General features: G+C 41.7%; 5 protein-coding genes and 1 long non-coding RNA gene across 7 annotated transcripts; 5 read left to right on the top strand and 1 right to left on the bottom strand.

The window, feature by feature from the left end:
- Positions 1 to 276: 276 nt before the first annotated feature.
- Positions 277 to 2,400, top strand: LOC124111386. The gene is made up of 3 exons (XR_006857432.2): positions 277 to 381; positions 1,341 to 1,519; positions 2,319 to 2,400. It is a non-coding gene; the product is annotated as an uncharacterized LOC124111386 (long non-coding RNA).
- Positions 2,401 to 9,855: 7,455 nt separating this feature from the next.
- Positions 9,856 to 16,082, top strand: LOC124111357 (carbohydrate sulfotransferase 9-like). Its single transcript, XM_046471021.2, has 3 exons — positions 9,856 to 10,006; positions 12,757 to 12,914; positions 14,728 to 16,082. The coding sequence occupies exons 1-3, from the start codon at positions 9,883 to 9,885 to the stop codon at positions 15,853 to 15,855; spliced, it is 1,410 nt and encodes a 469-aa protein (XP_046326977.2). The 5' UTR covers positions 9,856 to 9,882; the 3' UTR covers positions 15,856 to 16,082.
- Positions 16,083 to 22,417: 6,335 nt separating this feature from the next.
- On the bottom strand, positions 22,418 to 30,750 carry LOC124111361. Of its 2 annotated transcripts, none has more exons than XM_046471027.2 (3): positions 30,540 to 30,750; positions 29,221 to 29,378; positions 22,418 to 23,786 (listed from the first exon to the last, which is right to left on the bottom strand). In XM_046471027.2, the coding sequence occupies exons 1-3, from the start codon at positions 30,715 to 30,717 to the stop codon at positions 22,632 to 22,634; spliced, it is 1,491 nt and encodes a 496-aa protein (XP_046326983.1). In that variant the 5' UTR covers positions 30,718 to 30,750; the 3' UTR covers positions 22,418 to 22,631. The 2 variants fall into 2 exon arrangements, with proteins under 2 accessions (XP_046326983.1, XP_046326982.1); XM_046471026.2 differs by lacking the exon at positions 22,418 to 23,786 and adding an exon at positions 25,524 to 26,750 and having other exon boundaries at positions 30,540 to 30,731.
- Positions 30,751 to 35,602: 4,852 nt separating this feature from the next.
- LOC124111387 lies at positions 35,603 to 41,460 on the top strand. Its single transcript, XM_048382650.1, has 6 exons — positions 35,603 to 35,818; positions 37,343 to 37,379; positions 38,089 to 38,226; positions 40,049 to 40,179; positions 40,528 to 40,654; positions 41,270 to 41,460. Exons 1-6 carry the CDS (start codon positions 35,687 to 35,689, stop codon positions 41,275 to 41,277), a joined length of 573 nt encoding a protein of 190 aa, XP_048238607.1. The 5' UTR covers positions 35,603 to 35,686; the 3' UTR covers positions 41,278 to 41,460.
- Positions 41,461 to 42,042: 582 nt separating this feature from the next.
- On the top strand, positions 42,043 to 53,531 carry LOC124111356. The gene is made up of 7 exons (XM_046471020.2): positions 42,043 to 42,320; positions 43,296 to 43,376; positions 46,591 to 46,711; positions 47,294 to 47,359; positions 47,800 to 47,865; positions 49,889 to 49,993; positions 51,542 to 53,531. Exons 1-7 carry the CDS (start codon positions 42,252 to 42,254, stop codon positions 52,555 to 52,557), a joined length of 1,524 nt encoding a protein of 507 aa, XP_046326976.2. The 5' UTR covers positions 42,043 to 42,251; the 3' UTR covers positions 52,558 to 53,531.
- Positions 53,532 to 59,385: 5,854 nt separating this feature from the next.
- LOC124111360 lies at positions 59,386 to 69,839 on the top strand. Its single transcript, XM_046471024.2, has 5 exons — positions 59,386 to 59,506; positions 60,372 to 60,467; positions 64,526 to 64,693; positions 65,870 to 66,025; positions 69,547 to 69,839. Exons 2-5 carry the CDS (start codon positions 60,383 to 60,385, stop codon positions 69,699 to 69,701), a joined length of 564 nt encoding a protein of 187 aa, XP_046326980.1. The 5' UTR covers positions 59,386 to 59,506; positions 60,372 to 60,382; the 3' UTR covers positions 69,702 to 69,839.
- Positions 69,840 to 121,896: the final 52,057 nt, after the last annotated feature.

Below are 121,896 nucleotides of genomic sequence, written 5' to 3'. Positions count from 1 at the left end.
ACAGCTGCAAAGAGTAGATGCTGCCATTTACTATCAAAACTGTGCACCTAATCACTAGAAGGATTAAGATTAAGAAGACGCCTATACTTGTTCTACTCTCTTAAAATTAAAATGTTACGAAAATCCGATGATAAAATAACTCGACTTATTTGAGCCGTGTTCCTTGAAACTTGGAGCCAGCATAGGGTTCTCCCGGTTGTACAGCGCGAATCAGATTGATCAGAAAAAAACATCGGGTATCTATCTGTGCGAGGCGACAGGCGTTAGTCATAGCGCTGTTTGTTACTCGGCCAGTCATGTTCATTCGAAAACAGCAGCGAAAACGGTTTCTTGTCATTGTATGTTTTGCCCTGCTAACAATGTGGATTCTGCATGTAATGTGTAAGTATGACATAGCGTTATTCGTTTGGACGAATGGTAACATCATCCACTACCTGCCCCATGTTGATGTTTGTTAATGACCTACGCCGTGGTCAATATTGTTACCAACTACCAGATGTCCAACAGGAAAACAGATGTTATAAAGACCCTGTTCCTTTTTCATTCTATAACATTGTGGTCTTTATTTAACTGACCATTTATAAGCATGACAAATTCTTTCAATAACCATAAGAAATGTAATTATACTATTCCGACAATGAAATGTTTTGACAGGACTGAACTTGTTTCTTTTCTGAGATTGCATAAATCTAAGCCAATCATCTGCGTTTTTGAAAATCCACTTTCCACTTGTCTCAAATACTCTCTGTGAATATATAGCAGGGCATTCCTTGTTTGTTTATAGGATTATTGTTGATCTTTGAGGCAGGGCTTTCGAGGTAGATTGGCCTGTGCAAGATCCAACACTATTATAAAGACCCTGTTCCTTTTTCATTCTATAACATTGTGGTCTTTATTTAACTGACCATTTATAAGCTGGAAAAAATCTTTCAATAACCATAAGAAATGTAATTAATATATACTATTCCGACAATGAAATGTTTTGACAGGACTGAACTTGTTTCTTTTCTGAGATTGCATAAATCTAAGCCAATCATCTGCGTTTTTGAAAATCCACTTTCCACTTGTCTCAAATACTCTCTGTGAATATATTGCAGGGCATTCCTTGTTTGTTTATAGGATTATTGGTAATCTTTGAGGCAGGGCTTTCGAGGTACATTGGCCTGTGCAAGATCCAACACTATCTCTCTTTGTACTGAATTTTGATGGACCAGATCGCACATTTTCACTTGTGTGGTTAACGCTGCTAGGAAAACTGTATCATGTGTGAGCTTTACGTGAGGAGGGTACTCTGCACAGTTACTAGAAATGTTACAAGTGATTCACATGTGTTGTTTAAGATACCCCTGACAGTGACCACCTTCTGCCTGTACCGGTACACCAGCAGCTGCAGTTGAGCCTGAACCTACCTAGAGATGTCAAAATGAGAGACGTTATAGTGAACCATTATATTCATAATCTTCAAAGCCAACTGAAGGACAGAGTACAACAGACTAAGGTGATAAGTTGGAATATGGTGGTAAGTTAACATATCCTTAATCAGTGCACATGTAGAATGTTTAAATATAATCACGTTTTTATTAGCCATGGCTGTCAGCCCTCGGATCACCTGCTGGACGAAGGTTTCAGGTCAGACTGGAAACTGAAAACTCAGAAGTTTTTAATTAATTGTTCTGATGGGGTTAAGTTATGGGACAGTTATAAAGCAGAACGGTTAATTTTTTTTATCCTTTTGTATTTGGTATCTAGTGTTGCATACATTGCCAAAATAAATTTTGGGTCAAGTATAGGATGCGGGTCTGGGAAATACATGAATTCCATGTCCTTTATTTTTTTCATCAATATAATACAAGTATAAAGCCACTGACACAGTTGTCAATGTAGTCTCAGATCTCAGAATGGTGTTTTGAAAAAGAAATGATCAATAAATCAAATGTTGACAATTGGACCATTCTCTGAACTGATATGCAGTCGAATACTGTTCATCATATGTGAAAATAGTATTATAATATATACGTATGACGATTTCGTCAAACCTGTAATAATAAAGATTAAAAAAGGATCAAAGATTCTGTCCCGTTATATAGGGAAGCTACATTTATGGTGTGCGTATCATTTTTCAATCATGTCATTCTCAAACGTTTTCTCACAGGTCGAGAATGAAAATAGTATTATAATATATACGTATGACGATTTCGTCAAACCTGTAATAATAAAGATTAAAAAAATCAAAGAATCTGTCCCGTTATATAGGGAAGCTACATTTATGGTGTGCGTATCATTTTTCAATCATGTCATTCTCAAACGTTTTCTCACAGGTCGAGAATGAAAATATATATCGCCAAAGGAAACAATATATGGAAAAGTACTGTCAGAGACAAGAAGAAATAAAGCGGATGCCTCCAGGGGAAATACGTGATCTTCACTGGTTCCTGGATAAACCTCACATAATGTATTGTCCCATTGCAAAATCTGGCTCAACCTTCTGGCGAAGAGCTTTTGAAGTGATGAGGCGCAAAGATCCTAAAATTGTTTCGCCTTTCCAGCTGTCGTATTTTGATTTCAAAGAATCCGATGCCAAGATTCCACTCAATATGACCGAGACGGCCCATGCGGAAGACATGTCTAAACTCCTCCAAACAACTCTTAAATTCCTTTTTGCTCGGGATCCATACAGCAGGGTATTTTCAACATTTATAGATAAACTTCTGTCACCAAACCATTATATGTGGAATCTCGGTGTAGATGCTATTAAGATGTTCAGATCATCCCACACAGATGGAACCAAGACTTGTGGTTCCGATGTTTCGTTTGATGAATATGTCAAACATATAAACTCCCGCAACTTAAAAACAATTGACATTCACCTTCGACCTGTAGCGTATAGGTGCGACGCATGCGTGGTTGACTATGACGTTATGGCAAGATGGAAACGTTCCAAGATGACACACTGTATATTTTGAAAAAGGTAGGTTCTTATGACAATGAAATAATATTTAAAGATATGAATACTGAGTATAAGGTAGATTACATCGTTAATGCAGTTACGAGATCGTATGGCTTGAGGAAGGGATGGAACAGTTGCATAAGTCTTCACGCAGGAAACCAGAGACTATGGCGCCAGTTACAAATAGGAGGGATGATAGAAAAAACGGACCCGTACCCACTCACTCCCGAGCAGAGTAGCAACATCACCGTCACCGAATATCTCAACATGGCATTGGAAGCATTCAAGAGATCTGGGCCGTCGGCTAAAGGCAACAAGAAAGAGGCCTTTTTGCAAGCATATTCGATGGTGACACTCAAAGAAATGGAAAGACTCCGCGAGAAATACATTGCTGATTTTGAAATGTTTGTCTACAACCAGCGTCCTGAACAATTATTTCAGGTAAACAGAACTTTCAGAGGAGATTTTGACTACTTTGATGTCATGAGGTTGAAATAATGATAAATGCCTGCATCTTGATATAAAAGCGTTGAATGATTTTGCATACCCTGATCTGAGACTCATGCGACGCCCATTATTGTTTGAAGAAAGGCAGATTCTTGAATATCCCACTGTGGTGACATGTAAGGGACATCAATTGATCAAGGTTTTCCCAGATAATGTATTTTATATGCTTTTATGCATTTGACACGTTATTTGTAAGAATAATTGAAAATAAATAGTTACTCTTACTCTCCCTCTCTGCCATGATAATTGTATGTCATTCATTAATTTTACTCAGTATGTATGTTACAGACTGAAATTTGTACTATAAATATGTAATATTTTACAATTATTTTTTCATTTATTAAATTATGATAACGAATTCCAAACATTTCTATGCTCCATTTCATCACGCATGTGACGGAAATTGACAGGATTAAAAGAAAACGAAAGTCAAAGTATATTAGTTTATTCTTTTTTGGCTTCTTATCCTCGCATAATTTGTCTATTGTGCTGTATTAAAGTGAGTGTGTGAATATTGGTTTACGCCGCTTTTAGCAATATTCCAGCAATGTCACGGCGGGGGACACCAGAAATGGACTTCACAGATGTGTGAAATCCCTTTGGAACTTCTAAATTTCATTTAGACAATCTGAAGGAAAAATAATTGCTAATTGTGTACAAATTTCAGTCTGTAAATTTCGTTTTACACAATGACTGACTTTACACACACACACACACACACACACACACACACACACACACACACACACACACACACACACACACACACACACACACACACACACTGAAGCAGAATTTCGGGGACAATTAAGGTTTTTCAATACAATACCAGCCCACATCCAGCATGGCTAAATTGTCGAAGTTATTGCACTCTGAAATGCCATATTTTATGAGGTGTCAGATGAGTGAGTGAGGATGGATTTACGCCGCTCATAGCAACACATGTCTTCCAGCAATATCGCGGCGGGGGAAACTACAAATGCGCTTCACGAATTGTACACATGTGAGGAATCGCTCGCGATCCCGGGTCATCGGCGTGACGAGCGAACGCTTTAACCACAAAGCTACCCCACAGCCCAAGGCGCTTTGAACTGTATTCCAGCTATATCCCTGCGTATCGGCTAAATTTTGAAGGAAAGCCCCAAGTCTTTTTCTTTGTGTGTGTGTGTGTGTGTGTGTGTGTGTGTGTGTGTGTGTGCGCGCGTGCGCGTGTGTGTGCGTGCGTGTGCGTGTGCGTGTGTGTGTGCTTGTACAAGTCCTGACTAATTCCGATTTTATAGTGATTGCGCACCATACCGAAGTGTATCGTGAGCCCCAGGCAGGTTAACAAAAAGTATCACTGTTTAACGTCTTTTGGTATGACGCGGCCGGGGATCGAAACACGGACCTTACGCTCTCCGGGCATCAGGAACACGATATTTTCGGAAGAGTTATGACATTTTATTAAAACTGCAAACATTTTATTGCATTATGACATTATCTCATCACAAATAGCTTCGCACTTTAACGAATAATAGTGAGTGAGTTTGATTTTACGCCGCTTTGAGCAATATTCCAACAACATCACGGCGGGGGACACCAGAAATGGGATTCCCACATTGTACCCATGTCGGAAATAGAACCCGGTTCGCGCCAATTATGTTTCTTGGTTTGTCAGCACCATACCCGTGCTCGTGGGTTTCACCGAAGTGATAAACGTCTTAGACCTGCATCACATGGGGCTTTCCTCCCAAATTAAGCTGAAACGCCGTGATATAACTGGAATAATGTTAAAAGCGGCGTTAAACCCAACTCACTCACTCACTCATTGTGATATAGTCGGAATCGTACAGTCGACAATGCATTGGCAGAGATTTCTATGGAAAGGGTTTTGTCGCTTTTATTTACCCGCCTGAATTGCCAAGCGGTTTCCTGGGGCCTGCCTGAATCTAAACCTTTCGTCATTTGTAGCCAATCGGTAATTTGAGATGCGCGGTAATATCCCACTATCATTTGTTTACAAATGCATGTAAGTGTTTCAATCACTACTTTCTGGGGTGGGTGAGTGAGTGAGTGAGTGTGGTTTTACGTCGCTTTTAGCAATATTCCAGCAATATCACGGCGGGGGACACCAGAATATGGGCTTCACAAAATATACCTATGTCGGGAATCGAACCCGGGTCTTCGGCGTGATGAGCGAACGCTTTAACCACTAGGCTACCCGACCACCTCCTTTCTGGGGTGAAAAAATAGACGTAACGGGAAGGACAGAATCGAATACATTCTCCCCGTTTCATGTATCGGATAATAATGAATATCAGTGTTCGAGCGAATACTTAATAAACGCGTTTAAATTGTGTGTAACAATAAATTGTTTCATGACCTCTACCAAGTCTGACATGTAACTGTGTGCCGAAGAAAGAAATTGATCGATTTTGAAAGATAAGATGTCTGAGGTACCCACAAGAAGCTGTACGCTCATCTTCTGTCAGTAACATTTCAAATGGATATTTCTTAGGGTATGAGTGAATAAGTATGGTAAGCAATACTGGAGCTATGGGGAATAACACCCTTGTCTTCCGCTTGAAGAGGGGGCACGGGTGGCCCAGTCGTCTAAGGCGCCGCGATTCGCTGTGCAGAGTTGCGTCCCTTGGGCACGCCAGAAACCTATGATTGTGGGTTCGAATCCCGGTTCGCCCCGATTATGTTTCTAGGTTTGTCAGCACCATACCCGTGCCCGTGGGTTTCACCGAAGTGGTAAACGTCTGAGACCTGCATCACTTCGGGCTTTCCTCCCACATTAAGCTGACCCGCCGTGATATAATTGGAATACTGTTAAAAGCGGCGTTAAACCCAACTCACTCACTTCCGCTTGAAGAGCCAACGCTTTTAGCACAATGTTATCTCAACGCCCTTCTAATGTAATGACAGTTGTTAATTAATAAAGACGTGTTCTCTTTTGATTCCTATATAAACATTTGAAAAAATATCTGATATCTGGTTGGTAGGTGGCGCGGGTGGCCAGTTGTCTGAGGCGCCACAATTCGCTGAGTTGCTTTCAATAGGCGCGCAGGGATCTATGAAATTGGGTCCGAATCCAATATTGTTTGAAAGTCACTTGACAAATTGAAGTGCTACAACAAATGAATGTCTCAAGAACCAAAGAATATTAATTTACAGATACCCCCATCGACAGTGGGTTGAGATTATGCTGTAGCAAACGGTAGAAGCCGGAGGCTGACACAATTAGACCATGAGTAACCGCTTGTCGACCCTCGGGAGGTATGACACCTCATAAAAAACGTCAATAAAAAAATGTTTATGATCTCGTCCGGTGTGAAATTGTTTTCAAGTACATCTTGTAGATGTGTGAAAGACTGTAAAAGTTAACCATGCATGACATAACATGTGTGTGAAACTGAAAATATAACGTCAACGCCAGAGAAACACATTACAGTGAGTGAGTGAGTATGGTTTTACGCCGCTTTTAGCAATATTCCAGCAATATCACGGCGGGGAAAACCAGAATATGGGCTTCACAAAATATACCTATGTCGGGAATCGAATTTTGCCCAAGTTCCTTACACCAGTAACCAAAACATTCTGCAAATTTACTAATTTCAGAATAGGGGTTCGGGGTTCACGGCTCCTGTTCTCATGGGTCCCATAGCAACAGCTTTTAGCCAACCGGGGGCTATGGGGTCACATGACAAGGGCCAGTGCCACCGTGGAACCCCTAAACTTTTTAACAGCCTCTTTCTGCCTGCACTGCCTGGACACCAACATCGCCAGCTAGATATGTTCATTTTGTTTTAGGTAAGAGCACCAGTTTCTCTATATGGCAACTATAGGTCTATTGTATGCAATTGTGGTATGGTCCAGTGCATAGTTATAACATTTACAGGACTAAGAATCATGTGCTGCATTTAATTTCATTAAGTCAAGCAAAATTCAAAACAAGTGTTTGGCCACTGGTCCAAGTCATTCTTGCTGTGGCAAACGTCACTCATCTGTGACTGTCCAAAAATGCACTCAATGGCAATAATGACTGACATTTATTTGTTGCATTATTTTCATGTTTTAAAATAGCTTTAGTAAGATACCTTTTGTGTTTGGAAGTAATTTTGCTAATTAGGTCGGCCAGTCAAAATTGCCACTAACTCATTGCTAAATTCAAAGTTCCAATTATTCCAAATTCCTTCGTCTGATAAATGCACTTGTTGCTGACAACAACTGAACTCTGTTGCAAGTTTATTTTCAATTAACAAGTGGCTATCACTGGTCATTGTTTCCCAAGCCATGCGCTCAGTTAAAACACCCTGGTGCCATCTGGAAATAATTAGTGGCTGACACCTCACTGACAACTCTTGACCTGTGCGCTGGGCAGCACACATTATCTTCGGCTATCCTCGGCCCTCTCCGGCTCTCTTCCGGTTGCATTACAAAATGGCCGCACCGGATGTAAACAAGGCATGGCTCCGTCGTCTGCTTCATGTTTGGCCTACTATACATCAATGTCACCCTATCCTTTATGTCTGTAAAATAATAGTAACACATACTAGCCAATATATATGACATAATTTATCAGGCAATTCGATATTAGTGTGCATTCCACACGTTGGCTATTTCCTGCAAATGGTAACTTTTTTGTTCTCTTTGCGTCTGGCGTTACGCAATCCTACATGATGACAACAGGCTTAGCAATGACCGATATCTTAATATGTAAATATTTTATTAAATCTCAATCCAGCCCTTTTAAATATGTTGTATTTCTACATTGTCGGATCGGTGGTATAAAGTATATTTCACTGCGTTTTCCCACTCGATGTGATAGTGAAGTCACCATGTATTCAATAATAATATAATGTATTATATTATATGGCCAATAATTTGCCTGCAATTTGAGTAATATATATTATGTAATATCCATTTATTACAATCCTTTTAAATATATTGGTTTAAATTGGGCATTCATTCTGGGTAGCCTCAAGTGGCTTACCTACTGGGTGTATTGACATACTGTTGGAGCTAGCCCTATATGGACTGGTACGATCATCCAACAGGCAGTCATACCCCACTCCTCTTAGCCACAATTCTAGTACAGGCCAGGTGTCCTGTCGTGGTTATCAGTATTGCGTGTTTAAACCGGTTCTATATACATACATATCATACCCCAAGTGCGCTGGGATAAATATTCCCTCATTTTGGGTTTAAATGTATGTTTCCCAAATCCCCATTGGCCGCTGTTAAAGTGACTTTCACCTCACGTCAGGTGGGATCTTATATGTTTCCTATATGGTAGAAAGGATGTGATGATTATATTGGGGGATTATTAGTTAATATAATTTCTGTAAACAATTATTGGAGTTGTGTGTTTATTTATGCACATATGCTTTTGGTATCAACAATGCGTTTGCATAGTCTTTAACAATATCGTTTTATCATCACATCCCGAATATCACTTGGATTATTGTTTATTTTTTTAAATATGTTTTATAAGCTCTTTCTGCCTGCACTGCCTGGACACCAACATCGCAAGCTAGATCTGTTCATTTTGTTTTAGGTGTCTTCCAGACTGTGCAGCCTGGATTTGCACCCTGTAACTTTTTGATACTTCAATACACTGTCTTTTTGTGTTGTGTTATCTTTGACTGGAGTACTTCGTGCAGTTAACACACTTGCCCATCCCTTTCCGTGAGGCGAAATTGTTACGTAATCGTGGTGATTTCACAGGTCTTACACTTGAACTTAGCTCATGTTCATCCTGATACTTTGTGAATACAGTAAACTACGTTTATAACGAATACACTTATAACGAACTGACCGATATAACGAACTTATTTTTAAGTCCCGACAATTTGTTGTATATAGGTTGTATATATGCTTATAACGAACTACGGTTATTACGAACTAAAATTAATGGTTCCTTTGAGTTCGTTATAACCGTAGTTTACTGTACATTAAGTAGACAAGAATACGTGTCCTACTCCTCAAAAGTAAAATGTTATTAATATCCAATGATTAGGTAACACCCGTTAATTTACATGGGGGCTTCCTTGAAACATCGGGGGCACGGGTGGCCCAGTCGTCTAAGGCGCCGCGATTCGCTGTGCAGAGTTGCGTCCCTTAGGCACGCCAGAAACCTATGATTGTGGGTTCGAATCCCGGTTCGCCCCGATTATGTTTCTAGGCTTGTCAGCACCATACCCGTGCTCTTTGGTTTCACCGAAGTGGTAGAACGTCTAAGACCTACATCACTTGAGGCTTTCCTCCCACATTAAGCTGACACGCCGTGATATAACTGGAATACTGTTAAAAGCGGCGTTAAACCCAACTCACTCACTCCTTGAAACATCCACCCAGCAAGCTGTGCTTACATATTATCATATTGATCTGATATCAATGCGACCGAACGCATAGCTTCTGGGCGAGGAGGCGTCCTGCGCCATATGGCTTACATGTATTCTCATATGGGTACTCAGTCAGTCATGTTCATTACAAATAGGCTGCGGAGACGATTTGTTCTCATAGTGTGTGTTGCCTTGCCAACAATATGGATTCTTCACGTTTTTTGTAAGTATACCTTCCTTTCCCTCTCACCCTCATGCTGATGTTTATCAGGGGGTCTACGCAAGGGCAATATCATGTAAGAATCCTATTGTTATTTCATTCTATGAAATTGTGGGTCTTGTGTATCATTTGTAAAAATGATGAATGGTAAGGAATACAATACACATGACGGTTATGGAGGCAAATGCATAAATTGTACTGAAAACCTTTGTCTATAGTTGGGCACTAACTACATACAGCTGTCTGTCAGTCGGCGCTCGTTAATGACTATTACCCCGTTCACATGCGCCGCTGTACATATGTGTGCATATTTGCATACGTGTAGAAATACATACGTGAGTATACTTGTCATGTGAACGCGTTTACTCATGTGTGTATAATTACACCTGGAGCAAAATTACATCATGTCTGGAGAGGGGCAAATGTAAAATTTAATGTAATTGTTGCGATGTTGCAATGTGAACGTCAGAGGGTGATCGAATTAATAAACTCACGGCCAAAAGAAACGTGAACCATAGAAACATATAGAGAAGTATGTACGTTAAGAAGAGATGTTTCTAATGTGTACCACTTAATGACAAATCTAACAATCAGTCAGTCAAGTGTTACCACAACTTAGCTTTATTTTTATCACGATATGATGCACGTGTTTCCAAACTTTACACCCTAATCCTGCACAGGACAGATGGTGCATCGCAAGTAATGGATCTATCGCGGTGAAGCGTTCATGACCGTCAGTTCACACAGCATACCAGTATGTTCGTTTGTGCGTCGAACACGTCTAATAATTTTTGAATATGAGTAACTCTTCATACATTAACCAACATGCCTAGTACACGTGTTTCTGTTGTCGGTGAGTATATATTTGTTGATTTGCCAACACCAAACACATTGTCAGCAGTTCTGTATTCTGAAGTTGCCAACTTTTATGAGCTGGGCGGACGGTGTTTTCATTTGGTTTCAAGTAGTCCAAACTGTGTGTACAAATTAAATCAAACACATGTTGCTTCATGTGAAGAATTTCGGTAAAGTAACTCTCGTCTCATTCAACTTTGATTGGATATTAACAACCTGTCATATGTTTTAAGTCATGAACAAACTGATGAATATGTGTACCTGACACCATTTACAGACTTTATTTACACACCTAGGATGCTTTTCATGTGAACGCATAGTAAATTTACATATACACACGTATGTATAGTTACATATGTGTAAAATTACTTACGTGCGTAAATGTTGCGCATGTAAACGGGATATAAGACTAACTTTCAGCATCCTCAAATAATCTAAGATTTTATTTCATTATCTGTAAGGTGTATTACCACAAAACAATAACACCCTGATGTTTCAATATAATTGATAGACTCGAAGGTTTATGAGCCCCCCTGTCTTTTCTTTCGTACTTAGTATTTGACTTGATGTGTGATGTGAGGTGAAATTGGGTTTAACGTCGCGTCAAGGATTATTGCACTTATATAGCGTCGTGCATGCATGCACGTGTGTGTGTGTGTGTGTGTGTGTGTGTGTGTGTGTGTGTGTGTGTGTGTGTGTGTGTGTGACCGCTTGTATTAGTCCGGACTGATGCCGATTTATAGTGCTAGCTCACTGAGATACCATGCCGCAGGTAAACATGAATACCCCACTGAGACACAATATACTGACTCCGGTCCTTGTTTTAGCGGAACGCCAGACAGGGTAACAACAAGTACCATCTTTTAACGTCTTTTGGTATGACGCGGCCGGGTGATCGAACCCCGGACCTTCCGCTCTCCGGGCGGACGCTATACCACTAGACCACGGAGGCGGTCTTGATATGTGAACTGAGCTAGGCATTGTGAACTGAGCTAGGCATACATGTTTAGAAAGATTGCCAGATAGTTCTGTAGCATTTTTGGAAGTTATAAATAAGAGTATAGCTGCATGTCCTGTTTTTGAAAATCCAAGGAAACTAAATAATAAAGGAGTAACCTTTGGTGTATGGTATCACATACTAGAAATAAAAGAGACCAGTGAAACTGTCCCATCCGTTTCGTATTAAGACCAACGAATAAAGATTTAGTGACAAGAATACCCACAAGACTGTGTGAGGGATGACTTCAACTTTCAGCCAATGCTTACTTCTATTATAATGGATCTATCTAACCAATTGTGCGTAAGCAGGGTGGCAGTTTAACCTAGATTCAATTATAAATCATAGTTATTTACACAATATACTAATATATGCATGATACATGATCATAAATTATTTTAAACCAACGTATTAAAGGTCCTATGCGCAATTGAAAGTAACTGCTAAATGATTTAAACGTAACTAATTGGCTAAAACGTTCACAGCCATGCCCAAAAAAACGAATTCGATACGTAGGTTAAAGCCACTAATTGATAACCAGAGTATTCTTTTGGGGGTACTATAAGTGGGTAAATGGATTTTAAGACTGTTTTGAACACCCAATGATATCATGTGATGGGAATACACAAAGTAATGCACATCTAGACGTTTACCCACAAGCACGACTCCACACAATGTGTTGACGGAAATGTTACTTCTGATTCATGGGGGCGGTCGGGTAGCCTAGTGGTTAAAGCGTTCGCTCGTCACGCCGAAGACCCGGGTTCGATTCCCGACATGGGTACAATGTGTGAAGCCCATTTCTGGTGTCCCCCGCCGTGATATTGCTGGAATATTGCTAAAAGCGGCGTAAAACCATACTCACTCACTCACTCACTCACTCTGATTCATGTGTGTTAAGATACCCAGGGCAGTGACCACCTTCTACCTGTACCGGTGCACCAACGCCTGCAGCTGAGCCTAAACCTACCCAGAGATGTCAAAACGAGAGACGTTATAGTGAAACATTATATTCATAACCTGCAGACCCAATTGGAAAACAGAGCACAACAGACTCAGGTGAGAAGAATAACTTTTATAGTCGTTACGTAACATAACCATAATAGGTGTACGAAGTTTAATCATAATGAAATACATAACAGTCAAGATTGTGCAGCATGTCTATAACCCTTCATCTGCTTGGCGGGTTTTGAGTAGGACACACGGGAAACTCGCAAAATGAATTACGTAGTCAAAGGTTGTTAATCTAAACTTCTGATGGATATAAAATTAGGTACAGGCCACTAGAATGACAATCTATTTATTTGCCGCCCTTTAATTTTTGGATCCGGTCAAAACAATACTTTCATTTACACATCTACCCCATTTTTTTCAATATAATACCAGATCTAGAGTAATTACAAACGTTATCAATGCTACCTCAGATCTCAGAATTACCCTTTATAGAACATTGTCAATAAATCACAGTCAGACATCCGAAACATTCTTTGAACATACATCAAATGCTGTGAAAACAGAATAATAATTATATATCCTGCCAATTTAGTCTCAACTGTAATAAATATAGAATACTAAACGAGCTCCCGTGTAATACCAATTTTATGAAACGAGTGAATAGCTGTGGTATCTCACGAGCGAAAGCGAGTCAGATACTACAACTATTCACGAGTTTCATAAAATTGGTTTTACACGGGAGCGAGTTTAGTAATTTATTTATTTCTTGCCATGTATAACGTTTTTAGAATTATACTGTTGAATATGAATAGGCTGACACCTACACGATCCACGGCATAGTCCAATTGAGTTTAACAGAATAATCCTTCAAACACGTCAAAAGTTGAAACGTATGAATTTAATACCATACAACGGTCCACCTTTAGAATTGAGACGTCCGTTCCACAAAATTATCGTAGGGCTAAGACTATCGCAACTCACATACTTTAACTTAGACTAACGAGAGTCCTTGCGCTACAATACGATCGCCTTGGGTGCGTTGCAAAGCGCCAATCGCTTGCAAGCGATGTACAGCGATTCGCCTTACAACAGTGCGCTAACTTTCAGCCGCTTGCAAGCGAAACAATCGCTGGCTGAGGTCGCTTCGTTCTCAAACCAAAATGGCGGCTTACTTTGACAGCGGAACAAGAACTTTTTGACAGGATCAACGAGGAAATGAGCAAAGGTAGCCAACACCCCATCATCCTCAGCCTGCTCTACATCTTCAAAGTAATTATAAATTCCATAAGCTCGTCATCGAGACTCTTCTATTACGTTCTTCATTACGTCAAGGCAACCAAGCGCTAGTTGCGCCGCCATTTTGGAAGAGTGCGCAAGCGCTTCGAACTGTTGCAGACACCGGGATGAGCGATTAATTTGCTTTCTCTTAGCGTGTCGTGGCTTGCAACGCGCCCCTTGTGGAACGGGCCTTGCACCTCACAGTTTACAATCACGTCACAATACCCGATGACGAAAATTGTGGAATTTTGTTGCAAGATCCATCGGCGAAACAATGCCATGTGACGTCAGCCTATCAACAAGGTTGCTGGGGTCATCGAGTGTGCATAAGCTCCTCTCAGTGATCCATCAACTCCACACGCAATGTCGTTGAATAAGCCAAGGGATGTTGAGAGCTTTCAATATTTGTTCGTGAAACGTGTTCCGAGAGTACATAAGCACGCGTTTTGTTATTACACAATGTGTAATACAGCTGTATGTTTATTAAACGGGTGATCTCTTCAAGGGCAAGTAATAATAAAGAATAGTACGATTTCAAGAGTGTGTTCTGTTCTTATCGGACGTTATTGGTATAAATGGTATGATTTATCAAAATGTAGTGACAGGTCTGTTTTTCAATGTCTCAACTTTTTTCTCACAGGTTGAAAATGACAGTATATATACCCAAAGGAAACAATACATGAATATGTATTGTCAGAGACAAGAGGACACAAAGCGAATGCCTCCAGGGGAAATACGTGATCTTCACTGGTTCCTGGATAAACCTCGCATAATGTATTGTCCTGTTGCAAAATCTGGTTCAACCTTCTGGCGAAGAGCTTTCGAAGTGATCAGGCGCAAAGACCCAAAGATTGTTTCGCCTTTCCAGCTCTCTTATATGGATTTCAAACTATCAAAGGCCAAGATTCCACTCAATATGACCGAGACGGCCCATGCGGAAGACATGTCTAAACTCCTCCAAACAACTCTTAAATTCCTTTTTGCTCGGGATCCATACAGCAGGGTATTTTCAACATTTATAGATAAAATTCTCTCACCAAACACTTATATGTGGGGACTTGGAAAAAACGCGATTGAGATGTTCAGATCATCCAATACAGATAGAACGAATGCATGTGGATCCGATGTTTCGTTTGATGAATATGTCAAATATATAAACACTCGCAAGTTTAAAACAATTGATTTTCACCTTCGACCGGTCGCGTATAGATGCGACGCATGCGTAGCGGACTATGATGTCATTGGCAAGTTAGAAACGTTCGAAGATGACATACGGTATATTTTGAAAAAGGTAGGTTCCTATGACAGTGAAATAATATTCAAAAATATGAATATTGAGTACAAGGTAGATTACATACTTGATGCAGTGGTGAGAGCGTTTGACTTTAGGAAGGGATGGACGCAGTGCATAAGTCTTCACGCAGGATACCAGAGACTATGGCGCCAGTTACAAATAGGAGGGATGATAGAAAAAACAGACCCGTACCCACTCACAACCGATCAGAGTAGCAACATCACTGTCACCGAATATCTGAACATGGCATTGGAAGCATTCAAGAGATCTGGGCCGTCGGCTAAAGGCAACAAGAAAGAGGCCTTTTTGCAAGCATATTCGATGGTGTCATTGAAAGAAAAGGAAAATCTCCGCAAAAATTATCTGGTTGATTTTGAAATGTTTGACTATAACCAGCGTCCTCGAAAGTTATTCAACATAAATAGAGAACCTTGGACTGATTTTGACTACTTTGATGTCATGAGGCTGAGGTAGTGATAAATGCATGCATCTTGATAATAAGAGCCCATCTGATGTTTGTATCTTCATCTGAGAATCATGCGACGCCCCTCAGTGTTTGAAGGTGAAAAGTAGACCATTGAATATCCCACTATGATCAGGATAGTGCATGTATTTCATGAGCTTTATTATGTAAATGGCATATCAATATGCATTTTAACAGTTGACAATAAATAGTTACTCTTACTTATTGGTATTCTCTTCGCCTGAAACATATAATACATTCATTTCACACAGTGTGTCATATCAGGTACTGAAGACTAATTACAATATGTTTATGAGGACTCCCGTTCAGAAAGCTCTCCAGTACTTCATGCTTTTTTAAGAGCAGACTTCAGTGGCGCTGGAATGGGCCGGCGCTGTGACTTGCATGATTGTCTCGCCCTATTCCGACCCTTCACCCATGATCACTATTTCAATATCAACTGCAGTGTATTAAATCTGATTTGTGTTCCGACATTCCTACGCATTTCGATAGTGTTCGTATGATGTTCTTTTTGTTCCATTTCCATTTTTCACCTAATTGGGGGCGGTCGGGTAGCCTAGTGGTTAAAGCGTTCGCTCGTCACGCTAAAGACGCGGGTTCGATTCCTGACATGGGTACAATGAGTAAAGCCCATTTCTGGTGTCCCCTCCGTGATATTGCTGGAATATTGCTAAAAGCGGCGTAAAACCAAACTCACTTACTCACTCAACTGTAATTACTGAGGCACGGTTTTCGCTATTTCAATACGTCTCTTTTTTTGCGAACATAAGATAATAGCACTTTAAGCATACACAGCAGCATACTTATTATCGGTGTTCCCTTACTTCATCTAAACATCACACTTTATTATGAAATATTGAATCACTGCCACTTCACTCTATATCTTCTCTATACACAAGGAGGCGTTGGGGTTGCCTAGTGGTGAACGTTTTACTAATGGCAACAATAGAGTTGAAAGAAATGGGAAGTTTTTCATCAAGTATATATATATATATTATCCATATACAGAAGATAAGTTTTTGACGAGTGCCACCGATGGAGCAGACTACCGTCGACATGTTACGGTAGCATCACAATTTGGTAGTGATTAATAAACATATGCTTATGATATAGTCGGGATCATACAATGGACTAAATTAAATAAAGTAAATACTAAATTATTAAGCCTTTGTAGTCAAACGGAAATGTTACGGTTTGGTTTCACCAGGATGGAAAAAGTCAATAGTTGGTTTTAACGGCGCTTTGAACAGTATTCAAGTTATATCATAGCGTATCAACTTTTGCCCGGAGAGAGGAAGACCGGGGGTTCGAATCCCGGCCGCGTCACACCAAAAGACGTTAAAAGATGGAACTTGTTGTTACCCTGCCTGGCGCTCGTTGTGTGTTAGTGTTACTCTGATCCAACCAGTCCTTGTTACGGCCCCTTAATACCGAGCACCAGGCAGGGTAACAAAAAGTACCATATTTTAATGTCTTTTGGTATGACGCGACCGGGGATCGAACCAATGACCTTCCGTTCCCCGGACAGACGCTCTATCCACACCACCACGGAGTGGGGTAACGTCTCCTGAGTTTTGTTTAAAGTGATGTCCTCGGTACCACCGAAGCAAACGCTGTCACAATCACGGAATATACACACAAAATCAATGTTTGAGCAGTCAAAGCAAACATTCTCCCACTACGCTTACTTTGTATTCATATATATCGGGTTGAATGGGGCCTTTGTGGACGGCCAATCCTTAGATAAATAATCGAGAAAGCAATCCTTTCAATACATCACATCCGTTCGACACCACACGTGCACCAGCAAATGCAAACGTTTATAACAAGTGCATACTTATTGATTGTGCATCACACATATACTCAAATGACCATGTAATAGAATGGTGTCTAGCCCCGCAAATAAGCAATATTAGACGTATATAACAGCGGCATGTCAATAATCGAGTCTAGGGCAGACAAATTATCGAGTGAATGCATAGGCAACGATCCATGCCATCGGGCACATAACACACAATTAGACAAATAATCCACAGTGACTACCCGACGTTCTTCAGTCGGCTCATGGTATGCATTGGATACTAGGGGGGGTCACTTTCGACTTTAAAATTGCTCTTTTTGAAATGCGTTTCTGGTGTCTTTGAATTGCGTTGCAGATGTCTCGGTGCACCCTACATACATTCTTTCCAAATTTGAATTGTACAGACTATTTCAGACAAGTCAAGTGTCGCAATCTCGCGTCCTCGCATTTTAGAAAATAGTTACATATAACTGTGTAGGCAATTGGCACAAAAGCGCGAGATCGCGACATTGGTCAAGTGTCGCAATCTATCGTTTTTGAAAATAGTGGCATATAACTGAGTGTATACTATTAGGTAATGGACACAAAAGCACGAGAACGCGAGATCGCATTCTCGCGTTTATTACGGTTTGAGTCGAAACATACAGGCTTGCCAATCAGAATTCGCGTAGGAATTGAAGTATTTTAATAAACATTTTCCCGCAATAAATCAGTTTAATACCCATTTTGATACTATACTTAGAGTTTAAAGTGAAATTAATCACCACTTGAAACAATATATTAGGTACCTATAATAAACTGAACCGCAAAAGAAACGTCACCATGGATAGGTATATGAGAAACCTTATTTGTCCAAACACTGTAAACATACTTTGAGACATGTTAAAAAGATGAAACTTGGCATCAAAGACTGATCATCAAAGTTGAAATGTTCTTAAAGTGCCACACAACACTAGTCTCTGAGAAAATGGCATCACAAGTCAGTATCTCATGTGTCCGCCATGTGCATTGATGACTGTCGTGCAACGTCGATACAAGGAATGGTTGAGACGGTTGATGAAGGCCATAGGCACGTGAGCCCACACTCTTAGGAACGCCTGACGCAGTTCAGCTGCAGTTGTCGGCCTTGGTCGGACGTCATTCAGCCGTCTTTGAATCTCGTCCCACAGGTGCTCAATGGGATTTAAATCGGGACTGAGGGCAGGCCACTGCAGGGATCTGATGCCATTCTGCTGGAGGAAGTCTCTTGTTGCTCTCGCAGTGTGGCGACGTGCGTTATCATGCTGAAACTCGTGGTTGCAGCGACGTGCCAAATGAGGTATGGCGTGTGGTCTCAAGACTTGATCAATGTACCGAGCTGCTGTGACATCATTGCCTCTCCCTGGACCGATGTTCTGGAAGACCACAGGGATGACCCTCTGTGCAAGACCAATTCCACCCCACACCATGATGCTCGGACCATCCCACGAATCTCTCTCAACATCACAAGCATCCGAATAACGTTTCCCACGGCATCGCTAGACTCTCTCTCTCTCTGCCATCTGCTGTTGAGATACAGTAATGGCTCTCGTCTTAGAAGAGGACTCTTCTCCACTGCTAGTGGCGCCAATGCTGGTACTGTGTTGCCCACTGAAGATGGTCACGACAATGGCGTGGTGTCAGAATGGGTCATCGGTGTAGCCTGTGACAGTTGAGGTGTCTGCTCGTCAATCGTCGACCCACGGTGTCCGCACTAATGTGTCGCTGGTGTGTCTCCATGGTCTGTCGAGCAGTTTCCGCAGCAGTAACAAAGCGATCTTGAAGATGCTGTCGCACAATCTGACGATCCTGACGTCGGGTGGTGACCCTTGGTCTTCCACTCCGTGGTCGGTCATCTGTAGTGTTGGTGGTCTGGTACCGTTGTTCGAGCCTGTATATACCGTCCTTACGTGGACTTGGAATGCATTGGCTACTTGCCGGGCAGTTTGTCAAGCCTGCAATCGTCCAAGGGCTTGGTGTCGCTGATGTCTTGTCAATCTTGGCATGTGGTAGCAATTCAATATCGAATGAATGTTATCCGATCTGGGTGGATTTTTATAGAGCAAGAAATGGGGGAACGCATGTGCATTAAATTTGCATGGAACCCATGTGCATCGGGTTACCATGACATAGCTTATAGATGTTTATCCCTGGGTGGTAATGTTACCATCCATACGTCGGGTTACCATGGCCGTTGCCGTGATGTGTTTGGGCGATCGGTTTTATTGTCATCTGCTTTGTTTTTTTCTCTCATCAAATTTCATTTTTCCGGACAAAGTAATGTTAAATTTAAGAAACTTTTACAAACATTACCCAAATAACAACTTTTCATGCAATGTTACTTGGGGTGACGATTCTTTTGCGGTTCAGTATATAACACATTTTAAGTAAGCGATGCTTAACATTTTTCAATATATACTCAACAGCCAAAGTTCCTATGACACCAATATTTTAGTGTATTTTTCAAACAAGTAAAGTTTGGTTTTTAATATTGTAGTACATGTATGGAATCAAGTCCTAAAAACGCATCTGCTACAGAAAAGCATGCATTCCATGCAAAAGTTGACTGCTTGAAGCAGGATCGAGTCAAGGTGATGTTGCAAGACAATTTAACGTCCACAGAAACACCATTTGGTGATTATGGCAACGTTGGCAACAGACGAATACAGTCAGAGACCATCCTCGGAGTGGCAAGCCACGCGTAACCAATAATCGACAAGACGACTGGATTCGAACAACACACCTACGAAATAGATTCCAGCCAGCAACAGTGACTGCAAGAAGCATCCCTAGCCTTCGACGAATATCTTCACAAACCGTACGTCGCCGCCTCAGATGTGCAGGGATTGTCGCCAGAAGACACGCCAGACGTCCCATTTTGACAGGAAACCACCGCCAAGCACGTCTACAGTGGTGCAGACAGCGTCTACGTTCTATTCACTGACGAGTCTCGTTTTCAACTCAGCCACAGCGATGGACAGATTCGAGTGTACCGACGTCGGGGTGAACGTTACGTCCATCATTGTGTCATGGAAGAAGATCGGTTCGGGGGCGGCAGCGTTATGGTGTAGGGTGGGATTACAGCAAGACAGAGAACCCGTTTGATAGTGGTAGAGGGAAATCTAAATGGACAGCGCTACCGCGACGAGATCATCGGCCCTGCTGTTCTACCGTTGTTGCGTCGTCATGGCCCAGGCATTACCTTTCAACATGACAACGCCCGGCCTCATATTGCTCGACTTGTTCAGGATTCTCTTCAACAAAACAACGTGAATGTCATCCCCTGGCCGTCTCGCTCCCCGGATCTCTCACCAATCGAGCACATGTGGGATGAGATGGATCGGCGCCTTCGACGTCAACCACGTGTTCCACAGACACTCCAGGAACTTCGAAACATGCTCCAGCAGATATGGACAGATATCCCACAGGACTTTGTGCGACGCCTGGTCCATTCCACGAGACGAATATGTGTTGCTTGCATCGCAACCAGAGGTGGACACACACGTTATTGATTTGTTAATTGACATTTTGGCGCAAATCACGCATTTTCTGAAGTCAGTATGGCAAATTAAACCATTTGAGCACGTATAGGAGTCTTATATCTGTTGCAAACCGAAATTGTTTCAGATTTGGTAAAAAACATTACTTTGCATTAAATCTTATTCAATGTTGTTCAGTATATGTAAGTTTACATCGTGTTTGAGTGTTTTTTTCGTTTTTTTCATAATGTATGAGGGGCAGTGGGGCAACCTTGTGGTTAAAGCTCATCGCTCATCACGCCGAAGGCCCAGGTTCGATTCCCCACATGGGTACAATGTGTGCAGCACATTCATTGTGTACACCCGCAGTGATATTGCTACAATATTGCTAAAAGCGGCGTAAAACCATACTCACTCACTCATAATATATGATCGATTTCAAACGTAAGTTCTTCCAGAACACATCAAGCTAACGTCTTTAGCGTCAAACGTCTTTGGTAGGATTACATTGGAAACGGGATTTTGTTAAATGGTTGGTTGGTTGTTTTACGCCGCACTCAGCAATATTCCAGCTATATGACAGCGGTCTGTAAGTAATCGAGTCTGGACCAGACAATCCAGTGATTAATATCATGAGCATCGATCCACGCAATTGGGATAGATGACATGCATCAAACAAGTCAGCGAGTCTGACCACCCGATCCCGTTAGTCGCCTCTTACGACAGGCATAGTCGCCTTTTACGGCAAGCCTGGGTTGCTGAAGACCTATTCTACCCCGGATATTCACGGGTCTGTTAAATAGGTCATCAATACTTCAAAATAACTAATAAAAGCAAACTTTCACGCTTACTAGGTTTAGAATGGATTTTGTTTTCAAACTCAAATAGATAAAACGTGTAAACATGTTATAGCTAAACCACAGAAAACCAACCTTGATGTCCATTTTATGTCATGTTTACGTGTTGGTATTTTTCGAATGAACTCGGAAATGAATAAATCACAATTTAAATTTCATTTTGTACATTAGCCAATTTTAGCATCATTGTGGAACTTTGCAGACAAAACCCACCCCATGTGTACAGCACAGCTCCGGCCCCCTGAACGACTGGGCCCCACGTGACTCCGCGTGTCGAACGAGTCCATCAATATGTATCGAGTGGTTCACAACGTGTGATCGTAGCCTGGTACGAGTGTGTATGTGACCATCTAAATTTGGTGTTTGTTAGTAATACAATTTGTGAAATCTGCATGAATCCCGTACATACTTTTATTGACACACCGAGAACCATATTTACATCACACACATCTTTGATGCGGGTTCTTATAATAATTAATTATTCCAGGAAATAATCAAACGCACATATGGCTTTGTATGATATCAACATAATTGATCAATATCTGCCTAAGTTAATGTTAACTTTGTCGTTTGACAAATAAGGTGTGTAAATGAGTCCAATCATACCAGTTTTATTGTTCTGTCAACAAGTCAAAGTAGTCAAACACATTATCTTGTTGAGAATTATTTGCTCTGTCAAAAAGTTCCGTTGGCCGATCAGGATACCCGAATGTATAGAAATCATCAAGGTACTTCTCCCTGATAGCTTCCAAGTCTCTCGGCGATAACTGTGCGTAGGCCTGCAGGTACGCTTCCTTCTTGTTCAACATGGATAAGCCACTGGAATGTCTGTGGGCTTCAAGTGCCATGTTTATATATTCCGTCACAGTGATTGCTTCACTTCCGGCGGAAGTGAGTGGATAGTCACGTGTCTTTTCTATCAGTCCAGCAATTTGTATCTGTCGCCATATTCGTTGGTATCCGGCATGGGTGCTGACACAGTTGATCCAAGCACTCCTTCTTACATGCTTGAGACGGAAACCCCTGACGACGGCGTCTATGATATAATCAATTTTATGCTCAGTTCGCATGTCGTAGAAAACAATTTGTTTCCCGAGCAAACCGGTTTTATTCAAAATATACATGGCGTCGCTGGAAAAGGTTTCCATTTTGCCTATGACGTCATAATCGACACCACAAACATCACAATTCCCTGTTGCTGGCATAAGGTGCTCGTTGTAGTTATTGGGATGAAGCGTGTTCAAGTATTTAACTAATTCCACAAATGTAATATCCGCTCCACATCCTGTGTAATACCGTCCATTAGACCGCACCTTCTTAATAGCCCGTTTGGCAGTGTACTCCCAAAATACACTATTGGGGGCGTACATTTTGTCAATGTAGGTAGAAAACAGTCTATGATACGGGTCACGTGTAAAGATGAATTTGAAAGAAGATTTGACAATCTTCTGTAAATCTTTCGCTCGGTTAGATTTTGTCAGTTTAATATCTAAAGCGTATTTTTTGGTTATAAAATCAGAGTAGGAAAACAGGAACGGGGATGATATTCCAGACTTCCTTCTTTTGACTGCCACGAACACACGCCTCCAAAAAGTACTACCCGCTTTGGGCACAGCACAATAAAACAATTTGGGCTTTTTGAGGATGCTAATTTGACGCTGAAGCTTATCTGCCTTCATTTTCCCAGCTCTGCGGACTCGACATATATCCCTAGCGCGCCTCCGTCTGGATCTGTAAATTTTCTCTAACAGTTCAAACGGTACTGGCTGAAAGGAAAAGTAAGACAAATCAAAATTCCAGATTCAAATTAAACGAATTCTGAGGATAAAGGAATAGGTTTATATATAATAACAAATATTATAAGTCTATATGTGGATGATAAAAAATCATTTGATTGGCTTAATTACGTGACAATGGATTTGTTTTTATGCAAATTTTGTGAGTCGCGGGCGCTTCCGGTAGAGACGGACATGCCTACCCTTTTAGCGTGTGTTTCGTTTGTTCTTAAATATAGCTGCAACTGAACACGTATATCCGAACACCTGGCGTCATCACTAAGTTCCAATCGTAAATTGTTCATCACATTTTGCCTTTTACACTCAATGGATTATGTTAAGACAGATAATAGAGATTGTTTATGTTCTGGCAATGATATTTTGGTTTCATTTTTATGCACTTAATGGGGAACTATTTTCGGGATTTTGGCAGTCCTAGATCGAGTCATACTGTTACCGGGGCGAGGGATGGCCCTGCCGTCCAAGGCGCCGTGATTCGCTGTGCAGAGTTGCCTCCCTTTGGTACGCAAGAAACCAATGATTGTGGGTTCGAATCCCGGATCGCCCCGATCATGTTTCTAGGTTTGTCAGCACCATACCCGTGCTCGTGGGTTTCACCGAAGTGGTAAACGTCTGATACCTGCATCACTTCGGGCTTTCCTCCCACATTTTGCTGACACCTGGATATAACTGGAATACTGTGAAAAGCGGCGTTAAACCCAACTCACTCACGCATACTGTTACAACCAAATTTGTTGTTAGTTAATGGTTAACCCTGATTATTGTCAAAATAATTATTCTATTAGTAATTTCCTTTAATTATATGAACCCAGGTGAGGAATATTCCGTATTTGTTAAACATAAGGATATAGCAAATGTGATTTTTCTACATAGATGACTGGTAGAAACCAAAGCAGCTGACAGCTTTACGAAGTGGGGATTCGGTTGAACCAGTGTCCACTTAATGTGCATGTGTCAGTGGTGCTCAATGTTATGCAAGTCAGAGGCTTTTCGGAAATTTTCAAGCACGGGTTTTAAGCTTTCAGAGCTGGAATCATTATCGGGACAAATCTGACAATTGACAACCGACGGCAACAAAGGCAAGCATCAGTGACAAATATGATGTCCAATGCTATTCCCTATTTGACTTGTACCACATGTTCCTGTGTTTTTAAGGTGAACACTTACTTGACTTGCTATTGTATGTGTTTGTGATGGAGCCACCGGTCGGGCTGGATATGCCGACTCTTTCACGAACACCTGGTGTCATCACAATTTATCCATGATTCATTACCACAGTCCTTCTTATGCTGTTGTCGGAATGGTACAATCGATTCTGCCTTAAGCAGAGCTTTCTTATGATTGTGCAAAGAAGCTTGTGGCTTGTAGTTTGATGTTTCGGCTATCTGAACCAGGATTTACCCTCACACATCCTTACCCGTGAAGATTCCGGGATAGAATAGGTCTTCAGCAACCCATGTTTGCCGTAAGAGGTGACTATGCTTGTCGTAAAAGGCGACTAACGGGATCGGGTGGTCAGGCTCGTTGACTTCGTTGATGCATATCATCGATCCCAATTGCGTGTATCGAGGATCATGATATTAATCACTGGATTGTCCTGTCAAGCCTGATTATTTACAGTCCGCCGTCATATAGCTGGAATATTGCTGAGTGCGGCGTTAAACAACAACAAACAAACAAACAAATCAGAGCCACAACGACTGCAAATAAAGTAACAAATAGTTTATTTACAAACCTTACAACCAAGATCATGGAACCTGCTTAATAAGCAACTGGCCACTATTTAACTTTCAAAAGATCATAGTAATTGAAATCCCATATCTTCTCCTTACCGACCTGCTCAAATAAATCTTTAGGTCGATCATCATAGTCATACAGATAAAAATCGTTCAAGTATTTCTCTCTCAGGATTTCTAAATCCTCACGTGTGAGTTCACTATATGCTTGCAAATATGCCTCGGTCTTCTGAGCTTTAGCTTGCTTCGACGACCGCTTAAAAGCCTGGAGGGCCATGTTGATATAGTCCGTCATTGCTATGACGTCACTTTCCTGAGGGGTCAAGGGGTAAGGGTCGGTCTTGTCTATGTGCCCAGCTATTTGTAATTGACGCCATATCCTTTGATTGGCAGCATGGGTGCTGATACACTTCGTCCAGCTTTTCCAACGTTTATTGTCATTCTTTTTAAACAAGAACGCTCTTGTCACGGCATCGACAATGTAGTCTACCTTATACTCGGTAGTCACGTCATGAAACTTCAAGTAACCACCCGCAGAATCAGATGTATTTAATATGTAACTCATATCCTTGATAAATGTCTCCATTTTGCCAATAACGTCATACTCTACGCTGCACACGTCACATTTAAGAGAAGCCGGCAAGAAATGTTCGTCATACTTCCGAGGCGATAATGTGTTTAAGTACCGAACCATCTCTCCAAATGATAGGTCTTGACCACACGTAGCATTAGGATCGCGGTTGTCCTTCCGAACTAACAACGCAGCTTTTTTCGCAATAACTTCCCAGAACTGATTATTTGGAGCGTAGATTTTGTCCACATAGGATGAAAACAACCTATGATATGGATTCCGCGTGAACACGAATTTCAAAGAATTATTTAACAAGTTTTGCAGCGCGGGGAAGTTCTTTGGCTTAAGAAGGGTTCTGTTGAAGGCAGCTTTGTTAACATTAAAGTCTGAGTAGGAAAGCAGGAACGGGCTTCTTATAGTTGGATCCTTCCGGGTGAGAGCTACAACAACCCTCCGCCAAAAAGTAGTCCCGCATTTTGGTATTGCACAGTAAAGAAGGTTGGGGGAATGAACAACGCTGGTCTGCAGGCGGAGCTCCTTGGCTGTTATGTTACGAGAGCGGTTAAGCTTCTTGCAGGCGTTTTTCACGTGGTTCCGCCTCTTCCGGTAGACCTCCTCGTCGCCAGCCTGGAAATATGATATTGTGATCTATTAGCTTTCATTCAAGAATGAAGGCTTTTTTAACAAAACTGTTGCAGTGACAAATATGAAAAGCGTGGTCTTTCGTGATGAGCCATTGAATGAATGATGTACACTCAGGTATGTCACTGCGCAAGTTAACAAATGTCTTTGGGCCAAACACCCTTTGCTTGATAGTATGGATGAGTGAGTATGGGTTTACGCCGCTTTTACCAATATTCCCGCAATATCACGGCGGGGGACACCAGAAATAGGCTTTACACATTGTACCCATGTCGGGAATCGAACCCATGTCTTCAGCGTGACGAGCGAACGCTTTAACCACAAGGCTACCCGACCGCCCCTCTTGACAGTCTGAGCCGTTTGGGACCCGATGACACACAATCGACCAAAGTGTGTTGAATTAGATATTAGATGAATACATGGCGTATGAATGATAAGACCGATTTGTACGTATGAATATCATATAGTGTCCATATATCCAGCATGTGACTATCATGTAATAATCAAATTGTGAAATGTTCAACAAATACCTACCCTTGATGTGATTATGGAAATGTTTTGAAGACTTCGTAAAATCCAAACTTCATCACGTTAATAAACACAGATCCGCCCAGGGGTCTCTGTCCTTAGTCAGGGTTTACAGTTAGATGCACATGAGCGCGAGTGAGTGAAATTGTGAGATTTTGCGTCGTCTAGACCGAGCGTTTTTACCACTGTTCTACCCACAGCGAGTGAGCAATTGTAAGGAACTAACGACTAGAGACGAGTGAGGGTGGCATTATGTCATCGAACAGAGCCGCACTCAGCAATACTCCACCTTCCAGCAGTCTGTAAATAATCGAGTCTGGACCAGACCATCCAATAATTTACATCAGTGGCATCGATCTACACAATTGGAATACGATGACATAAATCAACCAAGTCAGCTCATCTGGCCACCCGATCGCGTTAGTCGCCTCTTACGGCAGGTATAATCGCCTCTCACGGCAAGTATAATCGCCTCTTACGGCAAGTATAATCGCCTCTTACGGCAAGCATGGGTTGTTGACGACCGGTTCTCTACCCGGATCTTCACGACTCCCATGTAAAACTGCGACGTGGTATGTAAATGGGCTAGCCCTATTACACCACACCGGAGTCTGCATGTTCGATGTACCAATTACTAGATTGTCTTGTTCAGACTCGATTATTGACAGACCACTGTCAACTAGCAGGGATTTTGCGGCGTTTAAACACAAACACACACATAGACGACTATATTATGATATTCACATGTTAGCTTTATGCAGTCGCTGTTTCCGATGTTTATGGTCGGTTTATCATGCTGTACAGTATTACTTATGCTCCAATGATATACTCAACATTTGTAAAAGAGAAAGGCATATAGTCCTCGACCCGTTCCACAAAGCGATCTTAGCATACGACTGTCGTAAGTCAGTGTTAAAGAACTGGGTCCACTTGCACAAAGCGATCTTAGCGCTAAGATGATCTTAACTCCCATACTTTAACATAGGCTTACAATAGTCTTAGCGCTAAGATCGTTTTGTGCAAGTGGGCCCTGGAGTTACGACCGCTAAGATCACTTTGTGGAACTTGGCCCAGGAATACGATGCTCCAACTTAATTGCTCGCTCGCTGGATATACAAACTGCAAATTGCCCTTAAATGTTTTTTTGCTTCACTGGTTGACATATTGATTAGATTGACACGTACTCCAAGTTAACATTTCTGTAAACTAAGTCCAAATGACAACCTTTGGATGACTCATTGTCCCTTCATGTCAGGATTAAGTGAGACCTTTAAATCGAGTTTGAAAAAAATTAAAATGTGGGCCAATATATTGCTGAGAATGTAGACCGATTCTATTTCTCGCAAACAGTTTGTCAAGCTGATCAAACTAGTTTGCTAACTGTTTTTCGCAACTTTCACACGCACGGACTTATGTTTGCAAACATAAATGGGCAAACACTAGTTTGTCGTGTGAGCCTTAAAGGACTCAATGCAAGGCTTTCAGCGAGCGCGATTTGAGGAGACTTCATCTAACGAACCCTACCCGATCATGACGGTGGTTGGTTTGTTGTTTAACGCCGCACTCGGCAATATTCCAGCTATTCCGGCGGTCTGTAAATAATCGAGTCTGGACCAGACAATCCATTCATTGACATCATGACCATCGATACACGCAATTGGGATCGATGACATGCATCAACCAAGTCAGCAAGTCTGACCTCCCGATCCGTTAGTCGCCTTTTATGACAAGCATAGTCGCCTTTTATGACAAGCATAGTCACCTTTTACGGCAAGCATGGGTTGCTGAAGACCTATTCTACCCCGGAATCCTCACGGGTCTCCGATCATCACGAATGACTTGACATATAGATACTGTTCGTGAATCGCTGTGGGTGCCCTTTCCGATTTTTCAGAGAGAAACAAAACAGAAAACAGTACTAAGCTACCTGATACTGTTGGTGAACCCTCCGAGCAAGTTGTGACTGTAGATGTTTTATGTAGCTCTGAACGATGACTCTCCTGGACGTCGTGTTTCGGGGCAGCTCCAGCGTCAGGTGGAGGGACTTCACTAGAGAGTACGGGGCCACGTTGTACGGGGAATGGTCTGAGGAGGTCATTGACATAGTTTATCTTCCACACAATAAAGGTCTCTAGCATGGCAGAATAAACAGCAACGTTTGTTATATTGTCTCTGTACCGCGGCCACATTCAATCGCAAGTCTGAAGTTATTACACCGAAACATGGTTATTAGTTTCCGTTTTAAAAGAAAAGTTTTAAAAATGTTTCCATACTTTGGAAGATTTTAAACTGAGAATAGTTATTGCATTTAGATGAAGCGTCGAGGGAACGATGACAATATTGAAAGAAGCCGTCATAAAATATTTGAAGATGGTTCAAATAAAATAAATTTGATATGAGTTAACCATGTATTTTTACCGTTATGGAGAGTTTTAATCATTTAACATGTTCGTGGGGAGATTTATGCTTTGGTTTGTTTGCAATAAGTGGTTCCAAATATCTCAGATCCATAGTACAGAATATTGATGTTTGCTGTTTAACGCAGCACACGGCAATATTCCGGTTACATGAAGGCGGTCTGTAAATATTCGAGTCTGGACCAGCCAATCCATTGATTGACATAATGGGCATCAATCCACGCAAATGGGATGTGATGACATGCATGAATCAAGTCAGCGAGCCTGACCACCCGATCCAGTCAGTCGCCTCTTACGAGAAGCGTGGGTGGTTGCTGAAGACCGATTTTACCCCGGATCTTCAAGGGTTTAGAACAGGATAGGTGAAGGTGTGATCTCTGAAAATATGAATACACGTTAGCTTGTATCCAATTACTTTCCATGTGATATAAATATATCTACATATACTATCATTGATGTGAATACTGTTGAGAGCGGCGTAAAAAAACAGATTCAACGGCTGTACAAATACCTGCACACGACTCTCAAGGTTTTCAAGAAGAGTATTTTATGCACCACAAAAAGCCACGAGGACGGGTATGGTACCGACACGACTCGAAGCTTTATCGGAGTAGCGATCTGTTCCAGGAATGTTTATGCACCCATTTTCCAGTGTAATGAAAAGATAAATCGTCTATATAAAGAGACACAGAAAAAGACCAGTTATAGGCGAATGCACTTGAACATTCTGATATCACGAGAGTCTCCTCTCGTCACAACGTCATGTCGAGATATTTAACATACGTCACATCTGCTTCCATTGTCAAAAGACAAGATGCGTTATACTTACGGAAGACGTGGTTGCTGTTATAGAAAATGGACACTGCAGAGATGAAGAACAAAATGTACAACACTTGTCTTTTCCGACTGATCATTTTGAGATCAATCACAAAGCTCCCAGCATGTGAACAGCGCCACACAATACTGACACCTGTGCACGTGCAGTTCATGCATTTGGAAGAGTTCATTGTACAGAGAGGGGTGAAGGGAAGGTACGCGGCTTTTGTCATGAAAGCGAGGTTTTGGGCGTCCAGCGTTTGTGTGTTTGTTTCATGTTGTTTAACGCCTCAATATTCCAGCTGTTGCCTTGCGCGGTTAAATCTACAGGTAACCCAGATATACACTGAAATCATCGCATGCTTGTCTTCTATCTCTCGGTCATTTATTACGAAGATTACCCCAACAAAAAATGTGTTTATTTGTTGTTGGACACCACACTCAGCAATATCCCAGCTTTATGACGGCGGTCTGTAAGTAATCGAGTCTTCACAGATAATCCAGTGATTGACATCATGAGCATCGATCAACGCAATTGGGATACGATGACGTGCATGAACCAACTCAGCGAGCCTGACCACCCGATCCCGTTAGTCGCCTCTTACAACAAACATTGTCGCCTTTTACGGCAAGCATGGGTTGATGAAGACCTATTCTACCCGGATCTTCACGGGTCCGTTCAGCGTTTGGTAAAAGTTAGCTGGACAGAAATAACTCCCTTACACACCTGTGGGTGAGAAACCCATTTGAGATAACTGGTATAAAACATATGCGTTAGATCAAATTCCAGGCCAGTGATTGGCTACGCCATGGTGATGACCTGAGGTCAGATTATGACAGACTACTTTCCAGATCATAAGTCATTGATAAGTTGCTCGTGCTTCAGTCGAATGTCCACCTACATCTGTGTTGAACGTAATGGTTTTAGAGTGTTAATAGATATATCCCCGTGTTATAAGTTTTCGGACGCTAATCACAAGAACCGTAAAACATCTCATTCACTTATCAAAGACAGCTTTATCTAAATATCAAGCCATCATCTGAGTATTTACATTGTCTGTTGACACCACAACCCTCGTTATGTACTGGAGAAAACACGCTCACGAGGTTTTGGTAGACAGAGCATGCCCTGGGGAGAGGGCAAAAAACCAAGGGGGCTTCCAATGATACATCAATGATACAGCCATGCTTGTTAAAATTTAAAGAATCTAAAAAAGGATTTCTGATAGATCTAACATGATTAGCTAGCCTAACAACCAAAATAAAAATTAAATATTTTTAATATATAATTTTTTATAATTTTCTTCATGTTCTTTCCTTTTTGCCATTTTGTGAGAAAACAAGGGCTGGGATAGGTAACTCAGGTTCACGGGTCGGGTGAGTGCTGAGTAGAGCCCCATGGTTAGTCATGTGATATATCGTTTCATGACAAAACAATGAAAGGGTAAGACTCCTGCCCCCTTAAAAAAAATATAATTAAAATGCATGGATGTGAGTCGGTGTTCCCCCTAAAAGAGGAAAGTCTAGGGAGGTCTGGGGTCATGTTATTGTATTTTATACATTTTAAGCAATTTCGTGCAGTTTGGACAACATTCACACCAAGAAATGTCAAATAAAGATGGCAGATTCAGTAGAATTTTGAAGTTAAATCAATACTTTTAAAAAATAGGGTACAGCTTCCGCGCACCCGGCTACCCGCCGGGTCTGGGAGCAAAACTGCCATAAACTTTACCCCCCATCCCACAAACACAAGGACAACTGTCGCAAGCGTGCAATGTCTGACCTTTTCCCAATGTTGAAGCATATTGACTTACCTTGTACTTACCTTTTGTTGAAAAGAAATAAACAAGGTTGCAATACAAAATACACAAGCCATTAATACAATATTAATACAACATATACGCCCTATCCCCGTGGCATAATAAAGGCATATATGATGCTGAAAGCTCTGATCGAAAACAGGACAATCCGCGACGGTTGTCCGGAAACACGATAATATTTTTTGGAGTATTGTTTTTAAATCTTTGAATATATTTTTTACGGGGAAGATGATTTTTCCGAGGATTTTCCGCGGAGATTTCACATCCCTGCAAATGATTGAGCGGAAACGCATACATATCAGCTGCATATAGGCCCCTATAACTTTGGAGGGGGGATACGGGCTAAGGCTTTCCATTTTAAAAAAGCAAATGTCATTCGTTTTTACCTATTACATCTATTATGAAAATCATCTTGGCAAGCAGCAAAAACTATTTCTTAAAATTACACAGAAACGACAGAATAATCATACACACCTAGCAATGTTGAGTGCTCTACATAGTCCTCCGTCCGAAAATGCTTCCGACAAACGATGTCATACTTTCCCGGCTCCCACACTTTCTTTGACACTTCGTCGATGCGTTTAATCGCGATCCTCCATTTCATCCTGTCATCTGGGTCTCGGGGGAAAATGTGTCCTCAAGTTCTTGAATTGCAGCCAGGTACACAACAATACTGAGGCATGTTTAATTGGAACAATGGGGTCACCGCCTTCAGACTCGGCTGAGTGACCATAAACCGGAAGTGCCGACTGTAGGACCGTCGGAGCACGCGCACCCCCTATGGGGAAGATAATTGAGCAACACGCCCCATTGAACCCATGTCGGTATAATTGATGGGTCTGCAGTGCTGGATATTTCATATTCTCTCGCCATTCTTTATATGCATTAGTATTTACACCACAATTGAATTCATGTCCAACAACAGCTTCATGTCAGATTATCAAGTATGATTTTGAAGGTCAAGCAGATATTCAAATAGTGTAACCCCTTTCTCGGCATTTTACAAGCTAAGGGAGATAATTCATGTCGATTGTCTCTGACTTGCAGTGCTGAATATTGCATTTCCTCACATAACCTCACATTTCTCCCTACATTAGTATTTGCAGCACAATTGTTTGTTTGTTTGTTGTTTTACGCCTCACCCAGCAATATTCCAGCTATATGACGTCGGTCTGTAAATAATCTAGTATGGACCAGACAATCCAGTAATTGACATAATGAGCATCGATCTACGCAATTGGGATACGATGACATGCATTAACCAAGTCAGCGAGCCTGACCACCCGGTCCCGTTAGGCGCCTGTTACGGCAAGCATGGGTTGGTGAAGACCTATTCTACCCCGGATCTTCACGGGTCCTCTGTAATCGTGACAAGACGGTACTGGCCCGTTTCTGAGTATTCAAATGTGGTTCACCACTTGGAAACTCAAACTGGTGATATCTTTCTGCTCCTAATTGTTTTTGACCTTTTGATAGTTAGAAGGTTAGATATCCCTCTTTCATTACAGTGTCTTTTGTCTACGGTGACCACAACACGTCTCATCTTACATTTTCAGCGTAACGTAAACACGATACATTTGCGAATGACGTTTGACTCACGTTTTTCACTGCTGCGAATGATCACCTATATATCACATGATAAATGTACAGAATTGGAGAGTTTTCAATGGTTGTAACCTGTACAATGTAGGGTATGAGTTCTATTACATTTCAAAAAGCTATTACATCAAATGGGGCACGGGTTTCCACGTCGTCTCAGGCGTCGCAATTCGCCGTGCAGGGCTCCTTCTCTTGAGCACAACATAAACCTATGACTGTGGTTCGAATCCCGGTTCACCCCGATTGTGTTTCTAGGTTTGTCCACACCATACCCGTGCTCGTTGGTTTCACCAAAGTGACATGCATCACTTGGGACCTTGCTCCCACATTAAGCTGACACACCGTGATTTTACTGGAATAGTGTTAAAAGCGGCGTTAAACCACACTCACCCACTCACCATTATATCAAATTCCTCTATACAAAGCCAATATACTAAAGTACCAAACATGTTACAATGTCAACACTTATTTCAATGAAAAATATGTATTGCGTCTTCAAGACATTATGGAATTTCTGTGCATCTCATATTCCGAGGTTCCCGCCCTGGGCGTTGTTATCAAGCGTTGTCCTGTTCCGTGAACGTACATTTCCTTATGATGAATGACATTTCATTGTAAGTTTCAAGCCAAACGAAACCCACGTTAAATATGTTTCACCAAGGCAGTGGGGACCTAGGATTAAACGTCTGTACCTTCAGAGTAACTGCACGGGTGTGCCTGTGGCGTACTGGTATCTCCGGATTCACATGTGTTCAACAGGACATGACTGAAGGGCTTTCCCAATCAAGACCCGAACACTTGGCGTTCTCAATGTGTTGATTTGTCGTCAGAATCTCCCAGTTCAGTGTTACTACACCATAGGTCAGACATTGTCTGTCGACCATTCATGAGTCTTGTTTTGACTGTTGCGTACAGAATGTTTTTGTCACTTTCTCAGGCCATGTCCAACGAACCATGCATATTCTAATTTAAGGTCTAAATCGGAATGTTTTTTTTCAAATAATATGCTTTCCACCAAAAATATGATAACACTAATATTGAAAAAGTCTGAGCACAGATGGCGACCAGGATCCGCTAATCAAGATTTCAACTGATTATGTTCCTTGGTCACCGCCGGGTTTCATCAAAGTGTTAAACGTTTATGGCACCTCACCGAGTTTGGCTGTCCTACATCAAACTAGCATGCCATGATATAGCTGAAATGCTGTTTGCGTCATCCCGTGAAGATCCGGGGTAGAATAGGTTTTCAGCAACCCATGCCTCCCCTAAAAGGCGACTATGCTTGTCGTAAGAGGCGACTAACGGGATCGGGTGGTCAGGCTCGCTGTCTTGGTTGATACATATCATCATATCCCATTTACATGGATCGATGCTCATGATATCAATCACTGAATTGTCTGGTCCAGACTCGGTTATTTACAGACCGCCGTCATATAGCTAGAATATTGCTGAGTGCGGTGTTAAATAAAAAACCATCCAAATCATATGTACATTGTATGATGTATAAACTACCGTTGATGGTTTTGAGAAACAAAGATCGATCGCAAACAAACAAACAAACACAAAGCTGTTTGCGTCATTTAATCCTCACACACTATTGTTACAAAAGCGTCGCCTATCAACCCCTGCCAGCCCCGGATACTTGAACCGGATTTCTTTCGATGATAAAACACCCTTCTACGTAGGCCACTCCGTGGCTTACCGAGAACCGAGTGTCTGTTCTAGTTGACCATCCTTTGAAATGGATACTGTGTGTTTTGTACTTTTGGCATTACTCCGGGTCTCAGTGTGTTTGGAACACATACCAATCACAGGAAATTGTTCTGATGACGCAAGTACAACTGGAGAGAGATTGGAAGTCTTCGGCATAACAGTGAGCATTTACAACATCCTTATTTACATCTTATAGTTTACGGGATGTAATCACATATACATTAAACCAACTATTTATATCCATACAATGAGGCTATATTGTCAGCGGGCAGTACATAACTGCATCTGTCTCTTCATAGACTGTTGTGTTTATTTGTTTGTCGATTAACGCCGCAGTCATCAGTATTTCAGATATGTGACGGTGGTCTTTAATTAATCGAGTCCGGGCATAAAATCAAGTGATTGGCATCATAAGCAGCGATTTACGCAATTGGGATACGATCACATGCCACCCGATCCCGTCAGTTGCTTCTTACGACAAGCATGGATTGCTGAAGACCAATTCTAAACCGAATCTTCTCGGGATTGATATACTGTCAACATAAAGATAATTCTACTTTCATGAAATCCATGACAATAAGGTGGTTTGATCAAAATCAATGCAATGCACGTTTCATATATTTGCATTCATAAGGCATAGTGAAGAAAATGCATTCAAAGAAAAAATATATTCACTGTGCATACAAGTACCATCGAATGTGGTCAGACGTGGTCCCCGGTACATAATACTTGTCGTAAGAGCAGACTACTTTGGGGATTGGATGGTCACGATGTATGATCTGGCTGATCCAAACCGAAAAATAGAGACAAAAAAATTGTTGTGGACCGAATGTCCCAAACAAATTTTACTGCATTATCAAAGTAACTCAAAGGATATTGATTCAATAAAGTCATTCATTTTCCTTACAGTGTTATATATGTTATGAGTTACAGTAAACTACGGTTATAACGAACACGCTTATAACGAACTGACGGATATAACGAACTTACTTTTTGGTCCCGACTATTTGCTGTAGTTATGCTGTATATATGCTTATAACGAACTACGGTTATAACGAACTAAAATTAGTGGTCCCTTTTGAGTTCGTTATAACCGTAGTATACTGTATATTTATGGGCGTGTTGATCTAATTTCGTCGGTCATATTCCTGGCTAGGGGCGTGCAGGCTGGTTTCGCCTCAAACGTATCTTTATCAGAGGAAACAACACAATGTTTCTCCTTAGAACCGATGAAAACGATAACACATTTCCGTGACATAGAGACAAGGCATGTTGTGATTGTTGTGTTAGGTATGTAGCTATGTACTCCTAATGTGATGCTGGTGGCATTCAGAGGAGTTGTCTTTTTTATAAATAAAAGTGATATAAACCATTTCCATGAAAAAATTTCGAAAGAAGTCTCAATGTATAAGATTCCATTGTACGATTCCGACTATATCATAAGCATGTGTTTATGAATCACCATTAAATGGTGATTTAACCAGGTGTTCGCGAAAAGATGAGCGCATCCTGCTCCACCGGTGGCATCCGTCAAAAACACATGCAAAGGCAAGTCAAAACCGCACTCACAAATAGAAAGTACGGTGATTATGTACACTAGATTAATTATTAAAGTAAGACTGATGAGAGCATGTCGTAAATGTTCTTGCGTAAAGGATTAAATGTGATTTTTTTTTCTTTCCAGAAAACCAAGATTACCTGTAACGTTCTCAAATCAGAGGGTAAGTCCCGACTTAATTTGTCCACATATATTTGGGATAACACTCATAGATAGTTCTAGGGATAACGCTCAAGAATATCACTAACGGGTTAACTCTTGGATGTGACGCATGTTTGCAACCTTGAGAATGAAACACGGGTTCAGCGTTCGGGAAATGATGTAAAGGGTATCCGAGTTGTGGGGTAGCCAAGTGGTTAACGCCAGACTTCGATTCCCAACATGGGTACAATGCGTGAATCCCATTTTTGGTGCCCGCTGCCGCGATGTTACTGGAATATTGCTAAAAGCGGCCTTAAACCAAACTCATTCACTCACGAACACACGTGCGCACGTACGGTCTCACTCACTCACTCACTCACTCACTCACTCACTCACTCTTGGATAACATTCCGATAACACTAACTTTAACATTAATATCACCTAATTGTAAGGTAATCTCCAAACACCATTTTAACACAACTCTCTGAATTTAAATGTATTCCCCGTGAGTCGCGTAACAGGACCCCCCCCCCCCCCCCCCCCCCCCCAAACCATATGCCCCTTGGGGGGGGGGGGGGGGGGGGGACTGTCAAGCTGAGTATGTTGATTACAATAAAAGTAAACACCATTCTTGGTACTGATGCAATTTTTCTGTTAATGTAAAAGTGTTGATCCTCGTACCTGCATAGCAATAAGGTTTGTTCTTAAAGTATATTACACACTTGTTATAGACTGCGGACCACTTCCTGGTGTGTTTGGTGGGAATTCGATAGGGAGGCCAAGGGACTTCCGTGTCGAGCCCATAGCGGTGAACAAAACTGAAGGATATGTTCCAGTGGCAGTTTTCAAATGGAAACCATCTTCTTCAGGTAGGAAATGTATCCGTTCTAAGAGTGATTTCAGATATACATTGCCAGAACTATCTCTTGAATAAATACACTGTCTGACGTTTTCATATGGTTGTAAACTGTTTAGATATAACGAATAAAATATATTAAAGATGTTGCAAGCTTCAACAACTGGTTAATGAAACTTTTTTATTATTTATACATCGAATGTCAGTGGATAGGAGTATGAGGTGAGGTGAAATGGGGTTTAACGTCGCGTCGAAGATTATTGCCCTTATATAGCGACGTGCATGCACGTGTGTGTGTGTGGCTGCTTGTACTAGTCCGGACTGATGCCGATTTATAGTGCTAGCACACTGAGATACCATGCCGCAGTTTAACACGGATACCCCACTCAGACACAGTATACTGACTCCGAGCCGACAAGTCCTTGTTTTAGCCCCTTAATGCCGAGCGCCAGACAGGGTAACAACAAGTACCATCTTTTAACGTCTTTTGGTATGACGCGACTATGGATCGAACCCCGGACCTTCCGCTCTCCGGGCGGACGCTCTACCATTAGACCACGGAGGCGGTCTGGATAGGAGTGTGGTTGCATCACTTCCCAGCACCCATGTACTACACTATGACTAGATATAAACTGGGGGCACGGGTGGCCCAGTCGTCTAAGGCGCCGCGATTCGCTGTGCAGAGTTGCGTCCCTTGGGCACACCAGAAACCTATGATTGTGGGTTCGAATCCCGGTTCGCCCCAATTATGTTTCTAGGTTTGTCAGCACCATACCCGTGCCCGTGGGTTTCACCGAAGTGGTAAACGTCTGAGACCTGCATCACTTCCGGCTTTCCTCCCACATTAAGCTGACACGCCGTGATATAACTGGAATACTGTTAAAAGCGGCGTTAAAACCAACTCACTCATTCACTAGATATAAACTGAGGGGCAAAAGAAGCTATACCCTTCAGTTGATGTTATTTGAATTTCAATTAAATATATTGGTGTTAGTGATAATATATACAAACATGAATTGTAAAGGCGCTCAGTAAGTACTCAATGAATACTCTACATGGTTTCATTGTTTTAATATAATTTGATGTAAACTGTTAGAAATAAAACATAGCCTTTATTCGCATGACACACACTACTGATGGGTTGATGGAATGAGAGATGATTAAATAGATATAATATAATTTAACCACCGTTCTTTCAATTTTCACTTTCATATAAACTCGGTATACTTTCTTTTGCCCCTCAGTATTACTCTGTAATACTCCCCTGGGGAATAGCTCATAAATATGTCGGGGTGTGCCCTGTGTATCTGACGCAACCAGAACAATTCTTTTGGTCCATCTTCGAATTCGGTACATGTCATTTCCCTTTGAGCTATCGATAATATCGAGTTGTAAATCAGATAGCTTGCCCCTTTTTTTAAATATCCTTTTCTAATTACCAAATGTATTTTGCGAATAGTGTACATAAAGCTTTTGATCATATGACTGGAACTATTCTGCACTGGAACCCCACGTAGAATGTCTTCAGTCGAGTGCCCTTGTGCACCAAGTCGAAGATTAAACCTACTATTAGTGAATGAGTTTGGTTTTACGCCGCTTTTAGCAATATTCCAGCAATATCACGGCGGGAGACACCAGAAATGGGCTTCACACATTGTACCCATGTCGGGAATCGAACCAGGGTCTTCGGCGTGACGAGCGAACGCTTTAACCAATAGGCCACCCGACCGCCCAAAGCTACTATTAATTGCAAAATAATATCACATTGATAGTAATAGTAACGGTAAGTATTGTGATAATGTTAACATCAATGATACTGATGATGATCATTGCAGGAGTAGACGCAGTGCATCTGAAAGGGTTCCAACTGAAGATAAGGAAAATACTTGGATCAGCTGAATATTCAGAGACTATGTGCCGGATATTTGATCTCTCAAGAACAAAATTTCAGGGTAATGATAACAATGTAAGTTCAAGGTGAACTATTTGTAAACGAATGATTAAACTAATGAAGTGATTGTTGTTTTACACCGCAGGTAATAGTACCCCGGCTATATCACGACGTCTTGTAAATTATCGAGTCTTTGACAGGTGTGTACATAACAAATTGCATGTAATCGTGGATAGTCGCCATCGCCACACAATGAACCAGGTCACACATTTTAAGAGAGAGAGAGAGAGAGAGAGAGAGAGAGAGAGAGAGAGAGAGAGAGAGAGAGAGAGAGAAATATGCACGTATCAATCGAAACTAAATGTACAGCAACGACTATCATTGATTGAGCATTACTTTAAAGAAGATACCATTTTGTTTCAGCTGGAATTCTCTGAAACATTTCCCAGATTGGGGGCAGGGCCAGACATTCAGTATCAGGCAACGATATGTTCGCTGCCCCGTGAGGCCCATTGTCAGAGCCTCCATTTCGCCCTACCGGAAGTGCAAGGTAATGTGTTCGTTGTTAAACCCCGCAATTGGGATACGATGACATGCATCAACCAAGTCAGCGAGTTTGACAACCCGATCCCGTGAGTCGTCCTCTTACGACATGCATGTGTTAAGACCAATTCTAACCCGTATCTTCACAGGTTAGGTAATGTGTCGCAGGATATGTAGCTGATTCCGCGGTACTATCGCTGTAGAATCGCGGAAATGCCGCGGAACGATCGCGATACTTCAGCAAAAATGTATATCGATAATTCCGTATTGGAGAGAGAAAATAGCTAAACCCTGTTTAGGAATTAGTAAACATTTAACCTTCTTGTTAAAAAAAAGATTGATGAAAACTGACTGTCTTGGAATTTAACTCCTGGAATGAGGGGACACTGTGTACGTGAGTCTTGAAATATTGCTGATCCGACGTTGAATGAACAGGAGATCAGTGAATGCCACAGGTTTAAGAACGATTCTTTGTGAAAATTAACATTGCATATGCATCAGTTTACCATGGAGTGTGTGAATTGTATCATAGTCATGTCTATTGTGGCTGCATGGTATTTGATGGCGGCGGTACAAGTCTCTTTGCATTAACAGTTGACGTTCCTGTTTCACTTTGTTTCAGAAAGGTGAGAATGATGACAAAGCGGAGATGGTAAACCCGTCCTTGTACTGCATACCTTGCACTATTTTATTGGCTTTGGCATGCGAACGATCATGTTAAAACATTATGACTCAAATCCGATTTTGAGCATTACTGTCGAGTTACTGTGCTATTTTGGACCTCTTTTCTGTAATTTCTGCATGTATGGTTGCAAGACGTGATATTCAGTGTATGGTTTGATGAATACAATGTATTACATTTGCTTTTTTTAGATTTAAAATATTTTATCACCTTTTTTTTTGCCCCTCTTAATGCATGTAAACACATTGAGAATGCTTGTTGCGTTATCTTAATGTGTCTGTAATACTGATGATGCATGTTTACCTTTTATCCAATCACCTTACGCATCTCTCTTGCTCGTTTTAGAACAGCAAATCATAGATTACCCATTGAAACAGGAAGATGGTATAATATTGTGAGAGAGGAAAGAAAATGTACACTGTGTAAAAATTTTATATGTGATGAAATGCACTTTTTATTAGAATGTCCAAAACTCTCAGAAATTAGAAACAAGTTTTTGACTCAATACTACTGTATGTATCCTTCTGCCGTAAAATTCTCTCATTTGATGTCCATTACTTATAAGCCAATTCTATTAAAACTGGCAAGTTATATAAGATCATGTATGGAAATGTTCCACTGACATGTTTTCTTCATTGTATCTAATTCCTGTATCCAATTACATCTCTGTATCACTGTCGTGATTTACGAGAATAAACATCATTCATATGGTTCTGACCAAGTACAGAGCTTTGTTGGTTCTGTGGTTCATTGTTCTTATGTCTTTCAATCTGTTCACAGACACGGTGCAGCCGCCGATTGGAGTCCCCTGATAACCTACCGTTTGTCCAGAAACTCTCATCATCACTATAACCTCACGGTGACTTTTAGTCTCGCCCCGACCGAATTCAAGTTTGACGAATACCTAGTGTCACTGTATAAAATGGCGGGGCTTCAACATCCATTCAAAGAGTGTAAATTACACACTAAAACACCGTCATCATGCAATACGGTAGGCATTGCTATCATGGCTTTGAGTGAGCGAGTGTGTAAGTGAGTGAGTGAGTGAGAGAGTAGTGTGGGTGTGGTGGTGACTAGGGGAATGAGTAAGCCGGTGACTGGTTTGGTGAGTGGGTGAATGAGTTAATGGTGGGTTAGTGAGTGAGTGAGTGAGGAATGGGGTTTTAGAACTGACTAATATTACAGTTATATCGGTAAATATGTCAGTAATTGTTGGAGGAAAGAGATAGTAGCGTGAAACTCACTGGTAAGACAAATCAAGGATCATTATTGGAGCGGAACTAGGATTCGAACGATCAGCGGATCCTGCCACAGCTGAGGGCCGGAAATCAGCACAGCGAAGTTCGGCGCCGTAGACCACTGAACATCATTAAATTGTTAACCCTTTTATCTGTAAGCGTCTCGAAATACACAAAATGAATGGTTGAGTTTGATTTTACGCTGCTTTGATCAGTATCGTATGATTGAGTGAGTGAGTGAGCAATATTCCATCAATATCACGACAGGGCAACACAAATGGGCTTCACATTGTACCCATGTCGGGCATCGAACCAGGGTCCGGCGTGACGAGCGAACGCTTTAACCACAAGGCTACCCCACCGCTCCTGGTATCATATCAAGTCAGTTTAATGTTAAAGGAAAGTCCGAAGTGATGCAGGAGGAAAACCTCCACATTTGTCTTAGTTTTCCCGACATTGCTCTCTCGGTTGTCCCGTCTGACGTTAATCAGAATACCCATTATTGATGACGTCACTGTACGCCTAAGTGACGTCATTTTCTTATGACGTAGATTATCATGTCCACATGCCTATACTGTTGCTCATAACAAAATAGTATTATATGTTGAACTGGTGGAATTGCTACGTATTGTGACTGACATCAAGTTTCTGTTGTCATGCTAACTGACATTGTCTCGATACGAAAAACGTCTCTCAAAAGGATGTATATTCGCCAGTTTTTTTTTCAGATTTCCCACCTGGCTAAAAACAACGCTAAATCCGGGACTGTGATCTTTGTCGATATCCCAGAAAATAGGTATATGTTGGAGGTAAGGTTCCTATTCAAATTAACATTTCAGTTGCTTTTCACTTAAGGTTCGTTTGCTTAGTTCATTGGCTTGATTGTCACAGACCTTTATTCGGCCAACGGTCCATGTTATGGTTGGTCTGTCAAGGCCTGTGTTTGCCGTACGGTTGGCTAGTCCGTCAAGGCATGTATTTGGAGAATGGTTAGTCTGCCAAGGCCCGTATTAGCCGGGCGGCTAGCTAGTCCGTCAACGCATGCATTTGGACAATGGTTGGTCTGTCAAGGCCTGTATTACCCGGGCGGTTAGCTAGTGCGTCAAGGCATGTGTTTGGACAATGGTTGGTCTGTCAAGGCCCGTATTAGCCGGGCGGCTAGCTAGTCCGTCAGGGTCTGTGTTTGGAAAATGGTTGGTCAAAACAAAACAAACAAACGATAGTACCAAGACCGTAGTGATATAGTTTTTGGTGATAGCAGTTCGGTTGAATAATATCATTTGCTATCTTCACACACTGCAGCTGCTTGACATGTCACCTCCATGTAATCAAAAGCAGGGAATTCCAAATGGTGCACATTCAAAAGTGAGATCACCGACAAACATTTATAGGTTCCATGTGATGTCGTCCGAGTTAGCGAAATGAGAAAACTGCAGTCGATGCACTGCACATTTTCAGTACGTGGTTGAGCATTGTGTTAGGGAAGTGATCGCAATCGAGGGAGTGTCTCGGCAATGTGTTATGTAATAGCCGATTCCGGACTGTCTGATTCGAAAACGGATGACAAAATCGTATAGGGCGTCGCATTTCCGTGCAACAACCCTATGATTGTCGGTTCGAATCCCCAATTAGTTTATCAGTGGTTCAGCACCGTTTGACAAAGTTTTTTTTCAGTTATGGTCTAAGCGCTTGGAGAGTACAGCACTGGATTATTTTTATTATTATTATTATTATTATTATTATTATTATTACGACGACGACGACGACGATGATGATGATGACGATGATGACAGGTGAATGTGAGATGTCAGCCTAACGTGATTGACTCAAATGACCAAATGTCCTCACACTCCTTATCCCATATTTACACTCTTCAAAAAAGGAAACGCACAGGTTGTATGTAGTTCATTGAACCTGACTGCACAAAAATCCGGTATATAAATTGGATATATGTTTATGGAAAATGTTGGTGGCCTGATATTCGACAAACGGTGCGTCAAAACGCAGCCATTGTCGATTTGCAATGTCTTAAACGGCATTGTTTTCACACTTGTTTAAAAAAAATGTCATGGAGGAAAACAGTAAAGCAAAATGCACGTGCAAGTTATGGCATTCGTAACTCGTGGTAGTGGCAAGTACGAAAATGCCGAGACTCAGCGCTGCCGATCCACTGCAGACCGTCCGAGAACCGGCCGACCAAGAGATACCACCCCTACACAGGATCGCTTCATTCGACTGTTCCACCTACGTCATCGCAATGCCACAGCTACGTAGACTGCAGGACGCATCCCTGGTTTGAGGAAGATATCGGACCAGACTGTCAGGAACCATCTCCGCGAGGCTGGAATCCGACCCAGAAGACAAGTTATCGTCCCTGTTTTGCAACAGATCGATCGACAGCGGCGTTTGCGTTGGTGTCATACCTTACAGTCTTGCAATTTGAGAAAATGGAGACTGGAGAGTGTGGTTTAGCGATGAATCACAATTTCTTCTTCACCGGCGAGATGAATTCGACAAATTCGGTGGCAGTAGTGTCATGGCGTGGGAGGACATATCCTACACCACGACATCTGACTTGGTTGTGTTTCAGGGAAATTTGAGAGCTAATCGCTACGTCTTCAACCTCACCTTCTTCCAATCATTGTCAGCCAGAGGGAGCTGTTTCAACAGGACAACGCTCCATCGCATTCAGCTCGTGTCACGGTAGACTACCATCATAATGCCAAAATCAACGATTTGCACTGGCCGTCGACATCTCCAGATCTCGACCCAATCGAACACCTCTTGTATGAACTCGATCAACGTGTACGTCAACGTCAGAACACGTTGTAGACACTCCCACAACTGGCCAACGCGATTCAAGCAGAATGGCGCAGAATTCCGCAGGACGGAATTCGTATACTTATCCAGTCAGTGCCGAGGAGATGCAGAGCCGTGATTGCTGCCCGGGGCGGTCACACGAGATACTGAATTCAGCGCTACCTTGTGGCCTTATGTGACATGACAATGAACAGTTTTCAATGCCTGTGTACACGACAACATGTGACTATCAAGCTCCAAAATGTCATATTTGTATCTATCATATTGGATTTAATATAGAGACGTTATTGGGTACAATGCATTTACTAAAAATATACCAGTCGTTTCTTATTTTGAAGAGTGTATATTAAACTCTGCTGTTTTGTGTAGAGTGTTGACGGAGATTGTGGATATTTTTACATCAATTACATAAATAACAGATTTCAAAGGGTGTTTCGGTGCTACTTGCTGTTGGCGATGTAGCGCTGACACTAACAGTGAAGATTGATGTCTGCCACTCAAACTATTAGGATGGTGGGGTAGCCTAGTGGTTAAAGCGTTTAATCGTCACGCCGAAATCAAGGTTCAATTCCCCACGTGGGTGCAATGTATGAAGCCCATTTCTGGTGTCTCCCGACGTCATATTGCTGGAATATTGCTAAAAGCGGCGTAAAACTGCTCACCCATAACTATAAAAAGAATATGTTGTCCCCTCTTCAGAGATTAGATCAATCGCCAATATTTCGATAGAGGACAAATTGCATACTGGTATCTGAGGGACATGATTTATATCCATGACACGTTTTATATGTCTGTAATGTATGTCTTATGTTTTAAGCCTTATTGATTTTTCGTTCGTTTACGTCTTCTCCTTAATGTATTGTGACCGTCCGGGTACATTGGTGGAATTTTAAGTGCGAGTATTGTTATTGGTCGAGACTTTTTTCATTTGGTTTTCGAATCCCTGCAACCATAAAAATGAACAGAATGCAATATCAAATCTGATAAGTAAGAAAACATACAACTTTATGGATAACAACTTTATTGTATTTAGCGACGTTTCGATGTAGAATATTACACGGTTATCAAGCTGGATTGGACTCTACTGATAGAGTGGAGATGACATTTTAACGCACAAAACATTTGATCTTTTTTGCCACTTGTCGACCAGATTCCGTACACCAAGACGTTAATTAAGTAGATATATTTTGTGTTGTATTAAAGGTCCAGGCAAGGGATCCCTTTTGGCGTGAACACAACTATGCCCTGTGCTTCTCTGTTCAAGAATCTGGCAAACACAGGCGCAAGGAGTGCTTGCGAACACGGATGAAGAACATTGTTATTGGTAATGAGCGAGTGGAAAAGTGTGGTTTTACGCCGCTTTGAGAAATATTACTGCAATATCAGTGAGTGAGTGAGTGAGTGAGGATGGTTTTGCCCCGCTTTTAGCAATATTCCAGCAATATCACGGCGGGGGAGACCAGAAATGGGCTTCACACATTGTACCCATGTCGGAATTCGAACCCGGGTCTTCGGCGTGGCGAGCGAATGCTTTAAACACCCGACCTCCCCTACTGCAATATCAAGGCGGGGAACGCCATAAATGGACTTCGTAAATGAACACTTGGGGACATGGCTAGGCCATTCGTCTCAGGCGCTGCCAATCGCTGTGCAAGCTGATGATCGCGTGTTCGGGGGTGGGGAGCTATTACAGTAATTTAGGATATTGGTGAATTTAATTCGGTTTGAAATCTACATTCCATACTGATATAAATATATCTGAATATATTGGATTGTGAGTTTTCTCTATAATGTTCCTTGGCCATCTTTACAGATTTTATGAATAGGTTGGGTTGGATATGCTGTGGTCCACAGTAATCAAGGATGACTCACAACGTTAACGTTAAATGTTGGGTTCTACTTACAGGGGAGGGACCTGATGAATCACAATCAGCAACAGAGTCAAATATTCTACTAAGCACTAGTGAGGACGGTGAGTATTTACAGTTCGTAGAGTGGGTTAACACATATTATGATTGATACATATGGTTATGTTCTGATTGAGTGAGTGAGTGAGTGAGTATGGTTTTACGCCGCTTTATCAATATTCCAGCAATATCACGGCGGGGGACACCAGAAATGGGCTTCACACATTGTACCCATGTCGGGAATCGAACCCGGGTCTTCGGCGTGACGAGCCAACGCTTTAACCACTAGGCTACCCGACCGCCCATGTTCTGATTGAAATCTAGCTTCGTACATATGATCATATAAGGGGAGTGTGGGTTCAGTCTATAGTTTAGGATGCATGTTTGAGATCATACATTCCTCAGAGGCTATGGACACGTGGAGTAGGCGTTATTCTGCAGTAAGGGTGACATACTGGGTTGGGTGTGTGATCGCCCGGGTATGAAAAGTGATTTCTGATTACAGGTGAGAGACCAGGTGAGACACGAACAGCAACAAAGCGAAATATTCCGCCAGGCACTAGTGACAGCAGTAAGTATCATCAGCAGGTACATTGCTTAAGTTGGTAGAGTGTACATTAAAGATATATTGCTTCGTGCCCGATACTCAAGTAACTGTATGCTTTTCATTGCTTTTTGCATTTGTTTTCGTTTGCATGTGTGGATGGTTGTGGTTTTAGACCGCTTTTAGCTTTTTTTCAGTACCAATGAAGGAATCGAACACGGTCCTTCGGTGTGACGAGGGAATCATTCAACCGCTAGGCTACCCAGTCACCCCGTTTGAATTTAGAAATGTTTACCTACATGGAAATATAATGTCAAAATAAATTTAACCCAACAAAATAGTTCCTCTGAAACTCATGTCCCGGTCAATCGTCATAAGTAGCCTGTTTTTATTGTTTGATGTGTTGTGTATTTGTCAAGGATAACAGTCACAAATTGTATTTAAAGGTATTTCAGATATATCACGGCGGGACAACTAGTTGGGGGAATAAACCCAAAAGATACGCAGGTCGTAGTCGTTTACCACTTCGATGAAAGCATGGGCACTGTCATGTTGTCGATTAACCAAGAAACTTATATCCTGGCAAATATTTATATAAATATATTTTATACCGCTTTAAATAATAAGGAATAAAGGTACTGAAAAAACGTCACATTTTCAACTTCCAATATTTCCCTCCTCTACAACCCTCACTTTGAAGTCAAATAAAATTCAAAATACATCACCCACACAAATACACTTCACAGTTTTGAGTAATGTTGGAAATTCCCTGTTCTGTGATATCATCCACTGGCATTTTAAACCAAGCAAAAGTACTGAAAATGACCTCTGACAATTAGGTACATCGTAAATGTCGCCATTTTTTACACATTACTAAATCACCACTCACAGCGTTATTTACAGCATGTTTGGAAATCTTAATTTCGGACTTTTACTCCATGAAATGAATTTCATAAATAGCATATTAGTGATCACGGGAATTTGCGGTTATATTTGCGTCTGGAATCGATCATGTTATCTCGACATTGACTCTTACTCGTTATGCATTGCACGTGCCTGAGCTAAACCCCTAGTTGCCTTCAGGCGTGAATTTTGGGTAGCTCTTTCTTCGCATTCAGTCTTGCACTGTTCATTGTTTTAATAGTCGTTCTCAATTTTACAGTTTCAAAACAGCATCTAATCAGAGTGACATAAACAACATGTTCTTGAACTGTTCTTATTGCCAACATACTCAGACCTATTGACGCTTGTTGGCATATATAGAGGATTCATCACGAGTGTTTTTTAATATGGGAAATATCAACCGAGTCTTAGTTAATCGGTATTTGCCGAGCCTTTGGCGAGGCAAATACCGATTAACGGGACGAGGTTGATATTTCCCATATTAAAAAACACGAGTGATGAATTCTATTTATCATTTTCACATTTTTGCTTCCAAATTAAGGAATAATTGCATTAAACATTAACATCAGCAACTTGTCGAAATCTTACGTGCGTATTCTCACTCGTGCGTAGTGATACATGTTTTCCATAGCCATGTAAACCAAAATAAACAATTCGCTGAGAAAAAAAGTTCCTCGGATTATTTTAAACAAAATACTTGAACAGACTTTGGCAGAATAATTGAAACTTTAATAACGGTAACAACAACGATTCTGTGTAATCTGATTATATCTCTGGTGTAACTTCACTTATAATATATAGTTTCAAATCAAACCGCTCTCTCTTCCGGTTAGCTAATTTGCATATATTATTTGCATACTTATGTCATTGGGGTATGACATACATGTTTTTATGTCATAAGCTTATGTCATGGATAAATGCTTTAGTTAAATGATAAGTTCATATATGACACCCTACATACATTGGTGACCCTTGAATAATGACGCTGAGTACATATCAAGAATGGAAATGCTATTCGGAACAAGTTTTACAAGTTTCTTCCCATCTTATATCTGACAGTTCCAGTTGGCCAAAAGAGGTCATTATCATACCGTGTCGTTTGTTTCAGAAAGTGAGCGAGTTGTGTTAATTGTTGCTTTAATTTCAGAAACAAAGACACTGCTAATCGCCGCAGGAGTGTGTCTTTGTCTGGTGTGTATGTCTACCGTCATTTTGATCATCATATTCACACGAAAACATGTACAAGTGAAAGGTACGTGATACCATCAAGTGGCGAGATAATATTTAAATGGTTCCCGGATTCCACCGATCCTGAAAAAGCGCCCACAAATACTTGCATAAGTCTGTTCTATACTGATTTCTGAAAAAAGCGCATTTGTTTACAAACAAGAGAATAGTCCGGTCACATGATATGCAAATTAGCCTGTGGCAGTGGTGTTATGCTGAGTCACCACTGCGCCGGAGTGTGACATTAAACCATGTAGGGTACTATTTTGTAATGACCTGAATGTACACATGTTCACAACCAAACCAATGTACAAACTCAACGGCAGGAAAATAGGTTAAGCCACGAAACAAGCTTAAATGACACTACATACATGGAAACATACTAAAATACGTGTTAATGACCAAAACAAATTCAGTGATATGTCTTTTGTTGAAAATTCCTTTCCTCTATCCGTCAGAATTTGTCACCACAAAAACCAATAAAGTAAGAAATTAAAACGTATATGTCAATTTAGGTCATCTTCCCGAGGCAAGCGTATCCGCTAGCCTATATCAAAATCTGGTTTCTACGCTTGCCGTATCAAGGCCACTTTTCTTGGCTCCACCCTGGCGCCCCCTCGCGTAGATCACGAGTTGTGCCCCTTGTAATGAAGACGCGATATCCAATCAGATCGCTGTTCTTATCTCGTATAGCTTCACAAAGATGGCGACTACCATAGGCGACGACCTAGTTGATAACGAAAACATTCGCGATTTCATCCATGACAAAAAACGTAGGCAATCTTTTGGGGGTTTAAAATATGAAAATGACGTTTCAACAAAGACAGGCAGCGGTAAATCACTTTCATACGAAGGTGTACCAGTCGTGGATGTTGATTTTGTGAAACGTTCTGTGATTGGACTATCTTTATGTTTGATAGTCAAATCATATTTAGCACAGGAATGTGGGCTTGGTGTGGCAAGGGTGGCAACAATGCTTTGATGAAAAGGCTAATGGAGGCTCTTGCCTCGGGAAAATGATTTTAATGCAACCCGTGAAGACCCGGGTCAGCAACCCATTCTCGTCGACTAACGGGATCGGGTGCTTAGGCTGCTGAATTGGATTTATTATGCTTGTCATCGTATCCCAGTTGCGTGTATCGATTCTCATGATGTCAATCACTGGATTGTCTGGTCAGGCCAGACTCGATTATTTACAGACCGCCGTCATATAGCTGGAATATTGCTGAGTGCGGCGTAAGACAACCAAACAACCAACGACAACTACATGAATAAATGTGTTAAAGATCCGGAGTAGAATAGGTCTTCAGCAACCAATGCTTGCCGTAAAAGGCGACTATGCTTGTCGTAATAGGCGACTAACGGGATCGGGTGGTCAGACTCGCTGACTTGGTTGATGCATGTCATCGATTACAATTGCGTGGATCGATGTTCATGATGTGAATCACTGGATTGTCTGGTCCAGCTCTGATTATGTACAGGCCGCTGTCATATAGCTGAAATATTGCTGAGTGCGTCGTTAAACAATGCTACTCATACCTTTAAAACTACCCACTAATCAATCCACTTTCAGATGAGTGGGTTCGCATGAGAAGAGTCTACCTCCTTGCTTACGACGACCACGCAGCACATACCGATGCAGTTATGGCACTTGCCACACTTCTCAAAAAGCATTGCAACTGCGATGTGATATACCCCAAGTGGTTTATCCCAGATATTCGTAAAACAGGATTGTATGAATGGATTTCCACCCAGATAGACAAGTCCGATTTTGTTGTTCTCGTGAACTCCAAAGTAGCCTACTCGAGGTACACTGCCAGAAACTGGGATACACATTTTAGGGTAGAAGACTCCGGACCCGAAGCTGACGCTTTCTCATTCTCAACGTCACACCTGCGCTCGAAGGAAGGAAAACCCGACTTCCTGTATACCACCATCATGGCGTATTTCAACTACACCAACACAAATGACTTAATTCCTTTCAACCCAGGTCTGCATTACAAGTTACCTGAGAATTTACTTGACCTTGTGAATCACATACATGATTGTAACAAGAGCAGTCTCGGTGAGAGTGATATCTTAGGAACTACTGAAGGAAAGGCCCTCGTGAAAGCTGTCGATGAAGCTAAGGCTTACCAACAAAGAGTTCCTGAGTGGTTTTCGACACGGGTGTTCATGCACGAGAGTGATCAGGGTTTGGTTTTGAATTCAGCCTCAAAATGTACACAAGTTGTTGTTGATCCGGAAGATTTAATTCCTACACTTAAAGACGTGTCTGCTATGGCTTGCACTGATAGGTCATCTGAAACACAAGATGTGTCTATTGACAGTGCTGAAGCTGTGACACTTGTCCTAGAGGCAGTAAGGAGTTCAACTGTGGAAACAGAGTTTCCGACTAATGATGAGTTTGCGACTAATGTCTGCCCGGCATCTGGCCTTGGCAAGTCTCAAGAATCAAAACAGTTCTCACCAGAACACTTTTACCCCCCAGGGAGCTATTCTGAGAGCTTGTGTACAGACGAACTTGAGGACAGATTGTTTGCCATAACCAGTGACTCGTATATTAATAACGTGAGGGTGTCTTTCTAGCAGATATCGTCTCAAAGTCATCAGTATTGGAGATAACTACAGGCAATTCAGATATCTGGATATAAAGTTATACGTACGTCTAGATCTGTGTGTACGACACTGCGGTGGTCGGATACGTGGTGTCAGCTTGTATGGACAAATGCAATATTTCGGCTATTTGGCGATGGCCTATACGTATTCCTGTCTGAACCAGACAAATCAGTGATTGATGATATGAGCAACACCCCATGTTGTCGGGGTACGATAGGACGCTATAATCCAAGTAACAAAGTCTGATCTCCCGACTCTTATGGCACGGCAATGATAGGTCGCTGGGGACCTATTATAACCAAAATCTGAACGTTGTGTTATATATAATGATGATATAACGCATACCCCTTGCCAATACGTCATTCTCCTCAATTCCAGTCAGTTGTACCCCCGCTTGGTCACCGGGTCAAAACAGGTTCCAGTGCCCGCTTTATTGAAGTCAATTGTGTGGGTCATTGCTCCTACTATCAACCACTATTACCTGGTACCACCATGAGATGTAATACCCTAAAGAAGTTAAAGAACACCCGGTTCTTTCATGTGTGCATAGTTAATCTGTCAAGACATTTGAAAATATCCTGTGTTCTTGAACTGTTTTGGGGTTGAATAACTGGATTATTGTTATCTGCAATGTAAAAAATCGTCACTGACTCACTCTGTCAGTCAAGAGAAATAGCTAACATTTAACAAATATCTGTGTTTGTGAAAGGTTGAATTATTTCCCATTACAGGTTGGATGTCTGTGATGTGAGCAAGTTAATGGTCTATACGACAAGCATAAGTTCCTATGGACTCAGAAACCCCTAGGAATGGTCGTATAGAAAATTGTTCATTTGAATAAGTATTAGATATACTTATTCTTTAATTGAAGCTATTATTTTCTCTTGAACCCTGACATTTGCTATGTGTATAGTTGCTATTGCTTCCACGATATAATAAAGGTATTTGACGCTATCTTATGTTTATTCTGTCACATATGTATTCTGTCCCATTTCGACGGGGTCACGGATGGACTACCATATGCTGCTCAGAGGTACGGATCACGGAATACAAGATACGCCGCGATATGATAACAGGTGGACAACATGTTTCATAGCCAAGCCCCTTCTCACCAATGCGACTTGATGCCTGACAAACCCCTTCTCATCTATGTGATTTATACCTGAGAAGCTCTTTCTTATCAATGTATTGTGATACCTGACAAGCCCCTTCTCATCAATGCGACTTGTAGCCTGACAAACCCCTTCTCATCTATGTGGTTACTTACGTACTTATATTGGAGATTTTACGTGCACTTTCCGACTGCAGCGTATTTCGCACACGGGCCCGGCCAAGTCATTTAATGTGTTTCCGAAAAGGGGAAAAAGTTGTTTGGCAATCCAGTAGGGGTGTTTTAGTGGTTGCTTAAATAGAATTTTTGAAATTTTGAAAAAATGCCAAGAGGGTTTGGGGGACGAACTAAGGGACCTGAGTATGGAAGTTTGTTAGTTTGATTATGTGGTCTGGTTTTGGTAGTTTATTGGGGTTTTAAATGCGATTTATTAGTCCTGTTTTGATTAAGTATACGCCTAAGGCTTTGAATTTTTCTATTTTATTTTGTGGGTTTAGGATTGCTTCTAGAGTAAGAGCCTTATTTAGATTTAGGGTGGTTTGTAGTGTAGTTCGGTGTGTTAGGTAGTGGGTGCAGTGTATGAGTGCGTGTTCTGGGGTTTCTTGTTGTTTGCAATGTGGGCAGGTTCCTGTTGCGTGTTTTCTTATTATTTTGAGGTGGTTATTTAGGTTGGTATGTCCTGTTTGGAGTTTAGTAATTACTCTGTCGATTTTTTTGGACGGATGTAGAATTTTTGGTTTGGTTAGGGGTTTTTTGACAACCTTTTTGATTTGGCTATTTGAGTTTTGATATAGGTTATGCCATTTTTTGGTGATTTTTTGTTTGTTAACTATGTGGTTTGTGAGGGACAAACTTTTATATTCAGAGACTGTTACGAAGGGAAGGCCAAATTCCAACAGACCTATCTCCCCACCCATTCAGAGGACCGATTGCACGAGTATAGACTCTCGTCAATTCCCAAGCCTCCCATTCAGACCTCAGACTCATGACAATGCAGGCAGTAAAGACCCAAGCTCTAAAGACACTTCCCCCGAGCCGCTCATTGTCACGCATGATGACGTCGACGTCGACGTCGACGTCGACAGACAAAAGCAAACTGAACCTGTAAACAATGTAAAGAAGTCAAGAAATGTTACATTCAACAATCAGTGGGAAAAGTCTTTAGCCGGTGTCTATAGAAATAGAAACAAAAGACTCATCCCAAGCTATGTCAGAGCTGACGAACCATTTGACGTTGTTAAAGATGCTATATGTGACTATGCTAAGAATCGTGATGTAACTATCACAAATGTGAGACTCATGAAACACTGGGAAGGGCGACGCAATCCTACCTTCACCATTCGAATAACTGTCCCACAGCAATGTGCAGATATCATTTTGGATGATGACTGCTTCTGGCCCGAAAACGTTAATTGTCGTGAATGACTACCGAATAATGTGTGGTACAATGACGATAAGGCTGAACATTAATAATGAAGAGGAACAATTTTAGACTTGCGACATACATACTTGTTCTAATGGCAATCATTCGCATGATTACTCGGAATGTGCGTGGGGCATTGAATTGCTTAGATGAAATTCGCTCAAAACTAACGAGCTTTGACATTATGGTTATTACCGAACACTGGCTGGAAGACACACGTGAATCTCTACTCTATGACTTGGATGATGACTTTAACGTCTATGTTAAAGGTCAGCTTGACCACTTATCACAAAGAGGCGCAGGGGCTATAGCCATATTTATTCGTAAAAGTACAAATCCGAGGTCGTCAGCAATCAGTATACCTTCAAGCGAGCATATCATTGGGGCTAAACTCTTCATTAATAAATGCCCTATGTATATAATTGGTGCTCGCCTTCCCTCATCTAACGTATTAGATAGTGTATACATAGAAGAACTTAATAATGTACTGGAGATTTATGATAGATGCTCTCAAGGGGAGACAATTCTTCTAGGTGATTTCAATGCAGACCTGCGTCATGGAATTATATTGAAACGCAGAGCGAAATATCTGCAGAGAGTGCTCACTGAACGGAATCTAATTTCTGTCGTACCCCTTGATGATAATGCTATTTTTACCTTCACAAGTAAATGTAAAACTATAAGAAGTATGATAGATTATGCGTTCATTAATCTCCAACATGTAAGTAACGTTATTGGTTATACTTTAGATACTGGAGTTCAATACTCAGTATCAGACCAATGTCCAATATTCCTATGTCTGTGTACTGATTCCCAGCCACGCCACTATGGCGGTGAACATCTTAACTGGCGTAAAGCTAATGACGTAGACTTTATGTTATACCAGTATGAAACTGAAAACTATTTTAGATGTGCTCAGTTTGACGAAACTCAGTACGCATCTCCTCATGAATAGATTGAAAATTATCACGACTATATCCTACAATCGTTACATGCTGCAGCTAAACTAAGTATACCATCTTCAAAATTCCAATCTCATTTAAAACCATACTGGAAAAAAGATAAATTAATTTAAATACGTTGCATCGTACAATGCGACAACGCCGTAGTGAATGGTCCTATAATGGTAAATCCCATGATAAAGAGGATGCAAATTACATTGAGTATAAAAGAGCAAAACGTATCTTTAGGAAGCAGCATCGCCGTTCCAAACAAAAGCTGAAAGACGAAAAGTTTCAGGAAATATATGAAGCAGCTGAGGTTGATATAACAGAGTACTGTTGCAAATATGCCCACCGAAAGCCTGTTATGTACACAATATCAACCCCCATCGTCGAAGTTCATTTCAAGCCAAGTATTATATACTGACACACAATCGGTGGTTGGAAGTGAAAGTGTGAGGACGTCTTCAAAAATACATTTGGAAATAACAGCGATGATATACAAGTTCATATTTGCACAATAGGGACAGTAAAACACAAGGATTTGCTGGGGAAAATGTAAGTGATAAATATTGGTAAAATGAACAGTAAGAAGAAAGGAAAAAATCAAAGTCACCATAGTTTGGTGTAGAGTAATGAGAAACTAACTGAGAGGGGGAAATAATATAAGATATGTTTTCATAACAGATTGTGTGAACCGAAGTACTAGATAAATTTTATATAAAACAAAAATAGATGGATAAATAAAATAATAATATGAAGATTATGTCCATAGTCATCAATAAAAAAAGATCATGCCCGGGGCAAGTCTAGTTTCTGGCACGCCTGGGTTAATTGCACGGACTCGGCACGTGCACATGGACTGACTACTGTGTGTCGCACACCTGGCTAATTTGCACGGACTCGGCACGTGCACGTGAAATGAACAAGCCACATCGGCGTAATCAAAAGTACCCTTCTAACAGGTTGTGATATCCTTCGAAAATCAAGGAATATGCACCAAATTAAGATTAAGAACAAGATGGGGCAAATGTTCATGCGTACCACATCCAGGTAAGTTAAGAGTTATATAATCTGCTAATTAGACCAGATTACTAGGAATAATGCCATGAGCTGCGTTTGAAGATACACATGGCCCTTGTGGTATAATATGGATTGATGACGTACATTGTATACATAGTTAATAATGCATAGCTACACCGAGTAAGAAAGGCTAGTGAACGGCAATAACGTCACATACCGAACAGTAGCCTACTTGTACCAACTGCCATAACACGCAAACCACGGATCCGGAGTGTCGTATGGGTGGGTCCCCTCCTCACACAATGTTGACCTATAGGCTATACATTCGAGTCATGCTTCGACTTGGTTTCCTTGGGCTTCTGTGTGTCTGTGTATATCACTTGCATCACAGTTCAAGTATGTTATGTGTAATCACATGTGGGGAATTTCCTAGAAGCTATTGCGAAAGAAATCAGCAGAGCGAGGCAAAGAACATTAAAATATTCCATCCTGTCGACACTATTCTCGGAAAGAGAGCGGCATGTTGTTCTCCGAATTTCTTATAACAAATATATAAAACAATAACTGACACAATTAGCGTGTATGGTATATGTTCTGCTATCAATCTTGTAATATTGCAATAAATAGTGAATGTGTCATTTCTTACAATAATTAACATCTTCCGCTTAGTTTTAACGCGAGCGTCGCCTTTGATGTGACAGATATGACCACATGCCTGTTTTAATTGAGTGTATATGTGTTTGAGGGGACATTTGGGTTCGTTTGGGCGGGCAGGGGATGGAGAGGGGGGGGGGGGGGGGGGTCGTCTGTTGTGCTATAGTTCTACATCTAGCAAATATAACTAAATCATAAAACTGATATCGATTTATTGATTAGTGTTCATTCTCTAGAAAATATTAACTGTTCCGTAGTTTCTTCATTGATCAAGTCAAATATAGTGAATACAATAAGTGATCTCTGTTTATACCTATTCTATGTGCAAAAAATAAGAAATATGTTCACTACCACTTAATATACCTATTTTCCAAGAATGCTACATACGGTATGTGTGTATTTATATATATATATATATATATATATATATATATATATATATATATATATCATGTATGTGTGTGTATGTGTGTGTATGTGTGTATGGATGCAAAATAGCGCTCAGAAATGAAACCTTTACATGTCTGTATTTTGGGCCACTGACCTCTATACTGTATAAAATTGTCTTGTCTTGTCTTGTCAAGTCAAATAAAATAGATGATGTAAAAAAGAAACACTGAATAAGGTTTACAGTTGAAAGAGCGGCCTCCGTGGTCTTGTGGTAGAGCGTCCGCCCGGAGAGCGGAAGGTACGGTGTTCGATCCCCGGCCGCGTCATACCAAAAGACGTTAAAAGATGGTACTTGTTGTTACCCTGTCTGGCGCTCGGCATTAAGGGGCTAAAACAAGGACTGGTCGTCTCGGAGTCAGTATACTGTGTCTGAGTGGGGTATTCATGTTAAACTGCGGCATGGTATCTCAGTGAGCTGGCACTATAAATCGGCATCAGTCCGGACTAGTACAAGCAGCAACAAACACATACATACACGTACATGCACGTCGCTATATAAGTGCAATAATCTTGGACGCGACGTTAAACCCAATTTCACCTCACCTCACCTACAGTTGAAAGAAACTCACTCTCTCAAAACACTGATAATTTGAAAGTCATCTTTACTCCTATCCTATCTTTACTCAGTTATAATGTGTTAGTAGTGAGTGAGTGAGTATGGTTTCACGCCGCTTTTAGCAATATTCCAGCGATATTACGGCGGGGGACACCAGAAATGGGCTTCACACAATGGCCCCCAGTGGGGAAATCGAACCCGAGTCTACGGCGTGACGAGCGAACGCTTTAACCACTAGGCTACCCGACCGCCCACGTGTAATTAAACTTGCAAAGAAATATATGCAGCATGATGAAAAGATAACAATTGGGTTGGCTAACCACCCCCGTTAAACATTTTGGTTAAGGAATCGTTTATGTTAAAATGTATAATAGTAAAGTGATTGTATCCACCCTGATATTACTGGAATAGTCCATCGTGTTTTTCGTACTGTTTCTGAAGCGTATCGCACAAAACAAATGAGTTTAGTGACATCTATTTTGTTGTTTTCTTTGAAACTCGAACACGCCGTAAACTGTTTGTACATTCATAATATATCCACAAAAAAAATGTTCAAAAGCACGCCAACAAGCTGTCAACAAGCTGACAACGCGGATGTGTTGTGTGAATTGATAAGCAGCGTCTTGCGTAGTTTGGAAATGTCGCAACTGTTGTGTGTAATATCCTTGGTACGGGGCACAACCGGATGTTATACGAGTATATATGTTGATATGTCTGATTTCAGTGTTCATTGTACACTTCTGCTCGTTGCAAGTATCACGGTAAGTCAGTATTTATTCACGGGGTATTACTCTGATAACACAAGTTGTGCGTGCTCTCTCTCTCTCTCTCTCTCTCTCTCTCTCTCTCTCTCTCTCTCTCTCTCTCTCTCTCTCTCTCTCTCTCTCTCTCTCTCTCTCTCTCTCTCTCTCTCTCTTGGTTGTCGTAGTGTTAAAGGAATGATAAAGCGTACTGGATGTGTTGTAAAAGCACAAATTGTTCTTCGTTGTCCCGTCTCTGTCAAAAATCTACATGGCCTGTCCTTAAACTAGGCTGTCCCTTCCCGTCACAGACACCAAATGTTTTTTTGTTGTTGTATATCGACGCATTCAGCAATATTCAAGCTACATGATGGCGGTCTGTAAATAATCGAGTCTGGATCAGACAATCCAATGACTGACATCATGAGCCTGACCACCCTATCATTCGACACGCATAGGTCTAGCCAGGATCTTCGGGGGGCATATATATACGTAATGAATAAGGATCGGGGCTCTAACTATTATATAACAATCAATAATATGGACCGTCTATGAAAGTAAACTGAATTTAACAAGGGTGGGCTCTTATTAGAGACAGTACATCAGTTGTGTTTAAATAATGATAGAGTGAAAATGGTTCTCACATAGGAATAATATGAAACACATGACGGGTAGATAAATACTTGAGAGAACCAACTGACACTTTTGACAATGTGACAACTGTGAGTATGCATTGCACATAAAATACGTTGTACAATTGCTCAAGGTTCTGCATTAAAAAACCAACAACGATTGTTATCCGTTAAATTTCCTTATTTTTTTCAAGTTGATCTGGTTGAAACAATATGTATAAATCGTTTTTTAACAAGATTGTATCTGTTCTCAGATTAGTGCAGAATGGCTCTTGTATCCGTCGTTGTTGTTGCTGCTGTTGTAACGGCCTGTCTGCTGTACACGTCGTCCCCGGTGTCGGCTCAAGGAAGTAAGTAACGAAGCTCCCCCTATTGCGTGGTTTTGTTTTGTTTGTTTGCTTGTTGTGCAACGCCCCTCTCAACAATATTCCAGCTATATGACCGGGGCCTTATTGCGTGTTAGAATTGTTTATTTATACCTTTAGATTGAGCTATACACAGACACTTTGTAACAGTGATATAATACGTACTTAGTGGGGATTTTCATTTCATGGAGACTACTACACAGAATGCTGTTTGAATAACAAATAATCTAAAACGTTGGATAAATATTTATTATATACTTTGCTGTGAAAGACTGATTTTTATGAAGTTGAGAAAAGTGACATTTACATTGCAGTGAACATAACACTTGATATTTCACTGCAGTGAACAGAACACTTTGACGAAACTATTGTCATACAAGAGTTACCTCCCCTTTATCGTAAGCGTCAAGCCCGTAACCAAAGTGTGGACCTCATTTTTACATTAGTTCCACATTGACAAGACAAAATAATGACAGATGGTCATTCTTGCCGTTTGCTATTCTCTTGTAAACATATCGCCCAAAACTGTAAATTTCTCATTTAACTCGTCAATCTAGACTGTTCGTTTCGCTAAACGCCATGTTTGTTATTTGACCAGCCTGTGTTCTTTCGCCAACAGCGATCTCGTAGATTTCAAGAATGTGTTTGTTGAAGTTGACTCTGTATATGATCATATTCAAATGTATGATAAAGAATTTTAATGAACTCAAGTATTTTATGTTCCTCTTGTTTATATGTTTTATAATTTTGCAAACACCGAACTATGTTTTAAGTCGCAAATACAGGGGTGGTGAAACGTCCCTGTGCGTTATGTAGGGAGAATTTACGTTTCAACGTTTACATTTGTAATGAAATGATTTAACAACTACACAAAAAGTATAATTATGACAAAAAGGATATTCTATGTGTCTAGAGAAATATCATGTTTCTCTCATCTCGTGATGATGGAAAGGAGATATTTTCACTCGTGGCTACGCCATTTGGGAAAACATCTCCTTTCCCCCGTCACGAGATGAGAGAAACATTATATTTCATATTTCACATGACATATCCTCTATATCTTCCTGTTCCGCAGTGAACGCTTCCACGTACCCATTATGCAGAGTATCGTTTACTGCTCAAGTATAAATCCCGTACCGACTATATACAGAGGCGTTTTATATATTCTCTGTACCCATAATCTATAAACCTCCAGTGACGTCATGCTATTATTCTCCAGTGGGGTTAAATCTCATAAACAGGGATGTCGTAATATCCCCGGGGTTTTATATAATATTCAAGTCACATTTGCCATATAATAAGTTATAATATCATTCATACAACTTCCGTTTAGATCGTAACATATGAATGTTTCTAGCTAGAAATTTATTTTACATTTGAACACAATGTAATGAAATGTAAAATCAAATGACAATTCTGAACATTCCCGAGGATCGAACATGCAACCTTCGTACCACTGGGTGCTGATCGATCACAATGTTTTTAATGTGTCTTTTTCAAGTACCGTACAGCAGCAACAGATAGTTTACACCCGTTTCCTAAGGTTCGTGGAAAGTATGTTTTAAACATAGAAATGTTGATAAATGTTGTTCAAAGTTTCTTTTTGTCGGTTTATAAGTAAAAGTTAGATAAAACACTTCCCCTCGGGTTTTATGATATTTAAGACCCTTATCCCACGGATGCGGGTTTCAAATATCTTTAAACCCCTCAGACGTGCTTTTCCTACGCTTAAAGCGTTTCCTATAAAAGGCCAGTTTCCACCCTTGCCGAACTAGGCTGGTATTATGGAGTTACATTTTGGCTGGACTAACGAGTCTCTGCTAGTCCAATCAAAATCGCGCACCGAAATCGAAATCCGGTTCGTAAAGTGTCATGCAGATTTCGGTCGACTGCAGGATTTGCAAAGCCTGTGCACCGCACTCGTTGTCAACAGATATTTTCTAAATCTTTTCATGTTTTTAATCAAGGTGGTCACGTGATTTGATGCACTTCGCAATGTAAGACTCGTTTTATCACAATATAGATCTTGAATATCGATCAGATCGTCTTGACTGGGCGCTGCCGTTTTATTTGAAGCAAATGCAAGTGATACGAGAGGTTGAATCTGATTAGTCAATAGGAGAGGCATAGAAAGGACATAACTACTGGTGGCGCTGCGATCGAGCCCAGGAATTCCAGCCAAGTTCGGCAAGGGTGGAAACTGGACTTTTAAAGTCAGTTAACTCTCTTGCCTCGGGAAGATGCTTCCAGATGTATCATGGCGACCTTTGTTAAAACATGTCTGGACGAGATAACCAATGAACGATATTCATGTATTCAAGCAATGGTTTGCCTTGATCACGTGACATAGCTTGGAGTTGTAGACAAATTTAAAACAACACTCACTTTCACACTCCCATCAATATGTTTTCGTTCGAGTGACGGTTGTTAGTAGTTGAGTGGAAAAAGAATGGGGGTTCATTACCCACAAGTGGAGAATGCATCGCACTTATTAAATAGAGAGTATTAGCCGTGTGTGTTATCGGGTAGTACACATCTTGAATAGGGATAATACGTACCTGGTATTCGTAATATATTATGTTTTAAACATATTTATTTCACAACATGTGAACTGGATTGGTAAACAAGCAAAAACTTATTTGAATACCGCTCCAGAATTAGAATACAATATAATATGACTAAAGTACAGTCAAGGAATACAATTGTATACATGTTCTTATTTTAGAAACTACGTTGTCGGCGCTGTCAGGTCTCATTTTTAGTAGTAATAGTGTACTATTTAAATTATAAATTTAAGATGCTATGTAAAATCACAAAACCTATTGGATAGCTGAATGTAGTCTTGTACTGATTTAAGAATTTCTAAGTTTATTTTTGACGTCCTTTCAGGATTACCTAATAGAATTGAATTTAGATCATATCCCTTCACATAATAGTACATATTCTGTCTTAAATCATTGTAATTTGGCCATATGAGAAAGAAGTGAATTGCATCATCAGTGTGATGGCCACAGCTACATGCGGGATGATCTGATAAATATCGTGCGACCCGGTCTGCATTAAGATCACTGCATCCAAGTCGAAGGCGGGCGTGCACAATTTGACAAAATCTGGACCCGTAGTTTAGATCAAAACTTATCATATTTTTTTAAGTCCTCTTTATATGTTTTTTGAAAGTACTCAATGTATCTGCATCTATATATTCGTCCGATAGCGAATTCCAATATATTATAAGTACGATGCGGAAGCACATGATTGTCATAATATCTTTAACATATCATATTTCCATATTTAATGTCAATCTTAATATTATCGATGTTTCTCAGACAGACTTTAACTTTAGTAATCGGGTATGAATACAATGACATGAATGAACCGTCCAAATAATAATATAGTGTCAAATTTTGTTTACACAAGCGCTCACACGTCCAGAAACGTCTCTCTAAACTTTTCGGAACAATATGCAATGTATTTTTAGGCAGAGCGATGTATAGATCTTACTTGAAGTAAGCTACATGACCTCATTTGCATATTAATCAGATCGTGATATCGTGTTTATCAGATTGATTTGTCGCATCGATACAATTAGCTATTATATGATAAAGGATGTTACTGAATCTATTATGATACTACACTTATATTCATCACCTCCTCGACCGCCTCCGTGGTCTAGTGGTAGAGCGTCCGCCCGGAGAGCGGAAGGTCCGGGGTTCGATCCCCGGCCGCGTCATACCAAAAGACGTTAAAAGATGGTACTTGTTGTTACCCTGTCTGGCGCTCGGCATTAAGGGGCTAAAACAAGGACTGGTCGTCTCGGAGTCAGTATACTGTGTCTGAGTGGGGTATTCATGTTAAACTGCGGCATGGTATCTCAGTGAGCTGGCACTATAAATCGGCATCAGTCCGGACTAGTACAAGCCGCCACACAAACACACACACACGCGTACATGCACGTCGCTATATAAGTGCAATAATCTAACGTTAAACCCCATTTCACCTCACCTCATCACCTCCTCATTCTACTTGGTCCTGTATCATTGCAGCTACATGTGGCGTTGGGCAGCAGTGTGCCAGCTGTAGTGGCGATAAAGTGGATACGTTGCGTTTCCAATCAGGGAATTCTGCACAGGTCTGCTGCCCGAACTGCAGGAGCCGCTTCTTCAACTTCGGAGTCTCGCCACGTGGAGCCTACTGTAACTGTAACTTTGATCGTGAGTATTTGTCAGCACCATACCCGTATCCGTGGGTTTTCTAAACGTGGTAAACCTACATTACGTCCGGCGTTGCTCCTCCCACCTTCAGTTCACCCGTCGAGATGTGACTGAAGATGTTTCTGCTGCGTTAAACAATACTCAGGCACTCATAGATGACCTTGTTATTGGACGTATGCGTGATTATAACGCCGCTATGACGTTGCAGTACGGTGACCGCCATTTTGAAAGATGTTGTGGAAGCCCTACAGTTAGGCGTTGGCTCGTAACGCCTAACCAAAAGATTCGATTCCATGTGTTAGGAACAATCTTGGTGTCGCTCGCCATCATTTGGCTTCAATACTACTTTTATGTGAGTGTTCTCTCAGTCAGATGATGATAATGGTGGAGATTTAACGAGCGCTTCCGGTTTTGCCAATTTCGCACTCAGCCAGAACATAGCTTGCATAAATTATCAGTGCTGAACAAGATCATATGTCAAAATTGTGAAAGCATCCGCTTCAAATTTCACTCCACACTGTCGAACAGTGTGGTATTGAAATCGGATTTAAAAAGCTATGAGGAAATCTACTCTAGCAGAATATATGTTCTGACTGCCTCCTTGGATGAATGAAGGTACCTAGGGAACACATTCCAGTTGTTTGTATCAAGATGCAGGATATCAGATTGCCATTACCAGTTTGCCTACTATGGTTGGTTGGTTGGTTGGTTGTTTAAAGCCGCACTCAGCAATATTCCCGATCCCGTTAGTCGCCTTTTACAACAAGCATAGTCGCCTTTTACGGCAAGAATGGGTTGCTGAAAGTCTATTCTACCCGGGAATCTTCACGGGTGCTTACTATGGACACACAGAATCCTGGGTATTAGAACTTTCGATTTCCCCACATGGACTATGTTTGAACCCAGTGTTTGGTGTCCCCTGTCGTGATATTACAGGAATGTTGGTACTCAAACACTCCTTTTTTCCAAACCCCAGTTAGAGTTAAAAGAGCCCACAAAGCGAGCCAAACTCTACGACTACCGTTAATCTATGTTAATATGAAAGTGACGATCGTCTTACGGCTAAGGACGCTATGTTGAACGGGAACTTGGTCAGGTGATATAAATATCCAAGTTTGGACAACCCTATTCACCCACTCAATTAATGATCATAATCATGAATATTCATCGATGCAGGGGTGACTGGCACCGCCAGGAAAGGGGAGGAGTGCTCTGCCCCTGGTATGACCCGCTACTTCACGCTCAACACAATGCCCATCTGTTGCCCCAATCCACTCGTGGGTGTTCGAGTTCAGCCTAATGATGCCAATGGCAACTTCATCTTCAACTGTGGTAAGTCCAAATGCATTTACATTTGTTTAGTGCATTCTATACAGCGAAAACTCGCCTTGACATCACTGATTTCTATTAATCCATTCATATAAATTTCACGGCTCCTTTGTCTTTTACGCCCAATGTAATCTGTTTCGGTGGAGAATCGAGACTGGTTATTCTCTGGCGTTGACGTTTATGCTACATTGTGAAATCCTCAGAAATGACAAATCACTGGTACTGCCTTGTATTCAGTCAATATACAGAGATGTATATGCCAGGTTACCGGACAAACGAGTTTTCATTGTATCACATTTGTGTTTGTTTCTATGACATACGTAATCATGTGATCATTCTTAAATATAATCCTTTACAAAAGCACGTGGTAGGTTAAATGTAACGCCCTACAAACTCCTATTTATTGAAGCAAACCTCTGTTAAGCTTTCAACAGAGCTAAACGAGACCCCTCTCATCTCAAAACAGCCCACGAACTTAACCACCAAGTCCAAAACCTAGTTAAAACTGCTAAAACCAAAAACTGGAAAAAATTATGTGAGGAGCTAAACCACCACACCGACGCTAGGAAGGTGTGGCGCAAAATTTACGCCATCAGAGGCATCAAACGGCACAAAAAAGCCCCAATATAAACAACTCAACTAACACCCACCCAAAAGGCCAACAACCTAGCCAAACACTTCTCTAAAGTTAGTAGCAGCAGTAACTTCAGTAAGAAATTCCAAGATAAACTAAAAAAAGAAACCAAATTCTCCAAAGAAAACAGACAAGACAACCTAGAAATATACCAGCCTTACACCATAGAAGAACTAAATCACGTACTAAACAATAGAAAAAAAGGAACAGCCCCTGGCCTAGACCTCACCTCTTACCAAATAATCAAACATTTACCTACCAAAACTACTCCAAACTTTACTTAAACTATACAACCTAGTCTACCTAAACGGACAGGTCCCATCCTCATGGAAGGAAGCTCTAGTAATCCCAATACCTAAACCAAATAAACCAGCAGATAAGGCTAACTCCTATAGGCCCATCTCCCTAACCTCAAATCTCTGCAAAATAATGGAACTTATGACTAAAAATAGGCTACAGCACTACCTAGATCAAAACAACATCATAAACCACGATCACTCCTGGGAGATCAACTCTCGATAACCTCGCCCGACTAGAACAGGATATAAAAACAGGACAGCTAAACAAGCAATACACCATAGGCATATTCCTCGACTTCTCTAAAGCTTTCGATATGGTGTGGCACCACGGGCTAATACAAAAACTAAAAAAAATAGGACTAAAAGGCCAAATAATAAACTTCATCCAAGATTTCCTAAACAATCGCAAAATAACCGTGGGTATAGACCATACGCTATCGGACCAGTGTCCCCTAGAAAATGGCACTCCCCAGGGCAGCATCCTCAGCCCAACCCTCTTCAATATAATGATAAACGATCTATTCGAGGGCTTATCCCCTAAACTAAACACTTCAAAATTCGCGGATGACGGAGCCCTATGGATCTGCACTAAAAGCATTAAAATGGCAGAAAACTTAATCCAAAAATCTCTAAATAAAATACAACAATGGGCAGACAAATGGGGCTTCTCCCTTAACTCAGATAAAACAACAGGAGTAGTATTCAAACATAAAACATGAAACCTGCCTTCCCAATCCTCCAGCTAAACAACCAAACAATCAAATTCCAAAAACAAACCAAATTCTTAGGACTCATTTTCGATCAACACCTCACCTGGGAGGCTCACGTCCAAAACCTAAAAACTAGATGCAGCAAAGACCTTAACACACTAAGATGTCTCACCGGCTCTAACTGGGGAGCCTCCAAAGATACCCTCCTCTTACTCTATACAGCACTAATTAGATCAAAACTAGACTACGGCTGCGCCATATACAATACCCTAAACAACTCTCTATCTAAAAAACTTGTCTCAATACAATACCAAGCCCTTAAACTAATTACACGCACCCAACATGGCACCTCCTACACCTCACTTCAGGCACTTACAGGGGAAATGCCACTAAATCTACGCAGGGAACATCTAAGCCTTAATTTCTGGGCCGCGTCCCAAACAAACCCTCTCATCCAAAACTTAATTAACCAAAACATTAGCCCAAGAAACCAAGCTCTAGCTCGCAAACACCCCGTACTCACCCCAATATCCAAAAGAATAACTAACTACCTCAATGAACACCAAACTCAAAATCTTAAACAAAACTGCAAAAAATCAAATATCTTCACCCCTAAACTCAAAATACCCAAAATAGACACAACGCTAGCAAACCAAATAAATAAACAAACAGACCCAAACATAGCTAAAACCACCACACTTGCATACATACACGAAAATTGGCCAAATTGGTGTCACATGTACACTGACGGATCTTCAGACCCGATCTCCAACCACACAGGCTTCGGAGTCCATACCACACAACCAGTTATATCCACACAATCTTACCGACTCCCTAACAACCAATCTATATTCACGGCCGAACTTATGGGCATGGCCTCAGCCCTGCATAACCAACAATCTAAAAACAACAATAAAATCCTAATTCTCACCAAAACCCTTAGTGGACTACAAGCCCTCCAAAACAAAAATACCAAAAAACGACCCAAATTAATAAACCAAATACTTAAAAGCTCCAACGACCTAACAAAAGCAGGCAAACAAATAACCTTCTTGTGGATCCCCGCCCACGTAGGAATTTACGGCAACGAAAGCGCCGATAAAGCAGCTAAATTATCTCTCAAAATACCAGAAATGATCCTAAACCTACCCATCTCAAAATCAGAAATTAAAAGTGTAAACAAACAAAAAATAACCAAAAAATGGCATAATCAATATCAAAACTCAAATAGCCAAATCAAAAAAGTGCTAAGAAAACCACTAGCCAAACCTAAAATCTTACACCCCTCAAAAAAATTTGACAGATTAATTACAAAACTCCAAACAGGACACACTAACCTAAATAACCACCTAAAAAAACTTAAAAGGCACACCACAGGCAACTGCCCCCACTGCAGAACACGCACACATCCACTGCACCCACTACCAAACACACAGAACCACACTACAAACCGCCCTCAATCTAAATAAGGTTCCTACTCTAGATGAAATACTAAACCCTCAAAATAAACCAGAAAACTTCAAGGCCCTAGGCGTATTCCTAATCAAAACAAACCTAATTAAGCGCATCTAAAAACTAATTAATCTACCAATCCAAAATCAAATAAACATACAAACACCCACCTCATCCGGCTCCCTTAGTTCCCTCCTCCATCCACCTCGGCATTTATTCCAAATTTAAAAATTCCAAAAATTCAATATAATTAAGCAACCCCTAAAAGCCCCCTCTTGGGTTGCACACACCACTTTCACCCTTTTCGGAATACACTAAATGGTCTGGCCAGGCCCGTGTGCGAAATACGCTACAGTCGGAAAGCGCACGTTAAATCTTCTATATCAGTCAGTCAATCTGTTAAGGGCGTGACTGTTTTTGTTTGTCCAGAAAGTCGTGGGGATTGCTGGAGGGGGAGTCAGTGCTCCGGCTGCAACCAAAGCTTCGTCGGCAGCATCAACGGGGTGAACGTGTGTTGCCCCAACTGCGAGGAGCGCGGCCTCATCCTAGGGTCCGGCGGTTCCTGCAGCTGCAACCGTGGCTAAAAAACACCCAACCCAGACAACAACACTGGATTATCTCGATGACAAATTCTAATCCTTCAAACTCTGACCTCTCATTTACAAGTTGTATATGTTTTTTCGTCAATTCAATAAAGAATAACATTCAAAACATATAAAAAATGTTTCTCTTTGTTCTCACATCTGAACGTTTTCATGCCATTGCTGGGGCGCTATGACGTTGTATAGACGACCATGTAACGCCGTGCCAAGGAGGTAGCGATCACACCTAATATTAATTGTACCTATTGTTGCAAATATTATGATGATATACACACACACACAAATACACAAATACACACATACATATATCGGTACATAAACAAACAGCATACCAGCATATCATACATACTAACAACTATTTAATCGATGTAATCATTAAGAAGACATATTTAGATTTAACATCTTTTAGATTTTACAATGAACAAATGGACAGACTGTACAATAGCAAGGTTAGAATCATAAGGTTATAATACTGAATCCAAGTCATATCCCTTTATATAGCAGTACATGTTGTTCCGAAGATTGCAGTAGTTGCCACATGAAAAGAAGAATCCTCATAATGATATCCACAGGAGCAGGGAGTAGAATCATGAAGATATCTATGGTATTTGTGTGCATTTAAATCACTGCATCCTAATCTGAGGCGGGAATGAATTATTTGACAGGAACGGGTACCATAGTCTAAGTTAAAGCCAAATATTTTAGGATTTTCTGCCATGGTGATATATTTACAGTATATTTTGACTGAACATTATCCGGTAATTCATTCTACATTCGCACTGTGTCGGGTAAAAATGACTTGTATTTAACTGTTATAGCATTTACAGTCTGTAGCTGTGAAGTAGTTCTTAAATTGTAACGTGCGCCCGCTGAGGCATTTGGAGGAACAAGATAACATACATATTCAGGGGCCAACTTGTTAACCATTTTGTAAAATGTTTTTAATTTATTAGATTGCCGTCTTTTGCATAAGGGTGTAACGTTAGTTTCAGTGTATAGAGACTCGTGGCTGGTACCACGAGTAGCTCCACATATTGTTCTCAGTGCGTCTAAATTTAGCCTTTCTAATACCAACGCTTGTTCTTGAGAACAGTTATCCCATACTTGGTCACAATAGTCGAATATTGGTAAAATAAATGATAAATATATGTTCTGTAACGGTTTTTTCTGGACAGGCGGTATTTAAAAGTTCTAAAGCAGTTAATCATTGGGCTTACTTTATCTACTGTATTATCTATATGATTTGAACAGTAGCCATCTTGCAGTAGAATTAGCCCTAGGTGTTTGTGCGATGTTTGTGTCTGTTATGGAGTACCTTGGTTTTTGACTTGGGTTAATTTTTCTTGAAAACATTATGGTTTCGGTTTTGTGTGGATTAAACATTACTTGCCATTTATTCGCCCACACGGATATCCTTTCTAGATCAACATTTAAATTAATCGCTGCTGTGTTAGGATCATCGACAATAATATAAAGTGACGTATCGTCTGCAAAGAGACGTATATTACTGTCTATATCATCAACCAGGTCATTTATAAAAATCAGAAAAAACAATGGTCCTAGGACAGATCCCTGTGGAATACCTGCCGTGAAAGATTTTAACTGTGATTCTTTACCATTAATAACCACTTTTTGTATTCTATTTGATAGATAACGTCAAACTATTTCAACAAGTTTCCTCGAATTCCACATGATGATAATTTATAAAGTAATCCTTTTTGCCAAACTTTATCAAAGGCCTTGCTTATGTCACAAAACACCGCCCTTACTTCTTTTCCATTGTCTAGCGCTTTTGAAATAAAATTATACAGATCTAATAATTTGTAGCTCATGGAATCACCTGGTATAAAGCCTCACTGGAGTTTGCTCACAATACTGATGTCTTTGAAGAAGTTAAACACATGTTTATGGATACATTTTTCAAATACATTTGCCAAGCCACTTGTTAGTGCGATTGGTCTATAATTACTGCATTCATTTACATTTTTGTGTGTGTGTGAATTGGTAATACAAATGCTAATTTCCATTTTGATGGAAAACAGAATATTTAAGTGACATGTTAAAGATTAATGATAATGGGAGAGATATACTTGAAGGAGAAACTTTGATAAGGTTGTTATTTATACCGTCAGGTCCAGATACCTTGGTGGTATCAACAGAAAGTAAAATATCTTGAATTTCCCCTGGGGTGAGGACAATATGGTCCAATGTGTTAGAAAACTCAGTACTTACAGCTGGCAATGTTTTTGACGGGAATTCGACCGTCGATTGTTCAGAGAAGAAGTCGTTTAAAATATTAGCTTTACATACATCATCATCATCATAAACCTTATCTTTATATATAACAGCTGGAAAGATAGTTTTTGGATTTTTTGTTTTTTAAGAAGCGGTTCGCCAAACTCCACCAAGTTTTAGAACCTCGGGAATTATTATTTTTTTTCATCTATTTGTTGCCGTAATTTTGTTTTGCAATTCTAACCGTTTGCTTCTTACCGTAATAATGTTATTGGGGAAGTAAATGTCGTAGCTTTTACAAAGTATTGAAGTGAGTTCTGTCACTGCTTCATCTACGCAATTGCTATTAATTAACTCGTTCCAGTCATTACCATTGAGATCTTCTGATAGCCCATCAGTATCTGCATCAATAAGATGATGATTAAATATATTTCTGATATATACAAAACAGTTTTGTTGAAATATGTTAATCCCTACATACACTGGACAATGGTCACTACAAACCGGGTCAAGCAAATCGAGGGTCGTTACAATACTATTATAATAACTATAGCATACTAGAATGATAGGTTATACTAGTTGGCTCACAGATTATCTGCCCATTGTAGATATTCATTTTTTTTGTGTCTATTTACTCCAAGAAAATCAATGTTAAAATCTCCTGTTATAATTGTATCAATATAAAGGTCTATGGCATTACCTATCAATTTATCAATGAGTTCCCAGTATGAGTTGCTTTTGTCTGCTCTATGAAAACTTCCAGTTAATACACTACAGTTTTTGGATATGACCTGTACCCATACAGCCTCCCATCGGAATGTCAAAATGACAAACACAATCCAGTTTCTTATCCAAATACAGAATGTCATCCAAGTCATCAATATTGTTAGAACAGTGGAGTTATTTATTCGCCCCTCTCAGTATTTGGAGAGTATATATCACAGACAGCTACGTCCCAAAAACGAACAATAGTCCTTGATATGTGTCGTACTATAGAAGCATTTGTAATCACACCAAATGGGCGTAAAAGGTTGCTGGCAAGGGTAAATATATATCAAAACAACAACCACAGACATCTCAAAGGACAACCTACAAGATTCAAAAACAGATAAAAAAATCGCATTTAATGTAAAAGCAGGACTTTAATTTCTGTTTCACCTGAAGATATCTCCACCACGGAAGTAGGTTTCCTATGAGAATCGATCTTATCAAGACGAATGTTTCAAACCCTCATCCTCCAAGAAATACGTCTGAATTGATTGAGAAATCAATGTGCCTGCCATGAGTAAGAAGTGTTGATGGGCAAGAGCGTGGGAACATGATCAAGTTTCATTTCAAAATGCTGGGGTTTATGCTGCTCATGTTTGCGAGAGTTGAAGGAAGTTTCAATTCTGACAAGTACCATGAAGTTAACCCGTGCTTCAACACCACCGTCCAGCCAGAAACAGTTCAAACGACAAGGGTAGATTCGCAACTTAACTGTGCTATACTCTGCTTGGAAGCAGTCCAGTGCCATTCCTTCAGCGTTAGCAAAGTCTTGCCCGGTGCTTGCACTCTGAACAGCTACCTGCTGGACGATGATGGTTGTGTTGACTGGCAGATGGACCACTACAACGTGCAAACGGTAAACAATATCAGCATATCTGTGTTCTATTATCACCATCAACATCCCTGTGTGCTTGTGGTTTTATCTTGCTGTGATGCGATTTCATTGGTAAATTGCTGTTTCAAATATCATAAAGTTCTGTTCATTAATATATGTGTGCTCATTAGGCGAATTCTAAATACATTGTTGTCTGGTACTGAATCCCGCGAATAGATTTTGTGTGCAAAATCTACTCATATTTCTACTAGTCGATGTTTTTGGTGTGCAAAATAGACGAATAGCATACACACAATTCTATGGTTTTTTAGGGAGACATGTATGCCCCGATTGTCGGAAATGAAAACATCTAAACTACGGTTGCCTTCATTCCACCGTGCCAGATACGTTAGTGTCTGCCTGTTTGACAACGCAAGGGTCATCATACATAGCTTTTCAGTCAGCACTTAAAACGTACAATTTGATTTCTCCGAGATGATTAGCCGAACAGTATTTTGGGACGCACAATACATAACTTTTTTCAGAACGTCAAGCAGACCAGAGAAAAAAAATATTTCCCCAGCATTTTCGGGAATAGATTGTTCTTTTCGAAAACAAATCTCCGTAATGAACTGTGTATATGTTCCTGGCAGTGAAAACTATGAACTGTGTGTATAGTGCTGGCAGTGTAAGCATTGAACTGTGTGTATAGTGCAGGCAGTGTAAACAATGAACTGTGTGTATAGTGCAGGCAGTGTAAACAATGAACTGTGTGTATAGTGCTGGCAGTGTAAGCATTGAACTGTGTGTATAGTGCAGGCAGTGTAAACAATGAACTGTGTGTATAGTGCAGGCAGTGTAAACAATGAACTGTGTGTATAGTGCAGGCAGTGTAAACAATGAACTGTGTGTATAGTGCAGGCAATGTAAACAGTGAACTGTGTGTATAGTGCTGGCAGTGTAAGCATTGAACTGTGTGTATAGTGCAGGCAGCGTAAACAATGAACTGTGTGTATGGTGCTGGCAGTGTAAGCATTGAACTGTGTGTATAGTGCAGCCAGTGTAAACAGTTAACTGTGTGTATAGTGCAGGCAGTGTAAACAGTGAACTGTGTGTATAGTGCAGGCAATGTAAACAGTGAACTGTGTGTGTGTTGCTGGCAGTGTAAACAGTGAACTGTGTGTATAGTGCTGGCAGTGTAAACAGTGAACTGTGTGTATGGTGCTGGTAGTGTAAACAATGAACTGTGTGTATAGTGCAGGCCGTGTAAACAATGAACTGTGTGTATAGTGCTGGCAGTGTAAACAATGAACTTTGTGTATAGTGCAGGCCGTGTAAACAATGAACTGTGTGTATAGTGCAGGCCGTGTAAACAATGAACTGTGTGTATAGTGCAGGCAGTTTAAACAATGAACTGTGTGTATAGTGCAGGCAGTGTAAACAATGAACTGTGTGTATGGTGCTTGCAGTGTTAACAATGAACTGTGTGTATAGTGCAGGTCGTGTAAACATTGAACTGTGTGTATAGTGCAGGCTGTGTAAACAATGAACTGCGTGCATAGTGCTGGCCGTGTAAACATTGAACTGTGTGTATAGTGCAGGCAGTGTAAACAATGAACTCGGTGTATGGTGCTGGCAGTGTAAACGTTGAACTGTGTGTATAGTGCTGGCAGTGTAAACGTTGAACTGTGTGTATAGTGCTGGCAGGGTGAACAATGAACTGTGTGTATAGTGCTGGCAGTGTGAACAATGAACCTCTGTGTATAGTGCTGGCAGTGTGAACATTGAACTGTGTGTATGGTGCTGGCAGTTTGAACATTGAACTGTGTGTATAGTGCTGGCAGTGTGAACAATGAACCTCTGTGTATAGTGCTGGCAGTGTGAACATTGAACTGTGTGTATGGTGCTGGCAGTTTGAACATTGAACTGTGTGTATAGTGCTGGCAGTGTGAACAATGAACCTCTGTGTATAGTGCTGGCAGTGTGAACATTGAACTGTGTGTATGGTGCTGGCAGTTTGAACATTGAACTGTGTGTATAGTGCTGGCCGTGTAAACAATGAACTGTGTGTATGGTGCTGGCAGTGTAAGCATTGAACAGTGTGTATAGTGCTGGCAGTGTATTATGAACTGTGTGCATAGTGCAGGCAGTGTAAACATTGAACTGTGTGTATAGTGCTGGCAGTGTAAACATTGAACTGTGTGTATAGTGCAGGCAGTGTGAACATTGAACTGTGTGTATAGTGCTGGCAGTGTATTATGAACTGTGTGTATAGTGCTGGCAGTGTAAGCATTGAACTGTGTGTATGGTGCTCGCAGTGTAAACATTGCACTGTGTGTATAGTGCTGGCAGTGTAAACAATGAACTGTGTGTATGGTGCAGGCCGTGTAAACATTGAACTGTGTGTATAGTGCTGGCAGTGTAAACAATGAACTGTGTGTATAGTGCAGGCAGTGTCAACAATAAACTGTGTGTATAGTGCTGGCAGTGTAAACAATGAAGGCAGGGTAACATCTTTTAACGTCGTTTGGTATGACACGGCACGGGACCAAACCCCCGACCCTCCGCCCTGCGGGCTGACGCTCTATTACTAGACCACGAAGGCCGTCATACCAACGTTGAGCGTAATCAGTGTGTATACTTATGGAGCGGCTAAGGGCACAGCACAGCACTGCTAATTGCGGCTCTGACGGCGGGATATAACTGGAATACTGTTCAAAGCGGCGCTAACCCCAACTCACTCACTTAATCTGTTATCTCTTTTGTTTATACAATATACAAGCGTCAATAAGTTTCACCATGAATAGTATGATTTTCCTTGCATTTGTATTATTTATGTTTTCTAGCCTACTTTTATCATTTTCTTTCTAGGATTCACCATGCCTAAACGGCGGTACCTACAACTCCACCACTGCGAAATGTCGATGTTTCCATGGCTTCATTGGAAATATCTGTGAAAGACTCATGTATGGTAGGATGCTTTAATTAGAAAATTAATTTAATCTTTGTATCTTTGTTTGTTGTTTTGCGCCGCACTCAGCAATATTCCAGCTATATGACGGCGGTCTGTAAATAATCGAGTCTGGACAAGACAATCCAGTGATTGATATCATGAACATCGATCCATGCAATTGGGATCGATGACATGCATCAACCAAGTCAGCGAGCCTGGACTTGATTGGTAGTAAGGTACATTATTTGGACAAAGTGTAAGCATGTTTTTATTCCTCCCAAAAATTGTTCCGAATTTAGGCAAATAACCAAACGAGCAGTCGCCAGTGAACACTTCGGCTGTCGGGGTGGAAGCCGACGAATATACCATGTCTGTGTCATCATGGTAACACAGATATGTGTTCAAAAGGTGCAAGAATTTGTTATTTAAAAAAAAACAAAATGTTAACAAAAATGTCAAAAAGGAATTTTCTTACATAGAGAATGTTCCTACCGGAACAAATTCATTGCAATTATTTGTTTCATGTTTTAAATTCATGTATCCTTTCTTTCACCCAGTCCACGCTGCTACTACTACTGCTACTGACCCGTAAAGATGCGGGTTGGAATAGGGCTTCAGCAACCCATGCTTGCCGTAAATGACGGCTGCGTTTATCATAAAATCTAGAGGTTCACTTACGGGATCGGGTGGTCAGACACGCTGACTTGGTTGAAGCATGTCATCGATCCCAATTGCGTGGATCGATGCTCATGAAATCAATCACTGGATTGTCTGGTCCAACCTCGACTATTTGCTGACCGCCATCATATAGGTGGAATATTGATGAGTGAGGCGTAAAACAACAAACCGCCCAACCAACTGCAACTACTACTACTACTACTACTACTACTACTACTACTGCTACTACTACTACTGCAACTATAACTATTACTTTTACTGCTGCTACTACTACTACTACTACTGCTGCATTTACTACTGCTACTACTACTACTACTCGACTACTACTACTACTTCTGCTGCTGCTGCTGCATTTACTACTGCTTCTACTACCCGTTTTACTTATGAGACCCGTGAAGATCCGGGGTAAAATTGGTCTTCAGCAACCCATGCTTGCCGTAAAAGGCGACTATGCTTGTCGTAAGAGGCGACTAACGGGATCGGGTCGTCAGGATCGCTGACTTGGTTGATGCATGTCATCGATCCCAATTGCGTGGATCGATGCTCATGGTGTAAATCACTGGATTGTCTGGTCCAGGCACAATTATTTACAGACCGCCGTCATATCGCTGGAATATCGCTGAGTGCGGCGTAAAACAACAAACCAACAACTTATGTGCGTTTTGTGACGTTATGAAATACTGACCGGGGACTCTTTTACGCCACAATCTTCAAACAATATGTCATATTGTACGTTATACAAAGAACCCACAAATACACACGGCTGTTTCAGACTGTAAGGAGGGTTTTGACTCAGGTCTTTACCTCGATCTGATAGACGTCTTCTACATCCATCCCCCAACCTCATCCTCGCTAATCAAGGTATTGTGTGATATGAAGTCCCGTGGTAGGTTGTACGTGATGAGAAAATCCACGAAGTTCCCCTATGTAGATTTCAACCGGACTTGGGAGGAATACAGAGACGGATTCGGAGATCTTAATTTCGATGGAAACTTTTGGCTTGGGAACGAGAAGCTCTTTCTCGTCTCGACTCACAGGAACAGGAAGCTTATCATCCAGATGGTGACACGCGGGACCTTCAAACAACACTTCTATTTTGGGTTTAAGGTATTTGTTTATATGTTGCTTGATGTTTGGTTGAATGTTATTTTGCGCCGGAGTCATGGTTATTTAATCCTCACCACATCGCACTGTAAATAATAGGGCGTCGGTTAAATAACCCAGTGGTCGATGGTTGGCGAAACCGCATTATCGGTGGTTCGAGAAGGGAGCTTACTCCGTTTGCCTAATCGAAAGTTCGAGGTGGGCCCACATTCGAAACTAAACGCACTTGTTGTTGAGAATATGTATTACGTAAACAAACCCGCATTACGAACTGCTATTTTGTCTATTTAAAATAAGTATTATGACTTATGATTGGTTTAGAATGCACAAATGCGATGACAATACAGCAGAACTCACTTCTACGAACATCGCCAACTAGGTCGTGGGGTCATTAATATTCATGAGTTATTCCTTTTATGGAACAAGGCTTGTATCATGTCCGAGATCAATTCAAGTGTAGACATATTTTCAGGCTTAGATCTGTATCGCCACCAAAACTTATGATTAAATTGATGTGTTATACTGAAAAAAGTAGAATGAGTGGTATTGCCTCTGTAAATTTAATTTGAAGTAGATCTAAGTTTCTTGCTTTGTAACTTTTTTTGCAAAACTAGTGTGGTCTACTATGATGACGTGATTCAAATTTCACGCTAAATAATTTATAACTTTTAAGATATTTCCCATCAATATTACACAATGATAATAATATATAATGTCACATACCCATGCAAAGTAATGACAAATGTGAGCCCACTAGCCTAAATGACAAATGTGGGCCCACCTGTTTCGATCACTATAAGACGGGAACAATGTGGGCCCACATTTGAGAAAATGATTATCAATATTTAAGTAGAATTTCGAGATTAATAAATGTGGTCCCTCCTGTTGCAATCAATGTGATGGAAAAACGTCTGTCCACATTTAGGAATTGATTATCAGAACTTACAAAACGACCTAACGAAACTAGGCGATATACATATGTGGGCCCACTTGTTTCGATCACCATATATGACGGGGAAAATGTGGGCCCACATTTTAGAAAATGGTTATCAGCACTAAACCAATCTAAGAAGATGTACGGATGGAAACATAAATATATAATGCATTCAAACATTTAATTAAGGATACGTTTTTTTACCTTAGGGACAAGCTGGGCATTTAATAGCTGGACCAACAACGTACAACATGACTGACGCCATTTCTCGCAAATACGAAAACAACGGAGTTAGCACCCGTTTGAAATTAGAGTGACCTCCCTTTCCAAATATGAACCACTGATAATGCGGTTTCGCCGATGGTATGAACCCCAATCCACGCCAATTGGGTACCATGACTCAGTCAGGTCACACACTAGAAAGATCCCATCCTCGTCGGCCCTTACGTCGAGTATCGGTTCACTGGAACATATTCTGTCCCAGGTTTGTCACTGGTCGATTTGCAGTAATACCCGTTTTGTTATCTCGTATCCATGGTTTTAATAACAACTTATTCGAGATTTAATGTACTTTGCCCAGGTACAGACGCTTTACGATCGATTAACATTACCATGTGTATTGTCTCTAAATACATACATGTATTCCACCTGTCATCCATGTCATCGATGGTGCAATTTATGGGGTCTACCCACACATATTTCCCTTTTCACTTGAATAAGTGCATGATATACGACAGCATATGCCTCGAAACGCTCAAAATAAAGTTAGTGGAAGGTTTTGTTTGTTTGTTTGTTGTGTAACGCCGCACTCAGCAATATTCCAGTTATATGACGGCAGTCTGTAAAAATAATCGAGTCAGGACCAGACATTCCAGTAATTGATAACATGGGCATTGATCTACGTAAATGGGATACAAAGACATGCCTTAACCAAGTCAGCGAGCCTGACCACCCGATCCCGTTAGTCGCCTCTATCAAGATTCAAGATTCTTTATTCAGTATTTTGGGCCATGTGACCTAGAGTACAATTACAATTACAATTAAAGCTGCAAGCAGCAATGGCGGGCTCCAAGTAACACTGTGCCCAAACGTCCATGTTCGAATCCTCAAAGGGTTTCCTTGAACCAAATCCGTCAAATGTAGGCACCACTTGCAGGGTATCGTCGCTAGGAAATTGGCGTGTGCCAGCGGGTCCAGGTCTGTTCTTAAACCATTTCCGACCTCAATCATGTTCGAATCCATAAAAGGTTTGCTTGTGCCAACTCTGTCAAAAGATAGTCACCGTAAATCGCCGCTACGAAATTGGCGTGTTCCAGGGGTGTCCCAAATATAAATCAAATATTACCACCAAGCGGTGTTACTTTTAGCATACAACCAATAACAAAAAATGAGATGCATATGGCACACTAACTTCATGTAAACTTGCAATAGTTTCTGTGGAGAACCTTACAAGATATGATCTTTAAAGCAAAATTTCGTTGAACAAAATTATCAAAATCAAAATCCAATATGGCCCTAACTAAAAAAGAATTCCGAAATCGTCTATTAAAGTTTGATGTGTTACATGTATGTATGGAGACAATTCTCAGAAAGTTTGAAAGCATTTCATGCAGTGGATTCAAAGTTGTTTGCATTTGAAGACAGGTACCCCCAAAACACTATGAAAACCTTGAATCCAATATGGCTGCCAAACCATGTGACCAATGACCAAAGTCAAAGAACAAAAAAAGTCAAGCAGCTCAAGCAGCAGATACATGCAAGGTTTCAAAGTAATCGGATAAGCGGTTGCGGAGCAATAGGGCGAAATACATCTTCAAAATATTCTGTTCTTTTAGTTATCTGCCCTTGGCTTTTAGGTCTACGTCCTTGGGTTTATGGCGGGCACTAGTACCCGACGGTCCACATATACACACAAAATGTGAACAAAATCGAGCTTGGTTACTCTTTAACAGGCCGTAACTTCTTTGTCAGTTGGGCTCCAGTCAAACGGATTAGCGTTCTGCGTTCGTCGGGGCCCCAGGTTCCTGTCGCATTGCTGAGATAAAGTGCTAAACTTGTTTCCCACCTCGTTCATATATTCGAATCCTGAAAGGGTTTACCTGTACCAATGCCGTCAAATGTAAGGAACCTCTTGTGAGACATCACCACCACTAAATTGACATGTGCCTGGGTGTTTTAACCAATTTCCAACTTCGACCATGTTCGAATCCTCAAATGGTTTGCTTGTACCAACGCCATCAAATGTAAGGAAGCGCTTGTGAGACATCACCACATGTGTCCCAGTGTGTTCTCAATCCATGTTTGACTTCGACCATGTTCGAATCCGCATATGGTTTGCTTGTACCAACGTCGTCAAATGTAATAAACCGCTTGTGAGACATCACCGCATGTGTCCCAGTGTGTTCTTAACCCATGTCCGACTACGACCATGTTCGAATCTCCAAATGGTTTGGTTGTACCAACGCCATCAAATGTAATAAACCGCTTGTGAGACATCACCACATGTGTCCCAGTGTGTTCTTAACCCATGTTTGACTTCGACCATGTTCGAATCCGCATATGGTTTGCTTGTACCAACTCCGTCAAAAGATAGTCACCGTTTTCAGGACATTGCCGCTACCAAATTGGCGTGTGCCACAGTTTCCCAGAGTGTACTAAACCAATTTCCAACCTCCATATTCTAATCCGCAAATGGTTTGCTTTTAACAAGGCCGTCAAAAATAAGGTACCATAGCAATTGGCAATTGAAAAATGAAGAACCAAGTCAGCGAGTCTGACCACCCGATCCGATTAGTCGCCTCCTGTGACAAGCATAGTTGCCTCTTGAGACAAGCATCGGTTGAAAAAGGCCAATTCTAATCCTGGTCGTCAAGGGTAGTACACATAATACTGAACAAGACTGTGGAGAACGCTTGCAAAGCCAGTGAATGGGGGTGTTTGGTAGATTTATGAGGCGCTTCCTTCAGTATTTGTACTCAAGTCTGATTTTTAACTTAAATCAAATAATACTACACCCAGCAGTGGTGCTTTCAGTATGCAACCCAGAACAAAATGAGCTACATATAGTCTCAAAGCTTCATGCAAACTTTCAATAGTTTCTGTTAAGAACCTTACAAGTTATGATCTTAAAAGTAACATTTCGGTGAAAAAAATGATCAAAATCAAAATCCAATATGACCGCAACTAAAAAAGATATCCAAAAACGGCTATGCTTATTTGTTGTGTTCTGTATGGAGACAATTCTCAGAAAGTTTGAAAGCATTTCATGCAGTGGATTCAGAGGAGATAGTATTTGAAGACAGGTACCCCCAAAACCCTGTGAAAACCTTGAATCCAATATGGCTGCCAAACCACGTGATCAATGACCAAAGTCAAAGAACAAAAAATATCAAAGAACTAAAGCAGCAGATACATGCAAGGTTTCAAAGTAATCGGATAAGCGGTTGCGGAGCAATAGGGCGAAATACATCTTCAAAAAATACTTGTTTTTCAGTTATCTGCCCTTGGCCTTTCGGCCTACGCCCTAGGGTTTTTGGCGGGCACTAGTACCCAACGGTCTACAAACACCCACAAAATTTGAACAAAATCGAGCTGGTGGTTATTTTGCTAGGGCAGGTACAAAAATCGGCGGAATAATAAATAATAATAATAATAATAATAAATAATAATAATAATAATTAAAGCTGCAAGCAGCAATGGCGGGCTCCAAGTAACACTGTGCCCAAACGTCCATGTTCGAATCCTCAAAGGGTTTCCTCGAACCAAATCCGTCAAATGTAGGCACCACTTGCAGGGTATTGTCGCTAGGAAATTGGCGTGTGCCAGGGGGTCCAGGTCTGTTCTAAAACCATTTACGACCTCGAACATGTTCGAATCCATAAAGGGTTTGCCTGTGCCAACTCCGTTCAAAAATTGTCACTTAACATCGCTGCTACGAATTGGCGTGTTCCAGGGGTGTCCCAGGGGTGTCCCAAATATTGATCAAATATTACCACCAAGCGGTGTTACTTTTAGCATGCAACCAAGAACAAAAGATGAGGTATACATGTCAGACTAACTTCATGTCAATTTTCAATAGTTTCTGTGGAGAACCTTACAAGATATGATCTTTCAAGTAAAATTTTGGTGAAAAAAATCATCAAAATCAAAATCCAATAGGGCGATGACTAAGAAAGATATCCAAAAAACGGCTAACAGAGTTTAATGCATAATGTATGGAGACAATTCTCAGAAAGTTTGGATGCAATTCAGACTGTGGCTTCAGAGGAGATAGGATTTGAAGACAGGTACCCAAAAAAACCTGTCAAAACCTTGAATCCAATATGGCTGCCAAACCACGTGACCAATGACCAAAGTCAAAGAACATCAAATGTCAAGCACCCAAAGCAGTAGACACATCTAAAGTTTGAAAGTAATTGGACAAGCGGTTGCGAAGCAATAGGGCAAAATATAGCTTTTAAAATTGCTTATTTTTCAGTTATCTGCCCATGGTCTTTGGGCCTACGGCCTTGGAATTTGTGTGGTATCTGGTACGTAAGTATCTGGATACACATACAAAATTTGAATGGAATCGAGGCAGTGGTTACTATGCTAGCTCTGGTACAAAAATCGGCGGAATAATAATAATATTAAATCGAACGATAGCACTGGGACGCTTCAGCTTTTCGGCTTGGTGACTCTGAACCAGACTGTAACTTATTTGTCAGTTGAGCTCCAGTCAAATGGATGAGCGTTCTGGGTTCGTCAGGGCCCCGGGTTTATGTCGTATTGCTGAGATAAAGTGCTAAACCTGTTTCCGACCTCGTCCATGTTCGAATCCTCAAATGGTTTGCCTGTACCAATGCCGTCAAATGTAATGAACCGCTTGTCAGACATCACCACGTGTGTCCCAGTGTGTTCTTAACCCATGTTTGACTTCGACCATGTTCGAATCCTCAAATGGTTTGCCTGTACCAACGCCGTCAAATGTAATGAACCGCATGTCAGACATCACCACATGTGTCCCAGTGTGTTCTTAACCCATGTTTGACTTCGACCATGTTCGAATCCTCAAATGGTTTGCCTGTACCAACGCCGTCAAATGTAATGAACCGCTTGTCAGACATCACCACATGTGTCCCAGTGTGTTCTTAACCCATGTTTGACTTCGACCTTGTTCGAATCCGCATAAGGTTTGCCTGTACCAACGCCGTCAAACGTAAGGAACCGTTTGTGAGACATCCCCACATATGTCCCAGTGTGTTCTTAACCCATTTCCGACCTCGAATCCTCATGTTCGAATCCTCAAAGGGTTTGCTTGTACCAACTGCGTCAAAAGATAGTCACCATTTGCAGGACATCACCACTACGAAATTGGTGTGTGCCAGAGTTAACCAGAGTGTTCTTAACCCATTTACCACCCAGACAATGTTCGAATCCCGATAATCGCCTCTTGAGACAAGCATGAGTTGCTGAAGACCAATTCTAACCCTCATCTTCAAGGGTAGTATACATACTGCAAAAGACACTTGACGGTCAAAGGGAAATAATCCTGAGTTTTCTGAGCGATGTTTTCGGTATTTTGTCAATATTAACACCAGGCGGTGTTACTTTTAGCATGCAACCAAGAACAAAAGATGAGGTACATATGACACACTAACTTCATGTAAACTTTCAATAGTTTCTGTGGAGAACCTTACAAGATGTGATCTTTATATAAAGGAAAAATTCGGTGAAAGAAATCATCAAAACCAAAATCGAACAGAGCCGTCACTAAGACAGATATCCAAAAACGGCTAACAGAGTTTGGTGTGTTATGTATGGAGACAATTCTCAGAAAGTTTGAAAGCATTTCATGCAGTGGATTCAGAGGAGATAGTATTTGAAGACAGGTACCCAAAAAACCCTGTGAAAACCTTGAATCCAATATGGCAGCAACTAAATAAGATATCCAAAATCGGCTAACAGAGTTTGATGTGACATGTATGGAGAAAGTACTCAGAAAGTTTGGATGCATTTCATGCATTGGATTCAGAGGAGATAGGATTTGAAGACAGGTACCCCCAAAACCCTGTAAAAACTTTGAATCCAATATGGCTGCCAAACCACGTGACCAGTGACCAAGATCAAAGAACAGAAAATGTTAAGCACCCTAAGCAGCAGACATGTGTAAAGTTTGAAAGTAATCGGACAAGCGGTTGCGGAGCAATAAGGCGAAATATATCTTTAAAAAATACTTGTTTTTCAGTTATCTGCCCTTGGTCATAGGGCCTACGGCCTTGGAATTTTTGTGGTATCTGGTACCTAACAACTTGCACACACACACAAAATTTGAACAAAATCGAGCCAGTGGTTAAACTGCTATCTCTGGAACAAAAAACGGCGGAATAATAAATAATAATAATAATAAATAATAAATCGAACGATTACAATAGGGCTCTACAGCCTTTCGGCTTGGAGCCCTAATAAATCGAACGATTACAATAGGGCTCTACAGCCTTTCGGCTTGGAGCCCTAATAAATCGAAAGATATCAACAGGACAACAGGATTACAATAATAAACTGGACAATCCCAATCTACACAGGAAATTTGGTCGAAATCGGACCAGTAGTTTCCGAGTTACAAGTGTTCAAAGGTCTGCCATTCAGAGGTCTGCTGTACGGCAGCTTGTGGCAGGGTGACAGGCAGGGTGGGTGGCTGGCAGGGTGACAGGCCGACAGGCCGGGTGGCACTTTGTGACAGGGGGTCAAATAGTCCGGGAGAAGAATGAGCGTAGCTCCTTTGTCCATTGAGCTACAGACAAACGGATTAGCGTTCCGAGCTCGCCAGCACCCCGGCTTTCTGTCGCACTGCTCGGATAAAGTGCCGAACCCGAACCTGTTTCCGACCTCGTCCATGTTCGAATCCCCAGATGGTTTGGTTGTACCGACGCCGTCTAAAGCAAGGAAACGCTTGCGAGACATCGCCGCTACGAAACTGACGTGTCCCAGAACGTCCCGTGATGTTCTACGCCCATTTCAGACGTCGCTCATGTTCGAATCCGCATAAGGTTTGCCTGTACCAACGCAGTCAAACGTAAGGAACCGTTTGCGAGACATTACCGCATGTGTCCCAGTGAGTTCTTCACCCGTTTCCGACCTCGAATCCTCATGTTCGAATCCTGAAAGGGTTCGCCTGTCCCAACTCGTGCAAAAGATAGTCACTGTTTGCAGGACATCACCGCTACGAAATTGGCGTGTGCCAGAGTCAACCAGAATGTTCTAAACCCATTTACAACCCAGACAATGTTCGAATCCCGATAATCGCCTCTTAAGACAAGCATGGGTTGCTGAAGACCAATTCTAACCCTCATCTTCAAGGGCAGCTTACATACTGCAAAAGACACTTGACGGTCAAAGGGAAATAACCCTAGGTTTTCTGAGCGATGTATTCGGTATTTTGTCCATATTACCACCAAGCGGTGTTACTTTTAGCATGCAGCCAAGAACAAAAGATGAGCTACATGTGTCCGACTAACTTCATGTAAACTTTCAATAGTTTCTGTGGAGAACCTTACAAGATGTGATCTTTATATAAAGGAAAACTTCGGTGAAAGAAATCATCAAAATCAAAATCAAACAGAGCCGTCACTAAGACAGATATCCAAACACGGCTAACAGAGTTTGGTGTGTTATGTGTGGAGACCATTCTCAGAAAGTTTGAAAGCATTTCATGCAGTGGATTCAGAGGAGATAGTATTTGAAGACAGGTACCCAAAAAACCCTGTGAAAACCTTGAATCCAATATGGCAGCAACTAAAAAAGATATCCAAAAACGGCTATGCTTATTTGTTGTGTTCTGTATGGAGACAATTCTCAGAAAGTTTGAAAGCATTTCATGCAGCGGATTCAGAGGAGATAGTATTTGAAGACAGGTGCCCATAAAACCCTGTCAAAACCTTGAATCCAATATGGCTGCCAAACCACGTGATCAATGACCAAAGTCAAAGAACAAAAAATATCAAGCAACTGAAGCAGTAGATACATGCAAGGTTTGAAAGTAAACGGGCAAACGGTTGTAGAGCAACAGGGCAAAATATATCGTCAAAAAATACTTGTTTTTCAGTTATCTGCCCTTGGCCTTTAGGCCTACGGCCTTGGCTTTCTGGCGGGCACTAGTACCCAACGGTCTACAAACACCCACAAAATTTGAACAAAATCGAGCTGGTGGTTATTTTGCTAGGGCAGGTACAAAAATCGGCGGAATAATAAATAATAATAATAATAATAAATAATAATAATAATAATAAATCGAACGATTACAATAGGGCTCTACAGCCTTTCGGCTTGGAGCCCTAATAAATCGAAAGATATCAACAGGACAACAGGATTACAATAATAAACTGGACAATCCCAATCTACACAGGAAATTTGGTCGAAATCGGACCAGTAGTTTCCGAGTTACAAGTGTTCAAAGGTCTGCCATTCAGAGGTCTGCTGTACGGCAGCTTGTGGCAGGGTGACAGGCAGGGTGGGTGGCTGGCAGGGTGACAGGCCGACAGGCCGGGTGGCACTTTGTGACAGGGGGTCAAATAGTCCGGGAGAAGAATGAGCGTAGCTCCTTTGTCCATTGAGCTACAGACAAACGGATTAGCGTTCCGAGCTCGCCAGCACCCCGGCTTTCTGTCGCACTGCTCGGATAAAGTGCCGAACCCGAACCTGTTTCCGACCTCGTCCATGTTCGAATCCCCAGATGGTTTGGTTGTACCGACGCCGTCTAAAGCAAGGAAACGCTTGCGAGACATCGCCGCTACGAAACTGACGTGTCCCAGAACGTCCCGTGATGTTCTACGCCCATTTCAGACGTCGCTCATGTTCGAATCCGCATAAGGTTTGCCTGTACCAACGCAGTCAAACGTAAGGAACCGTTTGCGAGACATTACCGCATGTGTCCCAGTGAGTTCTTCACCCGTTTCCGACCTCGAATCCTCATGTTCGAATCCTGAAAGGGTTCGCCTGTCCCAACTCGTGCAAAAGATAGTCACTGTTTGCAGGACATCACCGCTACGAAATTGGCGTGTGCCAGAGTCAACCAGAATGTTCTAAACCCATTTACAACCCAGACAATGTTCGAATCCCGATAATCGCCTCTTAAGACAAGCATGGGTTGCTGAAGACCAATTCTAACCCTCATCTTCAAGGGCAGCTTACATACTGCAAAAGACACTTGACGGTCAAAGGGAAATAACCCTAGGTTTTCTGAGCGATGTATTCGGTATTTTGTCCATATTACCACCAAGCGGTGTTACTTTTAGCATGCAGCCAAGAACAAAAGATGAGCTACATGTGTCCGACTAACTTCATGTAAACTTTCAATAGTTTCTGTGGAGAACCTTACAAGATGTGATCTTTATATAAAGGAAAACTTCGGTGAAAGAAATCATCAAAATCAAAATCAAACAGAGCCGTCACTAAGACAGATATCCAAACACGGCTAACAGAGTTTGGTGTGTTATGTGTGGAGACCATTCTCAGAAAGTTTGAAAGCATTTCATGCAGTGGATTCAGAGGAGATAGTATTTGAAGACAGGTACCCAAAAAACCCTGTGAAAACCTTGAATCCAATATGGCAGCAACTAAAAAAGATATCCAAAAACGGCTATGCTTATTTGTTGTGTTCTGTATGGAGACAATTCTCAGAAAGTTTGAAAGCATTTCATGCAGCGGATTCAGAGGAGATAGTATTTGAAGACAGGTGCCCATAAAACCCTGTCAAAACCTTGAATCCAATATGGCTGCCAAACCACGTGATCAATGACCAAAGTCAAAGAACAAAAAATATCAAGCAACTGAAGCAGTAGATACATGCAAGGTTTGAAAGTAAACGGGCAAACGGTTGTAGAGCAACAGGGCAAAATATATCGTCAAAAAATACTTGTTTTTCAGTTATCTGCCCTTGGCCTTTAGGCCTACGGCCTTGGCTTTCTGGCGGGCACTAGTACCCAACGGTCTACAAACACCCACAAAATTTGAACAAAATCGAGCTGGTGGTTATTTTGCTAGGGCAGGTACAAAAATCGGCGGAATAATAAATAATAATAATAATAATAAATAATAATAATAATAATAAATCGAACGATTACAATAGGGCTCTACAGCCTTTCGGCTTGGAGCCCTAATAAATCGAACGATTACAATAGGGCTCTACAGCCTTTCGGCTTGGAGCCCTAATAAATCGAACGATTACAATAGGGCTCTACAGCCTTTCGGCTTGGAGCCCTAATAAATCGAAAGATATCAACAGGACAACATGATTACAATAATAAACTGGACAATCCCAATCTACACAGGAAATTTGGTCGAAATCGGACCAGTAGTTTCCGAGTTACAAGTGTTCAAAGGTCTGCCATTCAGAGGTCTGCTGTACGGCAGCTTGTGGCAGGGTGACAGGCAGGGTGGGTGGGTGGCAGGGTGACAGGCCGACAGGCCGGGTGGCACTTTGTGACAGGGGGTCAAATAGTCCGGGAGAAGAATGAGCGTAGCTCCTTTGTCCATTGAGCTACAGACAAACGGATCAGCGTTCCGAGCTCGCCAGCACCCCGGCTTTCTGTCGCACTGCTCGGATAAAGTGCCGAACCCGAACCTGTTTCCGACCTCGTCCGTGTTCGAATCCCCAGATGGTTTGGTTGTACCGACGCCGTCAAAAGCAAGGAAACGCTTGCGAGACATCGCCGCTACGAAACTGACGTGTCCCGGAACGTCCCGTGATGTTCTACGCCCATTTCAGACGTCGCGCATGTTCGAATCCGCATAAGGTTTGCCTGTACCAACGCCGTCAAACGTAAGGAACCGTTTGCGAGACATTACCGCATGTGTCCCAGTGAGTTCTTAACCCATTTCCGACCTCGAATCCTCATGTTCGAATCCTGAAAGGGTTTTGCTTGTCCCAACTCGTGCAAAAGATGGTCACTGTTTGCAGGACATCACCGCTACAAAACTGGCGTGTGCCTGAGTCAACCAGAATGTTCTAAACCCATTTACCACCCAGACAATGTTCGAATCCCGATAATCGCCTCTTAAGACAAGCATGGGTTGCTGAAGACCAATTCTAACCCTGATCTTCAAGGGCAGCATACATACTGCAAAAGACACTTGACGGTCAAAGGGAAATAACCCTAGGTTTTCTGAGCGATGTATTCGGTATTTTGTCCATATTACCACCAAGCGGTGTTACTTTTAGCATGCAGCCAAGAACAAAAGATGAGCTACATGTGTCCGACTAACTTCATGTAAACTTTCAATAGTTTCTGTGGAGAACCTTACAAGATGTGATCCTTATATAAAGGAAAAATTCGGTGAAAGAAATCACCAAAATCAAAATCAAACAGAGCCGTCACTAAGACAGATATCCAAAAACGGCTAACAGAGTTTGGTGTGTTATGTGTGGAGACAATTCTCAGAAAGTTTGCAAGCATTTCATGCAGCGGATTCAGAGGAGATAGTATTTGAAGACAGGTACCCAAAAAACCCTGTGAAAACCTTGAATCCAATATGGCAGCAACTAAAAAAGATATCCAAAATCGGCTAACAGAGTTTGATGTGATATGTATGGAGACAGTACTCAGAAAGTTTGGATGCATTTCATGCATTGGATTCAGAGGAGATAGGATTTGAAGACAGGTACCCCCAAAACCCTGAAAAAACTTTGAATCCAATATGGCTGCCAAACCACGTGACCAGTGACCAAGATCAAAGAACAGAAAATGTTAAGCACCCTCAGCAGCAGACATGTGTAAAGTTTGAAAGTAATCGGACAAGCGGTTGCGGAGCAATAAGGCGAAATATATCTTCAAAAAATACTTGTTTTTCAGTTATCTGCCCTTGGCCTTTTGGCCTACGGCCTTGGGTTTTGGGCGGGCACTAGTACATAACGGTCTACAAACACACACAAAATTTGAACAAAATCGAGCCAGTGGTTATTTTGCTAGGGCAGGTACAAAAATCGGCGGAATAATAAATAATAATAATAATAATAATTAAAGCTGCTAGCAGCAATGGCGGGCTCCAAGTAACACTGCGCACAAAAGTCCAGGTTCGAATCCTCAAAGGGTTTCCTTGTGCCAAATCCGTCATATGTAGGCAGCACTTGCAGGGTATCGCCGCTACGAAATTGTCATGTGCAGTGGCATCCAAGTCTGTTCTAAACCCATTTCCGACCTTGAACATGTTCGAATCCTCAAAGGGTTTGCTTGTACCAACTCCGTTCAAAAATTGTCACCTAACATCGCTGCTACGAATTGGCGTGTTCCAGGGGTGTCCCAGGGGTGTCCCAAATATTGATCAAATATTACCACGAAGCGATGTTACTTTAAGCATGCAACCAAGAACAAAAGATGAGGTATACATGTCAGACTAACTTCATGTCAATTTTCAATAGTTTCTGTGGAGAACCTTACAAGATATGATCTTTCAAGTAAAATTTCGGTGAAAAAAATTATCAAAATCAAAATCCAATAGGGCCGTGACTAAAAAAAAAATCCAAAAACGGCTAACAGAGTTTAATGTATAATGTATGGAGACAATTCTCAGAAAGTTTGGATGCAATTCAGACTGTGGATTCAGAGGAGATAGGATTTGAAGACAGGTACCCAAAAAACCCTGTGAAAACCTTGAATCCAATATGGCTGCCAAACCACGTGACCAATGACCAAAGTCAGAGAACATCAAATGTCAAGCACCCAAAGCAGCAGACACATCTCAAGTTTGAAAGTAATTGGACAAGCGGTTGCGAAGCAATAAGGCAAAATATATCTTTTAAAATTGCTTATTTTTCAGTTATCTGCCCTTGGTCTTTGGGCCTACGGCCTTGGAATTTGTATGGTATCTGGTACGTAAGTATCTGGATACACATACAAAATTTGAATGGAATCGAGGCAGTGGTTATTATGCTAGCTCTGGTACAAAAATCGGCGGAATAATAATAATATTAAATCGAACGATAGCACTGGGACTCTTCAGCTTTTCGGCTTGGTGACTCTGAACCAGACTGTAACTTCTTTGTCAGTTGTGCTCCAGTCAAATGGATGAGCATTCTGAGTTCGTCAGGGCCCCGGGTTTATGTCGTATTGCTGAGATAAAGTGCTAAACCTGTTTCCGACCTCGTCCATGTTCGAATCCTCAAATGGTTTGCCTGTACCAACGCCGTCAAATGTAATGAACCGCTTGTGAGACATCACCACGTGTGTCCCAGTGTGTTCTTAACCCATGTTTGACTTCGACCATGTTCGAATCCTCAAATGGTTTGCCTGTACCAACGCCGTCAAATGTAATGAACCGCTTGTCAGACATCACCACATGTGTCCCAGTGTGTTCTTAACCCATGTTTGACTTTGACCATGTTCGAATCCTCAAATGTTTTGCCTGTACCAACGCCGTCAAATGTAATGAACCGCTTGTCAGACATCACCACATGTGTCCCAGTGTGTTCTTAACCCATGTTTGACTTCGACCATGTTCGAATCCTCAAATGGTTTGCCTGTACCAACGCCGTTAAATGTAATGAACCGCTTGTGAGACATCCCCACATATGTCCCAGTGTGTTCTTAACCCATTTCTGACCTCGAATCCTCATGTTCAAATCCTCAAAGGGTTTGCTTGTACCAACTCCGTCAAAAGATAGTCACCGTTTGCAGGACATCACCACTACGAAATTGGTGTGTGCCAGAATTAACCAGAGTGTTCTAAACCCATTTACCACCCAGACAATGTTCGAATCCCGATAATCGCCTCTTGAGACAAGCATGAGTAGCTGAAGACCAATTCTAACCCTCATCTTCAAGGGTAGTATACATACTGCAAAAGACACTTGACGGTCAAAGGGAAATAATCCTGAGTTTTCTGAGCGATGTTTTCGGTATTTTGTCAATATAACCACCAGGCTGTGTTACTTTTAGCATGCAACCAAGAACAAAAGATGAGGTACATATGGCACACTAACTTCATGTAAACTTTCAATAGTTTCTGTGGAGAACCTTACAAGATGTGATCTTTATATAAAGGAAAAATTCGGTGAAAGAAATCATCAAAATCAAAATCAAACAGAGCCGTCACTAAGACAGATATCCCAAAACGGCTAACAGAGTTTGGTGTGTTATGTGTGGAGACAATTCTCAGAAAGTTTGAAAGCATTTCATGCAGTGGATTCAGAGGAGATAGTATTTGAAGACAGGTACCCAAAAAACCCTGTGAAAACCTTGAATCCAATATGGCAGCAACTAAAAAAGATATCCAAAATCGGCTAACAGAGTTTGATGTGATATGTATGGAGACAGTACTCAGAAAGTTTGGATGCATTTCATGCATTGGATTCAGAGGAGATAGGATTTGAAGACAGGTACCCCCAAAACCCTGAAAAAACTTTGAATCCAATATGGCTGCCAAACCACGTGACCAGTGACCAAGATCAAAGAACAGAAAATGTTAAGCACCCTCAGCAGCAGACATGTGTAAAGTTTGAAAGTAATCGGACAAGCGGTTGCGGAGCAATAAGGCGAAATATATCTTCAAAAAATACTTGTTTTTCAGTTATCTGCCCTTGGCCATTGGGCCTACGGCCTTGGAATTTTTGTGGTATTTGGTACCTAACAACCTGCAAACACACAAAAAAATTGAACAAAATCGAGTCAGTGGTTAAACTGCTATCGCTGGAACAAAAAACGGCGGAATAATAAATAATAATAATAATAATTAAAGCTGCAAGCAGCAATGGCGGGCTCCAAGTAACACTGTGCCCAAACGTCCATGTTCGAATCCTCAAAGGGTTTCCTTGAACCAAATCCGTCAAATGTAGGCACCACTTGCAGGGTATCGTCGCTAGGAAATTGGCGTGTGCCAGGGGGTCCAGGTCTGTTCTAAAACCATTTCCGACCTCGAACATGTTCGAAGTAATTGGACAAGCGGTTGCGAAGCAATAGGGCAAAATATAGCTTTTAAAATTGCTTATTTTTCAGTTATCTGCCCTTGGTCTTTGGGCCTACGGCCTTGGAATTTGTGTGGTATCTGGTACGTAAGTATCTGGATACACATACAAAATTTGAATGGAATCGAGGCAGTGGTTACTATGCTAGCTCTGGTACAAAAATCGGCGGAATAATAATAATATTAAATCGAACGATAGCACTGGGACTCTTCAGCTTTTCGGCTTGGTGACTCTGAACCAGACTGTAACTTATTTGTCAGTTGAGCTCCAGTCAAATGGATGAGCGTTCTGAGTTCGTCAGGGCCCCGGGTTTATGTCGTATTGCTGAGATAAAGTGCTAAACCTGTTTCCGACCTCGTCCATGTTCGAATCCTCAAATGGTTTGCCTGTACCAATGCCGTCAAATGTAATGAACCGCTTGTCAGACATCACCACGTGTGTCCCAGTGAGTTCTTAACCCATGTTTGACTTCGACCATGTTCGAATCCTCAAATGGTTTGCCTGTACCAACGCCGTCAAATGTAATGAACCGCATGTCAGACATCACCACATGTGTCCCAGTGTGTTCTTAACCCATGTTTGACTTCGACCATGTTCGAATCCTCAAATGGTTTGCCTGTACCAACGCCGTCAAATGTAATGAACCGCTTGTCAGACATCACCACATGTGTCCCAGTGTGTTCTTAACCCATGTTTGACTTCGACCATGTTCGAATCCGCATTAGGTTTGCCTGTACCAACGCCGTCAAACGTAAGGAACCGTTTGTGAGACATCCCCACATATGTCCCAGTGTGTTCTTAACCCATTTCCGACCTCGAATCCTCATGTTCGAATCCTCAAAGGGTTTGCTTGTACCAACTGCATCAAAAGATAGTCACCATTTGCAGGACATCACCACTACGAAATTGGTGTGTGCCAGAGTTAACCAGAGTGTTCTTAACCCATTTACCACCCAGACAATGTTCGAATCCCGATAATCGCCTCTTGAGACAAGCATGAGTTGCTGAAGACCAATTCTAACCCTCATCTTCAAGGGTAGTATACATACTGCAAAAGACACTTGACGGTCAAAGGGAAATAATCCTGAGTTTTCTGAGCGATGTATTCGGTATTTTGTCCATATTACCACCAAGCGGTGTTACTTTTAGCATGCAGCCAAGAACAAAAGATGAGCTACATGTGCCCGACTAACTTTATGTAAACTTTCAATAGTTTCTGTGGAGAACCTTACAAGATGTGATCTTTATATAAAGGAAAAATTCGGTGAAAGAAATCATCAAAATCAAAATCAAACAGAGCCGTCACTAAGACAGATATCCAAAAACGGCTAACAGAGTTTGGTGTGTTATGTGTGGAGACAATTCTCAGAAAGTTTGAAAGCATTTCATGCAGTGGATTCAGAGGAGATAGTATTTGAAGACAGGTACCCAAAAAACCCTGTGAAAACCTTGAATCCAATATGGCAGCAACTAAAAAAGATATCCAAAATCGGCTAACAGAGTTTGATGTGATATGTATGGAGACAGTACTCAGAAAGTTTGGATGCATTTCATGCATTGGATTCAGAGGAGATAGGATTTGAAGACAGGTACCCCCAAAACCCTGTAAAAACTTTGAATCCAATATGGCTGCCAAACCACGTGACCAGTGACCAAGATCAAAGAACAGAAAATGTTCAGCACCCTAAGCAGCAGACATGTGTAAAGTTTGAAAGTAATCAGACAAGCGGTTGCGGAGCAATAAGGCGAAATATATCTTCAAAAAATACTTGTTTTTCAGTTATCTGCCCTTGGCCATTGGGCCTACGGCCTTGGAATTTTTGTGGTATTTGGTACCTAACAACTTGCACACACACACAAAATTTGAACAAAATCGAGCCAGTGGTTAAACTGCTATCTCTGGAACAAAAAACGGCGGAATAATAAATAATAATAATAAATAATAATAAATCGAACGATTACAATAGGGCTCTACAGCCTTTCGGCTTGGAGCCCTAATAATAAATAATAATAAATCGAACGATTACAATAGGGCTCTACAGCCTTTCGGCTTGGAGCCCTAATAATAATAATAAATAATAATAAATCGAACGATTACAATAGGGCTCTACAGCCTTTCGGCTTGGAGCCCTAATAATAAATCGAACGATTACAATAGGGCTCTACAGCCTTTCGGCTTGGAGCCCTAATAAATCGAACGATTACAATAGGGCTCTACAGCCTTTCGGCTTGGAGCCCTAATAATAAATCGAACGATTACAATAGGGCTCTACAGCCTTTCGGCTTGGAGCCCTAATAAATCGAACGATTACAATAGGGCTCTACAGCCTTTCGGCTTGGAGCCCTAATAAATCGAAAGATATCAACAGGACAACAGGATTACAATAATAAACTGGACAATCCCAATCTACACACGAAATTTGGTCGGAATCGGACCAGTAGTTTCCGAGTTACAAGTGTTCAAAGGTCTGCCATTCAGAGGTCTGCTGTACGGCAGCTTGTGGCAGGGTGACAGGCAGGGTGGGTGGGTGGCAGGGTGACAGGCCGACAGGCCGGGTGGCACTTTGTGACAGGGGGTCAAATAGTCCGGGAGAAGAATGAGCGTGGCTCCTTTGTCCATTGAGCTACAGGCAAACGGATCAGCGTTCCGAGCTCGCCAGCAGCCCGGCTTTCTGTCGCACTGCTCGGATAAAGTGCCGAACCCGAACCTGTTTCCGACCTCGTCCATGTTCGAATCCCCAGATGGTTTGGTTGTACCGACGCCGTCAAAAGCAAGGAAACGCTTGCGAGACATCGCCGCTACGAAACTGACGTGTCCCGGAACGTCCCGTGATGTTCTACGCCCATTTCAGACGTCGCGCATGTTCGAATCCGCATAAGGTTTGCCTGTACCAACGCCGTCAAACGCAAGGAACCGTTTGAGAGACATTACCGCATGTGTCCCAGTGAGTTCTTAACTCATTTCCGACCTCGAATCCTCATGTTCGAATCCTGAAAGGGTTTGCTTGTCCCAACTCGTGCAAAAGATAGTCACTGTTTGCAGATCATCACCGCTACGAAATTGGCGTGTGCCAGAGTCAACCAGAATGTTCTAAACCCATTTACCACCCAGACAATGTTCGAATCCCGATAATCGCCTCTTAAGACAAGCATGGGTTGCTGAAGACCAATTCTAACCCTCATCTTCAAGGGTAGTATACATACTGCAAAAGACACTTGACGGTCAAAGGGAAATAATCCTGAGTTTTCTGAGCGATGTTTTCGGTATTTTGTCAATATTACCACCAGGCGGTGTTACTTTTAGCATGCAACCAAGAACAAAAGATGAGGTACATATGGCACACTAACTTCATGTAAACTTTCATTAGTTTCTGTGGAGAACCTTACAAGATGTGATCTTTATATAAAGGAAAAATTCGGTGAAAGAAATCATCAAAATCAAAATCAAACAGAGCCGTCACTAAGACAGATATCCAAAAACGGCTAACAGAGTTTGGTGTGTTATGTGTGGAGACAATTCTCAGAAAGTTTGAAAGCATTTCATGCAGTGGATTCAGAGGAGATAGTATTTGAAGACAGGTACCCAAAAAACCCTGTGAAAACCTTCAATCCAATATGGCAGCAACTAAAAAAGATATCCAAAATCGGCTAACAGAGTTTGATGTGATATGTATGGAGACAGTACTCAGAAGGTTTGGATGCATTTCATGCAGTGGATTCAGAGGAGATAGGATTTGAAGACAGGTACCCCAAAAACCCTGTAAAAACTTTGAATCCAATATGGCTGCCAAAGCACGTGACCAATGACACAGATCAAAGAACAGAAAATGTTCAGCACCCGAAGCAGCAGACATGTGTAAAGTTTGAAAGTAATCGGACAAGCGGTTGCGGAGCAATAAGGCGAAATATATCTTCAAAAAATACTTGTTTTTCAGTTATCTGCCCTTGGCCATTGGGCCTACGGCCTTGGAATTTTTGTGGTATCTGGTACCTAACACCCTGCACACACACACAAAATTTGAACAAAATCGAGCCAGTGGTTAAACTGCTATCTCTGGAACAAAAAACGGCGGAATAATAAATAATAATAATAATAAATAATAAATCGAACGATTACAATAGGGCTCTACAGCCTTTCGGCTTGGAGCCCTAATAATAAATAATAATAATAATAATAATAAATCGAACGATTACAATAGGGCTCTACAGCCTTTCGGCTTGGAGCCCTAATAAATCGAAAGATATCAACAGGACAACATGATTACAATAATAAACTGGACAATCCCAATCTACACAGGAAATTTGGTCGAAATCGGACCAGTAGTTTCCGAGTTACAAGTGTTCAAAGGTCTGCCATTCAGAGGTCTGCTGTACGGCAGCTTGTGGCAGGGTGACAGGCAGGGTGGGTGGGTGGCAGGGTGACAGGCCGACAGGCCGGGTGGCACTTTGTGACAGGGGGTCAAATAGTCCGGGAGAAGAATGAGCGTAGCTCCTTTGTCCATTGAGCTACAGACAAACGGATCAGCGTTCCGAGCTCGCCAGCACCCCGGCTTTCTGTCGCACTGCTCGGATAAAGTGCCGAACCCGAACCTGTTTCCGACCTCGTCCGTGTTCGAATCCCCAGATGGTTTGGTTGTACCGACGCCGTCAAAAGCAAGGAAACGCTTGCGAGACATCGCCGCTACGAAACTGACGTGTCCCGGAACGTCCCGTGATGTTCTACGCCCATTTCAGACGTCGCGCATGTTCGAATCCGCATAAGGTTTGCCTGTACCAACGCCGTCAAACGTAAGGAACCGTTTGCGAGACATTACCGCATGTGTCCCAGTGAGTTCTTAACCCATTTCCGACCTCGAATCCTCATGTTCGAATCCTGAAAGGGTTTTGCTTGTCCCAACTCGTGCAAAAGATGGTCACTGTTTGCAGGACATCACCGCTACAAAACTGGCGTGTGCCTGAGTCAACCAGAATGTTCTAAACCCATTTACCACCCAGACAATGTTCGAATCCCGATAATCGCCTCTTAAGACAAGCATGGGTTGCTGAAGACCAATTCTAACCCTGATCTTCAAGGGCAGCATACATACTGCAAAAGACACTTGACGGTCAAAGGGAAATAACCCTAGGTTTTCTGAGCGATGTATTCGGTATTTTGTCCATATTACCACCAAGCGGTGTTACTTTTAGCATGCAGCCAAGAACAAAAGATGAGCTACATGTGTCCGACTAACTTCATGTAAACTTTCAATAGTTTCTGTGGAGAACCTTACAAGATGTGATCCTTATATAAAGGAAAAATTCGGTGAAAGAAATCACCAAAATCAAAATCAAACAGAGCCGTCACTAAGACAGATATCCAAAAACGGCTAACAGAGTTTGGTGTGTTATGTGTGGAGACAATTCTCAGAAAGTTTGCAAGCATTTCATGCAGCGGATTCAGAGGAGATAGTATTTGAAGACAGGTACCCAAAAAACCCTGTGAAAACCTTGAATCCAATATGGCAGCAACTAAAAAAGATATCCAAAATCGGCTAACAGAGTTTGATGTGATATGTATGGAGACAGTACTCAGAAAGTTTGGATGCATTTCATGCATTGGATTCAGAGGAGATAGGATTTGAAGACAGGTACCCCCAAAACCCTGAAAAAACTTTGAATCCAATATGGCTGCCAAACCACGTGACCAGTGACCAAGATCAAAGAACAGAAAATGTTAAGCACCCTCAGCAGCAGACATGTGTAAAGTTTGAAAGTAATCGGACAAGCGGTTGCGGAGCAATAAGGCGAAATATATCTTCAAAAAATACTTGTTTTTCAGTTATCTGCCCTTGGCCTTTTGGCCTACGGCCTTGGGTTTTGGGCGGGCACTAGTACATAACGGTCTACAAACACACACAAAATTTGAACAAAATCGAGCCAGTGGTTATTTTGCTAGGGCAGGTACAAAAATCGGCGGAATAATAAATAATAATAATAATAATAATAATAAATTAAAGCTGCAAGCAGCAATGGCGGGCTCCAAGTTACACTGTGCACAAACGTCCATGTTCGAATCCTTAAAGGGTTTCCTTGTACCAAATCCGTCACATGTAGGCACAACTTGCAGGATATTGCTGCTACGAAATTGGCGTGTGCTAAGTCTGTTTTCAACCCATTTCCGACATCAAACATGTTCGAATCCTCAAAGGGTTTGTTTGTACCAACTCTGTCAAAAGATAGTCACCGTTTGCAGGACATTGGCGTGTTCCAGGGGTGTCCCAAATTCTAATCAAATATTACCACCAAGTGTTGTTACTTTTTCCATGCACCCAAGAACAGAAAATAAGATGCATATGATACACTAACTTCATGTAAACTTGCAATAGTTTCTGTCAACACGCTAACAAGATATGATCGTTAAAGTAAAATTTCGGTAATTTTTTTTATCAAAATCAAAATCCAATACAACCGCAACTAAAACAGATATCCCAAAACGGCTATGAGAGTTTGCTGTGTTGTGTGTGGAGACAATTCTCAGAAAATTTGGAAGCATTTTATGCAGTGGATTCAGAGGAGATAGTATTTGAAGACAGGTACCCAAAAGACACTGTGAAAACCTTGAATCCAATATGGCTGCCAAACCATGTGACCAATGACCAAAGTCAAAGAACAAAAAATGTCAAGCAGCTCAAGCAGCAGATACATGCAAGTTTTCAAAGTAATCGGATAAGCGGTTGCGGAGCAATAGGGCGAAATACATCTTCAAAAAAATTATTGTCTTTTAGTTATCTGCCCTTGGCCTTTGGGCCTACGGCCTTGGGTTTTTGGCGGGCACTAGTACCCAACGGTCTTCATACACATACAAAATTTGAACAAAATCAAGCCAGTGGTTTTTTTGCTAGCTCTGGTACAAAAATCGGCGGAATAATAATAATATTAAATCAAATGCTAACACTGGGACTCTTCAGCCTTTTGGCTTGGGGACTCTTTAACAGGCTGTAACTTCTTTGTCAGTTGGGCTCCAGTCAAACGGATTAGCGTTCTGCGTTCGTCCGGGCCCCGGGTTCCTGTCGCATTGCTGAGATAAAGTGCTAAACTTGTTTCCGACCTCGTTCATATTCGAATCCTCAAAGGGTTTACCTGTACCAACGCCGTTAAATGTAAGGAACCTCTTGTGAGACATCACCACTACTAAATTGACATGTGCCTGGGTGTCCCAGGATGTTTCAACCATTTTCCAACTTCGACCATGTTCGAATCCGCATATGGTTTGCTTGTACCAACGCAATCAAATGTAATAAACCGCTTGTGAGACATCACCACACGTGTCTCAGGGTGTTCTTAACCCATGTTTGACTTCGACCATGTTCGAATCCGCATATGGTTTGCTTGTACCAACGCCATCAAATGTAATGCACCGCTTGTGAGACATCACCACACGTGTCCCAGTGTGTTCTTAACCCACGTTTGACTTCGACCATGTTCGAATCCCCAAATGGTTTGCTTGTACCAACGCCATCACATGTAATGAACCGATTGTGAGACATCACCACACGTGTCCCAGTGTGTTCTTAACCCATGTTTGACTTCGACCATGTTCGAATCCGCATATGGTTTGCTTGTACCAACGCCATCAAATGTAATGAACCGCTTGTGAGACATCACCACACGTGTCCCAGTGTGTTCTTAACCCATGTTTGACTTCGACCATGTTCGAATCCGCATATAGTTTGCTTGTACAAACTCTGTCAAAAGATAGTCACCGTTTGCAGGACATTACCGCTACCAAATTGGCGTGTGCCACAGTTTCCCAGAGTGTACTAAACAATTTCCGACCTCGACCATATTCTAATCCGCAAATGGTTTGCTTTAAACAACGCCGTCAAAAATAAGGTACCGTAGCAATTGGCAATTGAGAAATGAAGAATCAAGCCAGCGAGTCCGACCACCCAATCCGATTAGTCGCCTCCTGTGACAAGCATAGTTGCCTCTTGAGACAAGCATCGGTTGAAAAAGGCCAATTCTAATCCTGGTCGTCAAGGGTAGTACACATAATACCGAACAAGACTGTGGAGAACGCTTGGATATCTGCAAAGCCAGTGAATGGGGGTGTATGGTAGATTTATGAGACGCTTCCTTCAATATTTGTACTCAAGTCTGATTTTTTTTCTTAAATCAAATAATACCACACCAAGCAGTGGTGCTTTCAGTATGTAACCCAGGACAAAATGAGCTACACATAGTCTCAAAGCTTCATGCAAACTTTCAATAGTTTCTTTTAAGAACCTTACAAGCTATGATCTTAAAAGTAAATTTTCGGTAAAAAGAAATGATCAAAATCAAAATCCAATATGACCGCAACTAAAAAAGATATCCAAAAACGGCTATGCTTATTTGTTGTGTTCTGTATGGAGACAATCCTCAGAAAGTTTGAAAGCATTTCATGCAGTGGATTCAGAGGAGATAGTATTTCAAGACAGGTACCCAAAAAAAACTGTCAAAACCTTGAATCCAATATGGCTGCCAAACCACGTGATCAATGACCAAAGTCAAAGAACAAAAAATATCAAAGAACTGAAGCAGCAGATACATGCAAGGTTTGAAAGTAAACGGACAAACGGTTGTGGAGCAGCAGGGCAAAATATATCGTCAAAAAATACTTGTTATTCAGTTATCTGCCCTTGGCCTTTGGGCCTACGGCCTTGGGTTTTTGGCGGGCACTAGTACCCAACGGTCTACAAACACACACAAAAATTGAACAAAATCGAGTCAGTGGTTATTTTGCTAGGGCAGGTACAAAAATCGGCGGAATAATAAATAATAATAATAAATAATAATAATAATAATAATAATAAATCGAACGATTACAATAGGGCTCTACAGCCTTTCGGCTTGGAGCCCTAATAATAATAATAATAATAATAAATCGAACGATTACAATAGGGCTCTACAGCCTTTCGGCTTGGAGCCCTAATAAATCGAAAGATATCAACAGGACAACATGATTACAATAATAAACTGGACAATCCCAATCTACACAGGAAATTTGGTCGAAATCGGACCAGTAGTTTCCGAGTTACAAGTGTTCAAAGGTCTGCCATTCAGAGGTCTGCTGTACGGCAGCTTGTGGCAGGGTGACAGGCAGGGTGGGTGGGTGGCAGGGTGACAGGCCGACAGGCCGGGTGGCACTTTGTGACAGGGGGTCAAATAGTCCGGGAGAAGAATGAGCGTAGCTCCTTTGTCCATTGAGCTACAGACAAACGGATCAGCGTTCCGAGCTCGCCAGCACCCCGGCTTTCTGTCGCACTGCTCGGATAAAGTGCCGAACCCGAACCTGTTTCCGACCTCGTCCGTGTTCGAATCCCCAGATGGTTTGGTTGTACCGACGCCGTCAAAAGCAAGGAAACGCTTGCGAGACATCGCCGCTACGAAACTGACGTGTCCCGGAACGTCCCGTGATGTTCTACGCCCATTTCAGACGTCGCGCATGTTCGAATCCGCATAAGGTTTGCCTGTACCAACGCCGTCAAACGTAAGGAACCGTTTGCGAGACATTACCGCATGTGTCCCAGTGAGTTCTTAACCCATTTCCGACCTCGAATCCTCATGTTCGAATCCTGAAAGGGTTTTGCTTGTCCCAACTCGTGCAAAAGATGGTCACTGTTTGCAGGACATCACCGCTACAAAACTGGCGTGTGCCTGAGTCAACCAGAATGTTCTAAACCCATTTACCACCCAGACAATGTTCGAATCCCGATAATCGCCTCTTAAGACAAGCATGGGTTGCTGAAGACCAATTCTAACCCTGATCTTCAAGGGCAGCATACATACTGCAAAAGACACTTGACGGTCAAAGGGAAATAACCCTAGGTTTTCTGAGCGATGTATTCGGTATTTTGTCCATATTACCACCAAGCGGTGTTACTTTTAGCATGCAGCCAAGAACAAAAGATGAGCTACATGTGTCCGACTAACTTCATGTAAACTTTCAATAGTTTCTGTGGAGAACCTTACAAGATGTGATCCTTATATAAAGGAAAAATTCGGTGAAAGAAATCACCAAAATCAAAATCAAACAGAGCCGTCACTAAGACAGATATCCAAAAACGGCTAACAGAGTTTGGTGTGTTATGTGTGGAGACAATTCTCAGAAAGTTTGCAAGCATTTCATGCAGCGGATTCAGAGGAGATAGTATTTGAAGACAGGTACCCAAAAAACCCTGTGAAAACCTTGAATCCAATATGGCAGCAACTAAAAAAGATATCCAAAATCGGCTAACAGAGTTTGATGTGATATGTATGGAGACAGTACTCAGAAAGTTTGGATGCATTTCATGCATTGGATTCAGAGGAGATAGGATTTGAAGACAGGTACCCCCAAAACCCTGAAAAAACTTTGAATCCAATATGGCTGCCAAACCACGTGACCAGTGACCAAGATCAAAGAACAGAAAATGTTAAGCACCCTCAGCAGCAGACATGTGTAAAGTTTGAAAGTAATCGGACAAGCGGTTGCGGAGCAATAAGGCGAAATATATCTTCAAAAAATACTTGTTTTTCAGTTATCTGCCCTTGGCCTTTTGGCCTACGGCCTTGGGTTTTGGGCGGGCACTAGTACATAACGGTCTACAAACACACACAAAATTTGAACAAAATCGAGCCAGTGGTTATTTTGCTAGGGCAGGTACAAAAATCGGCGGAATAATAAATAATAATAATAATAATAATAATAAATAATAATAATAATAATAATAAATCGAACGATTACAATAGGGCTCTACAGCCTTTCGGCTTGGAGCCCTAATAAATCGAAAGATATCAACAGGACAACATGATTACAATAATAAACTGGACAATCCCAATCTACACAGGAAATTTGGTCGAAATCGGACCAGTAGTTTCCGAGTTACAAGTGTTCAAAGGTCTGCCATTCAGAGGTCTGCTGTACGGCAGCTTGTGGCAGGGTGACAGGCAGGGTGGGTGGGTGGCAGGGTGACAGGCCGACAGGCCGGGTGGCACTTTGTGACAGGGGGTCAAATAGTCCGGGAGAAGAATGAGCGTAGCTCCTTTGTCCATTGAGCTACAGACAAACGGATCAGCGTTCCGAGCTCGCCAGCACCCCGGCTTTCTGTCGCACTGCTCGGATAAAGTGCCGAACCCGAACCTGTTTCCGACCTCGTCCGTGTTCGAATCCCCAGATGGTTTGGTTGTACCGACGCCGTCAAAAGCAAGGAAACGCTTGCGAGACATCGCCGCTACGAAACTGACGTGTCCCGGAACGTCCCGTGATGTTCTACGCCCATTTCAGACGTCGCGCATGTTCGAATCCGCATAAGGTTTGCCTGTACCAACGCCGTCAAACGTAAGGAACCGTTTGCGAGACATTACCGCATGTGTCCCAGTGAGTTCTTAACCCATTTCCGACCTCGAATCCTCATGTTCGAATCCTGAAAGGGTTTTGCTTGTCCCAACTCGTGCAAAAGATGGTCACTGTTTGCAGGACATCACCGCTACAAAACTGGCGTGTGCCTGAGTCAACCAGAATGTTCTAAACCCATTTACCACCCAGACAATGTTCGAATCCCGATAATCGCCTCTTAAGACAAGCATGGGTTGCTGAAGACCAATTCTAACCCTGATCTTCAAGGGCAGCATACATACTGCAAAAGACACTTGACGGTCAAAGGGAAATAACCCTAGGTTTTCTGAGCGATGTATTCGGTATTTTGTCCATATTACCACCAAGCGGTGTTACTTTTAGCATGCAGCCAAGAACAAAAGATGAGCTACATGTGTCCGACTAACTTCATGTAAACTTTCAATAGTTTCTGTGGAGAACCTTACAAGATGTGATCCTTATATAAAGGAAAAATTCGGTGAAAGAAATCACCAAAATCAAAATCAAACAGAGCCGTCACTAAGACAGATATCCAAAAACGGCTAACAGAGTTTGGTGTGTTATGTGTGGAGACAATTCTCAGAAAGTTTGCAAGCATTTCATGCAGCGGATTCAGAGGAGATAGTATTTGAAGACAGGTACCCAAAAAACCCTGTGAAAACCTTGAATCCAATATGGCAGCAACTAAAAAAGATATCCAAAATCGGCTAACAGAGTTTGATGTGATATGTATGGAGACAGTACTCAGAAAGTTTGGATGCATTTCATGCATTGGATTCAGAGGAGATAGGATTTGAAGACAGGTACCCCCAAAACCCTGAAAAAACTTTGAATCCAATATGGCTGCCAAACCACGTGACCAGTGACCAAGATCAAAGAACAGAAAATGTTAAGCACCCTCAGCAGCAGACATGTGTAAAGTTTGAAAGTAATCGGACAAGCGGTTGCGGAGCAATAAGGCGAAATATATCTTCAAAAAATACTTGTTTTTCAGTTATCTGCCCTTGGCCTTTTGGCCTACGGCCTTGGGTTTTGGGCGGGCACTAGTACATAACGGTCTACAAACACACACAAAATTTGAACAAAATCGAGCCAGTGGTTATTTTGCTAGGGCAGGTACAAAAATCGGCGGAATAATAAATAATAATAATAATAATAATAATAAATAATAATAATAATAATAATAAATCGAACGATTACAATAGGGCTCTACAGCCTTTCGGCTTGGAGCCCTAATAAATCGAAAGATATCAACAGGACAACATGATTACAATAATAAACTGGACAATCCCAATCTACACAGGAAATTTGGTCGAAATCGGACCAGTAGTTTCCGAGTTACAAGTGTTCAAAGGTCTGCCATTCAGAGGTCTGCTGTACGGCAGCTTGTGGCAGGGTGACAGGCAGGGTGGGTGGGTGGCAGGGTGACAGGCCGACAGGCCGGGTGGCACTTTGTGACAGGGGGTCAAATAGTCCGGGAGAAGAATGAGCGTAGCTCCTTTGTCCATTGAGCTACAGACAAACGGATCAGCGTTCCGAGCTCGCCAGCACCCCGGCTTTCTGTCGCACTGCTCGGATAAAGTGCCGAACCCGAACCTGTTTCCGACCTCGTCCGTGTTCGAATCCCCAGATGGTTTGGTTGTACCGACGCCGTCAAAAGCAAGGAAACGCTTGCGAGACATCGCCGCTACGAAACTGACGTGTCCCGGAACGTCCCGTGATGTTCTACGCCCATTTCAGACGTCGCGCATGTTCGAATCCGCATAAGGTTTGCCTGTACCAACGCCGTCAAACGTAAGGAACCGTTTGCGAGACATTACCGCATGTGTCCCAGTGAGTTCTTAACCCATTTCCGACCTCGAATCCTCATGTTCGAATCCTGAAAGGGTTTTGCTTGTCCCAACTCGTGCAAAAGATGGTCACTGTTTGCAGGACATCACCGCTACAAAACTGGCGTGTGCCTGAGTCAACCAGAATGTTCTAAACCCATTTACCACCCAGACAATGTTCGAATCCCGATAATCGCCTCTTAAGACAAGCATGGGTTGCTGAAGACCAATTCTAACCCTGATCTTCAAGGGCAGCATACATACTGCAAAAGACACTTGACGGTCAAAGGGAAATAACCCTAGGTTTTCTGAGCGATGTATTCGGTATTTTGTCCATATTACCACCAAGCGGTGTTACTTTTAGCATGCAGCCAAGAACAAAAGATGAGCTACATGTGTCCGACTAACTTCATGTAAACTTTCAATAGTTTCTGTGGAGAACCTTACAAGATGTGATCCTTATATAAAGGAAAAATTCGGTGAAAGAAATCACCAAAATCAAAATCAAACAGAGCCGTCACTAAGACAGATATCCAAAAACGGCTAACAGAGTTTGGTGTGTTATGTGTGGAGACAATTCTCAGAAAGTTTGCAAGCATTTCATGCAGCGGATTCAGAGGAGATAGTATTTGAAGACAGGTACCCAAAAAACCCTGTGAAAACCTTGAATCCAATATGGCAGCAACTAAAAAAGATATCCAAAATCGGCTAACAGAGTTTGATGTGATATGTATGGAGACAGTACTCAGAAAGTTTGGATGCATTTCATGCATTGGATTCAGAGGAGATAGGATTTGAAGACAGGTACCCCCAAAACCCTGAAAAAACTTTGAATCCAATATGGCTGCCAAACCACGTGACCAGTGACCAAGATCAAAGAACAGAAAATGTTAAGCACCCTCAGCAGCAGACATGTGTAAAGTTTGAAAGTAATCGGACAAGCGGTTGCGGAGCAATAAGGCGAAATATATCTTCAAAAAATACTTGTTTTTCAGTTATCTGCCCTTGGCCTTTTGGCCTACGGCCTTGGGTTTTGGGCGGGCACTAGTACATAACGGTCTACAAACACACACAAAATTTGAACAAAATCGAGCCAGTGGTTATTTTGCTAGGGCAGGTACAAAAATCGGCGGAATAATAAATAATAATAATAATAATAATAATAAATAATAATAATAATAATAATAAATCGAACGATTACAATAGGGCTCTACAGCCTTTCGGCTTGGAGCCCTAATAAATCGAAAGATATCAACAGGACAACATGATTACAATAATAAACTGGACAATCCCAATCTACACAGGAAATTTGGTCGAAATCGGACCAGTAGTTTCCGAGTTACAAGTGTTCAAAGGTCTGCCATTCAGAGGTCTGCTGTACGGCAGCTTGTGGCAGGGTGACAGGCAGGGTGGGTGGGTGGCAGGGTGACAGGCCGACAGGCCGGGTGGCACTTTGTGACAGGGGGTCAAATAGTCCGGGAGAAGAATGAGCGTAGCTCCTTTGTCCATTGAGCTACAGACAAACGGATCAGCGTTCCGAGCTCGCCAGCACCCCGGCTTTCTGTCGCACTGCTCGGATAAAGTGCCGAACCCGAACCTGTTTCCGACCTCGTCCGTGTTCGAATCCCCAGATGGTTTGGTTGTACCGACGCCGTCAAAAGCAAGGAAACGCTTGCGAGACATCGCCGCTACGAAACTGACGTGTCCCGGAACGTCCCGTGATGTTCTACGCCCATTTCAGACGTCGCGCATGTTCGAATCCGCATAAGGTTTGCCTGTACCAACGCCGTCAAACGTAAGGAACCGTTTGCGAGACATTACCGCATGTGTCCCAGTGAGTTCTTAACCCATTTCCGACCTCGAATCCTCATGTTCGAATCCTGAAAGGGTTTTGCTTGTCCCAACTCGTGCAAAAGATGGTCACTGTTTGCAGGACATCACCGCTACAAAACTGGCGTGTGCCTGAGTCAACCAGAATGTTCTAAACCCATTTACCACCCAGACAATGTTCGAATCCCGATAATCGCCTCTTAAGACAAGCATGGGTTGCTGAAGACCAATTCTAACCCTGATCTTCAAGGGCAGCATACATACTGCAAAAGACACTTGACGGTCAAAGGGAAATAACCCTAGGTTTTCTGAGCGATGTATTCGGTATTTTGTCCATATTACCACCAAGCGGTGTTACTTTTAGCATGCAGCCAAGAACAAAAGATGAGCTACATGTGTCCGACTAACTTCATGTAAACTTTCAATAGTTTCTGTGGAGAACCTTACAAGATGTGATCCTTATATAAAGGAAAAATTCGGTGAAAGAAATCACCAAAATCAAAATCAAACAGAGCCGTCACTAAGACAGATATCCAAAAACGGCTAACAGAGTTTGGTGTGTTATGTGTGGAGACAATTCTCAGAAAGTTTGCAAGCATTTCATGCAGCGGATTCAGAGGAGATAGTATTTGAAGACAGGTACCCAAAAAACCCTGTGAAAACCTTGAATCCAATATGGCAGCAACTAAAAAAGATATCCAAAATCGGCTAACAGAGTTTGATGTGATATGTATGGAGACAGTACTCAGAAAGTTTGGATGCATTTCATGCATTGGATTCAGAGGAGATAGGATTTGAAGACAGGTACCCCCAAAACCCTGAAAAAACTTTGAATCCAATATGGCTGCCAAACCACGTGACCAGTGACCAAGATCAAAGAACAGAAAATGTTAAGCACCCTCAGCAGCAGACATGTGTAAAGTTTGAAAGTAATCGGACAAGCGGTTGCGGAGCAATAAGGCGAAATATATCTTCAAAAAATACTTGTTTTTCAGTTATCTGCCCTTGGCCTTTTGGCCTACGGCCTTGGGTTTTGGGCGGGCACTAGTACATAACGGTCTACAAACACACACAAAATTTGAACAAAATCGAGCCAGTGGTTATTTTGCTAGGGCAGGTACAAAAATCGGCGGAATAATAAATAATAATAATAATAATAATAATAAATAATAATAATAATAATAATAAATCGAACGATTACAATAGGGCTCTACAGCCTTTCGGCTTGGAGCCCTAATAAATCGAAAGATATCAACAGGACAACATGATTACAATAATAAACTGGACAATCCCAATCTACACAGGAAATTTGGTCGAAATCGGACCAGTAGTTTCCGAGTTACAAGTGTTCAAAGGTCTGCCATTCAGAGGTCTGCTGTACGGCAGCTTGTGGCAGGGTGACAGGCAGGGTGGGTGGGTGGCAGGGTGACAGGCCGACAGGCCGGGTGGCACTTTGTGACAGGGGGTCAAATAGTCCGGGAGAAGAATGAGCGTAGCTCCTTTGTCCATTGAGCTACAGACAAACGGATCAGCGTTCCGAGCTCGCCAGCACCCCGGCTTTCTGTCGCACTGCTCGGATAAAGTGCCGAACCCGAACCTGTTTCCGACCTCGTCCGTGTTCGAATCCCCAGATGGTTTGGTTGTACCGACGCCGTCAAAAGCAAGGAAACGCTTGCGAGACATCGCCGCTACGAAACTGACGTGTCCCGGAACGTCCCGTGATGTTCTACGCCCATTTCAGACGTCGCGCATGTTCGAATCCGCATAAGGTTTGCCTGTACCAACGCCGTCAAACGTAAGGAACCGTTTGCGAGACATTACCGCATGTGTCCCAGTGAGTTCTTAACCCATTTCCGACCTCGAATCCTCATGTTCGAATCCTGAAAGGGTTTTGCTTGTCCCAACTCGTGCAAAAGATGGTCACTGTTTGCAGGACATCACCGCTACAAAACTGGCGTGTGCCTGAGTCAACCAGAATGTTCTAAACCCATTTACCACCCAGACAATGTTCGAATCCCGATAATCGCCTCTTAAGACAAGCATGGGTTGCTGAAGACCAATTCTAACCCTGATCTTCAAGGGCAGCATACATACTGCAAAAGACACTTGACGGTCAAAGGGAAATAACCCTAGGTTTTCTGAGCGATGTATTCGGTATTTTGTCCATATTACCACCAAGCGGTGTTACTTTTAGCATGCAGCCAAGAACAAAAGATGAGCTACATGTGTCCGACTAACTTCATGTAAACTTTCAATAGTTTCTGTGGAGAACCTTACAAGATGTGATCCTTATATAAAGGAAAAATTCGGTGAAAGAAATCACCAAAATCAAAATCAAACAGAGCCGTCACTAAGACAGATATCCAAAAACGGCTAACAGAGTTTGGTGTGTTATGTGTGGAGACAATTCTCAGAAAGTTTGCAAGCATTTCATGCAGCGGATTCAGAGGAGATAGTATTTGAAGACAGGTACCCAAAAAACCCTGTGAAAACCTTGAATCCAATATGGCAGCAACTAAAAAAGATATCCAAAATCGGCTAACAGAGTTTGATGTGATATGTATGGAGACAGTACTCAGAAAGTTTGGATGCATTTCATGCATTGGATTCAGAGGAGATAGGATTTGAAGACAGGTACCCCCAAAACCCTGAAAAAACTTTGAATCCAATATGGCTGCCAAACCACGTGACCAGTGACCAAGATCAAAGAACAGAAAATGTTAAGCACCCTCAGCAGCAGACATGTGTAAAGTTTGAAAGTAATCGGACAAGCGGTTGCGGAGCAATAAGGCGAAATATATCTTCAAAAAATACTTGTTTTTCAGTTATCTGCCCTTGGCCTTTTGGCCTACGGCCTTGGGTTTTGGGCGGGCACTAGTACATAACGGTCTACAAACACACACAAAATTTGAACAAAATCGAGCCAGTGGTTATTTTGCTAGGGCAGGTACAAAAATCGGCGGAATAATAAATAATAATAATAATAATAATAATAAATAATAATAATAATAATAATTAAAGCTGCAAGCAGCAATGGCGGGCTCCAAGTTACACTGTGCACAAACGTCCATGTTCGAATCCTTAAAGGGTTTCCTTGTACCAAATCCGTCACATGTAGGCACAACTTGCAGGGTATTGCCGCTACGAAATTGGCGTGTGCTAAGTCTGTTTTAAACCCATTTCCGACATCAAACATGTTCGAATCCTCAAAGGGTTTGTTTGTACCAACTCTGTCAAAAGATAGTCACCGTTTGCAGGACATTGGCGTGTTCCAGGGGTGTCCCAAATTCTAATCAAATATTACCACCAAGTCTTGTTACTTTTTCCATGCACCCAAGAACAGAAAATAAGATGCATATGATACACTAACTTCATGTAAACTTGCAATAGTTTCTGTCAACACGCTAACAAGATATGATCGTTAAAGTAAAATTTCGGTAATTTTTTTTATCAAAATCAAAATCCAATACAACCGCAACTAAAACAGATATCCCAAAACGGCTATGAGAGTTTGCTGTGTTGTGTGTGGAGACAATTCTCAGAAAATTTGGAAGCATTTTATGTAGTGGATTCAGAGGAGATAGTATTTGAAGACAGGTACCCAAAAGACACTGTGAAAACCTTGAATCCAATATGGCTGCCAAACCACGTGACCAATGACCAAAGTCAAAGAACAAAAAATGTCAAGCAGCTCAAGCAGCAGATACATGCAAGTTTTCAAAGTAATCGGATAAGCGGTTGCGGAGCAATAGGGCGAAATACATCTTCAAAAAAATTATTGTCTTTTAGTTATCTGCCCTTGGCCTTTGGGCCTACGGCCTTGGGTTTTTGGCGGGCACTAGTACCCAACGGTCTTCATACACATACAAAATTTGAACAAAATCAAGCCAGTGGTTTTTTTGCTAGCTCTGGTACAAAAATCGGCGGAATAATAATAATATTAAATCAAATGCTAACACTGGGACTCTTCAGCCTTTTGGCTTGGGGACTCTTTAACAGGCTGTAACTTCTTTGTCAGTTGGGCTCCAGTCAAACGGATTAGCGTTCTGCGTTCGTCCGGGCCACGGGTTCCTGTCGCATTGCTGAGATAAAGTGCTAAACTTGTTTCCGACCTCGTTCATATTCGAATCCTCAAAGGGTTTACCTGTACCAACGCCGTCAAATGTAAGGAACCTCTTGTGAGACATCACCACTACTAAATTGACATGTGCTTGGGTGTCCCAGGATGTTTCAACCATTTTCCAACTTCGACCATGTTCGAATCCGCATATGGTTTGCTTGTACCAACGCAATCAAATGTAATAAACCGCTTGTGAGACATCACCACACGTGTCTCAGGGTGTTCTTAACCCGTGTTTGACTTCGACCATGTTCGAATCCGCATATGGTTTGCTTGTACCAACGCCATCAAATGTAATAAACCGCTTGTGAGACATCACCACACGTGTCCCAGTGTGTTCTTAACCCATGTTTGACTTCGACCATGTTCGAATCCGCATATAGTTTGCTTGTACAAACTCTGTCAAAAGATAGTCACCGTTTGCAGGACATTACCGCTACCAAATTGGCGTGTGCCACAGTTTCCCAGAGTGTACTAAACAATTTCCGACCTCGACCATATTCTAATCCGCAAATGGTTTGCTTTAAACAACGCCGTCAAAAATAAGGTACCGTAGCAATTGGCAATTGAGAAATGAAGAATCAAGCCAGCGAGTCTGACCACCCAATCCGATTAGTCGCCTCCTGTGACAAGCATAGTTGCCTCTTGAGACAAGCATCGGTTGAAAAAGGCCAATTCTAATCCTGGTCGTCAAGGGTAGTACACATAATACCGAACAAGACTGTGGAGAACGCTTGGATATCTGCAAAGCCAGTGAATGGGGGTGTATGGTAGATTTATGAGACGCTTCCTTCAATATTTGTACTCAAGTCTGATTTTTTTTCTTAAATCAAATAATACCACACCAAGCAGTGGTGCTTTCAGTATGTAACCCAGGACAAAATGAGCTACACATAGTCTCAAAGCTTCATGCAAACTTTCAATAGTTTCTGTTAAGAACCTTACAAGCTATGATCTTAAAAGTAAATTTTCGGTAAAAAGAAATGATCAAAATCAAAATCCAATATGACCGCAACTAAAAAAGATATCCAAAAACGGCTATGCTTATTTGTTGTGTTCTGTATGGAGACAATCCTCAGAAAGTTTGAAAGCATTTCATGCAGTGGATTCAGAGGAGATAGTATTTCAAGACAGGTACCCAAAAAAACCTGTCAAAACCTTGAATCCAATATGGCTGCCAAACCACGTGATCAATGACCAACGTCAAAGAACAAAAAATATCAAGCAACTGAAGCAGCAGATACATGCAAGGTTTGAAAGTAAACAGACAAGCGGTTGTGGAGCAGCAGGGCAAAATATATCGTCAAAAAATACTTGTTTTTCAGTTATCTGCCCTTTGCCTTTGGGCCTACGGCCTTGGGTTTTTGGCGGGCACTAGTACCCAACGGTCTACAAACCCACACAAAATTTGAACAAAATCGAGTCAGTGGTTATTTTGCTAGGGCAGGTACAAAAATCGGCGGAATAATAAATAATAATAATAAATAATAATAATAATAATAAATCGAACGATTACAATAGGGCTCTACAGCCTTTCGGCTTGGAGCCCTAATAAATCGAACGATTACAATAGGGCTCTACAGCCTTTCGGCTTGGAGCCCTAATAAATCGAAAGATATCAACAGGACAACATGATTACAATAATAAACTGGACAATCCCAATCTACACAGGAAATTTGGTCGAAATCGGACCAGTAGTTTCCGAGTTACAAGTGTTCAAAGGTCTGCCATTCAGAGGTCTGCTGTACGGCAGCTTGTGGCAGGGTGACAGGCAGGGTGGGTGGGTGGCAGGGTGACAGGCCGACAGGCCGGGTGGCACTTTGTGACAGGGGGTCAAATAGTCCGGGAGAAGAATGAGCGTAGCTCCTTTGTCCATTGAGCTACAGACAAACGGATCAGCGTTCCGAGCTCGCCAGCACCCCGGCTTTCTGTCGCACTGCTCGGATAAAGTGCCGAACCCGAACCTGTTTCCGACCTCGTCCGTGTTCGAATCCCCAGATGGTTTGGTTGTACCGACGCCGTCAAAAGCAAGGAAACGCTTGCGAGACATCGCCGCTACGAAACTGACGTGTCCCGGAACGTCCCGTGATGTTCTACGCCCATTTCAGACGTCGCGCATGTTCGAATCCGCATAAGGTTTGCCTGTACCAACGCCGTCAAACGTAAGGAACCGTTTGCGAGACATTACCGCATGTGTCCCAGTGAGTTCTTAACCCATTTCCGACCTCGAATCCTCATGTTCGAATCCTGAAAGGGTTTTGCTTGTCCCAACTCGTGCAAAAGATGGTCACTGTTTGCAGGACATCACCGCTACAAAACTGGCGTGTGCCTGAGTCAACCAGAATGTTCTAAACCCATTTACCACCCAGACAATGTTCGAATCCCGATAATCGCCTCTTAAGACAAGCATGGGTTGCTGAAGACCAATTCTAACCCTGATCTTCAAGGGCAGCATACATACTGCAAAAGACACTTGACGGTCAAAGGGAAATAACCCTAGGTTTTCTGAGCGATGTATTCGGTATTTTGTCCATATTACCACCAAGCGGTGTTACTTTTAGCATGCAGCCAAGAACAAAAGATGAGCTACATGTGTCCGACTAACTTCATGTAAACTTTCAATAGTTTCTGTGGAGAACCTTACAAGATGTGATCCTTATATAAAGGAAAAATTCGGTGAAAGAAATCACCAAAATCAAAATCAAACAGAGCCGTCACTAAGACAGATATCCAAAAACGGCTAACAGAGTTTGGTGTGTTATGTGTGGAGACAATTCTCAGAAAGTTTGCAAGCATTTCATGCAGCGGATTCAGAGGAGATAGTATTTGAAGACAGGTACCCAAAAAACCCTGTGAAAACCTTGAATCCAATATGGCAGCAACTAAAAAAGATATCCAAAATCGGCTAACAGAGTTTGATGTGATATGTATGGAGACAGTACTCAGAAAGTTTGGATGCATTTCATGCATTGGATTCAGAGGAGATAGGATTTGAAGACAGGTACCCCCAAAACCCTGAAAAAACTTTGAATCCAATATGGCTGCCAAACCACGTGACCAGTGACCAAGATCAAAGAACAGAAAATGTTAAGCACCCTCAGCAGCAGACATGTGTAAAGTTTGAAAGTAATCGGACAAGCGGTTGCGGAGCAATAAGGCGAAATATATCTTCAAAAAATACTTGTTTTTCAGTTATCTGCCCTTGGCCTTTTGGCCTACGGCCTTGGGTTTTGGGCGGGCACTAGTACATAACGGTCTACAAACACACACAAAATTTGAACAAAATCGAGCCAGTGGTTATTTTGCTAGGGCAGGTACAAAAATCGGCGGAATAATAAATAATAATAATAATAATAATAATAAATAATAATAATAATAATAATAAATCGAACGATTACAATAGGGCTCTACAGCCTTTCGGCTTGGAGCCCTAATAAATCGAAAGATATCAACAGGACAACATGATTACAATAATAAACTGGACAATCCCAATCTACACAGGAAATTTGGTCGAAATCGGACCAGTAGTTTCCGAGTTACAAGTGTTCAAAGGTCTGCCATTCAGAGGTCTGCTGTACGGCAGCTTGTGGCAGGGTGACAGGCAGGGTGGGTGGGTGGCAGGGTGACAGGCCGACAGGCCGGGTGGCACTTTGTGACAGGGGGTCAAATAGTCCGGGAGAAGAATGAGCGTAGCTCCTTTGTCCATTGAGCTACAGACAAACGGATCAGCGTTCCGAGCTCGCCAGCACCCCGGCTTTCTGTCGCACTGCTCGGATAAAGTGCCGAACCCGAACCTGTTTCCGACCTCGTCCGTGTTCGAATCCCCAGATGGTTTGGTTGTACCGACGCCGTCAAAAGCAAGGAAACGCTTGCGAGACATCGCCGCTACGAAACTGACGTGTCCCGGAACGTCCCGTGATGTTCTACGCCCATTTCAGACGTCGCGCATGTTCGAATCCGCATAAGGTTTGCCTGTACCAACGCCGTCAAACGTAAGGAACCGTTTGCGAGACATTACCGCATGTGTCCCAGTGAGTTCTTAACCCATTTCCGACCTCGAATCCTCATGTTCGAATCCTGAAAGGGTTTTGCTTGTCCCAACTCGTGCAAAAGATGGTCACTGTTTGCAGGACATCACCGCTACAAAACTGGCGTGTGCCTGAGTCAACCAGAATGTTCTAAACCCATTTACCACCCAGACAATGTTCGAATCCCGATAATCGCCTCTTAAGACAAGCATGGGTTGCTGAAGACCAATTCTAACCCTGATCTTCAAGGGCAGCATACATACTGCAAAAGACACTTGACGGTCAAAGGGAAATAACCCTAGGTTTTCTGAGCGATGTATTCGGTATTTTGTCCATATTACCACCAAGCGGTGTTACTTTTAGCATGCAGCCAAGAACAAAAGATGAGCTACATGTGTCCGACTAACTTCATGTAAACTTTCAATAGTTTCTGTGGAGAACCTTACAAGATGTGATCCTTATATAAAGGAAAAATTCGGTGAAAGAAATCACCAAAATCAAAATCAAACAGAGCCGTCACTAAGACAGATATCCAAAAACGGCTAACAGAGTTTGGTGTGTTATGTGTGGAGACAATTCTCAGAAAGTTTGCAAGCATTTCATGCAGCGGATTCAGAGGAGATAGTATTTGAAGACAGGTACCCAAAAAACCCTGTGAAAACCTTGAATCCAATATGGCAGCAACTAAAAAAGATATCCAAAATCGGCTAACAGAGTTTGATGTGATATGTATGGAGACAGTACTCAGAAAGTTTGGATGCATTTCATGCATTGGATTCAGAGGAGATAGGATTTGAAGACAGGTACCCCCAAAACCCTGAAAAAACTTTGAATCCAATATGGCTGCCAAACCACGTGACCAGTGACCAAGATCAAAGAACAGAAAATGTTAAGCACCCTCAGCAGCAGACATGTGTAAAGTTTGAAAGTAATCGGACAAGCGGTTGCGGAGCAATAAGGCGAAATATATCTTCAAAAAATACTTGTTTTTCAGTTATCTGCCCTTGGCCTTTTGGCCTACGGCCTTGGGTTTTGGGCGGGCACTAGTACATAACGGTCTACAAACACACACAAAATTTGAACAAAATCGAGCCAGTGGTTATTTTGCTAGGGCAGGTACAAAAATCGGCGGAATAATAAATAATAATAATAATAATAATAATAAATAATAATAATAATAATTAAAGCTGCTAGCAGCAATGGCGGGCTCCAAGTAACACTGCGCACAAAAGTCCAGGTTCGAATCCTCAAAGGGTTTCCTTGTGCCAAATCCGTCATATGTAGGCAGCACTTGCAGGGTATCGCCGCTACGAAATTGTCATGTGCAGTGGCATCCAAGTCTGTTCTAAACCCATTTCCGACCTTGAACATGTTCGAATCCTCAAAGGGTTTGCTTGTACCAACTCCGTTCAAAAATTGTCACCTAACATCGCTGCTACGAATTGGCGTGTTCCAGGGGTGTCCCAGGGGTGTCCCAAATATTGATCAAATATTACCACGAAGCGATGTTACTTTAAGCATGCAACCAAGAACAAAAGATGAGGTATACATGTCAGACTAACTTCATGTCAATTTTCAATAGTTTCTGTGGAGAACCTTACAAGATATGATCTTTCAAGTAAAATTTCGGTGAAAAAAATTATCAAAATCAAAATCCAATAGGGCCGTGACTAAAAAAAAAATCCAAAAACGGCTAACAGAGTTTAATGTATAATGTATGGAGACAATTCTCAGAAAGTTTGGATGCAATTCAGACTGTGGATTCAGAGGAGATAGGATTTGAAGACAGGTACCCAAAAAACCCTGTGAAAACCTTGAATCCAATATGGCTGCCAAACCACGTGACCAATGACCAAAGTCAGAGAACATCAAATGTCAAGCACCCAAAGCAGCAGACACATCTCAAGTTTGAAAGTAATTGGACAAGCGGTTGCGAAGCAATAAGGCAAAATATATCTTTTAAAATTGCTTATTTTTCAGTTATCTGCCCTTGGTCTTTGGGCCTACGGCCTTGGAATTTGTATGGTATCTGGTACGTAAGTATCTGGATACACATACAAAATTTGAATGGAATCGAGGCAGTGGTTATTATGCTAGCTCTGGTACAAAAATCGGCGGAATAATAATAATATTAAATCGAACGATAGCACTGGGACTCTTCAGCTTTTCGGCTTGGTGACTCTGAACCAGACTGTAACTTCTTTGTCAGTTGTGCTCCAGTCAAATGGATGAGCATTCTGAGTTCGTCAGGGCCCCGGGTTTATGTCGTATTGCTGAGATAAAGTGCTAAACCTGTTTCCGACCTCGTCCATGTTCGAATCCTCAAATGGTTTGCCTGTACCAACGCCGTCAAATGTAATGAACCGCTTGTGAGACATCACCACGTGTGTCCCAGTGTGTTCTTAACCCATGTTTGACTTCGACCATGTTCGAATCCTCAAATGGTTTGCCTGTACCAACGCCGTCAAATGTAATGAACCGCTTGTCAGACATCACCACATGTGTCCCAGTGTGTTCTTAACCCATGTTTGACTTTGACCATGTTCGAATCCTCAAATGTTTTGCCTGTACCAACGCCGTCAAATGTAATGAACCGCTTGTCAGACATCACCACATGTGTCCCAGTGTGTTCTTAACCCATGTTTGACTTCGACCATGTTCGAATCCTCAAATGGTTTGCCTGTACCAACGCCGTTAAATGTAATGAACCGCTTGTGAGACATCCCCACATATGTCCCAGTGTGTTCTTAACCCATTTCTGACCTCGAATCCTCATGTTCAAATCCTCAAAGGGTTTGCTTGTACCAACTCCGTCAAAAGATAGTCACCGTTTGCAGGACATCACCACTACGAAATTGGTGTGTGCCAGAATTAACCAGAGTGTTCTAAACCCATTTACCACCCAGACAATGTTCGAATCCCGATAATCGCCTCTTGAGACAAGCATGAGTAGCTGAAGACCAATTCTAACCCTCATCTTCAAGGGTAGTATACATACTGCAAAAGACACTTGACGGTCAAAGGGAAATAATCCTGAGTTTTCTGAGCGATGTTTTCGGTATTTTGTCAATATAACCACCAGGCTGTGTTACTTTTAGCATGCAACCAAGAACAAAAGATGAGGTACATATGGCACACTAACTTCATGTAAACTTTCAATAGTTTCTGTGGAGAACCTTACAAGATGTGATCTTTATATAAAGGAAAAATTCGGTGAAAGAAATCATCAAAATCAAAATCAAACAGAGCCGTCACTAAGACAGATATCCCAAAACGGCTAACAGAGTTTGGTGTGTTATGTGTGGAGACAATTCTCAGAAAGTTTGAAAGCATTTCATGCAGTGGATTCAGAGGAGATAGTATTTGAAGACAGGTACCCAAAAAACCCTGTGAAAACCTTGAATCCAATATGGCAGCAACTAAAAAAGATATCCAAAATCGGCTAACAGAGTTTGATGTGATATGTATGGAGACAGTACTCAGAAAGTTTGGATGCATTTCATGCATTGGATTCAGAGGAGATAGGATTTGAAGACAGGTACCCCCAAAACCCTGAAAAAACTTTGAATCCAATATGGCTGCCAAACCACGTGACCAGTGACCAAGATCAAAGAACAGAAAATGTTAAGCACCCTCAGCAGCAGACATGTGTAAAGTTTGAAAGTAATCGGACAAGCGGTTGCGGAGCAATAAGGCGAAATATATCTTCAAAAAATACTTGTTTTTCAGTTATCTGCCCTTGGCCATTGGGCCTACGGCCTTGGAATTTTTGTGGTATTTGGTACCTAACAACCTGCAAACACACAAAAAAATTGAACAAAATCGAGTCAGTGGTTAAACTGCTATCGCTGGAACAAAAAACGGCGGAATAATAAATAATAATAATAATAATAATAAATAATAATAAATCGAACGATTACAATAGGGCTCTACAGCCTTTCGGCTTGGAGCCCTAATAATAATAATAAATAATAATAAATCGAACGATTACAATAGGGCTCTACAGCCTTTCGGCTTGGAGCCCTAATAATAAATCGAACGATTACAATAGGGCTCTACAGCCTTTCGGCTTGGAGCCCTAATAAATCGAACGATTACAATAGGGCTCTACAGCCTTTCGGCTTGGAGCCCTAATAATAAATCGAACGATTACAATAGGGCTCTACAGCCTTTCGGCTTGGAGCCCTAATAAATCGAACGATTACAATAGGGCTCTACAGCCTTTCGGCTTGGAGCCCTAATAAATCGAAAGATATCAACAGGACAACAGGATTACAATAATAAACTGGACAATCCCAATCTACACACGAAATTTGGTCGGAATCGGACCAGTAGTTTCCGAGTTACAAGTGTTCAAAGGTCTGCCATTCAGAGGTCTGCTGTACGGCAGCTTGTGGCAGGGTGACAGGCAGGGTGGGTGGGTGGCAGGGTGACAGGCCGACAGGCCGGGTGGCACTTTGTGACAGGGGGTCAAATAGTCCGGGAGAAGAATGAGCGTGGCTCCTTTGTCCATTGAGCTACAGGCAAACGGATCAGCGTTCCGAGCTCGCCAGCAGCCCGGCTTTCTGTCGC

Source organism: Haliotis rufescens, unplaced genomic scaffold (assembly GCF_023055435.1).
Source record: "Haliotis rufescens isolate VD_foot unplaced genomic scaffold, xgHalRufe1.0.p SCAF_4, whole genome shotgun sequence".
NCBI lineage: Eukaryota > Metazoa > Mollusca > Gastropoda > Lepetellida > Haliotidae > Haliotis > Haliotis rufescens.
Note: the sequence above shows the minus strand (reverse complement) of the source record. Positions and strands in the feature narration are given on the sequence as shown.

Excerpts from the sequence above, each read along its gene's own strand:
- LOC124111357 (XM_046471021.2), top strand. The coding sequence starts at position 9,883 with ATGGCTTACATGTATTCTCATATGGGTACTCAGTCAGTCATGTTCATT. Across the intron at positions 10,007-12,756 it reads ATGGATTCTTCACGTTTTTT|ATACCCAGGGCAGTGACCAC; the intron begins GTAAGTATACCT and ends ATGTGTGTTAAG. Across the intron at positions 12,915-14,727 it reads ACAGAGCACAACAGACTCAG|GTTGAAAATGACAGTATATA; the intron begins GTGAGAAGAATA and ends TTTTTCTCACAG.
- LOC124111361 (XM_046471027.2), bottom strand. The coding sequence starts at position 30,717 with ATGAACTCTTCCAAATGCATGAACTGCACGTGCACAGGTGTCAGTATT. Across the intron at positions 29,379-30,539 it reads TAACAGCAACCACGTCTTCC|ACCATTCCCCGTACAACGTG; the intron begins GTAAGTATAACG and ends TGACCTCCTCAG. Across the intron at positions 23,787-29,220 it reads GGGTTCACCAACAGTATCAG|CCAGTACCGTTTGAACTGTT; the intron begins GTAGCTTAGTAC and ends TTTTCCTTTCAG.
- LOC124111387 (XM_048382650.1), top strand. The coding sequence starts at position 35,687 with ATGGATACTGTGTGTTTTGTACTTTTGGCATTACTCCGGGTCTCAGTG. Across the intron at positions 37,380-38,088 it reads TAACGTTCTCAAATCAGAGG|ACTGCGGACCACTTCCTGGT; the intron begins GTAAGTCCCGAC and ends CACTTGTTATAG. Across the intron at positions 40,180-40,527 it reads TTCAGGGTAATGATAACAAT|CTGGAATTCTCTGAAACATT; the intron begins GTAAGTTCAAGG and ends ATTTTGTTTCAG.
- LOC124111356 (XM_046471020.2), top strand. The coding sequence starts at position 42,252 with ATGGCGGGGCTTCAACATCCATTCAAAGAGTGTAAATTACACACTAAA. Across the intron at positions 43,377-46,590 it reads AAAATAGGTATATGTTGGAG|GTCCAGGCAAGGGATCCCTT; the intron begins GTAAGGTTCCTA and ends GTTGTATTAAAG. Across the intron at positions 47,360-47,799 it reads ACTAAGCACTAGTGAGGACG|GTGAGAGACCAGGTGAGACA; the intron begins GTGAGTATTTAC and ends TTCTGATTACAG.
- LOC124111360 (XM_046471024.2), top strand. The coding sequence starts at position 60,383 with ATGGCTCTTGTATCCGTCGTTGTTGTTGCTGCTGTTGTAACGGCCTGT. Across the intron at positions 60,468-64,525 it reads CCCGGTGTCGGCTCAAGGAA|CTACATGTGGCGTTGGGCAG; the intron begins GTAAGTAACGAA and ends GTATCATTGCAG. Across the intron at positions 66,026-69,546 it reads CAACTTCATCTTCAACTGTG|AAAGTCGTGGGGATTGCTGG; the intron begins GTAAGTCCAAAT and ends TTGTTTGTCCAG.